The sequence below is a fragment of the Lissotriton vulgaris genome, chromosome 7, assembly GCF_964263255.1.
Source record: "Lissotriton vulgaris chromosome 7, aLisVul1.2, whole genome shotgun sequence".
Taxonomy (NCBI): Eukaryota; Metazoa; Chordata; class Amphibia; order Caudata; family Salamandridae; genus Lissotriton; species Lissotriton vulgaris.
Window position 1 is genome coordinate 512,337,096 of NC_141695.1, and position 144,179 is coordinate 512,481,274.

A 144,179-nucleotide genomic window follows, 5' to 3' on the forward strand; every position below is an offset into this window, starting at 1 on the left:
ATCCAAAGGATGTGAGCTACCTGTTAGCTGAAGAGGAGATGGGCTATGGATTCCCCCTCGGCCTTCACCTACCCAGCCGGACTTTGGGCAGACTTTTCTTTGTCTCTCTGTTGTATCCCCCTCCTTCCCATTCACCGTACTCCCTTCCCCCTCTTCGTTCTTTACTTCTCGTCTTCTATGGTTTTTCTGTTTTTCTGTTGAGACCTAGCTATCTGACCGATGCCCAGTGGAGCTACCTGATAGCTGAAGAGGAAATGGGCTGCGGATTCCCTCCTGGCCGTCACCTACCCAGCCGGACCTTGGGCAGACCTCCCCTTCATCTCTCCGCCGTACCTATAATCTACCCCCTTTCCCTTCCATACTCCATTATCTTCCATGCTCCTTAAAAGTTTTTACTGGTATCCTTGGTAACCTGTAACTGATGTATGTTTGCAACTATGTGGACCCTTATGTAAAGCGCTCTGATACCTTCGGGTCTAGCCAGCGCTATATAAAATTCTTTAACTAAATAAATACATCTCAGGGGCTAATTCTATTGCCAGCAGCTGCCATGAGTCATGCGCCTTCCGTGTTCTTTGCCCTTCAGTCAAGAAGAATGTTCTTCTTCCAGATGTTCTTCCAGCTTCCGAAATATTTTTGAAGATGTGCTATCAGGTGTTGTTGTTATTCTGTTGGTTATTTAACCCCTTCCATGCTGATGACGGCCCCAGCCGTCATGCATCACGGTGGGTGTGTGCTGATGACGGCTGGGGGCCGTCATGAACCCGCCCACTCTTTAAAACGGCCGCACAGGCTCAAAATCGGGGCGGCGTCCAAGGGGTTCATACCCTGCTTGCATGAGTCATCTTACATTGCAGTGAATTTTCCAATATATGGCAGCGGTACATTTCTCTATTGAACAGCAACTCAGAAAGGTATAATGCCTAAACACCTTCAGGCTGGCAATATTAGCTTTCCCCACACCCTAGAATCATTCTTTGAATTGCTTCACAGATATATCCCTATATGTATCTCCCAGACCACACAGTGACTGCACCAGTGGATTGTCAGACCTTATCACCTTGGTGAACCCATTTCTAAATTGGCATACTCTGAGTCACCACATACACCTTTTCTTTACATCTGCTCCCATTAAATTAGATACTTATTCCCAGTTGAAACCATTTATTGCCATTGCATTCGAAATATTTTGCCTTAGTCCTGAGTTTGTCACACATAGCCTTAAACACAAAGGTCTAAGCCCCTGAGTCTAAAATCATCGAGAGCCCTTTTTATTAAAATGGGATTTGCAACCTTCCTGGTTCGCGCGTTCAAATCTAGCTCATGATGACTGACATTCACATAGTGATTCCCGTCATGCTCTTCACACAATTCAATTTGTCTGTACCGTGGTTGCATCACGGAAACTTCCCTTACAGGTTTACATTCTATATGTCCCAATAGCCAGTAACCTTTTAGGATTGGCAAAATGCTACTCAACATTGCATTTCTAAAATATTTCTGTTCTACCCCACTACCCGTCAGTCAAACTCCTCTCCTTTCCCCTCAACCCCGCACACATTTCCTTCTCTCTTATCTCCCACTTATCAACTAAAACCTATTTTCTGATTGCCCATTACTCATCCCTACAATTTTAATTACATGCAATGTTTTCTCTTCCACTTATCATACTCTCCCCTGTACCTTCATTCAAGTTTTCTATATGCATTTTTGATCACTTATCACTTGGTCACATGTCCGCACAGCAACATACTCATTAGTCCTTGACCTTAAGAGTAATGCTTGTTTCTCTCAGACACAGATTTTTAAGTTCACATCATTCCTCAATTTGTTTGCAAGAATACTGAAATATATCCTGCGTCTACAACGGAATGTCAGCCAGATGTTGTCTGTTTGTATTCAACCTGTAGCGACAGGAACTGTTGTTTATTCGTGCCAGTTTTCTCTCAGGTGAAAATGCTTCAAATATCGAGGGCCTGAATCACAAAGGTAGATTTACAGTTTTGTGAAAGATAGGATTTTTTTTCAATTCATGAACGAATTTACGAATAGTATCTTTACAACTGACCTATCTTATTATGTGGGGAGTCTCCGCCACGAGCGCGGAAACTCCACAACTATAAAGCTCATAAGTGTAAAATGTATTTGTGAATAGCAAACAATTGCAGACTTACACAATATGTAAATTTACGTTTGTGAGTGATACCCCCAGTTTCTCCAGCTGCATTTTAAAAAAGTCTCACATTGTACATTATATCAACAACTGTTTAGGCTGGGCTACAAATGGAAGGCAGGAGGTTTATTTGGTTTATTTCCTGTGGGTTTACTGCACATCCTTCTACACTACTCTCTGAAAAGAAAAAAAACTGCTAAATGCAGTACCTGTCACCCCCTTTTATCTAATCAGTCACAATGAGTTCAGTTAAAGATATTTGTAATCATTCCTCCCATTTTATTCATCTGGGGTCTTCTTCAATGCAACCAAATGACACAACCTGGATCATTGCATTCAAGTGCTGGGCCCTACTGAGAGAAGAAATCTCATCTCTTTCCCTTGGTCTTGCATTTCATGGCAGGATCTGATTATCCGACAGAAAATGACAATACACACTAGCAAGATGTTACTGTGAACCTATTACTCAAACAATGGGATTTGGCAGTCGTGTTGCACCACATAAACAACTTCCGCCTCATGTGGCACTTGGAGACCAGTTCCAGGAGCTGGTTGCCATCAGCTGTTAGGAGTCATGAGTCCTTCTGTCACAGTAAGCCACTCACTTGAGGACCAGGAGGTTCCAATGGGGCGATACTGCAACGCCCACCCTTCTGAGAACTACCCGTAGTGGCATTTGGTGGAAACTGCAATGGCGATTGTACCCAAAGGGAAGGGGGGTTGGAATTGACAGAGAGAAGACACACTGTGGACCAGATTATGCTTGAATCAGGAATTATCTGTTGAAGACAGGTACAGTAAGTACATCTATATGACTCATCTAAACTGTTATCAAACACTGTTGTCACTATTTCAAACACTATTCACATGGTGTCCATACTTACGCTTAAATCAGGTCCATCATCAGAATCAATTAGGATCAATGTACCCCGGATCATGCTCTCATATTTCAAGCAGTGATAGTTATGTTAGTTATCCCTTCATAGATCACGGAACTCTTAGTCAAACATAGCAATGGTGTTAGTTTCTCCTTGCAAACATCAGGGAAAGATATTAGTACCACGTTGCAACTAGTTCACGCATCTCTCTCTCGCTCTACGAATTAGGACTATTGTCTTGTCTACATGGTTCAAGTATGTTTGCAGCGAAATGAGCCCCAACACAAGACGCAATCGCTGGGATGCTTTTGGTCTTTTCACAGTTCTTTTCTCACTTTGGTAAAGTAGTGTCTATTGGGCTAGCCAGATTTTATCCTCTTGAGGGGGCACATCATTTCTTGTCCCTGCCTTGTTGCACAGCTCCGCGTGGTGCACTTTGTATCCTTGTCATGTCTTTATCTCTTTTCTTATAGATTTCGTGCCAACAAGAGGAAGCCCACAGGAGGTCTGCGGCGGAGCTGGGATTCAGGGAACTCTGGAGGCTCAGGTGAAGTCTACAGCAGATAATGAGGCCAAGTGGAGCCTAATGCTCGGATGTGGTTTATATAGCCGCACCCTCCAAGATGGCCACCAGAGCATGTGGAGACTCGCTGTCCCTCAAGAGCTAAACGTGTGCTGAAAGTCATATGCCCCATAAGTGGGAAGAGCGCACTATCTTTTCTGTACTGCCACCATGGAAGCAGTCTGAAATTTAAAAAAGTAATAAATGAACACATCCGATATTCTCTATGGAGTCTACAACTGGCACCAGGGATTTCACTAAGTGTATAAATACCTACCAAAGCCACCAGTGAATTTTGCAAAAGTCACAGATACGAGGAATGAGGCAGAGGGAGGGGCGCCAACACTGATTAATAACCCTATGAGGCAAGTCTGTGAGTATGGGTGCGTGCAGGTGCATGTGAGCTGAGCCGTGGAAGGGACCATGACAACTTCAGTCCTCCTTTTCCAACAGTCAAGTAGAATCCTCTTTTTCCAGATGTTTTTCCGGATGCGGAAACGTTCTGGGGAGGTGCTGTGAGGAGATTTTGTTATTCTGTGATCTAGACTGGGACCCGAAATGTTCGTACTCGCGCTATTAGCAACTTTCCAACAAAAAATGTACTTCCTATGCAACACTTCCTCTTTCAATTTACTGCAGATCTTCTCACAGCCCCTCATTTAATATGGCCCTAGCCTAGCCTACATCTCTTTTTCAGGAGACTAGTATTCCCTTTCAGATATATCCTTAATGACATGAGAAAACTTCCTCTTGCCTAGTCATCAAACCAGTTTTCCCTCCACAGATGAATGTTAGAAGAGGTGTGGCAAATTTTATGGCAAGACCGGAGGCTCCTATTATGCTTTCTTATCTTGCTTTATTACACACAGCAGCCAAGATAAGTAAAAAACTACAGTTCCCAGAGGGCCAGGGGACAAACTGGGCCATGGGACTGAAAAAACGTGAGAATACATTAGCCAATCACAATGAACCTATGAGATAAAGACCCTAACTGACTGCGCAGCTTCCTCTTTTCTTGCTGCTCGCAGTCAGATAAGTGCCTTTATCTTTGCTCTCAGTACTTTTTATGCTTTGTATGCATTTACTGTGACCGCTTGTATTACATTTTAATTGTGACTGTTTAGCGCGACCTCGCGCTAGTTCTTTCGCGCTGTTCGCGCGTTTCTCCTCGGAGCTCCGGCGCTTCTAGCTCGCTCCCCCCTCCCCCCCCCGTTTTTCAGACGCTGTTGGTAGCGTCTCAGCGCGCGCGTCTTCGCGCGCCTTCTGACCTCTTTCTGGGTTCTTCTTTCCCTCCGGTCACCGTTCTGTGTGTGCCTGCTGCTCCGCTTTGTGCTCCAGCCTCCGTGCCTCTAGAGCTCCGTGTGCAGACGTCGCTTCACGCTCTGCCCAGCCCACAGCTTGTACACGCCCCCGCTCTGTCCATTAACCCTCTCCTACCTCCTGGGTGTTATTTTTGGCTCTATTGACAGCTGCATCATGGAACGTGATAGTTCCTCAGAGGAAATCCCTTCCCAGGAATCACATTCTTTTAAAAGGGATTTATATAAATTTATTAATAATTCAGTGGAATCAGCTGTAGAAGTCTCTATGAAGAGAATGTCCAAAAACATGGAAAATTTGATGTTAAGCATCATGTCCAAAATGTTGGCCCAGTCTGCGGGGGAAAGCAGAAAGAAAAAAGTGGAATTCTCTGCTCAATCTCGTGTCCCCAAAAAAGCGTCTTTGATCAGCGAGTCTTCCTCGCATTTGACTGAGGACTCTGTTCCTCCCAGGCCTCCTTCTAAGGAGGGGTTTGTTGGCTCCGAGGGTAAACGCAAACAAAAAGAGAAACATGCAGAGTCTCCTAAGAGAAAATTGGTAATTTCCACTATATTGGACACTGATGACGATGATGATGATGCTAATTTCGATGACGCTGACCAATATTTTGACCTGTTTGATACTACTGACCCTTCCCCCCCCCCTGCTAAATCCCCCAAATTGGATTCTTTTTCTTTTGAGCCTGTTTTTGACTCTGAGGGTTTACCCATGTTTGATCCCTCCACTATTCGTCATCCTAATTCCACCGAATGGTTCCCTTCTCACCATGTGGGAGAATATATCTCTGCCAGGCTGCGTCTCCCTTTGGAGGCACCGGTAAGAGCCAGACTTAAATCCGAATGTCCCAAACCTTCTCTTCCAGACAAAATTACGATGGTCCCTTCCACCGACCAACCTCTCCTCACTTTCTTCTCCAAGTTCGGCAAGGACCCCCGCAGAGGGGTGGATAAAGCTTGGACCACTTGCCAGGACAAACTATTGGATGTTGTGGGCCCTCTCGCCCGTATCTTTGATCTAGCGGAAGCTGCCCGCTTAGACGGTTCTGAACTTTCTGCAGATGATGTTTCCATGTGGGCCCAACGCGCCTTCTGCCTTCTAGGAAATGCCAATTCCGCTATCACCCATGAGCGCCGTAAAGGTCTCCTAATCAAATTGGATCCCAAACTTTCTAATCTGGCTCCCATGGATCCTGGCCCCAAGGCAAATGGTCTCCTCTTTGGAGATTCTCTGGTTCGTGACCTTAGTAGATTTGTTTCTACGTTTGCTTCTTTGGACAAAGCCCAGCAAACAGTAAAGAAGGTCTTCGCCCCTCGGGTTTTTGGACGGGCCGGCAGAGGCAGGGGTCGCTCTTCCGGCCGTCCCTACAACCAAGGCTCCAGAGGTTCGTCCAACAACAACCAGGACTACAAGCCTCAGTTCTATCCCCAACGTGGCCGCGGATTCAAAGGCAGAGGCCAACGAAATTATCGTCAAAACTCCAACCAACAAGGTAAGCCTTTCTTCTTCCCCTCCTGTGGGGGGTCGCTTAAAACTGTTTCTTCAAAAATGGTGCACACTCAGTTCAGATCCGTGGGTCTTAAGCACGGTTCAAGGCTACCTGATAGAGTTCCTTTCTCCTCCCGTCCAAACTTCTCTTCCCCCCCCTCTCGTCTTTTCAACTCTGATGGCATCTCAAATTTCAAACGAAATCGAGACTCTTCTCCTCAAAAGAGCAATTCAAGTTTTTCCCTTCGACTCCTCAGGCTTTCTAAGCTCCATTTTTCTTGTTCAGAAGAAAAACAAGAAGCTCCGCACGGTCATCAATCTGAAATGGTTCAATCAGTTTGTGGTTTACCGCCATTTCAAAATGGAGACCATTTTACATTTGAGGGACACTCTTCGTCCCAACGATTGGATGGTCCGTCTGGACCTTCAAGACGCATACCTCACGGTCCCCATCCATCACTCTCACTGGACTCACTGGAAATTTCTTCAATTCCAGTGGTCAGGTATCAACTATTGTTTCACCTCTCTTCCCTTTGGCCTATCTTCCGCGCCATGGTGTTTCACAAAGCTTTTGAAACCAGTGGTCGCTTATCTTCGATCTCTTGGCATAAGGCTAATTATTTACCTGGACGATATCCTTCTCATGAATTCGGACAAACAATCTCTCCTTTCCGACCTTCTTTTGACTCAGTCCCTTCTCCTAGATCTGGGTTTTCTCATCAACAAAGACAAATCGTCTTTAACTCCTTCTCAGAACATGGAGTTCTTGGGATTCCTGGTGGACTCTGCTGCAGCGTCCCTTCGTCTCCCCCTTTCCAAGGTTTCCAAGATCAAAGCGGAGATCCTATCTGTTCTTCAGTCCTCTCTTTTGTCCCTCCGATCTCTGGCACGGATTGTCAGCCTTCTCTCTTCTTCCATTCAGGCCATCTTTCCGGGACCTCTCCATTATCGTGCTCTTCAGCGCCTAAAAATCCGTCATCTTCGTCAAGGCCTTGCATATTCAGATCTCGTGGCTCTAGACCCCGAGTCCCGCACCGAGCTTCAATGGTGGATAGACCATTTAGATGCGTGGAACGGGCGCACTATCTTCGCCACGGCCCCAGATCTAGTCTTAGAATCAGATGCAAGCCTGTCGGGCTGGGGCGCCCGGTGTGGACCAATCTCGACTGGAGGTTCATGGTCCGCAGAGGAGTCAAAGTTGCACATCAACTGTTTAGAGATGCTTGCAGGTTCCTTTGCGATCAAAAGCCTTTCCAAAAACAGGATTCACTGTTCTATTCTCCTCCGCATGGACAATGTTTCTGCGGTCCGCTACATCAACCATCTTGGCGGAACACGGTCCAAACCCCTGGCGGACTTGGCAAAGAGTCTATGGGAATTTTGCCTCGCCCATCATCTCTCTCTGACCGCCGAGTATCTCCCTGGAGATCTCAACAGCGTGGCGGATTGGCACTCGAGATTTCTTCGAGATTCCAGCGTTTGGAAGCTTTGTCCATCCGTTTTCCTTTCTCTTTCCCATCTTTGGGGCCCTTTCTCTATCGATCTTTTTGCTTCCCGTCTCAATTCCCAACTGCCCCGGTTTTACAGTTGGCGCCCGGATCCCCTGGCCTTGGCGACAGACGCTTTCCTGCAGGATTGGTCTCGTCATCTTCATTATGCCTTCCCTCCTTTTCTGATGATCAACAGGGTTCTTTCTCAGGCTCGCCGCCAGTCCTCGTCCCTGGTTCTAGTTGCCCCCTTCTGGCAAGCCCAGGTTTGGTTTCCGACTCTTCTCGAGATGGCAGTGGACTTCCCGGTCCTTCTTCCCTCTTTCGGAGACCTACTTCTCAATCCTCAGGGCGATCAACACAATCTCATTCTCGATTCCTCCCTGCAACTCTCGGCCTGGAAAGTTTCCGGCCTTCCCCTTCTGACGTCCTCATTTCACAAGAGGCTTCGTTCTTTATCAACCAAGCTTGGGCTCCGGGAACCTCCAAAGCATACAGATCCGCCTGGTCTCTTTGGACAAGCTGGTGTTTGGAAAGGGACCTCGATCCCGTTTCAGCCTCTCTGTATTTCATAATTAACTTCCTTGGTTCACAAGCCAGTGCCGGTAAGGCTTACCGCACCATCAATCTCTATCGCTCTGCCATCTCCCTATACCATTCCCAAATTGATGGTAAACCAGTTGGTGCTCACCCTATGATTTGTCGTCTACTCAAGGGTGTCCGTTGTGCGAAACCTCCGTTGGCTAAGTATACCTCTTTATGGGATGTTACAGTGATATTTAAATTGTTTAATGATTGGCCAGACAATGCTGTTCTTTCACTAAAGATGTTATCTGCTAAACTCACTATGTTACTGTGTCTAGTTTCCATTAAAAGAGTTTCTGATGTTAAGGCTCTAGATGTTTCTGCTCGCCAATATTCTCCTTCAGGTGTGCTGTTTCAGATACGCAGACGTACTAAGACTAATTTGGATTCAGTGTTTTATCCTTATTTTCCAGCTCATCCCAAACTGTGTGTGGGACAATGTTTAAAAGTGTACGAACACCGAACTGCTGATCTCAGAACGCCCTCTCATTCTCAACTCCTTATTTCTTTTATTAAACCCCATCTTCCTGTCTCTTCTCCCACTCTGGCCCGCTGGGTCCGTTGGGTCATGTCTCTTGCCGGAATTGACGTCTCCGTTTTCGGGGCTCATTCGGCCAGGGGAGCCATGGCTTCTACAGCCTTTTGGTCTGGCTCTCGCCTGGAAGACATTCTGAGATCAGCAGACTGGTCAAATGACAGCATATTTCGCATGTTCTATTGCAAACCTGTTCATACTGTGGCTTCTGATATTGTTAATATGCTTTAAACAAGCATAATAGGAGCCTCCGGTCTTGCCATAAAATGTAGATTTTTCTAGTATTCTTGACGGAAAATCTTAATTTTATTAAAGACACGGAGGCGAGTATTATCCCGCCGCAACATTTCTTAACTTCTGTTCTCCCTCCCTACAGCGAATCCAGCCTTGCCACCGGCTTCATCTTAGAAGATCTACCCTGCACCTTCTTCGATCTTCTCCTGCAAGTGCTCCGATTCCATTGCTCCCGGATCCTCCTCCTGGACGCCTGTTTGGTCTTCTCCCTTGGATTCCCCTGATGCAAGACTTATGTTCCTGGACTTTGGCTATATCCTTAATTTTATTCATTTTCCCTTTGTTTAATGACTATTCTTGATCTGCTCGCCAGCGAAAAGAGGAAGCTGCGCAGTCAGTTAGGGTCTTTATCTCATAGGTTCATTGTGATTGGCTAATGTATTCTCACGTTTTTTCAGTCCCATGGCCCAGTTTGTCCCCTGGCCCTCTGGGAACTGTAGTTTTTTACTTATCTTGGCTGCTGTGTGTAATAAAGCAAGATAAGAAAGCATAATACTCGCCTCCGTGTCTTTAATAAAATTAAGATTTTCCGTCAAGAATACTAGAAAAATCTACATTAATGGTCTCACTTTCTGAGGATCTCGTATGGGAACTCCACTTCAAGGAAGTGAAAGACCTCCATTCCAGCTAAGTGCTCATGTGGTTGTTAATACCATTGTCATGTGATTTGTGTTTTTCTGCTTTTGAATCCCCATAGCATTAATTTATTCATTGTAAATGCATGGCTTTGTCATTAATTTAGCTATATTCATTATCCAGTGTTATTATGTGATATTGGTTGATGGTGCATCAAAATAGCTCACGGGATACATTTAGTTGTGTGATTAATAAAGCGTATTACATTTTGGCAATTGTGCAGAAGAAATTCACCTGTTTCCTACTCACATCTTATAACACAAACCACAAGCCTGTTTCTCGTTATAGTAAAGCCCAGAAATTGTGTATAAGTTTGATGCATGCACAGGCATCTTGAGAGAAAGGATCTTCAGGTTTCTGAGGAGGCATTGAAGTTGCAAATAGTTTGCTTGAATGTCATTTACTGTTGCGAACTGGAATTAGCTGTTGCTTTCTCCTCCCCTGCTGCACACTTCAAAACTTTAAACACCTATGAGTGAAAGTTATCTGTAAATTAAGACCATCAAGGAAACACATTTGTATAGCACTTTTGGTGCTGATCTAGATATAGGCTCAAAAGAAGGGATTCCCATACAGATTGATTCCATAATTAGATTCTTTTAATAGTCATCATTTAATATGTTGCTATTTTTTTCTCATATTTGCAGCATTTACATTTTGTTTTGAAGGATTTAAATGTCATTAATAATGCTCATGCATATAAACTGCACTATAGCCAGGCTCTAATATTTAGTATAGCCTTTAAAGAGTACAAAGTGTGGATTTGTTCCTTGTGTCCATCTTTTTGTTCAATATGCTCTAATACATAATAATAAATAAAATCTTTCAGTCTCCAACAGCATTGACTGTCAGCCAATATGCATTATCTCCATGTTGTAGGAGGTGCATGGATCGCGGCCTGTATGTCTTACCTGCTCATGTTGGTAAGTCTGCTTATACCTGTACTTGCCAGAGGGGAGTGAAAGTCTTTGTTGGTTGTGTTTACTATAGGGTTTGTAAAAATGTATCACCACTTCAGTCATTCTGCTCCCAGAGTTATCTCCATCTCCTGGTGGCCTCCTAGCCAGTCATTTGGACTGATTCTGAAGTGTGTTTCTAGTCACTGGAATGGAAATTCCCTGCAAACTTGTTTTAACCCAGTTTGCTCTCTTCTAGATCTCTCAGCTTTAGGGTGGTCTTTCCCCATATTTTTGTCTTTACTCCTCCCTTTTTGCTGATTTCGTTTTTGCCGTCCTTTGGACTTTGCACACCTTACCACTGCTATCCAGTGAGAAAAGGGCTTGTGCTCTCTCCTTTGAACATGGTCAAAGGTTCCACCAAATTAGCGCATTTAATGTACTTGTAAGTCCCTAGTGGTCCAGTAGCACTGATTGCACCATCCACTTAAGTAACCTTTTAAATAAGTCTCAGGCCTGCCATTGCAGCCTCTGTGTGCAGTTTTAGACTGCCATTTAGACCCAGCAAGATAAACCTGTTGCCTGGCCCAAACCTTCCTTTCTTAGTACAGATATGTCACCCCTAGAGTGGAGACTAAACAATCCACAGGGCTGGGTGCAGTGTATTTAAAAATGTGGACAATATACTTTTAAGATTCACATATTTTGGTAGTCAAAAACTCTTAAATGCATTTTCACTACTGCAAGGGCTATCCCTCCCAAGGGATAACATTGAGCTGCCTTATTACATCTAATAAGTGCTAACTCGTGATTGGGCGCAGGTATCCTTTCATGTTAGGTGTCTGTAAAATTTTAAGAAAACATTCCCTTTAATGGTAAAGTCGTATTTTAAGTTACAATTCTGAAAATGACACTTTTAGAAAGTTAAAGACAAACAGATGATGGATAGAGCAAATTAAACATTCACCACCACCAGTCGAGAGATCTGACTTAAATCCATCGTTCGTTTGCTCATCATACCACCCCAGTTTAGACCCATCTATATGTAAATCAGTCTTGAGGCTGTTCCTCATGGGAACAGTCAAGCCGGAACTGCCAAGCGGGGTCCTGGACCAGAAACCAGCATCCTGAGACCGGTTTTGGGGTATCCCGCTCATTAGTCAGTCTAGCTTGAAACCAGGGGCACAGTGAGCCCGGCACCCACGTCTGGCAATACCAGGCGCACTAAGGGAGAGAAAGCAAAAGACACACAGATGATGGACAAAATTCTAAGTAAATCAAACATTCCCCCCCAGTCAAGACATCTGGGTTAAATCCATTGTTCTATTGCTCACCATGCCACCCCAGTTTAGATCCAACCATATGCAAATCCGTCTTCACCCTGTTTCTCATGGGAACATTCCAGCCCGAACTACACAAGCCAGGTCCTTTCTGGACTGGAAACCAGCATCCTGGAACCAGTTTCGGGGTATCACCCCTCATTAGCCAGGCTAGCTTAAATCCAGGGGCACAGTGACCCTGAGATCCATGTCTGGGCATACTAGGCGCACTTAGGGCGAGAAAGCAAAAGACATACAGATGATGGATGGAATGTAGAACATTTCAAACATTCACCCTCAGTCAAGAGATCTGAGTTAAATCCATTGTTTGTTTGCTCATCATGCCACCGCAGTTTAGACCCATCTATATGCAAATCAGTTGTGAACCTGTCCTGATAGGAACAGTCAATCCCGAACTGCCAAGCCAGGTCCTCCCTTGACTGGAATCAAGCATTCTGGGACTGGTTTTGGGGCTTACCCGGTGCACTTAAGGCGAGAAAGCAGAGGACACACAGATGATGGGCGGAATGCAGAGAAAATCAAACATTCATCCCCAGTTGCCAAGATATCTGGGTCAAATCTATCATTCTTTTGTTCACCATGCCATTCCAGTTTAGACCCAGCCATATGCAAATCAGTTTGGACCCTTACTTTTAGAAAGTTTGCTTTTTTCTGCCCTATTTAGAGCCTGTATCCTGTTCCTGGGTCACATGACTGTTTTTAGTTCACAGCTGGACTTTGTTTATTCCTCCCAGACAACCACACAATAGAGTGATACCGTGTGCCTGAATGAACCATCAACTGGCAAGATGGGGGCAGAGCTGGGTATAGCCCCACTTATACTGAATAGGTGACGCCTTTACAGAGTGCAAAAACAACAGCTGATTAACAGAATGCAGAAAAATGTCATACATTCACCCCATTATAGAGATCTGGGCCTAAATCTATAATTTTTTTGCTCACCATACCATTCCAGTTTGAACCCAGCCATATGCAAATCAGTCTTGAACCTGTGCCTCATGGGAACAGTCCAGCCCGAACTGCCAAGCCAGGCCCACCCTGGACTGGAAACAAGCATCCTAGGACTGGTTTATGGGTGTCACCCCTCTTCAGCCAGGATAGCTTGATTCCAGTGGCATGGAGAGCACAGGACCCACATCTGGGCATACCCGTCACTCCGTCCATCATCCCATTTGGTTTTGCTTTGCCTTTACAGAGGGCTTTTTGCCACTGAGTTATTCATGCAGCCAGCTTTGAATCAGGGAATGGGAGACAGGAATCTTCAAGGACTTCAAAGTGGATTCTCCAGAAACGTCTCCCACTTCAAAGTGGGTATCAGGTATAATTACTGGACCCTCAGACCCAACTCTTCAGTACACTCCTGTACCTAGGGATACTACAGAAGAAGTACTGCAAGGGTCAGCAAGCAGACTTTCTGTTTTGAGCTAAAGGAACATAAAAATCTTGGAGGCTCCAAGCAACTGCCCAGCTGACCTGCTGCATGGACCTGCTGGCTGAACCTGCCTAAGTCCTGCTGTTGCTGCATTGATTTCCTGACCCCCAAATGGTGACTATTAGATCAAGGCGTGGCCTCAGTTAAGCTCTCCTGAAGTTTTGGGGTCATTGGAAATGCAAACAGGCCAGTTCACGCCAAGATCTTGCCTCCAAGCCGCCTGTCAATGCGAAGTTCTGTGCTACAGTAAACCAGAGTATTATGAGATGTGCACTTCATACACCAGCATTGACAGCACGTGGTGACTGTCAACATGGAGCTCTAGCAACAACTGTCAGCAACTCCCGGCAGTATCTTTGTGCTACAGCTACGACCATCTGCAACACCTGGTCTGCTTTTCCACTACATCGATGACCATCCTGCTCCATCGTGGTCAGCCTGAACGTTTGGCTTTCAACCGGTCTCACACAACCAGATTACTGTGAACGGAGCTGTGTGTTTTTAGGTTCTGCACTCACCAGAAATTTTTAACATTGTATATCTCTAGTTCTGCTGATTGGATTTTTGGTAATTTTGGGGTCAAATAATAAAAAAAAAATCCTATCTTTTTTTTATAATTGGTGTGGGATTATTCTTGTGTGGCGATTTTCACTTTATTACTGTTTGAAATGCTGAATACATTTTTTCCATATTGGTCTAAGTTAAGCCTGACTGCTTTTATGCCAAGCTACCAGAGAGTTACTGTTGGAAATGGCCCTTTTTGCAGGGTTATTCCCAAACCTTTTGCTTCCTCCTCCTTTATTTTTCCTGAACTGTGGTTGTTGCCAGTAGGACTCAGGGCACTTTACCATGCTGATCAGTGCTAAATTGCATATGCTCTCTGTGTAAATTGTTATTGTGATTGGTTATCCATGATTGGCATATTTGTTTTACCAGGAAGTCCCTAGTAAAGTGCACTGAATGTGACAGGGCTGTTGATTCAAATGCTACTAGTGGGCCTGCAGCACTGATTGTGTCCCCCACATTAGTAGCCCTAAAATGGTGTCTCAGGACTGCCACCGCAGTGCCTGTGTGCAGTTGCTAACTGCCATGCAGACCTGACCAGTGTCCACACTGGCCAGGCCTAACCCTTCCCTTTCTGAACACCCCTAAGGAAGGCCCAAGGTACCCCCCTGGGCACGGTGCAGTGTATGTGAAAGGTAGAGCATGTACTAGTGTGGGTGACATGCTTGGTAGTAAATTACAGCCATTTTCGTTGTTCACTATTGAAAGGCTATCTTGCCCATAGGCTATAATTGGGAATACTGTGTATAATGTTTACCTGCATATATTCCCATAGGAGCAAGATAGAAAATACAATTCTGGTATCCCTGAACTCAGAATTTAATAAAACATCTTTTAGGAAGGAGGGTTTTTAAATCCTGTGTTTGAAAGCGGCATTTTTAGAAAGTGGCTGCTTTCTTGTCTGACCTTTCTATGTGCCTTTGGCTATTTGTGAATTGACTGTCTGGTTTGTGAGTAACAGCGCTGGGGGATTCCAGAGGACAGAATGAGTTCGCCCAGTGGTGAATAGAGAGATCTCCATCTAGATGGGAGGGAGGAGTTGCACCTGGGACCTGAATAGGACTGTGCCTGCCCCCCCGCAGTGCTGGCTCCACCCCCTGTGGTGCGTCTGATGTCTCTGCCCTGCACTGTGAAAGGAGAGAAGGAATAATGTGAACAAAGTGGTCCAGGGCTGTGCTTTCCCACCACAATGCTGGCTCCACCTCCTGTGGGGCGTCTGATGTTTCTGCTCTGCACTGTGAAAGGAAAGAAGGAGTCATGTAAACAGAATGCTCTAGAACTGGTTTGGCCCGGGCTCAGAGCCCTCCTGCACTAAGGGAACAAAGACTTTTTGGGGTATAAGTACAGGACCCCAGAACATTGAAATGTAGATCATCATGGAATCAAGAAGGAACCTCTGCCAAGGAGAAAGCTGGAAGACTGAAGAGGAAGGACTGTTCTGCTGTGTGTTTCTGGGCTGACTTGCAGTTGCTTTGCTGCCAAGGAGAGGGGAAGGACTTTGTTGGTGCTTAGTCCCCTTGCTTGAAGAGTTCTCCAAGGGCCTGAAGAGAGCTGGCCTCCTGTTAAGAAGTCCCAGGAACAAAAGGACTTCACCCCCATCTTTCCCCCCTGAACTCTGCTGAGAGAGTTCTGGCCTTCCTAGAGTGCTGAATTCAATTGAGGGGCCTCTGGACATTGTGGCCTGCTGTTTGGGAAGCTGGACAAGAAGAAACTAAGACAATCTGCAAATTTCCATGCATCACTCGCTTGCGGAGCGCATTCATGACAGTGCGATGAAATTCCCACCACCGCGATGATCGAGATCGTCTCAGCGCCTGTTTCTGCTGCAAGGGCTGATGCATCCTTCGCTTGTGGAACGCATCGGCACGGTGCGGGAAGATTCCTGTCGCTGTGAGTATCGTCGCAGAGCCTGTCATCGCTGGTTGACCTTGCCGCACCGATTGCTTGCGGACCACATCACATCTCTGCGAACATCGACGCAGAGCCATCGCATCGAGGGGCCGCAAGAGGAGAAGAGCGACGCTGCGCCGTGCATCGCCGCCGCACTTGAGATTGTAGCTGTGCCAAAGATCATCGCATGGTGCCTTTGCGAGACGCTTCCTACGGAACCAGTGCACAGGAATCCATGCAAGGTATCGCATCCCTCCCCATACAGACCGGATTCGTCGCAACACGCCCGCTGCGTCCAGCAGGGCTGTCGCATCGCCTCCCCAAGGTCTCAGGAGTGACGCATTGCTTCTTTTTCAATGCTGCAGCTTCCATTTGGAACTTTTGTCGTATCTAAAGGTACCTTTGGCTAAATGTGACGCAACTGTGGATAATTTTAACGCAAATCCTAGAACTCTTTTAAAATCATATTCTTGAACTGTGTATGTTGGATTTTTGTCGTTTTGATCTTGTGTTGTTTAGATAAAGATACTTTATTTTTCTAAACTGGTGTGTAGTTCATTTGTGGTGTTTTCACTGTGTTACTGTGAGTGTTGGTACAAATACTTTACACATTGCCTTTGATAAGCCTGTCTGCTCATGCCAATCTACCAAGAGGGTGAGCAGGGGTTATCTAAAGAGTGTATCTCCCTTACCCTGACTAGAAGCAAAGGTCCCTATTTAAAAATTGGTACCTACCTCTGCCAACTAGAGACTCCCGAATTCTAACATTGGTAGTCAGCGGTGAGGATTTGAACATGTATTTGTATTTGACCCACAGTAACTGGTGTACATCACTAGGCTAGTGCAGACCACTACGCAACCACATACCATGTTTTGCTTTGGTTCTATTTTTGATCTGATCCTTGAGTCATCCAGCATCATGTCTCAGAAGTGTAAACCAGCAAGTGATGTTGCAGAACTGGAGTTTGATATTGAAATGTTAAGTGATTACAAAGTAGGTCAACTCAGGCAGTTCTGCAGGAGCTTTGGATGTCCCATGGAGAGCAGCTCCAGGAAGGAGAAGCTACGGAAGGCCTTAAGGGACTAGTGGGAGACCAAAGAGGCTGGGGAGACAGTTGATGTAGAGGTGGATGAGGATGCACAAGGAGATGGTTTCAGGTCACAGGATCTGCCTGTGTCCAGAGCAGCTTCCAGGGCTGGCAGCAACCATTCCGCTAGAAGTTTTTCCCCAGAGTAGTTGGAGGAAAAGCAATGGGTTAGAGATTATGAATTAGAAGTCATGAGGCTTGAGACGAAGCTGATGAAAATAGAAATCCAGACCAAAGCAGAGAAGAGCAAGAATTTTCATGCCTTGGAAGAATTGAAATTGACCTTGGCACATGAATTGAGAATGAGGGAGCTTGATTTAGAGCTTGAGAGGCTTGAGGCCATGAGTTTCTCAGCTGAAGAAGAAAATGTGTAGCTCAAGAAGTGGTGAGGAAGGCCTTGCAGTACTGAAAAATATATCTATGACTTTTTCACTACCAGGACATATGAAACTCAAACGTACATGTCCTACTTTCTAAATACATTGGACCCTGCCCTCTAGGCTATCCAGGGCCTACCCTTGGGGTAACTTGTATGTATTAAAAAGGAAGGTTTGAGCCTGGTGAAAGGTACATTTTGCCAGGAAGAAATGGTAATTTCAACTGCCCACACAGGCTTGGCAATGACATGCCTGAGGCGTGTTTAATGGTCTACTTAAGTGGGTGGCATAATCAGTTTTCCAGGCCCACTAGTAATATTTAATGTACTGGCTCTGGGTACATATACTACCACTTTACTAGGGACATATAGGTAAATTAGATGTGCCAATTGGGTATACGCAGATATTACCATGTTTAGAGTAGAATGCACATGCACTTTGGCACTGGTTATTTGTGGCAAAGTGCTCAGAGTGCCAAAGCCAGCAAAAATGAGGTAAGAAAAAATGGAGGAGGAAGGCAAAACATTTTTGGGTACACCTCCCTAAGATTTACAGGTCTAACAGGTACCCCTCATGAAGGACACCTTTGTCAGGATGTATGGCTGCATCCCAGAAAAGTGCAGGCAAAAATTAAGGGGACAGCCTGAAGCTGTCCCAGCAGTTATAGGTGGATTTTGTGAGTTTTTTAATAGGACATAAATGGTTAGGTGAAGGGCAGTGATGTGAATGACTCCAAAGTGCTCCATTATCTGTTTTCATGAGAGCGTATGTTCAGTAATTGTTTTCCAGAGCTGTGCCAATACCCGATTGATATTAAGCTAACTGATTCCAGAGGGCTTGCTATGGAGGCGAACCACTGGCTCAGCACCAGGCTCCACAAAAAGATATCTGGGGGGATTGCCAGAAGGATGGTCAGGGGTCACCAGAAGAAAGAGGAAGGAGAAAAACTAAAGTAAGGGATTCTCTAAAATTACCCAAAATTATTTCCAAGGGAACCATAGTAATTAGTCACAATCTGAACCAAAAAAGAAGGGGTCCTTTGACAAGCAGATAGGAAGTATTGCCGCCCAGTATACTGAGTGCAACTGGTATGGAAACTCCAATGGAGACAGCAAATGTTCCAAGGAGGCATAAACTGGGATATTGAGTGTAGTTCTTGGGAAGGAGGTGGATATAGTTAGCTTGGGGGAGAGGACAGAGGTTACTCTAGTGTCACTTGGGGATAAAGAGATGTGCCAATAGACCATATGCCATCAAATACTTCCAAGTATAGTCAATGGGTTACCATCAATGGGCAAAGTGTGGAGGCTCTGAGAGACACATGAGTCAGCATAATACTGTGATAAGTCTTCTGAGCAAGTCCTCCCTAATTGATTCCACCAAGACATATTTACAGACAACCCTGAGAGTAATTTCCTAGTGGCTCTGGTACTCATTCTGTGGGGTAAGGTATTCAGGTTCTCTAAACGTAGCTGTGAGCCCTGCCATATCTGTAGACTTTTTGTTAGGCAATGACCCAGAGCAACCAACATTCCTCACCATATATGGTGTGCTGGATACATTTACGGCTTTATGTAAAAATGTATAAAAGACTAACACAAAACAATGTAAATTGAAACAGTCCTTAGACCTCATGCCTGTAACTGTTCTCCTAACCACATTGTTTAATTAAATAAATCTATTCATGTTTTGCCAAACGCCTCTTGTCTTTTGATTATTAACACCTTGGCTGCTAATGGTTTTCACCTCCTGTGCTGATCCTTGGTGAACTCCATTGTTCATGACGAGCTCAGCTCGTCATAAGCACAGCTCCACTGCGCCTCATGACGAGCTGAGCTTGTCATGAGCAGTGAAGGGGTTAGGGAATTCGAACCCAAGCAATAATTTGGTGAGCCAGATAGGAGGATTGAGACCTCATGCAAGACTGCAGCTGAAGGAAGGTGACCCCACCAAGATGGATTTGAGTTGCACATCAACAAAGGTGAGCAGACACTGCAATTGAATGAATGTTCTGCTGAATCCGAGAGGAGGAGGTCCTTCCTGAAGACCACATCCGAACCTAAAAAATTGTCTTTTATTGCACCTGGCCTATGACAAACCAGGGGGGAAGTGTAAAAAGATAACCTGAGCACGCCCTGCCATTGACAGCACCTGGCATATTACCTATTTAACGGTCCCAACTATAGCAGTAGTGAGGCGGCCTTGGAGACAATCCCAAGGAAGTCACCTTTTTTCCATAGTCAGCAAGCTCAGAATGGCGAATATTTATATTATAGCCCTTTGAGACTCCCAGGAGGGTATTTTTGTGATACAGCTATCCTTTATGGGTGGAGTTGGCACCACAGTCTCATAGTTTTCTAGTCAAAAAGGATTTCCCAGTGCTAAATTGTTTCTTAACACCATTAGTAGTTGAAAGGAGTGAGAGGTGTTGGTCGGTTGGATCTCTGGGCATGACACAGAGTGTATGCTTGTCCCCTGGGTGTGTCACAGAGTGTATTTCAGACTTTAGGGAAAACCTGGAGTAACTTGCGTGGTGCCAAAAAGGGCTGGCAATTCCCAAGTTACTACATTTTGGTATCTGTGATTACCACATTTGTCTAGGAGCATATAGATATTGACAGACTACCCAGCTCACTTAGGAATGTGTTCCACGCTAGTCTTTTTTTTCTAGAGGATAAATTGCAATGAACCACTGAGTTTATTTTTGGCAAAGAAATGTTTTCTTTCTAATATTGATAAAATGCATTGTTGTATGTAAATGTCACTTGTATTGACTTTCATTGAAAATACATTGTATGGAAATTGAGTTCATATAGGTAGTGTTTTAACCCGTTGCATATTCGCCCTTTTTTTTTCAATACTGCATACAAAGCATAGGCAAGTGTTGAACTCATAATACGTAAAATTTTAAGAGTGCACCATGTATGAATTGAGCCAATGATCTGACAAACTAAACCAGAAAAACATAATTTGAATTATATTAGCCAGATTATTAAATTGCCATTAAGTCCCCACTAAAACACTGGGAAAATAGGTTCCTCATGCAGGTAAAAAGACTAAATAAATGTTGCCAAGTGTGGCACTCACACACAAAGGTGCGTACATTACCTTGGCCTAAGGAGGAAACATTTGAAATGAACTTAATTGAGCACACTAAGACACATACAAACCAAATATACAGGTCAAAGGAGAGACAAGAGAGAGGCATTATTAGAATTTTGGACCATCTTCAGGGAGGCTATAGTGATAGCTCAACAATGCCATCAGCAAATAAGCCGTCAGCACCTTTCCCACCGTTATGCAGGGATGAACGTGCACACACCTACTCCCCCTGCATTAGGTTACTTAAACCCAGTTGTAATAGAAGCTGATGAGCCTTCCCCACCGAAAGAAGGTCAGTCGGATCTAAGTCTGGGAGAAGTAAAACTAAGCGGGCCCAGACTCCTCCAGGACAACCCATGCTAGGGAGGGTCCCCAAAACATAAACTCCACATCCACCACACACAAAAAATGATACCCCAAAGCATAAGGATGTGTCAGGGAAGTTTGTGGTGACACTCAACAGTGATTCAGTGAGCTCAGGTGTGGAAGGGAGCCCCAGTCCCCCAGGAACCAAGAACGAGGTTGGGGGTACAGGATTTGCACAGGTAACTGAGAAGGAAATGGAGGGTGAAATCAAAAGCAAAGCCAGGTCAACAAAAGCAGCATGTAGTTTTAGCAAAAGAGACAGGCCAGATGCTGTGAGGAAGAGAGGTGTGAGCTCCTACTCAAGAGAGAAAGGGAACACAACCAGGAATTAGAGTTAGAGCACAGGATGTCTGTTGTAATCCTGTAACTAGATTTTTCCTGTGTGCACGATGATGTAAGGGAATGTGGAGTGTGGGGAGCACTCTACGTTCTGTATTCTCTGTATGGAGCAGGTGTTCCATTTAAGTCAGTTGCTTCAAGGTGGGGTTTGTGGTGCTATGCTCATGTTTCACGGGATTATCGTCCAAGAAAAAAACTTCCTCCAATTCACCCCTGTCTTCTGGTGATTCTTTGGAGGCTGTAAGAATGGTGTGCTCCTCTCACTAGGGAAGTGGAGATCAGGATAGAGGGCAGCGCTGGAAAAAATGGAGGTAGATGAAAGGCTACTGGCAGAGCTTAGAGTCACATCATCTACATGTCAAAGGAAAAGGTCTGACGAAGAAATCAGGAATCAAGGCAATCTGGTGCTTACACACCTGTGTTGCAGGTAAAACAGGATGTCACCTTCACCTGCATATGAAGAGAGCGGCGACAAAGACACACACTGCTCCACATGGGTACACTGCAAAGTGAGACCAACCTCCATGAAGGTAATGGCAAAGAAGAAAGGCAAGAGTTTTGTGTACCTGTTCTGTGACCTGTTACTGAACCAGACAGAGGAGAGGGAACAATATGAATGATCTTGGCCTAGAGAGTGATCATTTGAGCCCAACGACATGAAGGAAGAAATTCAATTTGGAACTTCCCCTACATACAACAATCCCTATGCTTCGTGGATAAACTCGGAGGGCCCCCCAAGTTGAAAATGTGATCACTACTGCAAAGGGATGCGGCGGAGGTAATATATGTGCCGTGGGTCCAGATGGACAAAGGGGGACTAAGAATAAAGTTACCGTAATTGCTGGATGGGGCAGAGGAATGGAGTCCATGCTTTAAAAAGAACACCACAGGTATTAACCTGGGAATAGGTGACTTCTTTTGAGGTACAGACAAACAGTGTTCATCCAAGCCTGCATAACAGCAATAAGGCAAAGAGGCCCAGTATGATGGGGCTGCATTTAACTACTAACGTCACTCAATATGGACCACCCTGAGAGGAATATTCCCCTACTGCCCAGATGTATGGGGGTTATGGCAGAGACCATGAAATCAGTGTAAATCATAGGCAAATTCCTGAAAAGAATGAGGGAATGATGGGGACAAGAGAGAGGACAGTTGTGGACTGATACAGGCCCAATTGTCACTTTTTTCTACAACATTCTTAAAAAGGGGCTACCTACCGATATACAGAGAGCGGGCTGGACAGCATAGTGGGGTTAGATACCAAACCCTTGCAGGAGATACAGGCTCACATTCTTCACTACCACAAAAAGAAGCAAGAAAAGGATAGAGGAGAACAGGAGCAGGCCCATAGAGACAACTCAAAACTGGCCGACACAAATTGAAAATAACTACCCTCAGGGAGGCAGCAATGGCCCCAACCATGCATATGTCACCAGTTTCGATATAGGCTTCACCACAAAACCCAGAGGGTTCCAAACAGGCTGTGGAAGTACAAGCGAGGGAGTTTGGCAACAACCAGACCCTAGGGAATGCTAGTATTGCCATTGGCCAGGGCACATGGAAAAGAGATGCCGGTTAAAGGCATACCATGAACAGTAAAAACAGCATAGATCAATGCGCCAGGGCCATCCACCATAATACCCCACCAATGTCCCTCCTTAACACCAAACACAAGAGAATCCAAATGTAACCAAAATACGGAAGAGAGGTCTGGTGGTCACCACAAATCCAGAGCAGGGATCCAGCAATTGGGCGAGGATGTGGCAGCCTCAGCCATAAACAAGGAATCCTAAGCAAAAGGGTCCAGGCCAGAGCATCCAGAGGAAGGGGTGACAGTGTGGGAGGGGGGTGGGGGGTAGTGCCTTCACACAAAGCCTAACTGTGCAACAAAAATAAAAACACCCAGCCCAAGTAGGAATGATCCCAACAAATTAACACTCAGTGGTTCACCCACCCACCCTCTCCCCCAAACCACTACCAGATTGTCGCGTCTAGGACCCTGATCGATACTGTGACCTTATGCCCCTATTCGGCTATAAATCCATTTATTCCCTATATTGGCATAACCGTTCCAATACAATATTCAGAAACTCGTCTCTGGCCTCACACGAACAGAGCCACATTTCAGAATCGCTTTCTCTGCCACTTCCTTTGCAACCAATTAGTGCAATGACATAGCAGAAGTTACTATCTAAGATTCCTAGATTAACACTCCGAGTTCTTCAACAAGATAAAAACTCAGCAACCTGGAAATCCCCGCTTGCTGTGTTTTGATTAGTAATAGAACTCTAATGAGCACTGATAGACGATCACTTCCTAGTGACATCTTTATTGACGTCTTATGTCCAAAAACTTACGTCAAACAAGGCACCTTTCAGGTATAAATATTACCAACGTTGCCTTAAGCAAACGCTGTCTCGCTGCTGCTGAAGCTGCTGTTATGCTGATGATACCATAGCTGCTATCGCTACTGCTATCGCTGCTCACTAGCGAACGATGGTGTGGTGAACTTAAGAGCTGAACAGCTGTCCCCTGCAAGAGCCCAGCAGATGCAAGCTGCCCGCGGACGCTGCCCCTCCTCCTCCTCCTCGACGTGCTGAGAGAGACGCTGTCTTTTCTCCTGCAGAGAAATCCAGCTCCGGCGTTTCCAAGCCACTCTTGCGAGTGACTGGGATATCGACCCCCTGAAGGAGATACCAGACCTCCATCATTCTATTCCAGAGGTATGGTGTTGACTAAACCCTTAGAGAGAATTCTTGAAGCAAACCTTGGCAAAACCAACTTAACTAAAGCTACTTACTTACTCCCCTCCCAAGTATTAGGCTTAGGTCAGGTACACTGGGGTAGGCGTAGTTAGAAGCACCAGTTGAGTATTTTAGCCTAATGTATATATGAATGTATATATGTTTTATTCATTTTAAACCATTGTATGGCTAAGAAACCATATCAATGCTTTTACAGTATTATTTCGCAATACTCATCTTACTGTATGTACTTTTTATAATAACAAGTCTTGCAATTGTGGCAATTCATTTCTCTTGTACGAGAAGAAAGACTGTTCAATAAATGTTACCCTTTATTGACAACGCCCGTCTCTCTATTCTCTACATATTGTGAAAGTAAACTGCACAACCACTGACTGAGTAAAATAACTGTCTATTGTTTCACATGACCCTAGAGACTGACTCTTGATCTGAGGAGCAAAGTTGTCATGTTGCACAGTTGTTGGAAAACTGAATCCCTTCTTGGCTGTGCCAGGGAAGCTGATCACTTCCTATTCAGTCAAGAAAGTTTCCAGTGACCTCTGAGCTAGTTGGTAACAAATCCAATTAAGTTTAACATAGTCAGTGGAGGCCTGGAAGATCCGCACTTCTACGTCGATACTACTGTTTATGTTATTCCAATGCGCAGGGCCTATTGGGAAAATAGGAACTACACTACAAGATCAAAAACAACTATCAACAGCAGTGGGAGGTCAAAATATTTACTTTCATCCAGAAATTCACAGTGGCTGAGAGCTGTGTCAATCGGGGACCCACATCAAGCTTGTCATCAAGGGGTGATCTGATGGGGCCACACTCTTTTGCTGATCCCCAGAGCAGGGTTGGCTGCTATGCCCCTGGATCAGGGTATTCTGACGAGGTGACATGACCGATGACTGCTCAAAAAGAGACACTCAGGCCCCACGGACAAGGTCACAAAGAACGTGTTCTGATCATCAAGTCAAAAGGCCCCCATTCTCATGTATAAGGTCCACAGCCAAAGTTTCCTTCATGGTGTGTAGTCCCCACAGCACCACCAAAAGACTGAATCCTCCACACTAACGGAGGCCCCCTTTCAGTTCTAAAATGAAGCTAGCTTTGGCGATGGAAACCAGGGTTACCTTGTGCAGGATAGTAAAACTTGAGAAATCCACTATGTACACACAAAGAGCCAGTAAGCTGCAAGGCCCCACCATGAAGTTGAGTTCAAGCCTCAAGCTAGGGGTGGTCACCAGACTGACCTGCATCCCGGATTGCTGAGGCATTCCTGTTTTTTCACAGCCACCCAGCAGACCTTCGTAATTCTTGGTCAAAAGTCCCAGGTTTTATTTTTTCTTCTCCGTTTGTGATTTCCAAAGTCCGGTGACCCTGCCACACCATTCCCATAGGTAAAAAAATATGCAACAGTTCATTAGGCCACTCATGACCATGGAGACCCCAACCAAAAGTCAGGGACAATGCACCTCACCAGCACGCTTAGAGTTAGCGGGCAGTAGTTCAAAGGAGAGGGCGCTGCCCGGGAAGGGGATCCCAAATCTCCACACCGGCTCCATATGAACATAGTGCACCGGTTGCGCGCACCTCCATACCAAGCATATGATTTAATGGTACTCCAATATTGCAGGCACCATCCAGGGACAGCAGCTGGCCCCAAACTCCGATAGCACATGGCAGCATAGATGGAAGAAAATGGGGCCACAGAGCAAACAGCAACCCCCTCCCCTGCTTGACAAGTGAAGTAGTAGACCATGGGATATTCAGGAAAACACCCAAAACGAAAGAAATACCATCCAAAAGATAGCCCAATGGTGACGTGGAAATTACCAAAGCCAGGTATGTGGAAGACACAAAGGAGGGCCACCCCACGTTAATCACCAGTTACGGGAACAGAGAGGTGCCAATGCATTAAAACATGCCCACGGCACAAGGCAGACATTAGGAACTCTGGTGGTGACATGTCCACTCGTCCCACGTGTATTCACTAATCTATAGCAATATTAAACTTAGTTGATCATGCAAGTAACAATAAATATAGCCTTAAGCTGGAAGAAATAGCCACTAGAAAGGTTGGCACAGTAACCAGACCCTTAGTCCCTTGGGGGAAGTGCCTATGACAAAATCTAGCACCTTTGTTGCACTCCGACTAAAAGCCCCAATTCCATCCCTTCCTATGCTCATCAGCATGAGACTAACCAGGAAATATAAAGCACCAATCTAAGCATCCAGTGAAGAATTGGAGGGGGTTCTCAATGGCTAATAAACAGAATTTGATCTGTCTAGATAACTAATATTCACCCTAATTCCCTGAAATAAATGAAGTTCACCAAACAGGGGTTCACCTTCTGGTGCCCCACTTGACTATGACTAGTGGAGTCAGGAAAATCACGACCCTAGTCTACAAAATTACAGGAACTCCAAAAATCATTAATTACCAAGCATGTATAATGTTTCTTATCTAACAACCAACAGAGCTCTTTCACCACCAGGTAACAGAGAAGACAACAAAGTGTACCAACACAATGTGTCATCATCTTACACTAAGGAAGAAAGGAGAAAAGGACAATTCTCGCTCATGTGCCAATGGAAGGAGGAAAATCCCACAGACTGCTAAACACCTGAGTAGGTGCACCGTCCCTTTGCGGAGTCAAACCGTTCAATAGCGATAATATCCATGAACTAAGCTTTGCGAACATTTTCCAATGGGGCTAATGGAACACAGCCACTGGAAGAGCACAGTTGGCTCTGTAGAGAACCCCACTTCAAGCGACCATATCACCACAAACATTATGTATATTTCTGTACATATGGACCTTCTGTTTAATATGGACAATCCCACACTTACTTACCATTGAGGAGATGCCGAGTCATAGGAGGGTCACTAATGGGGATATACATGACCCGCTTGGGGACCTTTTGTATGTCATCTATAATTGCACTGCAGATAGGCTTTACCTGCCCCAAGATGTACCTCTTGAAAAAGAACAGTGTCTTATTCACCTTTACCTATGTAGGATAAGGGCTAAGTTCCAGCCCAACAAGAGAGAACCCCACAACACAAACCCGATTCAACACAAACCCAACAGCATTCTACCTCTTCACCAAACCCAAGTATATCCAAACTGAGGTGGACTGAGGTGTAGAAAGGGCTCCATAGGCAAGGATACTCTTTGGCTCTGAGTCTTCCCAGAGAAGAGATTCTTGGAGGTAGCAAAACCCCCAACACAATGCACAAACACGTCTGCTCCTACATTCATCTGTGGACCGAAGGTGGCCCTTAGTCTATCTGGGGCGGCCTTCTTTAAAAAGTGGTCCCCAGACATGGAGTTCCTTTGTCGGGCCATCCAGCTCAGGGATAAAAAGGGGACTGAATCGCATAGGAGTGGGTTCAACAAAGGTATGGCTAGCCCATCCCGGAAATCTGGAACACCGAGGTGGGTGAATACACTTGGCTAAAAGTGAAAGGTCAACCTCTGATTGCACGGACACTTACGAGGAACGTTTCCAATAGGCACAAATGCCAACTGTGGTGTGATATTGCAAATTTCACATATCCAATGGGGCCCCTCCACGCTTATGGATTTGTACTGGCAGTGGGGCGAACAAGACTAAACTGAACTGGTTCCAGTCGAATGGAACTGTGCTCCTTGGTGACCGTGCACACCCCGCCCCGGTCATTCCCAGAGATGAACTAACAGAACTGTACTGGGAGAGTTAAAAAAAGACTGCCTTGCTGCACTAAGTTTGCGACAAGAGAGCGGCGGACTATTTTGGCTTGGCTCAGTTTAAGGACATCCCGGATGTGTTTCGACAGTTCACAGTGGCATAACTGGGGGCAGGGGGAATCAATACTAAGCTAATGCCTTCTGGTTGCAGATAACTAGGTGGAACATGTTCAAGATGATGAATAGCACTGAGCTTCGTCTCAATTCGATCAAGGAAGCCATCCGCCTCATGGTAGTACAGCATCAGTATGTGCTGGACTCAAAAACCCACAATTAAGGGTGTGGTCTGGGCCAAGATAGGCCCTGCCTGCTGCACTTTTATCCCAGGGAATGATATGGACAGTGGAACTTTGACAATTGCTGTCCAAGGAAGCAATGCATAACCTACAGAGAAGCATGCATGAAGAAAGAGGTGCTCCTGAGCAAGAGCAATCTTTGAATTGGTTCTCTTGGCTCCCATGATGGATCTCCGGTCTGTGCAAATCACTGTTGCCAGTTGTTATTGTGCTCCTGTTGGTTGGCAGGGTTGTACAATTGGGGATCACCTACTGTAAAATCTGAGTCCTCAAATTAGGAATAATGCAAATAACTAGAAAGGTTACCGTAGTCAAAAGCAAGCAAAGGGATCATCAGGAGTCTAATAAAATGGTGGCACAAATGCATGAGTTGGATCGAGTAATGGAAAAATCAAGAAGAGGGGGTAATTTTAAAATGGATATCAATGTGTTTATCCATAAAAATGAACTATCACCCCTATTAACAAAATCGTCTGTCCCAAGCACGAAATCTACCTTGACACACAAGTATTTAGTCAGGAAGGCCCTGAGACCTAGGTACAATATCCCTGATTGCTGGGTCAGAGGTAGGAGGGTACATGACTGGCAAGCAAACACATGGGCATTAAATTCCTGATTGATCCCACAGGTAGGCACAGTAGCTTCACAATGGTCAGCTGAGATTTCCCCCCAAAAACGACACATGGCCCGAGGGGGTATATGCGCTTTGGGAAACACCATAAAGTCAGATGCCACATGAGTTAGGAACACATAGTTGATCAGGGACTAGAACCCATAGTGATCGCGTGCTCACTACGCCGAACATCTGGACACATTCACCATTGGCCGTATCGTGTCCATTCAAGGATGCCCAGCTGTAGTAACCATTTGAACTTTAATTTATGACTCTGATGCAGCAACCAACATTCCTCATCATATATGATGTGCCAGATACATTTATGGCTTGATGTAAAGATGTAAGAAAGACTAACACAAACCAATGTAATTTCAGACAGTCCGCATAACTCATGCCTGTAACTATTTTCCCGGCTGCATTGTTTAATTGAAGAAAACTGTTCCTGGTTTGCCAAACACCTCTTGTCTTCTGTTTGTCAAGGAATTCAAACCCGAGCAACATTAGGTTTCCTGAAAAGGCCTGTTTAACTACAAGGTGCATGGCTGCCCTAAGGGGAGTCATAGGAGCCTGGAGCCTGGAAGAATAGCTCAATCAGCTGCCAAGAAGAGGAAGGGCAATAGGTGTAGGAAAACAACCCCTGAATTTCTGACTGGCTATGATGATGGAGTGCTGGAGATGCTGGTCCTGAGCCTACCAGGGAGCAAATCGCCGCCCTGGGAGGCCTGCCTGAGGTGCTGGTGGACAAGTTGAGGGTGGGCCCACCAGGGAGGAAATCTGCAAGGTGCAGAAAGATTGCCCAGTTGTAGAGGGCTTGAGGTGGAAAGTTTAGGCCCCAACAGCAGGTGATACCTCTGGAGATCTCCTTATCTAGTGAGGGAATTATCTCCATCACAGTGAGACTAAGGTTCCTAGACCTGTAAATTTAATAGGTGCTAAGCTTTGATTGGGAACAAGTAAAGCTTTCAAGTTTAGTATCTGATAAATTGCAATAAAAAATTCTCTTGAATGGTAAATTCAGATTTTAAGTTATAAATTTGAAAATGCCACTTTTAGAAAGTTGGTACAGGAAACAATAGGTCCAAGACAATATTATTAGGTATTAGAATCAATGTTGATAACGTTTCTTATTCATAAATGATTACATTCTGAAATAGAAAAGAAAAGAAGAACTCAGCCAAAATACATTCTAAATGAAACAGTACCCACTGGTATAATTAAGCAGCAACAACATTTAATTTATTCGTAGGCAATTATCCATAGTTCAATTCAGAGCATAAAATTAACTTAAAGAAGAGGGGGTTACTACCAGGAAGTGAGAAGGAAAGTGAAGAGCTAGTGCTCACGTGAAAGAAAAAGAGTCAGAAAAAATTGAAAAACCATTATTTTCTATTATGTATAATATCTGCTAAGGCCAAAGTCCTTAGGTTAGCAGGCCTGCCCCTAATGTCATTCAAGTCTTAGTCATTATTTTTCTTTAGTCCAATCATAGTGATGCTTCATCTGTGACTGTGGTAGGGGGTTGGGGGTACATAGAATACAGGCCCAATGGGAGGGATTTGTGGACGATTTGACCCAGACGCAAAAAGGGTAAGTGATCTCCTTAGCTACGGGTCTTCCTTAGGTGTTTTATTTTTATTTATTTGCATAGTTAATAAAAACCACTGCAATTCTTCCAATTAAAAAGATTACATGTACGTACTGTGCGTTTTCACCATATCAATAATATAACATATAAAACGATGTACATTTTTTAAAATCATGAAGATTAAATATAATTTACCAAACATTAAAAAATCAAATTCATCTTGGTTTCATTGTTCTCTGAGAGCTAAAAAAAAATGTAAAGGTCGAGCTTCAGCATACTCATTTCTGGTGCCCCTTAGAGTTGATATTATTAAGCAACACTTTAGACATTGTTCGGCTTGATTTAATAACTACGAACTTAGTTGAAAATTAAATTCCTGCATCTTTTTCTCTGCCTCCCTCATAAACTTTACTAAGCTGCAGTTCAGTTGCGGGTCGTCGGGTGTGAAACAGGCAAGAACTGCATGTCTGCAATTACGTATTCCTGGTTGGTTAAACTGGAATTTCAGCAAAAGTTTTCTTTCCTCCAGCAATTTGTCACAGGAGCACAACAGATGTGTCATGTCCTCAGTTGCCTAGCCGTATAAACGACAGAGGGAGCCCCCTTTGTCCCTCAGCCAGTGCGGAAGGTGGCATATACAGGGTAACAGACCCAATCTGAACTTTAAAAATTTCAATTTTGTAATTCTTGAGTACCCCAGGTCAAAGTAACTCTGCTGACCTTGTTTAGAATAAGAATTTAGGTTAATCCATCTGTGTGACCTCTTGGCAACAGTCGCCTTGTCTTCTATCCAAGAAAGATATTTTGTTGATTTCTTTACTAATCTTTTGACTGCGGTGTGATTAGTAGAGGTATTCCATAGCTCCTGTATACCTAAGTTCGCCAGGCTTTTTTCCAAGTATTTGGCAGCTGGCGAGGCCAGGAAAGGGAAAAGGGAACCTGGGGAGTAACCATAAGATCAAAGTATGCATCTGTAAATAATATATTTCAACAAAAAATGACCAATGAGCTAAGGGTACTGACCTATGTTCAAGGATGTAATTCCCCCAGCGATAGGGTGGGCAACCTAGAAGGGAAGAATGTATATGGCTATAAGTCTACAGAAGTCAGACTAGCGAAGGCTATAGTTATAAATGATCCTACTGGTACAGCACTCACTCGTCAATGGTGTGCTATAACCCACAATGTCAGAGTCAATATCAAAACTGGCCGTAATGAAAACGTCCCAGGAAAGGGGTAAATCCCTTGACAACTACAAAGAACAATAAACAAAACTCAACATTAGATCACCGATCCAATCATGACGAAAGTACAATGAGAAACAAATATAAGCACAACAAATGCCAGTGTCAACTCACCTGCTGTGTTTTAGAGTCAAGAGACTTTCTATTTGAAAATTAGTATGAAGTCCCACGATTTCCCCACATTATGCTTGTGGGAAAAAAGGATAACCAAAAAAGGGGTCAGAGACTCCGTGCCGGCTGATACGCTTAAAAGGTCTGGCTTCACTAACACTCAACCTCCCTTAAAATACCTCCATTAGATCAAGGCGCATCCTCTTCCGTCAAACTCTGTCTTGCAACAAGCTTGCAGGCAGAATGACTCAGCTATAAATATCCATGGAAAGAACAGAGAGTGACGTGCACGCTGCTGCAGAGAGCGCATTGGTGATCTGACGCATCTCCCACCGTGATAGTTACATCCTCAATAAGAAAACAGACTGCACTGACACTGATCAGCCCAGTCTGGTCTGTCGGTGCAGGAAAGCTGGAAACGACAGTAAATGTGGAAAGTGGTATTGGGCTTTAATGGTGAATAGAAGAGTAAGGAAAATTGAAAACAGTGTTTGATACATAATCTACCATATGATACAAGCGCAAGACTGTAAATTAAAACACATGACATTCCTGGTGAACGGAACAATGAGATTAATGTATAATACATATTTACATACTAAATAGCATACTTTACAATATGATACAAGAGTGAGGTTGTGAATTAAAACTCTTACAGAAATTGCATATATATTACATATACTATGTTTTAAATATAGTTACACCGCAACGTAATTAGGGTTGTTTAGGCGCATGGTTAAGTACATAGACATACTTGCAGCACACATTATGATGGACAAATTAACGAGCTAACCATTGTTCAATGTGGCCATTTGTCTGGTAATCTCATATTCATTCGAACCCCTATTTACAGTATCAAAGATATGCATCCATTTGCACTCCCTGGTATTGAGGATGCTTGCGAAATTGCCTCCCCTTTTAGAAATTTGTCATTTTCCTGCTCTAACTATTTAGTGCCTGCAGCCTGCTCCTGGCTCATAAGACTGGGGGGTAGTTGGCAGTTGGACTTTGTTTATTCCTCCCAGACAGTCACACAATAAAGGGACCGGGTATGCCTGGATAAGCCATCAACTGGCAAAATGAGGGGGGATTGATTTGGGCACAGCCCCACCTGCAACTGAATAGTCTTTGCCCTGCCTTCACACAAAGAACATGTCACTGCTGCATTGATTATGCAGCTAGCTTGGGACCAGGGCTGGGGATGCAGGAACCTTCAAGGACTTCAAAAGAAATTATCCAGAAATGTTTACTTTAAAGTGGACACCAGGTATAAATATTGGATCATTAGACCCTACTCTTCAGTGCACTCCTGGACCTTAGTATACTACAAAAGATGGGCTGCTGTGCTGCTTTGTGCCAGGTCTGCCACTCTACTACTTTGCCACTCTGCTGCTCTGCTGCCAGCTGCCTTACCTGCTGAGAAGGAAGGCTGGACCTGCAACCTCCATCCCTGGCAGAAATGACTCTATGGGTCAGCCAGCTGATCTCCTGCTTTGAGCTACAGGGACATAACAAGCTCCAGATGCTCCTTCCACCTGCCCAGCTGACCTGCTACCCAACTTACAACTGGACCTGCCTGCACTCGGCTGTCCTCTGCTGGATTAATTTCCTGACCCTAGAGGGGTGCCCCTTAGGTACTTGGCCCTTTGCTGTGGCCTCAGTTGAGCTATCTTCAAGTTTTTGGTCATACTTGTGGGTGATATGAATACATAATGCAGTCGCCATTTGTCAATAAACTTCCATAGCACTGGTGCATTTCCTTTCCCAACTTAAAGTAGCCTTATTGAAGAGTTAAATAAGCCAATGAGGTATAACAAATTCAATAGTGCATGTTTAGGGACAGAACACACACTGTCTGCATTGAATTACAGTGTCACAGTGCACAGAACTATGATACCAGTAAAACAGGCTTGTGAAGGGGAAAAATCTAGTCAGATCACTCAGAACTTGCTGCAACTATCATTTATGATTCACAAACAGATTAGGGTCCGTCCTGCACATAATTTATTATAGATATTAAGAGGGATAGATGGCCTTTAAAGACTTCTCAGTGAACCTCAAATCTCCCTACCATTCAGGTGAATTTATTATGTTTGCCGTATCTGTTCTTCCTCTATCTCTGGGCTGGTAGCCAAGATAGTCCAATGGATCTGGTGACGTATCATAGGTTCTCATTAGGATTTGTTGGATGGACTCCCATCCACAGCCATTTCGTTTTGTAAAAGTTCCTTCCTTGCCTGACTGCAGACTATCCCTGAAGCTTTGGTTCAAAATGTTAGGAGACTGGTTCCGTTGTTCAGAGCTCTTAGTCCCCTCCCAGGTCCTACCCTAGGAAGAAGAGAATCCACCCCTTCTGACGGAGCTTTGAACATATCCTTCACCTACTGGAGCAAAGACCAGTGACCAATGAGGGCTTTCCTGATGAAAGGCTTCTTCCACAGCAGACCCCACATTTTACTTCGCATACCCAAGTTAAAGGGCAAGTCTCAGTTTTAACCATTTCTTTAACAATCTGTTCATGGCCATTCCTGCTGGTTACATTTCCAGATCAGTGATTGGTGATTACCCCTCTCCAGCTTTCTCGCTCTAAAAAGCAGTTCTGTTGTTTTACTTGATGAAGAGAATTTGGCACTTCATCAAGGTTTATTCGCTCACAGCAGGGAGGGAAGTACAGCAGAACTGAATTAATTACTGCTGGAGCATTCAGACTGCACAAAGTAAGATTTTGTAAAGTTACCTGTACCGTATAACTATTAGAATTGACCATTAAGCTTGAGTATTGAGCTAGATTTTGATACATGATAAAAATAAATTCTCAATTAGGTTTCCATAGTCAAAATGATGAAAGTATGCTTCCAATCACATTTACCCACCATTAGGCTTTTCCAAAGAAAAATGCCACTTTACCGCTGTATTAAAATTTAATGTTGTGTTATTCACTTTATTTACATATTATTTCATTATTTAGCATGTCCTAGCCCTGTGGGCAGCAATGCACAGCTCACCTATGGAACGCTTACAAAAGAAAAAATGAAGGTTGTCATACGTGACAAAGCATTTTCCTCGGTATGGCACCATTATATTGTCAATCAATCAATCAAAACAAGTATTTATTTAGGTTGCATGGGGGTGGGATGATCATCATACAGAGGTAAGCTCACCCTGTTGGGTCTCAACAAAATAATGGGTATTGTATATGGTGCCCCTATCCGCTCACAGTTGCCTGAGACCCGGGTAGTGTTCCATACATGGACAACAGAACTCCACTGGACTGGGTGGAACTGTAGACTGCCCCTGGAAACTCCGCTGTGGGAGGGCACGTGGCTAGCTGAGGTGGCTTCTCTTAAAAGATTCAGGGGATGGGAAAAATATAGGGATCTCCAGAATTGGAGACATTTGCAAGCTACTTCCTTTCCCTTATCAAGATGCCCTCACTGACATCCCCTGGAGTGTAAGCTTCTTATGGGTCATTTGGGCAAAGGAGGAGTGTCACAGATTTACTGATCCCTAGTAATACATTCCAACATGAGACTAGATACTCTGAGAGACAAATGGGAGACTTGGGTTAGAGATATGGATGAGGCTGACTAACGTCATGCGTGCATGGCTCCCCACACACTGGCGATCTCAGCCAGGCTTTGTTTGGTACAATCTAAATATTTATACCAATCATATATGACAGCTTATTGGATGTGGTGAGCTGTCCTCCTCTATTCCCTCGCCTGCCCTCTACGCCAACACTTTCCTTGGGATTTCTTCCTTGTAATATGAACATGCCCAGTCATCCATTCTTACTGTGAGGCTCTTTTTTTCTATCCTTTCGGTTGTGACTGGGGACCATTTTGGGCTGCAACCCAGGATAGCCATTTGAGGTTTTCTGAAATATCTGATTGGGCCCAGAGGGGACAGAATACTGGTGGGCCTCAGCACTGTGATAGCCAAGAAAGATATTGCCTGTCACTGGACTGCTGCATCAGCACCTCCTCGCTGGGCATGGACTGGTGTGGGAAAATCGAAGAAATTATTTATGTGGCAAAGAGATGGCCTAGTAAATTCACAAAATTGTGGCAGAAGTCGTGGGACTATTATGGCCTTTCAGGACAACCTCTGTCCTGCTGTCTGCGAGCAGTGTCTTGGAATCTGTCTTGGTGCTTCTAGTTAGGGAGTGCATTTGGTTTTTCTCTACTTTATTTTGGCTACGAAGATGTGTGGTATGATATATCAAATTCAAATCAATAAAATGTTTAGACCATAAGTCTTTAAAAGCCATAAAACATACGGACAGGATCACTTTATATAAATACATTCTCTTAAATAACATAAAAGGTTTACAATATTTTTTCAAAAAATCATGAAACCCATTAAAAACTATATGCCCTAAAGTATGCAAAATATTTTGGTCTTCACCTTGACCTTGTGAAGTTAGTTCTAACTCTTCTTCATACTTCATGTCTTTATTTGTAAATGAAAATATATTTTACAGCGATCACAAGTCTCCCATTGCATCCATGTAGTGCATATAGATTAGGGGCCTCATTTATGAAAAGTGACGCATCGCTGCGAGAAAACAGCGATGCGTCACTTTTCATTGCGACCTCCTTGCGACCCCAATGATGCGTCATATTTACAATATGACGCATCATTGCGCAAGGAATTACAGATACGTCAATATTTCTGACGTATCTGTAAACGTAAAAGTGACGCATTGCTGGAGAGTGTCACAAAAGTGACGCAACTCCAGCAATGCGTCCTCTCACATGGGGGAAGCCCCATGTGAAAGGACCTGCGTCAGTCTTACGCCTGCTGAGAGGCAGGCGCAAGATTTTGACGCAACAGCGTCCTAAAAGTGACGCAGTGAAATCTCATAGATTTCACTGCGTCACTATTACGAGGCTTTTTGCGGGGGAACGCACCCCTGCATACATTATACCTGATGCAGGTATAATGTAGCGCAGGGGTTTACAAAGTGACGCATCTGCTTAGATGCGTCACTTTGTAAATAGTGCGCAACAGGAGGCATGTTTTACGCTGCCGATGCGTCACAAAAAGTGACGCATCGGAAGCGCAAAACTGACGCAAGGCCTCATAAATGAGGCCCCAGAAGTGCTACAGCTGGTGCATGATACCTGATGCCATATTTTTTTTTTAATGGGCATAAAAAGGTTATCCGATGGAGCAGAACTGTTTGTCAACCCATTAAAATGTGCAAATTATCACATTTTGTGTTCAAATCACATGTACGCTTACCAGCTGAATTGATCATTAATGATTTTATCTTGTCATCGGTGTACCATCGATTGATTCCAATCCTCAGCCTTCGTAATTTGTGTCTAAGCCAGCGGTTAGGTAATACATCCATATAAGGCAGAGGTCTTCAATCTGTGGGGCGCGACCCCCAGGGGGGTCGTGGAGTCCTGGGAAGGGGGTCGCAGATTCTGCCAGAGTGCAGTTCCTGGCGCCGGGCTGATCGAGGGTGCTCAAGGCGGAGGCCACCTAATTCACACCGAGGTGTGAAAAACATCAAAGCCTCGTTAACAAGTAAAGGTCTTTTAAAGACCAGTGATAGTACTCTGGTGTGCCTTTGTGTGTGTTCAAGCTGTTTCAGCCAGGCTGACATACAGGAGCTGGGGGGGGGGGGGGGGGGGGGGGGGGGAGGCTGTAGCCCTTTGAGTTCAATGGACTTAGCTGTGGGTTTATTTTTATTTTTAACGTTTTATATAGCGCTAGTTTAACCCGTAGGTATCAGAGCGCTTTACAAATACACAGTAAACAGCAGAAGGACAGCAGAAGGACATTACAATCAGATCATTGGTTCAAGTCCCACGAGCCCTCATACCTTGCGGCTGTGCAGGAGAAATGTGGCTGAGAGTCTGTTCTTCATGGTGAGATGTTTTCACAGCCGGCTGCCACCCCCCCCCCCCCCCCCCCCCCAAGCAGGGAGGCACATAGATGCCCTCCCATGAGAGAGGAAGACGAAGCAGAGAGATACTGACCCCCCATGAGAGAGGCACAGACAAGGTGGGTGAATGAATGATGGGTGGATGGATGGATGAAAGGGTGGACGGATGAAGGATGTATGGATGGATGGATGAAAGGGTGGATGGCTGTATGGATGGACGAATGGAAGGATGAAAGGGTGGACGGATGTGTGAAAAGGTGGGTGGATGAATGATGAGTGGATGGATGTAAAGATTAAAGGGTGGATGTATGGATGAAGGATGGATGGATGTGTGAAAAGGTGGGTGGATGGAGGATGGATGGATGAAAGGGTGGATGGAAGGATGAAAGGGTAGATGGAAGGATGAAAGGGTAGATGGATGAGGGATGGATGTATGGATGAATAAAAGGTTGCATGGATGAATGATGGATGGATTTGTGAAAAGGTGGGTGGATGAGTGATGGGTGAATGGATGGATGTAAGGGTGCATGGATGAAGGATGGATGGAAGGATGAAAGTGTGGATGGATGGATGAAGGATGGATGTATGGATGGATAAAAGGTTGCATGGATGAATGATGGATGCATGGATGGATGTGTGAAAAGGTGGGGGATGAATGATGGATGGGTGGGTGGATGGATGGATGAAAGGTTGGGTGGATGAAGGATGGATGTATAGATGAAAGGGTGGATGGATATATGGATGGAGTAATGAAAGGGTGGATGGATTAATGAAAGGTTGGATGGATGAAGGATGGATGTATGGATGGAAGGATGAAAGGGTGGATGGATGAAGGATGGATGTATGGGTGAAAGGGTGGATGGATGAAGGATGGATATATGGATGGATGGATGGATGGATAAAAGGTTGCATGGATGAATGATGGATGGATGTGTGAAAAGGTGGGTGGAAGAATGATGGGTGGATGGATGGACGGGTGGATAGGTAAAGGATGGATGTATGGATGGAAGGATGAAAGGGTGGATGGATGATGGATGTATGGATGGATAAAAGGTTGCATGGATGAATGATGGATGGATGGATGTCTGAAAAGGTGGGGGATGAATGAAAGGGTGGGTGGATGGATGGATGAAAGGGTGGGTGGATGAAGGATGGATGAAAGGGTGGATGGATATATGGATGGAATAATGAAAGGGAGGATGGATGAAGGATGGATGTATGGATGGAAGGATGAAAGGGTGGATGGATAAAGGATGGATGTATGGGTGGATGGATAAAAGGTTGCATGGATGAATGATGGATGGATGTGTGAAAAGGTGGGTGGAAGAATGATGGATGGATGGACGGGTGGATAGGTAAAGGATGGATGTATGGATGGAAGGATGAAAGGGTGGATGGATGATGGATGTATGGATGGATAAAAGGTTGCATGGATGAATGAGGGATGGATGGATGGATGTGTGAAAAGGTGGGTGTGTGGATGGACGGGTGGATAGGTAAAGGATGGATGTATGGATGGAAGGATGAAGGGTGGATGGATGAAAGATGGATGGATGTGTGGAAGTGTGGGTGGATGAATGATGGATGGATGGATGTGATGAGGTCTAACAGGTGCATTTATGGTTGTCGATAGTTGTTTATGATGAGGAGTACCAGTTTCTAGAATCTTTTGTCGGAAGGGGGTCCTAATGCCTAAAAAGGTTTTACAAGGGGGTCTCGGCATCAAAACGTTTGAAGACCTCTGATATAAGGGAACCATTCTTCCTTTTGCCAAGAGTTGAACATAAACTGAACTGAGTATTTCTCCTCTAAATACCGCTGATCATAATCTCTGAGCAGTTCCTTACCTAGTGCCCTAAATTCACTCTTCAAGGACTCTATTTGCAAATTCTGAGGGCGCAACTTTACGTTCATTTCCCTACAAATAACCCCAGGCTTTTCCTAACACCTTTATCCCATTTCAGTTCACTTTGCCTGATCTCTTTTCTACGCCAGAGAGAGACCTTTTGCCCCTCTCCAGCACTCAAACATTGACAACATCTGATTATTGCCACTTGGGACCGTCTGCTGTCTTCATTCTTACAGTCTGTATAATTTATGATCCTGGTAGTGACAGTAAGCTCTACAGACATTTCCCATCCTCGACAACCCAACCGCATTTGTCACTAACACGTAGCACCTCGGCTCCGAACTGAACCTGAGGGGGGTACCATGGCAACATAAGCTTTTACGACAGGCCTATGGGACATCTCACCCTAGTCCCTACTACTTTTTTCAGTCCATTTACAAGGGTCCTTACTTTTAATGATTGGATGTAGACATTCCTCTTTAATGACTTCCCAAACCAAACACCTAAATATTTATATTCATTAACTGATTCCAGCTTGGTGGGGTCTGGATGCCAACTAAATTTACAGGTTTTTACCAAAAGTCAACAACTTAGTCTTCTTCATATATTCCACTACATTTTCATAATTACAATGCTCCATAAACGCATCCAAATTCCTTTGCAAGCCTATCTTCGTTAGATCGAAAATCACAAGATTGTCTGAATACAAAAGGCATGTTACATGTTTTCCATTCATTTTTGAGCTGGTGCCCCTTGCCTCCACCAAGGCTGATAGCAAGTCAGCTATAAATAGGGAGAAGAGTAAGGGGGCGAGGACACAACCCTGCCACAGCACATTGTTGATCGATATTTTCTGGGTCAGAGTCCCCTCTGTGTCCATAATTACCTGAGCCAGTTGTGTCAGATTAGCTCCTGAATTAAAGCCAAAGAAACTCTTTGGAATGTCACATTTGACCAGAGTTCCATGTAGACAATTGTGGTCACCAAATCAAAGGAAGCACAGAAGTCTACAAAGCAGCAGAACTAACTGTCCCTCAGCTCTGCTGACTTCTGTGCAATTTACCATAGGGAAAAGCAGTAGTCTATTGTAGAAAGACATTCCTTGAAACCCCCCCTGTTCTGGGGGCATGATATGGTTCAATTTGGGCATTCCTTAAGCCTGCTTAATATGATTTTTCCAAACAATTTTTCTCCAACATAGAGTAGGTTAATTAGCCTATAATTCTGTGGGACCTTTATGTCTCCCTTCTTGTGAATGGATCTGATGATTTTGCCTTTCCAGTTATCGGGTAACCGACCAGCGGCTAACACATCAAGGAATATCCAGTGAAAAAATTCTGCCCACCAATCAGGGTGTGTCTTTATTATAACAGCCAGAAGGTTATCGGGTTCAGCCTCTCTAGTCAAAACCAGGTTAAATATAGTGCATTTAATATTGGCTGCCGTGAACCGGGACTTGTGTCCTCATCCACTCCTGTCCAAGGGGTTGCTCTCATTATAATGGACTTTCTCCCTTTACCATATATTTCTTTAAATACTCAACCCACACAATTCATAGCCCCCTGCATCTTGCCTGAACGTTCCTACACTAACTTCCAAAACCTTTTTGTATTTTTTGGTTCTATTGATTCCAACAGACTTCCCCAACACTTCTCCTTGTGAGTTTATTTTCAGATTTCCCTTCAGCATTTTATATGCTTTTCTAAGTTCCTGGAGACTATTGTAACTTTGAAAGTTGAAGCATATTTTGCGGCTTTTTTCCCTTTCCTAATCTGAGCTTTTAGTTTCCTGTATTCCTCAAACCAATCGCTTCCTATCCTCCAGATACCCTGGGTCCCCTTTTCCCATTTTCTGTTGTCTTTTAAGTCGACGCTTAGATAGTGGACTACATGACATATTTTCATACCAACTAATGTTGTTGACAGGGGCATTGGTCAAAGCTTGATTATGCTGAAAGTTACCTAATTTTCCAATACATTTGTCGCTAATTCTGATAGTAAGGTGCTTTGGACTTTTGATAGTCTGTGTTAGACCTGGTATCTTTGGTGTGGTTTGCCCTGTCTTTTTGCCTCTACCTCCTGTATTTTTGACTCTGTACTGGATTTCGTTTTTGCTGGTTTAGATGCTTTGGGCACTTTGCAACTGCTGATCAGTGTTAAAGTGCAAGTGCTCCCTGAGTAAATTGTTATTGTAATTGGTTATCCATGATTGGCATATTTGTATCACCAGGAAGTCCCTTGTAAAGTGCACTGAGTGTGCCACGGCTGGTGATACAAATGCTACTAGTGGGCCTGCAGCACTAATTGTGCCACCCACATGAGTAGCCCTAAAATGGTGTCTCAGGCCGGCCACTGCAGTGCCTGTGTGTAGTCTGCGAACTGCCTTATCAACCTGGCCAGTGTCCCCACTGACCAGGCCTAACCCTTCCCTTTCTGTACACATTGGTCAACCCTATGGAAGGCCCAAGGTACCCCCTTGGGCAGGGTGCAGTGTATGTGAAAGGTAGAACATGTACTAATGAAGGTGACATGCTCTGGAAGAGAATTACAGCCATTTTAATGTTTCACTATTGTAGGGCTATCCTGCCCATAGGCTTTCATGGGGAAGGCTGGCTACAGTGGTTACCTGCATATCTTCCCATAGGAGCAAGATAGGACATACAAGTCTGGTATCGCTAAACTCAGAATTTAATAACACATCTTTTAGGAAAGTGCATTTAAATCATGTGTTGAGAACAGCACTTTCAGAAAGTGGCTGTTCACTTGTTTGACCTTTCTGTGTGCCTTGGCCTGTTTGTGAATTGACTGTCTGGTTTGTGAGTGACAGGGGCTGGGTGGCTACCAGAGACTGAGTGGGCCATCCCTGGGCTGAATAGCTCCATCTGCATCAAGAGTGGTGGGAGGGAGTAGCACCTGGACCTGAATAGGGCTGTGCCTGCCTTCCACAATGCTGGCTCCACCCAGTGGTGGCTGGTGACATTTGAAAGTGGTGGGCGTAAAAGTTGCGGATAAGTGTTACATTGCAGACAAAAGTGGTCTGGGGGAGATCCCCACGCACCCGAAAAATGTTGATAAAAAAAGGAGTGGCAATTGTTGCATTATTAAAGCAAATTTAGAAAAGCAAGGTGTATAAAGCAGTTGTGAACACGTAGTATTGAAATATTTAAACACAAATATTTAAACACATTAAAAACTGCTACATAATGTCTGGTGGTCCAGTTTTTACTGTTAAGTCTTCTGATATTACCATAAGCATTGCCTGCAGCAAGCACACATGTGTGCACTCTCTCCTACCGTAGAATTTCAGATCCCAGGTAATGAGAGTTTTTGAGGAGCATATACTGGGTACTGGGTATACTTGTCCATTTAAAGCACTAACTCTCCCATTTACAAATGTTGGCTCCCCCTTTAAAAAAAATGTTTGATTAAGTATTGGGACCACTTTTATTCTGGTACCTTTCCCCAGGCCTACTTTATGTCCAGGTCCAACCCTGTGTGCTGCAATTCTCCTTGGGGAGTTAAAGACATGAGATGCACCCAGGATGAGCACCCATCATGATTCCGAACTCTATAAATTGTGACACCATGTTAGAAAGGGTCAGTTCCTGAAGTTCATATAAGTCAGAATATGATTTAATGGAAAGAAGGCGAGGCTCCTTTTGTGCCCACAGAACTCCTGCCAACATAAATGCCACATCCGCAACTTGTGGGATAAACAGGGAAAGCTAGGGGGGCCAAAGAAGGGAGAGAGCATTTTTATGGGTAGGTCTCCAGGAGGAATTAAGTTGCCCTGACAGCTTCCTACCTGTCCAAACTGTAATTAATATTTGCATCAGGTAGCCTTGGCCCGCCGGTGATCTACTATCATCCACATTTATTTCCTGACACAAATCATCATAACTTCTCGTCGTCCGGTAAATACTGCCAGCTTTAACAACATTTAATTGCCCAGGACGAGAAGTCTTCATGATTCATTTGAAAAATAAGTGTGGCTTAGATATGCGTTGCTCCTCCGTTAGCGTGCAAGAAACACATGAAATGTGTTGCCCAATGAGAGCGCGGTTACTCAAGGGGCCAACTGCCTGTATCGGTCTGAGATTACTGTAATACCTTTCCCCTTTATTCGTCATGAAAGGGCTGATGCAGTCTGTGGTCACCACGGAGGTTGCCTCGGTGCTCAGTCACTGGATTTGGAGAGCGGCCTCGCCTCCTCCCCCACCCTGCCCGTGACTGACTTACTACAGTTTCTGGGCAGTTGCACAAGCCGTTGCCAGTAGCGGCATGGGTTAGAGGGCAGAGCAGGCAGAGAATTAGCCAAGCACTTATCAGCCACTAACCAGAACCAGGACAGGCCAATGCGATGTGTTGCCACAGAAGCTTTACTGAGTTTCACCCCCGTCTCAACAGACACCTGTAAAGGTCAAAGACCAGATAATTGTGGGCTTAGCCTCCAAGTCCCTGCAAGGCGAACGAGTGGCTCCTCGCAGGGTCACATGACACACTATATTTTAAGCCATCACTAGCAATATGTAGTGAGTTTTAAGCCACAAATAAGTTAAGAATAAACCAAGTTTTTTAAGACTGTTAGATTCAATCCCATTTTTAGGTCTCGCCTGTCGATGCGCATGCGCATCGAGCTTGCGAGACTATGGGGGCTTAACCACTCTTTAACTGACTTGCAAGGAATCGTGGCGATTCCTTGCAGTGCCCGTGACTTTTAAGGTCAATGCGCATGCGCATTGACCTTAAAAGCGCGTGCACATCAGTTTCCTCAGCCGCACTCCATGCCCCCGCTCCGCCCCCTCCCCTGCCCGCTGTGTCGCATTTCTCCTCCCCCCTCCCCTTATCTGCCGTCCCTTCGTCTGTTCCCTCTCCCCGCTCCGCCCCCTCCCCTGCCCGCCGTGTCGCATTTCTCCTCCCCTTATCTGCCTTCTCTCCGTCTGTTCCCTCTCCCACTCCGCCCCCTCCCCTGCCCGCCGTGTCGCATTTCTCCTCCCCCCTCCCCTTCTCTCTCTTCCCTCTAGGAGACCCAGTGGGCACATGAGAGCCCTGACCTGCCTCGACCCACATGGGCCGCCTCCCACAGGCCAGCACGAAGATTCTTCTCGTGAAACGGTGAGCGAGTTTCTCTTATGCCCCTTTGTCACAATCCCCTGACCTTAAAATGGCCGTTTAACTAGGACAAGTCCAACAAAGGTCTAACTATAAATCCTTAAAACTCTCGCCTGTAGTCAAATTGTTGGCGCCGTGTAGCCGACTCACAAGACCCTCTTCTTTGACTTCTACGAACTGCCTCCCATGCCCGGTCACCACAGGGATTTACATTGGTAAAGGAGTGAGAGCTATTCTTCCTGCTCCTTAGCGGCTGACCCTAAAATGGCCGCTCAGTCAGGGCAGTTACGATAATTAATCTCCCAAAGGCAGGGCTGCAGCCAACTCGGTGTCCCTCTGCTGCGGGCCCCCGGGAATTCACGACCCGCCTCGACCCTGATTCTGGCGACAAAGGGACCTTAAACAGGTGTTTTTAACCTACTACAGAGCCCCGCAGTGCCTGATTTAAAAATGGCCGCCCCATAAACACGGGGAATTATCCGGCTCTAGATCCACCAATAGATCTCTAAGCTGACACCAAGGAAACCGGAAAAGTACACTACAAACCTTCTTTAGCTACACAACGGCCAGACAGTGCCAGTGAGTCCCCACACCTTGATCGCCACCCATTCGCCACGTTCCTGGTGACTCACCCTTCTTTAACACAAACCTGATCCCCTGCATATAGGATACCACTCTCCAACCAGATACCGTAGCCCCACTCTGTCATGCCAACTCCTCTGACGAGGCTCTGTCTCGGGGGCATAGGCTTGCGGCATATGTGCTAGCTTGAGGGATAGCTCTGATGTTTACAACATGGTACGCATAGCCATAGAGTGTATCCACAGCTTCTTGGCAGCTGCCCTCTGTACGGAGCCGGGCCTGTGTTCAGCCGTGTCACCAGCTGGTCAATAATCTGTTGTCTGCAGTTTCCAAGCATATCCTGAATTTTGCTGTCTCTAATGTGACCGTGAAAAATCTAGTGAGAGCTCCGCTTTCTCATGAATACAAGGCATAATCCAACTCTTCTGTGGAGTGTGTTTATTTGTTGATCATCTTTGTCACCCAAGTTATACCATCAGTTGTAGTGATACTCGTGAAGATAAATATTTCAATGTTCCTATTATTTCAACACGCGCTGTTAATTTTAGCATATTTCCTAGCAGTTTCTGATCTTAGTGGGCTTTAAGTGTGTATTTCCACTGCCCTACATCCACCACCCCCTCACACCCCCTAACCCTCACCCTCACCACCTCACACAACTTCACTCACCCTCACACACCCTCAAACACCCTCACACACCCACACCCTCACCCTCACACACCCTCACACACCCACTCACCCTCTCACACCTGCTGCACTCTCCTGCTCTCTAGAGATGTGGCCTAACGACCAGAGCTGCCATCTATGTCACGTAAATACAAAACATGTTGCATTCAAAATGCTATAGGTGTCACATTCGCGAAAGTTATAACTATTGGCGTTGTAAATGACAAAGCTATCAATTTAGCTATTTGAAAAACCAACAAATAAATAAAATATTTGTCATTTACAAGACCAATAGCTCCAACTTTTCTAATGCGAGACCTATTGCATTTCCAATGCTTGTTTAGAAGCGGTGCCCGCTGACTGCATCACAGGATAGAGAAAAGCTAACTCATGGCCACTTAATTGTTGATGAAAAGATTTGCCGCTTTCAAGATGACCCTCGGAGACACGACAGTTCTCATTCCTAGTTCGTAAGCCGGCTTCCCTGGTCACCTTGTACCACATTACCACCTCGTGTTTTTATCCCAATACAATAGTAGGTTAACCTCCAAGGCTGTGATGCAATGATCAAAATACCGGGAGAAAGGGATAGCTGGAATCCAATACTATGAACAAGGGAGACGTGCCTGATCCAGGACTGGCGCCATCCAAAAAGAAAACAAACTTAATTCATGGTTTTTCTGCAAAAATACAAACTTTCATTGAGAGATGTACACCTTCCTCTTTTACTTGATCAAAACATATTTTCGGTTCCATTTGTCAAAGTAAAAGTCAGAATTTTATTTTTGATGCCATATCGCAGCAGTACCCCGAAAATGCTATTTAAACTTCCAGGCACCTTTCAGGTTACTACCCCATAGCATTGATCATTTAATCAAACACAATGAAAAAATATGGAGATTTGTCTAATGACTGTGTTAAAAAAAATGTATGTGGTTTCATCAGAACTCTGTCGAAGAAGACAATGACTGCACAGGCACGAGTCACGAGGTCTGAGTCACTACATGGTTGCCAATGGCCACATGTGATTGGCCATACAGTGCGGTATGCTGAGCACAGCCACCCACCCACGCGTGGCAGCACCACCATCCTCGTGCGATACAGTCAATCCTAGCACAGCATTAACATCGCCACTGCACCAGGATTGGCCAAAGAGCAGGGCTAATACTGCCCATAATGAGACCCGGCTCCCCCAGGTCTCTGCCTGTGTGAGTGCTAAGGGAGGAGGAGGAGGGAAGGGGCTACTGCGTGTGTGCGCATCCGTGGGCAAGTCATAAAAATGACTTGTCCTAAATGCGCACACTGCTGCTGCCCTCCCTGCCACGCTGCTATCACAGTCACACGCTGCCAGCCTGCCACTCACTGCCGCAGGCCCGCCCCCCACACACCCTTCCGCGATCGTGATGACTTCACTATTGTGACTCCGACCTCAAATCATTATGAAGTGTCGGGCTGTTGTTGTATTGTGCGCAGCGCTCATAATTTTACTTTTTGGTGTGCAGTGTCAGTGACGGTCGTCCATGGCTAGTGGGGTAACGCCCCAATGCCCCCAATGGACAAACCGCCACTGGCTCCACCCCCTGCTGGGCGCCTGATGACCCTGCTCCTCTCTCTGAAAGGAAAGGAGAGTCCAGGAAAACAAAGTGCTCAAGGAACACCCAGAACTGGTTCAGACCGGGCTCAGAGCCCTCCTGCACAAAGGGAACAAAGGCTCTTAGGGGTATAAGTATTGGACCCAAGACTACAGAAAATTACATCAATCTGGAATCAAGAAGGAAACTCAGCCAAGGAGAAAGCTGGAAGACTGAAGAGGAACAACTGGCCTGCTGTGTGTTTGTGGGCTGGCCTGCAGTTGCTTTGCTGCCAAGGAGAGGGGAAAGACTTTGCTTTGTGCTGTGTCCCCTTGCTTCAAGAGATCTCCAAGGGCCTGAGTTGAGCTGGCTCCCTGTTAAGAAGTCCCAGGAACAAAAGGAGTTCACCCCCAGCTTCTCTGAACTCTACTGACAGAGTTCTGCCCTTCCTAGAGTGCATGGGCTAGTTGTGGTGGCTCTGGAAGTTGTACCTGTGTTTGGGAAGCTGGAAAAGTAGATACTAAAGACTTTCTGCAAAGTTTCACGCATTGCTCGCTTGCGGAGCGTATCCCCATCAGTGCAAGGAAATTCCCGCCGCTACCGAGATTGAGATCGTCGCGGCGCCTGTTGCCGCTGCAAGAACCGACGCATCCTTCGCTTGCGGAACGCATCGCTCCGGTGCGGGAAGAGTACCATCGCTGTGAGTATCGCTGCAGAACCTATAGTCACTGGGTAATATTGTCGCACCCCTTGCTTGCGGACCACATCAAGTCGTTGTGAGAGTCGTCGCTGAGCCATCGCATCGAGGGGCCGCAAGAGGAGAAAATCGTTGCTGCGCTGCGCAGCGCCACTGCACCTGAGATCGGCACCGTCCCGAAGATCGTCGCATTGTACCTTTTGTGAGACGCTTCCTATGAAACCTGTGCACCGGAATCCATACAATGTATCGCCTCCCTCCACATACAGACCGCATTGGTCACAACATGTAGATTAATTAACTTCTTAAAACTTTTTTGATTTAACATTCTCACAAATCCATTAATATTCCATGTTAGTAGTTCTAGGATGTGCAACAACCCAGTATCCTAATCAATATTACTCAGCCACACGTCTTACTCGGAGTCTGGTGAGGAAAGAAACATATAACTATTCTTCTGGCTCACATCTCCCAAAGGCCTTACTGTACTGGAGTATGGAAAGGTTATTTCCAGATCTTCCTTTTCCCTATACCCCTGATCAATCATCCTAACTTGCCTTGGTCCTAGCCCTTCATGCTGCCTCAGGAATGTTTTTTTCTAGTTACCCACTACAGGTATTTTTGTTTCTGGAACAAACCTGAGCCCTTCTTTCAACACCTCGATTTCCACTTTTACAAGTGCTGTCTTTACCAGCCCTGAGTACAGCAATACTTTAGTGACTTCATTCCCTTTGTTGTTCTTCGTGAAACCTACTTACCTAAGATCCTTTGTCCCTATTGCTTTCAGGCTAGGGTTTTTGAAGAAGGAGAATAGTGGTTGGGTTCAATTTAGGGGTAGTACCTTCCTGACTCTTTTTCCATTCTTTCCATTTGGAGGCGGTTCGAGATACATCTACAGATTAATCTCATCTCTGCTCTTTACTACTGTGGGTATCATGCTTCCTTCCCCCTATTCATACTACATCTCCTTTTCATTTCCTTGTATATACCCCTTCCATCCCCTAAGTCTTCCATTCCTCATGTTCTTGCTTCTACCCCTTCCATCCCCTGAGTCTTCCATTCCTCTGTTTTATAACACCTGTTTATCATTACTGGGCTCCTACCTACTTTGCGGTTAGGGTTTCATCCACCTAGTTGTCCCCTTCCAGCCCCTGTGTTGCTCAGCACCTTTTTAGATTCCTTTGGGACAATTACAGGCGGATTCTTTTTGGGGTATTTTCCTTATTGGTTGGACCCTCTACCTAAGTCTGCAGCCTTTTCCCCTGGTGTTTTTCTCTCACCCCCGTCCTTTGTCTTGTTCTTTCTCTTATTTTCCAGGGTATATACTGCCTGTAGACGAGTACACCCATTTCCTTTACAAGCATTGGATGCCTGGACACATATATATTCTGAGGGCCGGCTGACTGGGGGCATCCCCTTCTGTCTCTCAATTTGCCAGGATTTCCATTCTTTGCTTGTTTTCGTCAATAGGTCTCACTACTGTCGGCATGTGGTCACTTATTTGTTTTAGTTTTCCTCCAATGGTCTGCAAATGATCTTTCTGAGTTTTTAAAATGCCTTTGCTCATCACAGTGTTTAGGACGTGGGGAACCCAGTAAACCCTTGTAGGCTTGGGCAATGGTTGGTTTAAGTAAAAGGTGACTACAAGGGATTGTGTTTCACAACTAGTTTGAATGAATTTATAGACATTTAAATCAAAGGCTCATTAGATACTTGAGCCAAATGTATCCACAGGATTACTTAAAGATTAATTGTATTATTTCTTAGGACAGAGTATACATAATCTCTTTGGTAATTAGAAACAGAAAAAGAGAAGGGAAAAAGCACACAGCAAAAGGAAGTTATGTTAAAAATCAATTATATGTGAATCAATCACAAAGAATAAATAATGGGGACAAATAATGGACCACAACTTTAAATAAAAGTCATGAAAAGCAGTGTTTTAAAGTTTAAAATTGTTATGAATTGTTAAGTGAAACTTTAAAACACTGCTTTTCATGACTTTTATTTAAAGTTTTGTTCTATTATTTGTCCCCATAATTTATTCTTTGTGATTGCTTCAAATATAATTGATTTTTAACATAACTTCCTTTTGCTGTGTGCTTTTTCGCTTCTCTTTTTCTGTTTCTAATTACCAAAGAGATTATGTATACTCTGTCCTAAGAAATAATACAATTAATCTTTAAGTAATCCTGTGGATACATTTGGCTCAAGTATCTAATGAGCCGTTGCTCATCACAGACACTTCTAGCAGTCCTTGCCAAGGGTTTTTATAAAATCAACATTACGTCCAACATTGAAGCCGAGTTACATACAAATTACATGCATTACATCTGAGTGGTCTAAATATACATGCCAGCCCATGTATAAGAAATACACTGAGACTAAATAACAGAGTCATAGTATCCAGAATCAAAATGCCAACAAAGACATTACAAAAAGGGTGAGGAAAACCTGTAGGGAGGGCACCAGGAGGAGATATTGCTACAGTGGTATCTATCAGGGCTCGAGTCGGGGTACCACGCGGGTGGACGGAGTTCCCCCCACGTATTTCACCGAGGGGATGCTGTCCCCCCTGCCAAACAGCTGGACTTCACTCTTTGGCCTCTCTGGGACGAGGAGCTCGGCACCTTTCGTGACGTCACTTCATGTCATGACGTCACTTCCGGTGACAGCGTCCTCCCACTTCTTTTTCTGCCCTGGTATCCATCACAGGAGCGGGTACCCCGAGAACAGCTGCATCCACTTGTCTATTTCAACTGAACTATCTCTGAACGTAATTGTTTGTTTGCCCCTGAAGTAAAAGAGGTCTTGAGCCAGTTTTCGCCATTTAGTGATGAGAAGAATTGTTTGACCCTAAAAAAAGAGCAATAGTCTATACGGTAATTCTAAATCTAAGCTACCTAAAGATTTGCAAAAGTCTTTTTCTTATGCCCAGGCTATTCTCTGTGCGTCTCTGGTTGTTGGCTCTGCCAGAGTCAAATGAAAAAAGGCACATATCGTGTCGTTAAAAAAAAAAAGACACACAACTTTAGATAGCGATGGCACCAATAACTATAGACCCGTCACAATTACCTTTTCTGGCTAAGTTACTTGAACAAGTGCGCTTAAATGACCTGTCTTCTTATGTTAAATCACAAAATGCCCTTCACCCAATGCAGACAGGGTCTCTTTTGGGTGTAGCAAAGAAGGTGGGTGACCGCAGTTCAGGAAGACTTGCACAGCTACACCATACATGATGCCCCAGTGGCTCAGGTGTTGTTCAACCTTTTATTGGCTTTTGATAGAGTTTATCGTCAATGTTAATAAAATGCCTAGCTGGCATTGGTGATGGATGCACTGTGCTTGCTTGGCTCTAAAGTTTTTTGATCCATCGAAATACCTAGGTTAGGTGAGGCTGATATCTTACAGAAATTAGTGTGCACACATCTGGAGTGCCTCAGGGTTTAGTGTTGTCACCCCTGCTTTTTAAATTGTATATGGCTCCCCTGGCTGACTCAATGCTTTTGGTTTAACTGCACTTATTTATGTATGCTGATGATAGCAGTGCATCTCACAAAACCTTAAATGGTAGGAAAATGTCAATCTTATCCACTTGTCAGCGAACATCTGTATGGAACCACCCATTTTGGCCTTGTAAGCTTGGGCAAAAACCCATACCAACACAGTATGTTAAGAATATGGGCTTAAAGTTTGACTCTGTTTTGACGATGGAAAATCATACAAAATCAGTGGTTACACATGTTTTTATCAACTATGGTTTTTTTAATGCTTTATTAATATGTGTGCTTTACAATATAGACTACAGATAAGGAATGCATTTATCTCTGCAAGGTTAGACTACTGTAATGCCTCACGTGGATGTTACAGCAAAATCCATAACTACATTTTAATTGGTAGAAAATACAGTAGCCAGATTTATCTTAAACATTAAGAAATATGTGCCAATATACTGGCAAATTGCACTGGCTGCCAGTCAATCAAAGAATAAGATGTAAGTCACCATGCCTGGTGCACAAATCGCTTCATGATCCTTGTCTTAATTCTTTTTGCAAAATGTTTTCTTTTTATAAACCTAAAGGCTGTCTGAGATCTGAAAGCGCTTTCTTTCGTAATGTTCTGAAGTTTCACCGCGTTGCGTTGGGCGGTGGAGCTTTTTCTGTGGCAGCTGCCATGTTAATGAACAGCGTGCCTTTGAAACTCAGAGGAATTATCTTTTCTGAACTTCAGAAAACTGTTGACAACTTAGTTATATTCCGTCTCTTACCTCTTCATTGCCTGTATACAGCTTTTCTTTTTGCTAGCTGCCTATTACAGATACTTTCGCGCTAAGTTTCCACTTAATAAATATGTTGGAGCATGATTTTCCTCTTTCATTTGTTGGGGTACATTCTAATCAGGGTTGTTCGCTCCCCCATATAATCCTTTATTGTATTAACCTTGGGTCATTAGAATGCGTACAATGATAACGTGAAAAGTGAAGTGTTAAGTATTTCAATTTAAACGTGAAGAAATTAAAATTGCAATTATTTGTGGGTAGATGTAGACCTTAACGTGTAGAATGTGTACATACAGCTAATGAAGTATTCACATAATTGATGTGCTTATGTAATGTTCTAACTTGACTGTGCTCAGTAATAATGTTCATTTTATAGGTGTGCCTTCATTAAGTTATGTGCCATTTCTTATGATGACCGGATTTTGTGACCCAGAATTGTACTTTTCCCCTGGAAGCTCTTGCGTTAGACTCGTTAGTGAATTTCATGTGCATGTGGAATTTGTTCTTTCTCACATTTCTTTTGCAGTTGGAGAAATGTATCCTTGTTAGAATAATGTCTTTGTTTTAGGAGTTAGGCTTAGGGAGGAGAAGATAGATTGAACGGCATTGTTGTACTTTCTCACCAGAGAGATAGCCTGGGAATCTTGCCAAGGCCTGGGAGCATCGCTGCCGTGAGGAAAGTTACCTACAAGGAGCAGTGCTTAATTTGAGCAGATGCTTTCAGGTGCTCAGCACCTGCACTTCTTTCACAGGGCCGGAGCTACAATTTCTGAACCTGCAGGTGGTGGGCTCAATATTAATTGTTCAATTCAAAATAAAACGAATAACATATATTGCATGGTGACTGGCTGGTAAATGTTCATAGGCAGGCCGACATACGCCTGTCCAGGCAGGCATGATTGTGTATTAGCAAGTTACTGATAATGTCATCATGCTGCTCACAAATCCAAGAAGTCATCGGCAAACTATGGCTTGCATTCTATTCCCCTAGTCTGCTGCACCCTGCCACTGCCTGAACCTAAGCCTCCCATTGAATATTTGTAGCTGGGGGCTGGCTCATGATGGAGTTGAGGCAAGGAAGCTGCAAGAGCGCATTTGGAACTTGGGAGTGAGGGCTCTTGAGGAAGAATACATGAAAGTAAGTGTGGACTTTCCACTTGTTTCCTAGCCAGAGTAGCATATCCGGCAGCCCTGCATTGCTGCTATCCTCAATGTGCTCGATGAGGCTGTGGCCCAACACAACTTTTGTGCGGCATGGTGTCACCAGTAGAATCTGTGCGCTGCACCCCAGCATGGTAATTGCTGAGCATTGGCAGCATTACTGTTGGGAACAATGCCTGTGCTGTAGCAGGCAGGATCACAGCAAGCTGAGCAGTGGATGACAATGCCGTCGCCATCCCTGGACCTACTAATTGCAGGCAGCACTAGCAGTGAGATGCCCTTCTGTGCTCAAGCAGCCACCTGTTCCGCAATAAACCCAGTCATACCACACTGATTAATATATGCAAAAAAGAATTTTAATTTGGTGTACATTTTGTTTTTGCACTCAGTGTAGGTAAGAAAGTAAAACATCTTTTGCTTCTTTAGGAATGACAACAGGAAAACGCAGAGTTCAAAATATCAGGGACATGTACAGTCTGACGATAGGGGTCACAGGCAGCAGCAATATTAGAGATGAGAGACAGCGAGAGTAAAGAGGAGAAGAAACAACAAGAGAGGAGATAAAACGGAGCAAAGTAGAAGAAAAGCAGGAGAGCAAATCAGATACAAAGAGAAAGCAGCTATGATGTGAAGAAGAGAGCATTAAGAAAAGAGAAGATAGAATGAAAGGATCTGGAGGAGAGCACAGAGGAAAAAAAGCAGACAACTGATGAAATGGAGACACAGCTAATCACTTCTAGAGAGTGATAGTAAAGAGCCAAGATCAAGGGGAGAGAGAGCAGAGCATGGACAAAAGTGAAGAGAAAAAAGGGCAGGGCTAAAATGAATAGAGGGCAAATCAGAAATACAGGGTGTGACAAAGGTGATAGAAAACAATTAGAGAGGTGAGAGGATAGATTCTTAGAGCAAAGACTTAGGGGACAGACAACAGATCAAGGTTAGAAGATAGAGATTGAGGCAGTGAGAGTGTTGAAAGTGGGGCTCACCGGAGGAAGCTGCAAGAGCGCATTTGGAACTTGGGAGTGAGGGCTCTTGAGGAAGAATACATGAAAGTAAGTGTGGACTTTCCACTTGTTTCCTAGCCAGAGTAGCATATCCGGCAGCCCTGCATTGCTGCTATCCTCAATGTGCTCGATGAGGCTGTGGCCCAACACAACTTTTGTGCGGCATGGTGTCACCAGTAGAATCTGTGCGCTGCACCCCAGCATGGTAATTGCTGAGCATTGGCAGCATTACTGTTGGGAACAATGCCTGTGCTGTAGCAGGCAGGATCACAGCAAGCTGAGCAGTGGATGACGATGCCGTCGCCATCCCTGGACCTACTAATTGCAGGCAGCACTAGCAGTGAGATGCCCTTCTGTGCTCAAGCAGCCACCTGTTCCGCAATAAACCCAGTCATACCACACTGATTAATATATGCAAAAAATAATTTTAATTTGGTGTACATTTTGTTTTTGCACTCAGTGTAGGTAAGAAAGTAAAACATCTTTTGCTTCTTTAGGAATGACAACAGGAAAACGCAGAGTTCAAAATATCAGGGACATGTACAGTCTGACGATAGGGGTCACAGGCAGCAGCAATATTAGAGATGAGAGACAGCGAGAGTAAAGAGGAGAAGAAACAACAAGAGAGGAGATAAAACGGAGCAAAGTAGAAGAAAAGCAGGAGAGCAAATCAGATACAAAGAGAAAGCAGCTATGATGTGAAGAAGAGAGCATTAAGAAAAGAGAAGATAGAATGAAAGGATCTGGAGGAGAGCACAGAGGAAAAAAAGCAGACAACTGATGAAATGGAGACACAGCTAATCACTTCTAGAGAGTGATAGTAAAGAGCCAAGATCAAGGGGAGAGAGAGCAGAGCATGGACAAAAGTGAAGAGAAAAAAGGGCAGGGCTAAAATGAATAGAGGGCAAATCAGAAATACAGGGTGTGACAAAGGTGATAGAAAACAATTAGAGAGGTGAGAGGATAGATTCTTAGAGCAAAGACTTAGGGGACAGACAACAGATCAAGGTTAGAAGATAGAGATTGAGGCAGTGAGAGTGTTGAAAGTGGGGCTCACCGGAGGAAGACGTGTGCGGTGGCCTCCTTGGCAAAATTTTCAGCACCTGCACTTTGTTTTTTACAAACTAAGCACTGACAAGGAGGTGGCTTGCTTGGATGGCATGATGATGCAATGCATTTAGGAATATTACTTGCAAGTTTATGTAATGAAGTGCGGACAGTGTCTGGGACTTTTGCCTGCTTTGAGAGAGGGAGCTTGTTAGAAAGAGCTCTGTAGCTTTATTCTAGTTGACCCATTCGGCGTGAGTGGACTTCTTGGGAAATCTTCACATGCTGACACCTTCACAGAACTTGCCTTGGGGATATACTAAGTAGGGATGTCACATTCATGGTAGTGTAGGGAGAGACAAATGCATCTTACCTACAAACCTCCAATTAAAGGGAATCTAGATATTAGAGCCATCATTTTCTTTATCCTGATTCTGGAACTGGTTATTCTGTGGATGTTGCACTGTCTTGATTTCGCCCATAGGTTTGACTTTGTATTAGTTCCAATGTATTTCTACACCCTCATCTTGAGGTACTTGTATGTCCAACTGTTCTTGGCTTTGTAATAAATTAACTAAACTTAATTGGGAGTCTGTGATTCTTCTTAGTCATGGTTCATTGGCACTCTAGTGATTGATTGACTAACGATTTTCCTCCCCTCCACACTTTCATGCAAAGAGAAAGAGACATCGGCCTAGGGTTCCAAAGTAAATCTAGAATGTGGAATCCGGCTCCTTCAAATAAATAAACATAATTAAATAAATGTTGCCTTGCAGCATTGCACTATTATGCTTCCTTGTTGCATGGTTCCTTGTTGCTGAAGCATGTAATGTCTCCTGAATACCTGCTGCAGAACAGATAGGCTTCATAAACTCATTCTTTTAGCCGGTATACACCTGTTACAACGCATTTCTTACAACGCACTACTGTTACAACGCGACTATTACAACGCATACCATTACAACGCATTGCGCTGGGGGGCGCTCTAGGATAGGGAATAAGTATAATTTACTATCCAACACCTTCCCTAGGGTCCACGGGGACTGGAGTTAGAATAGTAAATTATACTTACCACTATCCAGCACCTCAAAGCGCTATGCGTTGTAATGGTATGCGTTGTAATGGTCGCGTTGTAACAGTAGGTAGTTGTAATGGTATGCGTTGTAACATGGTACATCCCTTTTAGCCAGCATGCCCTCATCTCTCTTTTTCTCCTTACTAACTGAGAGTGATTATACACTTTACATTTCACACTGATTCTATGGAGCTGGTGGAGGCATGCACATATTTGGCAAGTATCAATATTAAGCTGACCACAATTCTTTCAAAAATCGCATTGAGAGTATTAGTACAGGTTAGTTTTGAAACACAGTGAGTTCGGAAAGTGAACACCCAATAAGGTCATTCTGGATGGAAAATGTAACCTCCTATCAACTGTTTAATGTGAGCTATGCAGAAGTTGAAGTGTCCCCTTTTCAAGTGCACAGGTGTGCGTGCGTACGCACACACACACACACGCATAAACACACACACACTCATGTTAAGGCCTAATTAAAACTTAGGGGCAGATTTACTAATTTTTCATGCAGCGCACCAACCAAGTGCACTGTACTGTGTTCTGCAAGAGGGAAAGCATAGTGCAGAGCCATATTTATTAATATTGGCCTACTGCTCCTGTCATCCCCTGTGCTACTTCTCTTATTAGTCTGATTTGTACAATACACAGCCTCTCACTATGGTGTAGATGTAAAAATGCACCGTCTAGCAGAGGATTTATGTCTAAACACATTTCCGAAGGATCCCATGCATTAGGTGTGAGTTTTCCACTCCAAATCACATGCAATGCGTGTTTGTTTGGGGAAATAACACATTTCACTTTGGTAGTGCCTGCTACAAGAAAGCAATCTTGGTAGATCCACTTTGCATCAAATCTATGGGTATTTGCAGTGATCTGTCCAAGTAACGGCCAAGTTGCAAACCTCAGGACACAAAAAGCGATTCAAAACAGCACACAGTGGTTTTGTACTGAGCAAAGCACACCTTTCAAACACAAAATACCATTTGACTTAACTGCTAAAATAAATGCCAATATGTCACTTTAATTTATTTTGTGTCACTTTGAGAATTCCTAATGCCTTAGTAAATCTGTGCCATGGTGTTAAGTGAAGGCACTCAAACATAAGGAAAAAAACATGAAGTGCTGAACATGTTCATTACATGTGAAAGCCTATGTCATACATTAACATCATCAAGAACTCGGATGTATTGCAGCATATCACACTTACCGTGGTGTCCTAGAACAGTTTCACTCGTTGTCTGTAATACAGGTACGTGTCATAATCGCAATAAGCCCAAAGAGGCCAAATCCCTATTAAGTGTAGAACTTGAAACATTAAAAATAAAACATGACATTTTACGTAAACTAAAAAACAAATGTTAAAACACCATTTTAAAATTTAGAGAAACAATTAAGAAAACCTAAAAGGGTTAAAAAAAAAAGTAAAATAAACAACCCCATTACAGATCCTTTATCTTCATATGACAGAAGTAAAATATTTTTTCATATAACGATTTGTAACCCCTGGAATATATGTATAATATTACCTCAGATTACGTTATATAACTTGCTGGATGTCTGCTTCAATACATTTTGATTCAAAACACAGTTTCCCCTACAATTGTGCATCGTGTAAGACCATAATCAGTTGTGAGGTTAATTTAAATGAACAACATGACACCATAAGGAGGTATTTGAAAACTACAGAAAAAAAGTGTTGTTTTTTTTCAAGTATGATGACTTTGGAAGGTTAGTGGCTAATATTTTAAGAGACTGCCGGTAATCATGTACACTGCTTAGGCTGTTTTCAACCTAAAAATATACACAGAAGATTCACACCTTTCAAAGACAGAATTAGGAAGGTAGAGGAAATACACATACGTTGCTTCAAGAGGGAAAACGTTACTTGTAATGCGTTTTGGCTTATTTCATTATCATTTATTCTTTTAGAATTATATGCCTGATGGATAAGGGATAGTAGCTGTTTTTTTCTGTGGTAGACATCCAGCAGTAGCTATGGGATATTTATAAAGTTTTGCCAATCAAGGGCTTCTTTAAGAAGGGAGTTTGCTAATTCGACCCAATTGAGGAGAAGTTTACTTTGTCCAAAAACTATTCCCTTTTTGATTCTGAGTGCACTTTTAGAAGAAGACAAAACTCCAATGAAAGTTGAAAAATAAAACCACGGCTCAACCGACGTCCCATTTCAAACTGCATGTGCTCATCTTTTATTTGTGAGTGTGTGGCTTTGATTTCTAAGCCCTGCATTTATCTATTTTTTTGCACATGAGCAAACGTGTTGTAGTCAGAGAGACAAGTAAACGCAGTGCCCGTGTGCTTTTCCATTCCATTATGCCGTGTGCTTTTACTGCAGCTTTAACAATTGAAACCCTTGGGATTGTCTTAAATTACCTATACCTTCCTTTGCGCACAATAATTGCCACTAATTGGATGCAACCACTTTTAAAAAGGGGAGGCGCACTATGCAGGTGTTGACTGCATGTCGCTTTGGAATTATTATTATCATTCCAGTTGAACGCATCCTGCATATTGTGTCCTCTTGGTGGGAAATGCTTGCCCGATAGACCCGACGTTGTCTCTTGGAAGCGCGCTTTGGGGAAAGCCGGTGTCAGGACAGAGACCGGTCGCAACTTAAAATGGTACATCTCACCCCTGATAGTTCACCTAGGAGACTAACATTCATTTCACAAGGTGTTCCCTTTGTTGTTGTGCTTTTATCCACTTCAAGGCGACTCAAAAGGCTGCGCGTTCCATCTTTCTGAGGCCCGTAAGTACATTCAGATATTTTATAATGATGTAATAAAAGGATTTGAGTTTCAAAATGTTATTTGCTGTCACCTGTAGAACAGTGTCTGTTAATGTTAATGCTATTCATCATATCTGGTGCGTGTACGCGCGCTGTTTGGAAGTCGCTTCCTGATCTACCCAGTTGGCACCATTCTGCCTTTATAAAATTCCTCTGCATTGACACTGAGGTTGCAAGACATGGGGGGTGGGGGACAATAGCACCTCAATTGTGGATGTAATTTTTACCCTTGCTTCCGATACGGCTCGTAACACCTTTGAAACGCCACTTGAGGAAGGGGTGGCGCTAGAGGGGCCGTTAGCCATGGCAACCTAGATGTTATTATAGGGGACACCTGGGAGCAGAGGGACAGCTGTTGCTGTGCTAGAAGAGTATGACTTTGCAAAAATTCCCAGTAGAAATGCATTTACAGCAGCTACTGGCTTAAGCACGAAGGTCAAAGTCCACGGCTTGAATCTCAGAGTTCGGCTTGGGGGCTCAGGGTCTACCCGATTCTATCTTACTTATCGGCTCTTTTGACATTCATTTCACGAAGGTATATTGTTTTCATCTGTGTCAAATAGGAGACTCGCATTATAGTAATGCCAACCCTCGCTAATTGAATACGTCAGCACTCGGCAATCGCCTAGAATGCCACCAGTGAGAGTCTGTGTACCACTTAATTATTGCAGACATCCAGGATCGAACAAAGATGTATTTCAACTTGTAGTAAAACAGCTTCCGACGACACTTTTCTCTCCCTCATTGCAATCCTTTCTTTATAAGACTGAGTGGGAAAGAGGCAACTGTGCTTAAACTATATATTTACCAAATGTATTTAGTCCCCCCCCTAGTTATATACCTGGGAACATGTTAACTAAGATTTCACATCTGGTGAAGATGGCAGTGGATATTCTAGGATGGGAACACCCTGGAAAGTTGTAGAACATCCACAAATGAGTGATCTCCTAGGTATTCACGGGCTTCTCCATGATTCATCACTACCCTGGAAACGGTTATTTACTTCGGTCAAGGGCTGGGGTGAATTTAGTTGCTGGGTTGGAGTTGGAAGAGAACACGCTCAAAGGGGGTAGGGATAAGTGGTTTCATGTTTTTTTATTCTCAAACATTTCCAAGAGTCATCCTCATGCACAGAAATCCTTGCCTCTTTGATGTGAAAGTGTGCTTGCTGAATCTTATAATGCGTGCCTTCATTGCTTACTTGCACACACAAAACAAACATTGGCATAGCCAATAGGTCTCGCCTTTGGGGCCTTATAAATGTTTAGAGAGAGCTATTGGCTTTGGTAACGTTTTTAATATGTGTTGCAGAGTATTATAAATGTTGCTTACCATGTTTAAAAGTTATAAGTTATGATAAAAAAGTGTTATAAACATTTGTAACTTTATATATAACCTAGAAAGCATTATATACAACTGAAGTATCCTAATAAAAAACAGAATTAACTCCAAAAATGTGTTCTAGTTTTGTTGCTTATGCAAGGAAGGGGCAGTGGGGGGGAGGGGGAGTGGAGGAGTAGGGAGGGAGGGGGTCGGGCAGAGTGAAGTGGAGGAGTAGGGAGGGAGGGGGTCGGGCAGAGTGAAGTGGAGGTGCAGGGAGGGAGGGAATGGGAGGAGGGAAGTTTAGGGAGGGAGTGGAGGTGGAGGTGGGAGTAAAGGTGCAGGGAGGGAGGGGGAGTGGAGGTGGTAGTGGGAGCAAAGGTAGAGAAGGGAGAGTGGAGGTGGAGGATATGAAATGACCCAAATGCGAAGAAAATGCATGGGGTCATTGCACAGCCTCGTCCTAGCCACCCTCTTGTGTGTGGTTTGAAAGTATGAGCTGGTGTTTTCACTGCATCATAAATATGTTAAACGAGTCAAGAGTGCGCTATACAGATTTTCTGAAATGGTTTGTATATTTACATTTATTTCTTTCAGCAGACTTCCGTATTAGGCAAGCATGAATGAAAATAAAGATAACTCTGAGAAAGAAAATGAAAATAAAGTGCACTCACCAGTTGTTTTAAAACGTCAATGGGGTATTTTTAGTAGTAGGAGGAGGGGACTCTAGAATGAGAGAGATAAGCGGGCCATAGTTTGGAGGCAAGCTCTTTATTTTAGCCCTGGGGTTTGGAGGCCGGGCCCAGGTTGCAATCAGTGTGATATGTACTAGTCATCTAAACAGAGGGGCCACAGGGCGCTACTGTCTGCTATGTGCTGCTAAGCAGGACACTGGCCCTTCATGGCACAGCTACCACACACAACAATTTGCATATAAAAAGAGACTACGCCGAACCGAAATGAAATGTAAGTGTACTCACAAGTTGTTTTCACACACAATGTGTAGTGGAATAAAAGTATTGCTTCAGACAAAAAATAGGAGCCCGTTTATTAACATTACAAGGTGTTCTAGGGAAGAACTTTGATACATGCTACTAAGGCGCTAATAGGTACGGAGGCACGTTTATTTTATTTATTAAGCACAGAGTCGCCCCTTAAAAACGTCAGCATAAGCAGAACATGAAACAATCTTTCACAAAGCTGTTTCTTTGATATAACTGTTTTGTGGATGCGGTGTAATATTCAGAGTGGACAACTTTGGAGCTCGGGACCCGGGATTGAGTCTCAGCGTGAGCTCGCCCAATGCCTGAATTAAACTAGATGCGTGCCACGAAGCTGGGTGAGCTTGTCTCGTTAGCCAGATATTGCACCCTGCCCACAAACTGATGAAGTTGATGATTATACATCACAAACAATAACTTGCACAGATAAATGAAAGATTAACAGAGTTTACCGAAGCCAATCTTTGTTCTCAACATTGCGGGATTCCTGGCGAAAGAGTAAAACGCCTTACAATAAATAAACTTGCGAGTATGGAAAACCTCAAAGACACTGGCAGAAAGCAGCTGATAGCCTCGTAGCTGAAGCCAGGAAGGAGAAGGAGGGATAATGCGAGGACGATAGTAACATGAGCCAAGACAAGATAACGATCAGGGAGGAATGCAGCTGGCACAATGCTCGGCGCTGCTCGCTCCTGAGACCCCTAGGCAATGCGAGTGAAAGTTTTGAGGAAAGGCGGGACATGCACCTGTCTTTGGCCATTTGCATGCTTTCTTTATTGAAAGCAGCACGCAAAGGCCAATGAGATGTGTGGGAGGAAGCAGATCCACACGGAAAAGCCTCTTGGAAGTCTGAAGTGATTCCAAGAGGCCCTCTCCTCGGGCAGTGCATGCGTGCTGCGCTAGGCGAGACCTAAAAAGCATCACATCTGTGCGTAATCTATGTCCCTACATAGGAATGTGATTGGGGTAGGTCAGGACAGGTCCAGAGAACACAGAAAACAGCCGCTTAGAATGTATAGTAACCATAAAATGGTGGAAATGGTGTCATCCACGAGAAATTGGCTATTGCTTTTTTCCTCAGTTTGTGAGTATTGTTGATCTTTGGCATCAAAACCTAGTGAGCCAAATAATGACATTATAAAACAATGAGTTACATACCAACTGAGTAAAATTCATCTGGCGACTAAATAAGAAACTGCATTTGTAGTGTGAAAAGTAGTACTACAATTGTACTGCCAAACGCAGTTCACAAAATTGTACCCGAAGACCTCTGCCGCCCTCCTTACTATTTGACTCATGCACAAACATCTGCACTTTTTCACACAGAGGTATATGTCTTTGTAGTTAATGTGGGAGGGTTAAGAGATTGTCACTGGAAAATGCTGAATATTTACTCTAATTGGAGATTTTAAGTCAAGTAAAGGACGTGTTTTGAGAGACAAGCTTGCACAAAACACATACACACACACACAAAAGAGTAACACCATTCAGGGGCATAGCTTAGTTAGTGATGTCCGGGGGGGAGGGGGGTTGGGGTGGGATTTATTTCCCAACTAAAAAAGTAGTTGGCTGCAGGGTTAATGTATGAGGTGACGTAGGTTCAGGGTGGACTGTTACTATGAGGAGCAGGCCCAGTAATGATTTGCATTGTTCAGGCCTTTGGGGATCATTTAGTGTTTGATTGACAGGTACTATGTTGCAATGGTGACAGAGTACCCTGTACGCCAAACTCAAGGTCCGCCCTCCCGGTTTTCAATAGTGTGAACTGCAAGTTTTATAGCAACGCAACAACTTTGCTCTGTCAGAGTAAAACTTCCTCCGACAGAGTAGGTGGCATTGGAAGTAAATCATCCAATCGAAATATCTAGAGTAAACCGCTTTTTTTTCACAGTCCATCACTGACAGGTATATCTTGGCTGTGAGAGACAGTAAGGAAAATAATATTACCCAACAACCTGGGAGAAAAATGATATTGTGGTCCATTTGTTTTTTTGTTTCAAAAGCAAACTGTGAGTTTGATTTTGATAAATAAAACAATATGGAATATTTGACAGCCAGCTGTCCTATTAAACTTGTGACAGTGGTTTCTACCAGTGCACAGGGATGTCTGCTCTGCTGGTGGACATCTCTAAATTTGGCATGCAGCGTAAAGACAGTAAAGGTCTCCACCACTTGCCTGCCTTTACTCCACCTGTTAAATCCTAAATCTTCCCATGTGTCAAAGAAGGCAAAACACAATTGTCCCATCACATTCTGGGTGTTTGAGTGCCAGACGTATGCCTGGAAAGCCAAGTCTTGCACAGATTTTCAAACCTTCTACTGCCAATATTTGTGAATTCCCAAAGTAGTAATTGTTCATCCATTCAAGAATATTAATATGGATGCAATTTGCAACTTTTTTGGTAAATCCATCAAAAAGGGGTGTATATATACAAAGAAGTAGCACAGAGAGCAGAACTGCATCACATGTTAAAAGAAATGGCACAGGCCTTTTCTCCATGCGTTGCTACACTTTGGGCTGCCTAGCACCAACACAAGTACTCTTGTGCCATAGTGCAAGGGTGCCTGAATTGTGGTCAGGATAGTTTTTAGACACGGAGCAGAACTTTCCTGCATACAAGCTATCCTTGAATGCTTTTTCCTCTTTGCAAATCTGCTAAAGAATGCAGCAAACACAAAGAGGAAAGAAATATAGATATTTTTCCTTGTTACACCAGCCTCAGGCAAGTGCACCTTTTTGGTACAAACTCATGTCTGAAAGGTTTTGTAATTTTTTTTTGCATTAAAATCATGCATGGAACAATGTGCTGTGTTGCATTCCTTTTTCTTACAAGCAATGCAAATCAACATTTGCGTTGCTTTGTAAATACAAAAAAGTATTTTGCATTAGGTCTGCATAAAAAAAGTGACCCAAACACAAACCAAATTTGTAAGAAATTGGGTTACTGGTTTAGGAAGGTGAGACCCTACTAAAACAGGAACCATAATCCTTGTCAGGGTGAAGTCACAAGCAAACCCTAAACTAACCTGTGCTCAGCCCTCAGGTAGATTGGCACAGAGTAGTCAGCTTAACTCGGCCGCAATGTGCGAATTATTTGTGTGACACTTCAAACCGTAACACAGGGAAAATACACCACAAAAGGATCACACACCAGTTCAGAAAAATACTAGTTTAGAGTAATTGTTAATAAATAAAACGAGGCCAAAACAACAAAAATCCTGTAAGTAGAAGTGGAGATTTGCAGGTTTAAAGGTGTTAGACCTGGCAACTTTTGGCATGTTTCCCTTGTCCTTTTGATTTCTGACCTCCTGTTTTGATGATATGCTGGGCTTCGTTTTTGCTGGTTTAGTGTCTGTACACTTTTTCACTGCTGTTCATTGCTAAAGTACAAGTGCTCCTACTGTAAATTGTGTTATGATTGGTTTTCCATGATTGGTATACTTGATTTACTAGTAAATCCCTAGTACAGTGCACTGTTTGTGGCCATGGCTTGTTAATCAAATGCTACTAGTGGGCTTGCAGCACTGGTTGTGCCACCTGTCCAGTAGCCTTTCAAAGGTGTCTCAGACCTGCCACCGCAGTGACTGTGCACAATGTTTACTGCCATGTCGACCTGGAAAGTGCACCCAATTGCCAGGCCCTAACCTCCCCTCTTACTAGATGTAAGACACCCCTAAGGTAGGCCCAATGTAGCCCTATGGGTGGGGTGCAGTGTATGTGAAAGGTAGGACATATAGTAGTGTGTTTTACATGTCCTGATAGTGAAATACTATGCATTTCATTTCTCACTATTAAAAGGCTGTCTCTCCCATAGGTGAACATATAAGATGTTACAAGGCAGCTTCCAAGTGCAACTTTCCATTGGGACAAGATAAAGAAATGGAGTTTAGTCTCTCTGAACTCAAAATTTGATAACAAATCTTTCAGTAAAACTTGTGCCACTTTTAGAACATGGGCATTTTCTTACTTAATCATACTGTGTGCCACTGCCTGTTTGTGTATTCAGCATCTGGTTTTCGAGGGACATGAGCTGGGGCGGTGCATTCACACTAGACAGTGACCAGGGGGTTTTTAGGTGTTTCCAGCCTTTCCTGGGTGACTAATAGCTAGGCTGAATAGACCTTTCCTGCATCTAGAGCGGGGGGAGGAGTTTTCACTAGCACTTGAATAGGCTGTGTCTCGTCTGCAAAATCCTATCTCCACCTCCTGTAGTGAAATCGGACCAAGGAGGACAGAACTGGTTCTCACTGAGCTTAGGGACTTTCTGCCTAAATCGTAAACGGGAAAAGTAGTATAAATATTGGGGCCCTGACCCCATAACTTTAGAACTCATTTAGATTAAGGAACCTGCCAAGAAGAAAAGCTGGAGAAGCCGTCAGGAAGAGCTACCACTTCGCTGTTTGCTTTACTGTGTAGGCCTGCGGTTGCTGCTTCTGTCTAGGGTAGTGAAGGGACTGAACTGAACTTTCTGCAACTTATTTCCGGAGTTTCTGCAAGGGCTTGAGGTAGAGCTTGCCCCTGTTCAAGAAGTCTCTGGAACAACAAAGACTTCAAGATTATCTGCTACCAACACTGGGATCTGTGTGTTTCGTGCTGCAACATAAGAAAAAGCAACCTGTTGCCATCAACAAAATCGCTGCCGGCACTGTGACCTTTTGGTACCACAGAGAGTATCACCCTGCTTTGCACTGCAACCCTGGTCTCACCTATGATGCCCAAAGCTGTCACGAAGCTGCGGCTTGAACCGTATCTGGAGGGAAACGCTCTCCACACCGCCTCACTTCACATTGCCACCCTGGTATCCCCGACGATGCTGCTCCACGCTAACACTGACACCGCTGCCTGCAAGGGTCCTGGGGGCACTGTAGTAAGTGGTTCATTAAATAAAAGAATATTCAAGACGAATTTCCAAGTTCAGTAATAAGGTTTACTGATTTAATTCAGGAGAAGTAAAAACCCACGACAGGCTTCACCAAACATTCAATGTACAATGCCTTATACATAACACATTCTAGAATACATGTGTCATTAGGGAACATGAAGAGTTAAAACATTCTTTAAAGAAATATACTCAACTAATAAAGATTACCTACATGCATACTACAGGCACCGCTTGTAAGTTACTCATTGCACTGCCCTGTCGCGCACTGCCGTCTTGGCCCACTGTTGATGGCACCATCGACTCCAGATCACCTAACGATGACAGTGCTTCAGCAACAATGACGCCTCTGTATGCACATGACCTGCCAGCACCGCAACGACCTTAGGGCACCACACACCGCACTGCTCCACTTTGCACCACATCTCTACACCTGCTAACACCTCCACTCCTGACTTCAACCTCATGGAGTTTGATCTGGAACATGTGTGATTTCAAGGACCAAATGACTCCTGCGTCATGTCTAACTCCAGAGTATCATCAGTTGCATCCCTTGAAGTGGCTTTTGAGGAGAAGAGGTTGGACTCTTACACCATGAAGGAACTGATGGTAATGTTTAAAAACCTCTGTGTCCAAGTCACAGGCCTCACCAAAAAGGAAAACTTACAAAAGACGCTTAGGACCTGGGTAGCAGCCAGAAATGCCAGTGGGCAGTCTGGCGATCTTAGTGGGGAGGCTGAGGAGTCTGTTTCTATGGTTGCTGTGCTGTTGGGAGGGGAAAGACCCTCCAGGCCAGGCAGAAGAGGCCAGTCTCTAATGGAACACGAATACAGGATGGGAGCAAGGAGAGATGCAATGGAGCTGGAAAGGCTCAACCTGGAATTGGAAGAGAAAAGGATGATGTTTGACCATGAGCTTAGAGTAAAGGAGCTAGATCCAAGGAGGAGGCCCAGCTCAGATGGTGTCAGCAGTACCTCCGCGCACTCAGAATAGTACACATTCCCAAGAATGTAGGAAAATAGTACAGAAAGGGAGATGGTATCCAGATGTGGTTTCTAGGCTATGATGCCTATATCCACATGAATGGGGTCCCTTAGAAGAAGTTGGTAGCAGGATTGTGGAGCCACTTCACAAAGGAGGGGAGGGACATATTGTTGGCTTTCATTAAGGGATACTACACTGACATGAAGGAGGCCCTTTCCACTAAATTTGGTCTTACTCCTGACAAATACTGCGATCAGTTTAGAGGAAGGAAGAAAACTGATTCCCATACATGGTTAAAAGGTGTAGATTCTTTGTGCAGGTCACTGCATGGTTGGGTGAAGGTCAGCAATGTGACAGATTTTCAGGGGCTGCACAATTTGATTGTGTGGGAGCACTTGTCTAGTTTATGTTTTGCAGAGCGTTGGCAGCACTTGACAGATAGTAAGCTGACTGATCTCAGGAAGCTTGCTATGGAGGCATACCGCTGGGTGAGTACCAGTGTCCATAAGAAGGTGTCTGGGGGAGACTCTGCCAAAGGTGGGCTGTTAGAAATGGGATCTCTGGTTGGCTAAGGCTTGTGCCAAAGCCAGGCAGAGACCACCACTCTAGTCTGGGCAAGGGAGTTACACGCCAAGATAACCCCTGCTCGCCCCCTTGGTAGCTTGGCACGAGCAGTAAGGCTTATCCCGGAGGCAATGTGTAAAGCATATGCGCACGCACCCACCAGCAACAACATCCCAGGCCCCCCACAAAAGAGACACCACACATGGTTATATCAAAAATAGCCTTTGTATTCTCAAAACACATCAGATAGTAATCACACAATGTACATTGTGCCAACTGGCACGGGGCAATATTTATCCAGGATTATTTACACATGACAGGGCCACGTGGGCCACTGTCAGAATTATCACATAGTGAACTAGATAAAGAAATAGTAAAAGAATATATATGAACTTAGAACACAGCCAGTAATCACTGTTAGACACTATACTCTGCGTCAACCTGTAATATAAATCATAACAGGCACAGTATTCCACAAGTCTAAATACATTAGACACTAACCACCTCAGTAAATAAATAATGTACCCCTGAGAGCCATCTAGGCTTTAAAGGTAATGGGGCCAAACTGTGGAAAGAACACGGACCTCTAAAAGAAATATAGCCCACGCTGGAGCCATTTAGGCTCGGGAACCAATGATGCACCCATTGGAGCCCTTTAGGCTCTGGAAATCAAATGTGCCGCATAAGCAATGCGCATGGGCCCCCTGGACCTGGGTCAACAAGTGTGGCTAGGGTAGAGCCACACATAGGCTCTCTTAAACAAAATACTGCCTTCATCATTGGAGCGGCCCACTGCCAAGTGGGGCCGCTCGGGAACAACCAGCGACAACCCCCTCCTTAACGGGCTGCTCTCTCTCGCCGGTGCCGTCTCCTCTCTGGGGCCGGCGGGCTGGAATCGGCCTCTGGGGCTCTTCTCACTCATGGGAGACCCACTGTACTCAACACCTCGCTCCAGGCTGAGGGGCATCGGGCGTGTCTTCACCAGATCCCCCTTCTTGGGACCGGGACTTGGAAATAGAGCTTGCAAGGATCTGCGCGGCTCTCCCAACCACAGCACGGAGGCGGCCGCAGGACTTCCCTTCCAAACCGGAAGTCCTGCCCGCCTTCAGGCACTACAGTGCCTGACTTCCTGTGTGCCCACGGCTGTGGCGGTGAACTTCTCTGGGTGAAAAATGAGGGGTAGGCTCCCTCGGTAATAAAAATAAACAGCGGGGCGGGTATCCACTTTGGAGCTCATTAAAACGGGGTGGGCACCCGTAATATAAATAATTAAAGAAGCGAGTGGCACCCAAAATTAAATATAAAAACAAGCGGACACAAGGCAAGGTGGGCACCTGTAAGTTTAGCGATTTCGGGAGAAATCCTACACCGGGGGATTCCCTCAGGGCAAAGTGCAGCACAGCGCTGCCAAGCTCCCGGGCTCCTTTTGGGAGCCAAATCTCAGCGCTCCCAGGACGCATAAAGGCAGCATCCATTCCTGGGGCAAAGAAAAAAGAGCCAGAGGTCCCAGAAGTCCTGGGCATCAGGAGGGTCAGTGTAGGGCACAGGGGCCAGCACGCAGGGCACTCCAGCAAGGAGACAGCCCCCATGGCAGTCCCTCTGGGCCCCACCAGCAGCTAGCATCCTCCTGTTAGGATCCAGCAAGAACTCCAGGCATCCAGGGGCAGGGCAGGGCCCAGGGAGGCAAGCCGTCCCCTGGGCCGCAGCAGCAGCACACCCCTGGTAGTTTCAAGTTGAAAACAAGAACATTTTACATGGGGTCACAGCCCCTTTTTATACACACATTTCCTTTGTTTCCAAAGGTGCAGGCAAGGGGAGAACCAGATGCAACTGGTTCTGAAGCAGTTTGTTTTGCTCTGCTCCCCTCTCTATTCACAGGACAGGCCAGGGACATCAGATGCACAACAGGGGGTGGAGCCAGCATTGTGCAGGGAAGGCCCAGCTCTATTCAGGTCCCAGGTGAAACTCCTCCCTTCGATCAACATGCATATCTACCCATTCACCACCGGGCAGGCCCATCCTGACTCCTAGAACCAAGCACACCAGCCAGCTCCTGTCAATCACAAGCCAGACAGCCAATTCACATTCACTGCACACAGAAATACCAACTTCTAAAAGTGGCACTACTACACTAGTCACATTAAATCTGCGCACACCCCCGTGCAGCATTTAATCTCACGAGTTTAGACATAACAAACTCGCCCCTGCACTTCCCACACATCAGGAACTACCATGGACACTCGTATCCCTCATGCATTTACTATCGGAGGGCAATCCAGTCTCACCACACACACTCAGAGAGCACACGCACTTTACACTGGGCCACAGTGCTAAAGTGAGCAGAGACCAGAAATCCACTAACATCATGTCATTATTAAAATACAAAAAGTTCAGGGGTGAACCTGCCAAAAGGTCAAAGTCCAACATGGACAGGGTCCCCAACAGAAGAGTTGGGGGAGAAGGATAAAACAAGGGAGTTCTCAAAAGGGCCCCAAACTAGTACTCAGAGAAAGGATTGGTGCCCCCAGGAGATAAGAACCACGGGACTCTTCAGGAAAGCAAGCAGATATGGGACCATGTAAGTGCTTTGCATGTGAGCAGGTGGGACACAACAAGGAGGGTCCCAAATGCCCCAAGTAGGCAAAGCTACCCACTATTGGACAGTCCAAGGTGTTGGCTAGGGTAGCGCTTGGGGAGGAGTTGGTCCCAGGTGAGGGTGGGGACCCTGCAGAAATGAACCTTGTCTCACTAGGGGATATTGAGATGGTCCAGGGAAGCCTAGTGCCTGTTAACGCTAAGAAGTACTGCGTCTGGGCGACCATCAATGGGGAAAGGGTAGAGACTCTCAGAGATACTGGAGGCAGTGTGACCTCAGTCCGGTGTCCCCTGGTATCTGAGGAGCAAGTAGTCCCTGGTGCATTCCAAGAAGTAGATACTGTAGACAACTCGGAGTTCCAATGTAAGGTGGCCGAGGGTTCCCTTTCAGTAGGGTGTCTCACGTACCTTGAGGGTGGTTGTGAGTCCCACCGTACCTGTTGATTGTCTGCTGGGTAACGACCTGGGGCAGTCCTTGTGGAATGATGTGGAGGTCAGGTCTCACATGAAGATGCTGGGGTTTCCAGAGTGGGCGTGCGTGACCACTCGGTCCATGGCAGCGAGAAAGGGTGACCAGAAGGACCTGGAGCCTGCTGAAAGAGTGGCCCAGGTGCCTGCCAAGAGAAAGGGCAAGGGGCATGGGAAACACGGTCCTGAAGTTGCAACTGTCTGGGAGGAAGCTAATGAAGGGGATGGCTCAGAACCTACGGGGAACACACAGCTGGACTGGGAGACTTATATGAGCGGACCCATTGGCAGATAGAAGGGTGTCCCACCATGGAAGTGTTCTGCAGGGAGCAGAAAGAATGCCCTTCTCTGGTTGGTTTGCTGGCAGCAGGCTGTAAAGCATGCAGCTGTTGATCAGTCTGGATCACACTGGATCTACTGGGAGAATGGTGTCCAATACAGAGAGCCTAAGATCACTGAGCCTGGGTCAGCACATGTGCTGGTGGTTCACCAGCACTTCAGGACCATCCTACTGGTTCTAGCTCATGACGTGTGTTTGGCAAGACATTTGGGAGGGGGAAAAAACCTTTGACTGGATTGTCACTCACTTCTTTTGGCCCCAAATGCGAAGGCAGTCTGATACAAATTGTAGGTGTTGCCAAGCAAGTTGTAAGAGTGACAGGAATTCTAAATCTCCTCTTCAACTGTTTCCAGTTGTATGCCCCCATTTCGAGAGGGTAAAGATGGACATTGTGGAGCTCCTGGATCCCAAGACAGCCATGGGCAACAGGTACATTCTGGTCTTGTTGGACCATTCCACCCGGTACCTAGAGGGTATCCCTCCCATGAGGATGACAGCATCCGTGGTGGCATGGTTGCTGGCTGAAGAGGGGTGAAACCCCGAAACCAGTCCTAGGCTGCTTGTTTCTATTCCAGGGAGGATCTGGCTTAGCAGTTCGGGCTGGACTGTTCCCACGAGGCACAGGGTCAAGACTGATTTGCATATGGTCAGGTCTAAACTGGGGTGGCATACTGAGCAAAAGAATGATGGATTTAACTCAGATCTCTTGACTGGGGGTGAATGTTTTGATTTGTTTTGCATTCCAGCATCAATTGTGTGTCTTTTGCTTTCTCACCTTAAGTGCGCCAGGTATGCCCAGACGCGGGTCCTGGGCTCACTGTGCCACTGGAATCAAGCTACCCTGAATTGAGAGGGGTGAAACCCCAACACCGGTCCTAGGATGCTTGTTTCTGGTCCGGGAGGACCTGGCTTGGCAGTTCGGGCTGAACTGTTCCCACGAAGCACATGGTCAAGATTGATTTGCATATGGCCAGGTCTGAACTGGGGTGGCATGGTGAACAAAAGAATGATGGATTTAACCCAGATCTCTTGACTGGGTCTGAATATTTGGATTTTCTCTGCATTCTGTCCATCAATTGTGTATCTTTTGCCATCTATAACGTACAAAATGTAAATTTGCTTCAGTGCTTCACCTTGGTACCCCTGTGTATTCTTATACTGCATAGAGACACACCATACACTCTAGCTCAGCCGTGACTTAGCTCACCTCACTCACCGCCGCCTAACCATGTTGTTTTTTCACCTCACCACGGTTCGAGACCGTCAGAAGTAGATTTTTTATTTTTTATCGTTTGTAAACATGATCAACATCACACAACCATTTAATTTTCTAATTCGTACATTACTATCACCACCTATTTCGATAATAAACTGAGTTGAACATTCCACCTTAACGGTCACAACGTTACAACGAGTAACGATAGAACAACACAGAAGCCGCGCCCGTGGCTGTTCCAAACCCTCGTTCTCTGAACAACAGGTTAGTCTTTACAACACAAATCTTGCTCTGCCATAACACATCGCACCATCATGTCGAACTTCTTAAACTTATTTCGTGAACTTTCTTCTAGAGTTTAATTCAACAGTAGAATCCACTAAAGTGAAAGACAGGCATGTAAGTTACCATTCATTTTTTCTCAAATGACAATACAGATATCCGAACTTTGTTGATATGATGTTGAAATGTACTAACAGTGTATGCCTCAATGCCTATTGCAGTATCAAGTTACACACATATGTTTTCTTTTTACAGTGTTATTCCCTGATGAAGGGCTCAATATGCAGCCCGAAATGCATTGGATGTTATATACTATAATGATGCCTCATTGATGAAAAAATGCGAAATCGTATGACATTGAATATGCTTTAACCAATATTCATTGAAAAAACAAACATTGTCAAATAAATTAAGTCATAAACTGAACTAACTGTGTGGAATCCTCTCTCTACAAGAGGAGTAAATAGTGTTCCCAAGGGGATGGTCCCAGTGACCCACTGGAATCACATTTCTCACCATAGCAAACACAACAACATGATGGATGGAGTGGTGAAACTTTTTAACCACTCACCCCCAGTCAGGAGATCTAGGTTTAACCCATTGTTCTTTTGCTCCCTATGCCACCCCAGTTTGGACCCAGCCATATGCAAATCAGTCTTGACCCTGCTCCTCATGGTAATAGACCTGCCCAAAATGCCAAGCCAGGTCCTCCAAGGACTGGAATCCAGCATCCTAGGACCACTTTTGTTGTGTCACCCTTCTTCAGCCAGGCTAGCTTGAATCCAGTGGCACAATGAGCAAGGGAACCATGTCCAGGCATACTCATGCCCATTTGTAGCATTTGATTTAGAGCCCCTGGGTGACAAAGGGGGAAGGCCAAGATAGCAGCAGTCAGGATTGGCCATGCTGCTGCTTCCAGACTAGATACGGTAGCACTGAAGAGTGGGAAAACAAATTACTGATGAATACGCAAAAACACTCCAAGTAGTCACAGAAGCCCTAATGGAAACTGCGATAGCACAGATACTTGTAGCACAATTCTTACCGCTTTGTATGAGGCATTCCGGTATAGCCCTGTGTGTGGTCAAACTGTTCAGGGCCTGGAGGCTGCTGCTGGGGCAAGTGGACTATCACACCGGCTGCAGCGGCTTTTTGGCGCTGCTCAGCACTGCTTGTTACTCTAGAAATGGGCCTTATGTTCTTGGTGGGGGCAATGTGAAAGGAAAGTCTTCAGTTGCAGCCGGCACAGCTGTTCCGCAGATGTCTGAAACTCCGGTTGGCAAGCAACTCTGTGCAGAGACCACAACCAAAACGCCAGCAGCGACATGGAGGAATGGGCGAAGGCTCGCTACCTCTGTTCCTATCACCCGGATGGAGACTAAGGTCGAGAGGAAAGGGAAAGGCGGGACCACGCCTTTGCAATGACCGCCTAGGTCGTCTTTGCTTGAGCTGCTTCAAGCCCCCACTGGGGGGACGCTACCCCCCTCCTCCTTGCACCAGCATGATATGATTGCTCAGCAGATACTGAATCCGGAACAAATGAAGATAGTGTTGCCGCATACTAGCATGAAAGGGGAAATTGAAGATTAGAGCGACCAGATCGAAGGAGACACTGTAATAGACTACACTTCCTTGCCTATCATGAAGGGTCTGACTCGAGGAATGGAAACATTTTCTGCATCGGCCCAACTTAAGATCATAGACCTTGAGGTAACAAGTGTAGGGGCTGGGGTGGCAGGCCTAGTTGGTCGTCAGGATGGTGAGTTCAAGGAGGGGTCAACTCACCCCCAAAGTATTGTTTCAACACATCAAAGGGTTCAGAAAGGGCGGCAGTCAATCACACACCCTTCAGGTAGTAATTTTAATGAGCAGGATTTGGAATCTAATGATTCTGAGACTAACAACTGCTTTTTTTAAATATTTGATGAGGCATGGTCTGCTGATGGGTCTGGATCTGGGTCAGGCTCACTTACTGAATAAAGTGAGAATGAGAGCATATCTGGTATGAGTAGAATTGACCCAGTAGTAACAGCATGTAAAGTGTTCAGAAATTTTGTGAAGATCGTAATAGGAGAAGAAAGATCTAAAATGGGATTTGTCACCTATGGAGCAATTGGTTGGCTCCTCAATAACCAATTCTCTAGATGGTCCCAGCCCAATTCCCCCGACCTTGGATATTGTCCTACAATGCATATTATTTCATCAGGAGGAAACCCGACAGAACAGTCGTCAATCTCAAGTAGCCATATGTAAACTGCAAAGAACAGTCAGAAAGGTGGCGAAGACATGTAGCGCCATGGGTGAATGCTTGACTAGTCTTGAAATCCGAGCAGAGTCTCTTGAAACCGGCTTGGCTGGTACGCAAGAGCAGACCAGGGCTCATGAGTTTCAGCTGGTGGACATTAGGGATCAAGAAAACCACCAATAATGCAATTGTCTACTGATTTTAAGTGTCCCGGAGGGCAAGGAAGGGGCTAATGCCCTTACTTATGTTGTGCTTGTCTAAAAGTGATACGGGGGAATCTGACTCAGTTTTTTACTTTGGAGATTAAAGTAAAAGAATTTCTAGAGGGAGCAGGTTTGAACAAATAATAAAGCTAGAGCGAAAGGGGCTAGTTCAGGTCTCAACGTTAAAACTGGGTGATATATGAGTTTTTCATTTTTTTGATGGTACTTTGTTTTTTCCCATCATTTGTTTTGACCACTTAGGGTTTTTGTTTTATTATAGGTTTCAACAGGTAAAAGGGTGGTTTGTTATTGGGTGATATTGGTATGGGAGCCTGCTCTCATCTGCTACAAACGGATGATTGGTTGGTTTGCCTTCCAGGGTTGAGCGGGTTGGGTGGAGTTGGGGGGTATGTGCCAGTGGGAAGGGCAAGGGAGGGATGCTGAAGGGTTGGACAGTGTGGGGGATGGTGGGAACCAACAGGGGTGGAAAATCCAGAAAGTAGATTGAATTGGCAATCCAGAGCCACAGCAAGCCTGTTCTTGACCCAGAAGGAGCGAGGGTCCCACGGGGGCATTTTGGACGCCACCACACCGCGCTGTTGGTCCTCCCGCCGCAACGCTCTACAGCGGCTGGTGAGGACTACACTACCCAGGCTCCCCGGCGCCCCAGCATTGGCGCATCGCCGCAACGTCATCTCGGCGCCCGGAGGCGCTAGAAATTGCGGCGCACCCCGGCAGAGCGGGTTGCCTTCTTTCCAGAGCCACAGCAAGCCTGTTCTTGACCCAGAAGGAGCGAGGGTCCCACGGGGGCATTTTGGACGCCACCACACCGCGCTGTTGGTCCTCCCGCCGCAACGCTCTACAGCGGCTGGTGAGGACTACACTACCCAGGCTCCCCGGCGCCCCAGCATTGGCGCATCGCCGCAACGTCATCTCGGCGCCCGGAGGCGCTAGAAATTGCGGCGCACCCCGGCAGAGCGGGTTGCCTTCTTTCCAGAGCCACAGCAAGCCTGTTCTTGACCCAGAAGGAGCGAGGGTCCCACGGGGGCATTTTGGACGCCACCACACCGCGCTGTTGGTCCTCCCGCCGCAACGCTCTACAGCGGCTGGTGAGGACTACACTACCCAGGCTCCCCGGCGCCCCAGCATTGGCGCATCGCCGCAACGTCATCTCGGCGCCCGGAGGCGCTAGAAATTGCGGCGCACCCCGGCAGAGCGGGTTGCCTTCTTTCCAGAGCCACAGCAAGCCTGTTCTTGACCCAGAAGGAGCGAGGGTCCCACGGGGGCATTTTGGACGCCACCACACCGCGCTGTTGGTCCTCCCGCCGCAACGCTCTACAGCGGCTGGTGAGGACTACACTACCCAGGCTCCCCGGCGCCCCAGCATTGGCGCATCGCCGCAACGTCATCTCGGCGCCCGGAGGCGCTAGAAATTGCGGCGCACCCCGGCAGAGCGGGTTGCCTTCTTTCCAGAACCACAGCAAGCCTGTTCTTGACCCAGAAGGAGCGAGGGTCCCAAGGGGGCATTTTGGACGCCACCACACCGCGCTGTTGGTCCTCCCGCCGCAACGCTCTACAGCGGCTGGTGAGGACTACACTACCCAGGCTCCCCGGCGCCCCAGCATTGGCGCATCGCCGCAACGTCATCTCGGCGCCCGGAGGCGCTAGAAATTGCGGCGCATCCCCGCGACGCGGGAGCGAGCGGGAGCGAAGCCGGGCTAAGCCCGGGCAAAGGGCGGGCCCTCTACGGCCCTCATCGGCACGAAGAGGCAGGAGCAGGGCCAAGAACGCTGTTCAATCTTAACTAAGTAAGTGCTGCCACCCTATTACTTCTGTATTTGGCGGGATCATCATATTGTCTGACACCCCAAGGACTGCCTTTGCTGACACTAATATGACTAAACCTAAAGCATCCTCCGCTCCAATTAACACAATTGAAAACTATATGGTACAGAAAGTTGCCAAAATCAATCAGGATAGGAGGTCTTCATTGGGTCTTAGCTATTCTCCGGACATGCTTATTGGCAATACTCCTCCACCAGTCTCAATTCTTGACATCAGCAATGAGGTCTTTCAAATACCCGATACTAACTCATTGACCCAACTACTAGTTGAAATTAATGAAACAACCCCCGACTGCACTATAGACGTTGAAAGTAATACCCTAGAGGAGGAAGCCCCTACACCGGTGCCAGCCCCCAGAGTAACGAAAAACAAGGGTAAAAATATACCTAAAAGGGGCGGACTTAGATCGGGGAAAAAATGTCTTGAGGCTCCCTCAGAGGATAAACATGGTGACGACATTGAGAATAAAGGGGGAGGTGGAATCCATCTAGACGAAGATCAATTCAAAAAGCTACTGAATGCCATAGACAACAAAATCAAAGTGATCACTAAACCACTTCTAAGCAAAATTGATTCGCTCACAGCAGAGGTCACTAGATTGGGATCGCTTCTGCAAAAAACTATAACAGAAACACCTAGGCCAGCCCAAACAAACTTGACAACGGTAGACCCAAAAAACACTAAAGCCATAATTTGTCCAGATAGTGCCGCAAGCACTTCTCAAAACACCACGCACCAATCTGGCCAAGGGGGAGAAGGGATAGGAACTATATATCCAGCCCCGAGGGTTGAGGACTCAGCAGGGCCTGCTACCAGAAATACCAACGAGATAGAGAACTTGGATAGGGGTCCTGTAGAACTAATAGTAGAAGCTTCCCCATTAATTCTGGTTCTAGCAAATGTTCCTCAATTAGAACCAGGACAAGAGGAGAATATCCCTTCATTGATAAATAAATCACTCCATTGGCTATCCAAGAATATGGCTTTTAAACCAGGAGGCAGGGACCAACTGGCACAAGAAATAGTAAAAGCTAGAAGGGTCGAATGGATCGGAGGTGGCTGTAAAAAGTTTAGGGGGGATTGCGTGGTGTTGCACCTCTCAGATCCCGAAGCCCTACCAAACATTCTAGCTAATATATACCCCCCTCAGCGAAGATCAACAGAAATTGTGCCATTAACGCTGGACTTCTTTTATACAAAAAGGGGAAATGCCATAAACCCAACGTTGCTAAAAACTAAATGGAACACCATTACTAGAAAATCCAAATACCCACCAAACAAAAGTAACTGGGGAATTACGTTAGAAAACAGGTTCTCTGCCATATCAGGATTAAGCCAATGTGATTGACTGGATAGCCAGAAGAGTGCAGGGCATCTAAAGATTATAGAGGTTCACCATGGGAATCCTAGTCTTACTATGGTAGAAGAAACAGGCCGTAGGACACCCGACCCTAGTGGTTGTACCACTGAATCAGTGGAGAACAGCTTATCAGCTGCTCAACCAGGTATCACATTGATTGAAGTAAGGTCCCTATCTGATGAACCTTCCCCTAACCTGACTACTCCCTTAAATAAGAGGAGTATGGAAAGAGGAAGCCCCATCAAGATTATCTCTTGGAATATTGCAGGTATCCAACATAAAACTGAGACCCCGGAATGGTGCGACTTTATAGATTCTTATGACATTGTACTGTTACAAGAGACATGGTCAGTGTCACCAGTATTTCGCCTGGGATTCTTGAACTTTTATGTGCCCGCGAAGAAGAATCTAAAGGGACGCCCTTCAGGGGGTTTAACCATTTGGTTACGGCAAACTCTGCAATGTACTACTAAGCAGAATCTTATTCCCAACAGTGACCTACTTTCTATCCTGCTTACTTGCAACGATGGTTGCAAGCTGGCAATATACAACATCTATGCTAGGGGGACTCTAGGGGGTATACCCTCAGATATAATAGCAGATCTAGATGCGGACCTAGAGAAGTTATCTACTCAGTATAATATATTAGTAGGAGGAGACCTAAATACAACATTTGAACCTCTAGGCTGTGAGGACAATGATCTGACTTACGAAGAAGACACTAAATGGGGAATTCCTCAGTTGGACATTCCAGTGGTTAAAAAATGGTCACAAGTAGCTATTCAGGTGAAAAGTTTATGCCTATCCAGAGGATTGAGGGCAGTAAATGGCCGTACTCCTTCTGATGCTCAGGGTAGGCATACCTTTGATAACCTAAGATCAAGCAGCAGAATTGATTATATTCTGATAGATATTAGAGTCTGGAACAAAGTGATCGATATGCAGGTCATATCCAGGTTGGAGAGTGATCACAACCCTCTGTCTTTAACATTTAATCTTGAACAAAAAATCATGACAGAAAATTTAGCTGGGAACCTTATGACCTCAGACGTTGTTTTAACAAACGACGTTCGTCATGTTAGATGGGCAACTTTAGTGGCCAATGCAGAGGATAGGCAGGTCCTTGAGGGGCTAGTTATTGATGAAGTTGCCAGATTGCAGGTTTTAATGAATGATGGAAATTTTAAAATGATAATTGAAGAGTCACAGCCAAAGTTTTTTGCCAACCTCCAGAAATTATTCTTGAAAGCTGGCAAGAAGAAGAAGGGAAATGGACATCCTATAAAAAAGGGTTGGTACGACCAATCATGTAGAGTAGCAAGGCATAACCTTAGTAATGCTCTTAGGTCTAAAACGGGAGTTTTGAAAGCCAGAGATGATTATAGAAAAACCCAGGCAAAGGCAAAAAAGCAATGGGATGAGAATCTTTGGTTAGAACTGAAGAAGGCATGTGCTGACAAACATCAGAAAGAGTTTTGGGCCATACTAAAATGGGGTTCAGGGGGTGTAGCGGAATGCCCAAAAAATCACGTCCCGAAAGAGTCTTGGGTTGACTTCTTCAAACCCCAATACGCTGACAATATAGGACAACAGGTAGTTCCTCCCCTAGAAAGGGTCTTCTATGCCAATGGACCATTCACACTAAAAGATGCACATGAGGCAATGGATGGAGTGACCAGAGGCAGGGCACCAGGCATTGATGGTATACCAGCTGACATTTTCTTATTAGACAGAGATAGCTGGTGTAAATATTTCGTATGGCTCGGGAATGCTATCGCACAGGGGGCGAAGATTCCCCCAAAGTGGAAAGGAGCAGAAATTATTCCAGTTTACAAAAAAGGAGATAAGGCTCTAGCAAGCAACTACAGGCCAATCAGCCTTATCGACTGCGCCCAAAAATTGATGGGTAGGCTGGTCCAAAAGAAGTTGCAAGCCTGGATAGTTGACAAGGACATTCTTTCGCCTTATCAAGCTGGATCTCGCCCTTTAACCAGCTCTGTTGACCAAGTGTTTCACTTTTTAACTATATATTGGAAGAACGTCACCCTGCTAAATGGTCCCCTGTTCGCTGTTTTTGTTGACCTGAAGGCCGCATTTGATTTAGTTCCCCGTCAAAAACTTTGGGATGTTCTAAGGGACCTAGGAATAAGCCCGGAACTACTAACTTTGCTTGTAAGACTCCACGAGAACAACTATGCCCGGATTAGGTGGGGAATCCAGGGGGAGGTCACGGAAACCTTTCCTGTGGAGAGAGGAGTAAGACAGGGCTGTGTCCTGGCTCCCACGCTATTCTCCCTCTACATAAACGGCATTGTGGATTTTTTGAAGCAAACTCCGACGGATGCTCCATTACTGGATGGGAAGCGAGTTCCAGTACTTATGTTTGCGGACGATACATTGCTGGTCTCGCGGACCCCTAGCGGCCTACAAAAGACACTAAACGCTTTTGGAGAATTCTGCCGGATCCGAGGCTTAGAAATAAATACATCAAAAACAAAATTTATGAACCTGAATCCCTCTAAGAAATACAAGGGAAAAATGGTCCATAATGGGGCTTTCTTAGAAGAAGTTGACGCCTTTACCTATCTAGGCATCTCTATGAATGCTAGCATGAATTGGAGATCTCATATGGACTTTGTAATGTTAAAATATAATCAGTTGGCAGGGGCAATAACAAAGAAGCATAAAACTTCATTTTCAAAACCAATACAGCCAACATTGGAGATCTACGGCATGAAAGTGCTGGGTGCATGTCTTTACGGGTCAGAACTTTGGGGCTTCACCAATTTGAATGCTTTATCAGCGGCAGAAAATAAATTCCTGCGAGGCTTAATCGGAGTCCCACAGAGTACCCCCACCACTCCTCTCCTTTATGATCTGGGGAGGAAAAGGATTGAGGACATGATTAGACTTCGCCCCCTCCTGTATTGGAGGCGTATAAAAACCACCCCGGAACTGAGCCACTATGCTGCTGCCTTATTGGATGTTGACAATTCTGATACCTTTCACAAAGTAGTTTGGTTAAAAGAGGTGAGGAAACTACTTCAAAAATTGCACCTTGAACACTTGTGGTCCGAAACTGACCCAGATGACTTTCCTTCCAAGAATGCATTAAAAAAGCTATATTGGGAAATGATAAATAATGCCGTATTGGTCTCCAGCCAATCCCCTGCCTTGACATCCCAGTTTTTAGAGATAAAAACACTCCCTATGTTTGAACTGTACTGGGATCTGATCTCCAAGCCTCTAGATAGGAAATTGTTTTTTCAGTTTAGAGTCGGCACCCTACCCCTAAATGCTTTTACTGTTAAATGGTCCCCTGATAACGTTAGCACATGTTTTTATTGTAAATCCCATGCAGAAGATATTTTGCACTTTTTATTCGTATGTCCATTATACGCTGCCCCAAGGAGCAGATGGCTGAAACCGGCATGCAAAAACCTGGGCACAAGGAGATGTCTCGAGGCTTACAGGGTCCTGAAATCAAATTGTGCCCCTCAACTTGTAATTGCAGTGGCCAAGTTCCTGGGATGGGCTTGGATAATACGCACGCGCACTTTAAAACCCCCATGAACTACATGAACTTCCTTTGGACTGTGATGATACCTTTAATGTGTAAATTTTAAAGATTCTTATTCGCCAACAATGCAATATTGCATGTCATTTAATATGTTTTTTTTACTATTAGATTAGTATTTATTATGCTTAGATAGGGATGAAAGCTTTTATGACAATGTTGTCGAATAAAGTATTTAAACTTGAACCTGGCAATTTGAAAGGATTAAACAGGGCAAGTTAGGCTACACAGCAAATGTTGGCAATTTACTTTTTGTCTACATGGGTAAAATACATATATGCTCAATAGATGTGGGGTGTTAAACAATAAGACCAAATGGTTAAGGGTGGCTGAGGTATTAAGATCCCAAGGTGCTGACATACTATGTCAGCAGGAGACACATATACCATGGGGCAACAGGGTAATCTTGATGATTAAGGGTTATACCTTAGTGATATGTTCAACCCAAACCTCTACTATTAGGGGGTTACTACCCATGTTAGGAACAATATGGGACGAGTATAGCGAGCCCTGAAAGATGAGTGGGGTAGGTGGGCTTTATTGCCCTGCCTGTGGGATTGTCGGTTTGCACCATTTCCGGTTCAAACGAGGGCAACCCTAAGGTACTGTATAAATTAGAGATGGAATTGGTATCCTGGCCAGACCCCTTGATAATCTGGGGAGATCTAAATATACATCTGGAGGGGAATGGGGCTCGAACATATAAATACCAAGGTTGAAAACCGCAGGTTTATAGGGCACTTGCCGCACTAAAAAATAGCTATGATTTGGCCGATGTTTGGGCAGCTAAGAAACCTGCCGATTCGGGGTATATATATTTTTTCATGTTTGTGTAGGAAGTATGTCAGACTAGACTATTTTCTTGCTTCTACCTCCATTCTTTGGAAAATCGGAATGAAGAAATTACCTAGGCTCCTTTCGGACTATAATCCCTTAATCTTATATATTACAGTTAAAGGCACTGTTAAGGTCCTGTCTAAATGGACATTTAATTGGAAATTGTTCTCCAATTAATTGTTTGTTCAACATATTCGCCACTGGGTGGTAGTGTATTTTGATATAAACCACTGTAGTGACTCCCGTGCAGTAGTTAGGGATAGTTTTAAAGCCGGTTTGTTGTGGGAAGTTATTAGCTATGTGGGATGGATCCGGAACAAACAAAGGGATGAAATCAATGGCCTAATTGGTAGACTAACAGCCTTGAAAAAGGATCATAATTCAGCATTAAGATATAGACAAGAAGAGTCTGAAGTGCAGCTCCAGCAGGAAATTGTTATGTTGAAAGCAGAAACGAGCAGCTTTCATAGCAAAAGGATTGTCGAAGGGTTTCAGTCACTCAAGAATTACATTTATGAGTATGGGGAGTCTGTGGGATAGCTACTAGCCCTCTGCACAAGGCAGAAGCTTGATAGGAATAATGTTTCAGGAATAAGAGGGAAAGATGGCTTATATGCCACAGATGCAATCGACATCCTTAGCATATTTGACATTTTCTATAAGGAGTTATTCAACAGGACATCAACAATGTCACCCACATAAGGGGGATGGTGAAAGGTTTGGGGTAATTTGAGAGGGATTGATTTTGAAACTAGGCAGGAGTTTGAGGCAGACATTTCACTTGAGGAACTCCTAACTGCTTTGCAGTTGATGGCCTCAGGGAAAGTGGCAGGTACCGATAGAATCCCTCTGGAGCTGTACAAAGTATGTCAGGCTAAGCTCGCTCCCCTACTTTTGGATCTGTTCTTAGGCATACAGCAAATGAGGCTTCTCACCGAATCCTGGCAGGAAACGGACATAGTTATCTTTCTGAAGAAAGACAAACCGTTGGATAACCCGGCATATTATCAGCCAATTTCTCCTATAACTTCTGATGTCAAATCTACTGGCGATTTGTCTAGGAAGGATCATAACCTATTTAGTTACCCCTTGGCAGCATGGTTTTATACCTGTTATGGGAACTACTGGCCACATAAGACGGGCCATAGCCTTGTTCAACATAACTTAATAGAAGCAACAGGAAGTTAGATGGCTATGATCCTTCAAGACGCAGAAAAAGCTTTCGGCCGAGTGTCATGGCATGACCTTTGGGGAATAGTGGCACAAAATGGGTTAGGTCTGCCTTTTATTACAGCTGTTCAGGCAATGTATTTTAATCCTTATGCCAAACTACAAATAATTGGTAGGGATTCACAAAGTATTAAGTTTGCTTGGGGGACAAGACAGGGCTGTCCCTGTTCCCCAATTTTGTTTGCTTTATATATCGACCCATTTATTGGGGACATTTTGCAACATCCAATATTAAAGCCTGAGTGCACTAATGGAAATGATACAAAAGTATTGTCATATGCAGATGACATTGCTATTGTGACCCCAGATCCGGTGAGTGCAATGGAGGAAGTAGAAACACTGTTTTGGAATATGGTAGGAACTCAGGGTACCTTCTCAATAAAGAAAAAAGACTGATTGTCCTTATCCCGAATAATGTCCTCTTGGATGCCCGTAGGAAAGATGTGTTGCTGTGCTTAGGGGTTAGGATAAGTAGTGAAGTTAACTCAATAGAGTTAATCAATCTTAACCCATTGTTAAATAAGATCAGTACCAACCTAAGACAAACGGATGGGTTTCACCTATCAATTATAGGCAGACGTAATATCCTTAAAATGGTCATACTCACTAAGTTACTTTACTTATTTCACTCTATTCCCCTCTGTTGGATTTGGCAATTTTTGAAGGGTCATCTCTGGACTTTTTGCCTTTCTCCTACTCTTTTTTTTCTGTCATGGTGTTGGTGGTTTTTGGATTCTGGGCACTTTAGCACTGCTGTCCAGTGTAAGGTGCGTGTGCTTTCTGTGGTAAACATGGTAAGATTGGTCTACACCTGTTTGGGGTATTTATTTTCCTGTCAGTCCCTTTTAAAGTAGTATCTCAGATACCCAGGGCTGGTAAATTAAATGCTACTGGTGGCCTTCCAGCGCTGATTGCGTCATCCACCAAAGTAGCCTTTCAAGTCTGTCTCAGGTCTCTGCCATTGCAGGGCCTGTGTGCGCAGTTTACTGCTGCTGTGACGTGGCACCTAAAGTGTGTGCCATGTCTGTGACCCCCCCCTTTTACTGCATGTCAGTCACCCCTAAGCTAGGCCCTAGCTAGCGCTAAGTGCACGGTGCATTTTAGGTAAAAGGTAGGACATGTACCTTAAGTGTTTGACGTGTCCTGGTAGTGACAAACAGCCATTTTGGTTTTTCACTGCTGTGAGGCTTCCCTCTGATAGGAATGCATTGGGGATTCCCTGATAAGTGTTTCAGTGGTAATTCCTGATAACAGAGGTCAAATTTGGTATGTTTGGAATAGTAATAATGAATGCTGCATAATGGTGTGCAGATTTATTATCACTATTTTAGAAATGCCACTTTTAGAAGTTAGCATTTCTGTGTGCTATGTGTCTCTGCCTTCCTGATCTGTATTGCACGTCTGACTCTGGAGTGACAGGGGCTGGTGAGTTGTGTGGCTCCAGAGGGGCTTGGTGAGTCAGCGCTAGGCTGAATGGGCAGTTCTGCATTTGGAGTAGTGGGAGGAGTATCCCCTCACCCTGAATAGGTCTGTGCCTGCCTGGGTGAATGCTGGCTCCGCCCCCTGTGGTGTGTCTGAGGACCGAGCCCCCACCTGACAAAGGGGAGTAGAAGCACTATAAACAAAGTGCTCCAGTACCCCCAGAACCAGTTGGAACTGTTTGCCCAAGCACTGTGCCAGAGCAGGAAAAAGAAAACACAGTATAACTATTGTGGCTGTGACCCCATGTAAGGTGTGCTGCTTGTTCTTATTTGGACTTGTGGTCGGCAAGCTGGCAGCCTGCTGGGAGGGACCGCTGCTGGGGATGGACTTGTTGTCCTGCTAGGCAGCTGAGGGTTCTGCTGGCTGTCTTGGAGCTCCAGCGTGCTGGCCTGCATTCGCATTTCTGGAATAGAAGGGCAGCCTGCTGCCTGCTCCCTGCTGAGGTTAGCAGGAGTGAGCGCCGTGCAAGTATTGCATCTTTATGGTCCCCAGGCTGAGCATGTGAGGAGTGCTGGACGAGCAGATCTGCCAAGAGAAGTAGACCCTGGTGCCGCACAGCGCTTGATCAGCGCTGTTCCTTTCGTGGAGTCCTGAGCCCAAGATGGGGGCTCCAACCTGACAAGAAAGAGAGGAGTGGTGAGAGCGGGTGAGACTCTGCTCCGTGGAGCCGCAGCATCCTGAGGGTTAGGCCATTGCCTGGTTGTGGGCAGGCTCTAGAGCCCGGAAACCGGAAAGAAGCCTGGGAGCGAGCGCATGCAACGCTGCTTATTCCTGGGGTGTGTCTCTCAGAACAAAGCAGAGTCTACCCTGCATGTTTTTTCCTCCTGGAGGTGAGCAGCAAAGACAGGCACTGAGAGTTGGCGAGCCACTCCCGACATTCTACTGGCACCATTGGGGTGTCTAGGGAGGAGTGCCTTGGTCCCTATGTAGAGAACTGCTGCACTGGGGTTCTCAGTCAACGGAAGAGCCGGAATTCAAGCAAACCTGCCTAACCTGGGCAGAGCTTCCCCAGCAGAGCAGAAGCCAAGCTGCCATGACAACTTCCGGTGGGAGTCCACCCCATGCTGCTGTGTCCGGAGGTAGTCCAGCAGGACTGTGGGGCCAATGGAGTCTTCGTCCTGTGATCCCTGAAGACGTCCAAGGAGAAGAGACGCAAGGCTACAGTGCAGTTACCTTGGCCATCGGTAGGCCACACGACAGCCTTTCTAAGCCTGAGTGAAGGTGAGTCCAGCCACTGCTTTCACAGGGGAGGGGGGGTACTGAATAAGGTCTTCCTACCCTCGGGGGCATTGCGTTACCTGTTGGCAGCCGTGTAGGGACTGGGAGTGGGCAGAGGCCCTCATACATCCCTTGGAGGGCACCGGAGAAGGTGCCGTAAGAGAGCAGGTCGGGATTGTGACCCTCGACGTAGGTCCTGACCCAGCTCAGGCCGTCATTAGTACCGGGCCACACCTCGACGGAGGCCCCAAAGTCTAGAAGGAGGAAGGATCCTGCACGAAAGAGCGCAGACGCGATGTGTCCACTGAAGGGGTGTTGATGCCCAGGATGGTGCCAGTATGGGGTGCGACCGGATAACAGGAGCTGGTCATGTCAGAAGTGGTACATGATGATGCTAAGTGTGTACTAAAGTGCACAGAGGACCAGATTTGGCATACTGTGCGGTTAGGTTCATACCTGTGCAGGGTGTGATGTGTTATGGAGATGATGCCTTGTATTGCTGATGATTATATGCCTAACAATGCTCTGCATAAGGTGGTTGTGCTAAGTGTACCCTATTGCCAGTAGGTACTGGTTGCCTTGCTAAGGGGGCACTGATGATATAGGATCATGCCTATTGTGATGCATAATGTGTTTATGCTTATGATGATGCTTTAATGTCATGCTATGGTGTTTATGCTTAATGTCATGATGCCAAGTATGGTACTTTGCTAGTAGTTACTAGTTGTGTTCTACTACCTGTTCTTATGGTTCAGATAGTGAGCCAATTGGCCCTGTCATGTATATAATCTCCTGTGAAGTACAACCCAGTGCCAGAGGGCACAGTGTACATTTGTGATAATTCTCTAATGTGTTTATGATAATACAAAGGCTATTTTTGATATAACTTTGTGTAGAGTTTCTTTTGTGTGTGGCTGATGTGTGAGCATGCATCCCAAACGCTTTACACATTGTCTCTGGGATAAGCCTGAATGATCGTGCCAAGCTACCAAGGGGGTGAGCAAGGGTTATCTTCAGCCTGTAACTCCCTTGCCCTGACTAGAGAGGTGGTTTCTTCCAGGCTTAGGTGCTTACTCTAGCCAACCAGAAATCCCATTTCTAACACCCTCAAAGTTGAAGGCTCTGTTTTTAAGACCACCTGTATCAATTTCATTTGGCACTATTAGAAAATCTGACGATCTTCAAACATTTTAACTCTTCTGCAGGAATAGGGCGGGTGGGCAGACCCTAATTTAACATTTTATTATTGTTTAGACTTTTTACAACAGATGGTGAGTTTCCTTATACATTTAAATACAAACATGACCATTGGGGACCAGGAATATGGGGCCACCTTTCCTAATATATATGAGCTTGCTATCGGAAAGACAGCACCAGGGGTTTGGTTTTGACAGGTGGAGGACAGTTATGATAAAAACACGACTTAAGTTTTTAATAGCGGCTTGCAAAGTTTGGGGTAAAGTGGTAAATTACTGCCGATATCAAGGTATAAAAGGTGTACCCCATTGTGGCGATCTTCTCTGTTCCCACCAATGTTGTATGATGTAATGGGCAGACAATAGGAGCTGTTGCATATAATGAAGATTGAAAATATTTATTTAGCTGAGCAAATGTGTTAATTTTCAGATCTACAGCAAGATTTTAGATTAAGTGCTGGCTCCTATTTCAAGTACATAAAGATTATGAACATTTCTAAATCGAATGAGAGCTTTAATATTCTCCCTAGATAACATCCCCCTTTTGGATGGTGTTACCAACCCAGATTGTCAGATAAAACATATTTCTAAAATGTTTGTGGATTCTATGTCAGTTGACTTAGAGAGGGTTGAAACTAACTGGGCAAGCAAGATGGGCGATTGAGATGCAGATCTATATAGGTCAATTGCACTAGGAAGGAAGATTTTTTTATCAGCAAACTTGAAAGCCTAGCATTTAAAAACAACCTTCAACCTCTATTTTACTCCGGCAAAGCTATTTGGGTGAAGTAAAAGGTAGGATGATAATTGCCCTAGGTGCGCACAGTTCCAGCAGATCTGATTTTCATGTTTTTTAGTTGTGAAAAATTCAAAACCCCAAAACAGGGGTTGGAGGATTTCATGCAGGGGGCCATAGGAAAGCAGGTTTAGTTACCCCACTCATGATGTTATTGGGGTATGATAATAAATATGCACTAGATACAACCCAGAATAATTTCATTTTTATCCTGGTTTCTGTAGCACAGCTCCTAATAGCAACCAAATGGAAGGATTCAGTGCCCCCTGTCTATCAAGCTTGGTTGGGTCATCTATTTGGAATATATAACCAAGAAATAGCGCTATATAGTTGAAGGCCCTGCACTCCAGGAGTAGGGGCCACAAGATCTGGTCCCCAATGGTTAAGGGGGCTACCAAGAACCAGGGCAATAGGGTTAGGTCCACCTCTGATTGCTATGGGGGAATGTTCAGGAGTGTACTTCCTTATGGTTTTAATACTAAATTCGCTTTAAGATACCGGTATACTTGTTTTTTGTTTGGCTGTATACCCTTTTTTGTTTAACTCAATGGATTTGGCACAGTCTATGCATATGTAGTTTTATTAATTTGATATTAATTGCATATTTAATTGAGGTATATTTGTAAGCTGTTTTGCTGCTCTCTCTCTGGATAATAAAAACAAATTAAAAAAATACAAATAATTTAGAGGATGTAGCACCACATTACAAAGTATGTATATGTTAATTGAATATCCCAATTGGGGGTAAGCCAATGTTACCATGTTTTGAGGAGTGAGCACATGCACTTTTGCAATGATTAGCAGTGGTAAAGTACACAGAGTCCCTATCTAGCAAAAACGAGATCAGCAAAAATGGAGGAGGAGAGCAAACAGTACGGGGGAAGATGTACATCTAAAGCCGGTTCAGCTTGCAAAGTTTGAAATTAAAATCAATAGTTTTAGCCGTCACAACATCTTTGATATACTGCAGGGAGAGCTGTTTTCTATCACTTTGCAGTCATTTCCCTCTTTGTTTGAGAAACCGCAACAATGGTTCACTCACTGAAAACAAAAACAGACAAATTCCAATAAGTGACCATCCATTACAAACAAAGTAGATGCCTTAAATTCAGATGCCTTGGTACCTTTCTCTGAAAAGCATGAATGACTGAATTTTTATTGGAAGAAGGTATATCGTTTTGATTGGTCAGAATCAGCTGTGACCTTTCCATGAAGTCCCATATCGGAACGGTAGTCTCTTTTATGATTTCAAAGTATTTTTGTTAATTTTATAAGCAGATGCATTAGTATTTCTGTTACAAGGTTAGCCAAATGTAGTTTGTAGAGCAGTGGTTACAGGTACTTCAAAATATATGTTTAGTTAATCCCATCCAACTTGACTTGCTTGAAAATTAGGCAAAGGATGATAGAAAGAAAGAAGCAGGAAAGAAAGGGGTGAAGAGAGGATACAAGAGAGGTTCTGTAGCAATGAACCTAATCGGGCTTATAGCCGTGTGACAAAGCCGTCACCCCACTGGTTAGCTTGTGGCAAGATTGTTAGCCATGTCAGGCCCCCGATACCTCTTAGGCCATGGAGGTAGAGTTACACCTCTCTCACCCCACTGCCCGCGAGGGGGGGGGGGAATCAGAATCTGAATCGTTTCATGGGGGTTCATAGAAGTCTAGGTATGTGTCGAGTGACTTCCACACCCCCCTGGTTGCTGGCCTCCAGGGTGAGTTCTGTAGGCAGAGGTCCATTCTATAGTCAGTTCTTGCTCATTTTGGGCCAGATGTAGGTAATTCCTATTTACCTACTCTTAAATACCGAATCATACCGAGTAGGTAAATAGGAAGGGGGCAGATGTAGGTAATTCTTATTTTAGAATTACCGAATCGGTATTATTCGGTATTCGGTATTTCCTATTGATTCCTATGGGCCTTGAACCCCATAGGAATCAATGGGAAATACCGATTTGGTATTTACCAAATCGGTAAATACCGAATCCTGCAAGGGTGAACAGGGTGTCACTTTGACATCCTGTAGCACCCCAATTCCAGGCTTGTGTGCCATGTGGCACACATACATGCCCTAAGGGCATGTCTGTGTGTTACATGGCACAGGTGTACATGCACAAATGTGCATGTACACCTGAATTCGGTATTTTACCACCCAATTGTATTGGGTGATAAAATACAGAATTCTGAAGGCCTGTAGCACTGTAAACAGTGCTACCTACATCTGGGATTTACCGAATTGGTAAAATTACCGATTCGGTATTTTACAGAATCGGTAAATTTACCGATTCTGTAAAATAATGGCCCCTACATCTCAAAAACCAATTACCGGTCGGTAACGGCCGTTACCAACCGGTAATTGGCGACCTACATCTGGCCCTAAGTGTGTTTTATTGCTTTGTTTTACCCAATAGTTCATTGTCTTATTGTTAAGTTTGGTGGAATTTGGGCGTAGAAGTTTGTAGAGAAGTGATACCTGGTGACCTAGTCTGTTGATTTTTGCCATGTACTTTGGGAATGACAGTTTGGCGGGCGATAGTTTGGCTTTGCATAGGGCTGTTTTGATTTTCAGAAAGTTGTATAACTAAATGTCTTTTAGGTTATGTCTAGATTTCAGTACAGCAAACGTGGTGGGATATCCACCTTCTTCTAGTTGATCTGGGTGTGAAATACCTCTCTCAATCCATTTGTCGAAGGTTAGGCATTTTCCCTTGCATATGATCTTGCTATTGGCCCAGAGTGACTCCAGCTTAGAGCCCTTTATGCTGTTCTTCATGTTCTTATCTTTTCTTAGAAGGGCAATTTTTGTGTTTTTAAAAATGGAACTGGAGGCGTGAAGATGCTCATTAGCTGTTAACAGTGCCATTGGGTTTAAATTGTTCAGTATGACTCTCTCAACTTGTAGCCATACCGGAGTGTATCTGTGAGGAGTTGATATCCAGTAAGCCCTTTGTTTTGCCATAAATGCTGTTTGGAAGATTCTAAAGTCTGCTAGATTCCCCCCCCCAAGTTTTTTCTCCATTATTAGTTTTTTATGCTTATCTGTGCCTTCTTCCCTCGCCATAGGAGTTTAGTAATCAGTATATCTACTACGGTGGAAGTCATCTTTGAGTAGGAGCTGGAGCATGCTGATCAGGTAGTTGATCATTGGGGTGATCACCATTTTGATCGTTTCGATTCCACCCCACCAAGTTTTACATTTCGAGGACCAGGTCTCCAAGAGTTTCTTTAGTTTTTCCTAGCAATAGTTTCTCATTGTGGCCCAGTGTGCTCATGAGGTCGTTCCCAAAGTGCATACATAGATATTTGATTAACCCTGATTACCAGGCCAGGCCTGATCCCTCTAGGATGTCCCTAGTGCAGTTGATGTGCAGGGGTTTGCATTCTGATTTATCCCTGTTGAGCTTATATCCTGAGTGTCCTGAGTATACCTCTACTGTTTCTAGTAGGGCCTCAACTGAGGTCTTTGGTTGCTTTTTTACAATTAGAATGTCATCCGCATATGCGGCCAATCTGATTTCAATGCCAATAATATTGACTCCTTTTATTTTCGTGTTTGCTTTGATTTCGCTGAGCAGGGGGTTCTATTGCCAGCAGAAAAAGCGAGGAGGACAGTGGGCAGCCCTGTCTAGTGCCATGTTGTAGCGTAAGTGGTTTAGAGAGTGACCCATTAAAGACAGTATGGGCTCTTGGGTCCCCATACAGAGCCATCACCTTCCGTATATAACCTTCACCTAAGTTGAAGGATTTCATGCACTGCGCCAGGAAGGTCCATGATACTCTATTGAAGGCCTTCTCGGCATCAAGAGTAATACCTACAGCTGGCTCTGCTTTTTTGGCTGTATGTTCTAGTGTGTGGCAGAGAAGTCTTGCATTGTCGTTAGACATCCGGTCCATAGGAAGCCTACTTGGGAGTTGCTTATTAGGTTGGATAGGACGAAATTTAGTCTGGTTGCTAGGATTTTTGCATATATTTTGCAATCCACATTAATAAGGGATATGGGTCTGTAGTTCTTGGGTGACAACTGGTCCTTACCCTCCTTTGGGATGACTATTATGTTGGCTTCCGATATGGATTGCGATACCAACACATTCCCCGCACAGTGATTGAACACCCTCTTCATGGTAGTTTTCAGCTGCACTAGAAAAGACTTGTAAAAGATGGCTGTGTACCCATCCGGCTCTGGGGCTTTGTTGTCCTTCATTGATTTGACCACCATTTCAATCTCGGTGATGCTAATTTCTTGCCCTAATATCTGACCATCTACACTGGTTAGCTGTGGAAGGCCAAGTCTGTTGCGGTATTTTGTGCATGCTTCCAGATCCAAGGTGTGGTCGTTTTTATAGAGTTCCTGATAAAACTCTTGAAAGGTCTTGAGGATGTCCTTGTGTCTTGTGTCGGTTTTGTTATTTGAGTCTGTGATGGATGAGATGGTAAATTGGCTATGTTTATGTTTCAGATAGGAGGCTAGTAGCTTCCCACCTTTATTTGCTTCGCAGAAGTTAATGGCCTTGTATTTACTAAACCACAGTCCGGCTCCCTCACTCAGGATCTTGTTATATTCATACTTTTTTTAGTTAGGTCCGTTAGGAGTTTGGTATCATGAGTGGCCCTGGCATGGGCCGTTTCTAGGCTTTTGATGTCCTGCTCGATCTGGGTCCACTGTAAGTTTGTGTTTTTGTTTATTTTAGATTTAATTTCGATTATTGTGCCTCTGACGGTAGCCTTCATTCCATCCTATAGGGTAGTGGCGCTAGTCCCCGGTGAGTCATTGTGTCTAAGGTATTCCAATATGACCTCCTCAATCTTTTTTTGTTTTTTGTTCTTGGGGATCTCTAGAACGTCGCTGTTAAACCGCCACCTCCGGGGTATGTCTTTGTTATGGCAGCCACACAGCTTTAGGCTGATACATGAATGGTCTGACACTAAACTAGGTGCTATGTCAGAATGTCAGAATGTTCTATTGGATGTGTGTGTGGTCCTGTGATTAATATGTTGTCTATCCTGCTGAACAAAATTTTTGTGCGGGTTGGAGTAGAATGTAAAGTCCCTAGTGTCTGGGTTCTGGAGACGCCATGGGTCCTTAAGGTTGAATTTGGAGCTGATATTCTTGAGTGTAATGTGTGCATTTGTGGTTTGGTATTGGCAGGATGACTGCCTATCCAATATATGGTCCAGAGGCATATTAAAGTCCCCTGCCACCACCGCGAGGTCGCACTGTGGGAGGCTATCAAGTTTGTGGGACACTCCTTCACGAAAGGTAGGGCTGTCTGTGTTTGGGCCGTATATGTTAGCTAAGTGGATAAGCTCCTCCCGCCTTCTCAGGTGTGTTATCAAGAGTCTACCTACTTCATCATGGTACTGTGATTCTAAAGTTAGAATGGATCTTTCAGATACCAGTGTGATTACCCCTTGTTTCTTCCTTTCTGCCTGTGAGCAAGCCACCTTTGAGATCTAATTACCTTTCAATAACCTGACATCTCCCAGGGATAGTTTGGTTTCTTGTAGCAGGACTACATCTCCTTTAGTTTTAGCTAGGTAGTGTAAGATCTTCTTGCATTTAATGGGGTGATTGGGCCCTTTGACATTGAGGGATACTATCTTTAGGTCAGAAGCCAGGTTGAGATTGTTAGTGACGGTCATTATCTAGGGTCAGGCATGTCTGGTAAACTTAATCTATGCACCCCCAGCTCTCGTTTGTTCTAACTCGTCCCCTCCCACTTCTATCGGTTAAGAGTGCCTGGTTGAACCTACTTGTCGAGAAAATTTAAGAATAAAGAAGTGAAAGTAGAAAGAAAGACGGAGAAAACTGAAAGCAAAGAGCTTAGTGGCTCCCCTCACCCCTCTCCCACCTCTCCCCCCCCCCCCATCACAGAAACATCGTCTTCTGGGCGTGCACTCAGGCACTCCGCTTTTCTGATGTATTTACATTTATTTCCCTGTACCACCCCTCTCTTACCCACTCAGTTTTATAATTTAATTCTTAGATATTTTGTGTAGCCTCTCAATGAAAAACGAATCAGCAAACTTATAGTCTTTTTAAATGTACTTAATCTCATAGCTTTTGAGTTTCACAGTACCCTACCTGAGTAGCTCATCCAATCCAGGTGTTTTTTTGGGGGGGCCTTCTTGGATTTGAAGTCTTTTTGATCCCAGTATAAAGATGGAACTAAACGTCTCAGAATGTATAGAAAAAACATGACTGGATAATGTACTCACACATGGAACTGGGAAACCTGAGATTTCTGTAATCACAAAGTGAATCATGATTTTCATCCGACTGGATTTTTCAGACCTGATCACCAGAAAAGGCTTTTTATCAGCCAAAGATACAACCCTTTGGCGACCATAAAAAGTCATTGCGCAGAACGCAATTAAGTTACTATATTTTTTACCAAACTGATCACATTATGTTGAAATGTCATGATAGGGGTGGGCGTAGTTCGTGAAGTAGCGCTATGCGTAGCTATGCAAAGTGCACTTTGCACTACGCGAGCTACGCGTAGCACTACGCGAACTGCGCAGTAGCATGTTCGCACTGTGTAAGATGTTGTTTTCAATGATTGCACAGTGCTGGATGCTTGACCGCAGTGTGCAATCATTGAAAACAGCATCTTGCACAGTGCGAGCTGTTCTTTTTTGCCGCTCGAGTAGATTTTTACTCGAGCTGCAGCTTCCTCAACGCAGACTGGTAGTTTCTCATTGCGAGTGGTCGCTAGCATGCGCGACCACTCGCAATGAGAAACCTGACCTCCCCGTGTTGAGAATCTCACCAGGTTTATTTTCCATGCTCGAGATCAGCAACTTGATGTTGCTGATCTCGAACAAGGAAAAAGTCTCGTGAGGATGTCATTCTGTATGCTTGCGGTCGCCAACTTTACGTTGAGGACCGCGAGCTAGCAAAAAATAACCGCTGCACTACGCTAGGCTACGCATGTTTGCACTGTGCTACGTGCAGTTCGCGTAGTGCGAAGTTGCGCAAACTTCGCAAACTACGTGAGCATAGCGTGGTGCTTTGCCCAGGGTTAGTCATGATACTCCAGACCAAGTGGCACTTCACCTGGGATCAATTGAAGATGTTTTTATGCAACCAAAAATACTGCTCCAGAAAAGGCACATTTTCTTCGAAAATCGAAGTAATCACCATATGAAAATCCATTCGAAGACAACTAAAATGTCGCACAGTTAAGAGCTGTTTTGGATGAGTTTTAATTTAGAGTTGATTGTCTTGAATGTCTACAAGGCACACAGGGGTGACACAGCACTCAGCATTTCATTCATTTAGGTAAGGAGTCCGGTCAGATTGCACTCAAGAGAACCTTTATTTGTAAGGTTGGTTTACTGAAAGTGTGTGGAATGCATCTACAAATGTTTGTAAATGCCCATTCAGATTCACCTGAAGAGGCGCCAAAGACCTCTTCGTTCATGGCTCGTCTCACACACCCCAGGACATGCACATAAGTGCATTTTTGGCAATTGACCTATAAGTGTGTAAGTAAAAGTAAGTAAGTAAGTAAAATCTTTATTCGGTTATAATTTTACAAAAAACCATAAAAGCTTTCATACATTTCATTTCATTATAACATTTCTAAAATATAAGTGTGTAAGCTAGGTCTATTTGAGTACGTTTAGCGCATGTGTATCCCACGTGTGTCTTTTCTTATGCATTCGTAAATACGTGTTCCTTATGCAAGCACGCATTACATCCTTGTTAAGTTATAAATCTGTCTTCAACCAGGAAATCCTTCCTGGAGCCTCCCTGTTATTCGAAAGGCACGAGCGCCACAAGATATCATGGTGCACTGACCCTTGCCCAGCCTGGCCAATACCATGATCTAAGTAACAAATGAAGGAGGCCCCCTTAACTGTCAGTTCTGGGACAGGGGAGAATAGGTAATCAGGCAAAAAAGTCCCACAGTTGACCCTGATTGGGTGGTATGACCTTGTAGGTGCCCAAACTTATGTTTTTACAAATACCAATCACACATTGTTGTATGCAAAACCTAATCGTAGCTCTATTAGCTAGTGAAGCGGCCAACACCTAGATACAAACAATTCAGAAGATTTTTAGTGCTCTTACTTTCCTTTAGTTTTATCAAGTTCTAAAAAGGACAGGACGTGTAGGTTTTTAGAAAAATATAACAATGTATATTTATTTCAAAATCAAAAGACATTCGCAAAACACAGGTAATTAAAAACAATTTATACAATAGCTAGATTAAAAACAAGATTAAAAATACAATGGTGTATACTTCAAACAAGAAAATTCATTCATAAGAAAAATGAACACAACAATTTTTTACAAGAACAGGGGTCGACGCGGCGTTTCGGTTTTTGGAGAAACGATTAAAAACCTTATTCAGGACCAAGTTCTTAGTTATACAAAGCTCTCATCCCGATAAATCCGGGGAGACTGTCTGCCCAAGTATACTTTCGGGTTTCAACAGGGCTGCATGTTGCCAGGTCTGCAGGTAGTTGTAATTCCTTATAGTTTCTTTATGGAAGTTGTTGCGTTAGTAGTAGGAGCCACCGATATATGTATTTCAAAGGGCCAGATATTTAATTACTGGATCCCCAAGTCAACACCACCTTTTCATTTGGCGCTGTGTTGATAAGCGCTGTCTTATATTAATGCGCTGCTCCTTGCACTGAGTTTTATGGTCCGGCCTCCCTGCTCCTACTGCTACGGTCCTTCCGGTATCTGTGATATTTTGGTATGTGCCAATACCAATCTATCACAGATACAAGGAGCAGCGCATTAATATAAGACAGCGCTTATCAACACAGCGCCAAATGAAAAGGTGGTGTTGACTTGGGGATCCAGTAATTAAATATCTGGCCCTTTGAAATACATATATCGGTGGCTCCTACTACTAACGCAACAACTTCCATAAAGAAACTATAAGGAATTACAACTACCTGCAGACCTGGCAACATGCAGCCCTGTTGAAACCCGAAAGTATACTTGGGCAGACAGTCTCCCCGGATTTATCGGGATGAGAGCTTTGTATAACTAAGAACTTGGTCCTGAAGAAGGTTTTTAATAGTTTCTACAAAAACCGAAACGCCGCGTCGACCCCTGTTCTTGTAAAAAATTGTTGTGTTCATATTTCTTATGAATGAATTTTCTTGTTTGAAGTATACACCATTGTATTTTTTATCTTGTTTTTAATCTAGCTATTGTATAAATTGTTTTTAATTACCTGTGTTTTGCGAATGTCTTTTGATTTTGAAATAAATATACATTGTTATATTTTTCTAAAAACCTACACGTCCTGTCCTTTTTAGAACTTGATAAAACTAAAGGAAAGTAAGAGAACTAAAAATCTTCTGAATTGTTTGTATCTAGGTGTTGGCCGCTTCACTAGCTAATAGAGCTACGATTAGGTTTTGCATACAACAATGTGTGATTGGTATTTGTAAAAACATAAGTTTCGGCACCTACAAGGTCATACCACCCAATCAGGGTCAACTGTGGGACTTTTTTGCCTGATTACCAATACCATGATCTGCAACTAAGTAATTCACCAAGAATGACAGCGATTTTCTAATTCTCTAGGAGGTTTGATGAGGGATACTAAGTTTACTGGTAAAAGAAACGTTTATATAAAAAATATCACATGTGATCTAGATATTTCTTATATTAAATCCAAGTAAGGCTTTCTGTCACGATAGTTTCCAAACAATTTTGAAGTGCAATTCATCTTGCCGAGCTCATTTCTTACGTTTACTGTAATATCTTGGATACTCCCACCCACCAGCTCATTTCGCACAGCAAGCCAATTTATTACCAGCATTGGCAAAGCTGATTGGCCTGTCTTTAGCAGGTGGGTATCGACCATTGGTTTTGCTAGTGCTTTTTTGCATATCCTCCAGGGCACTTTCACATGTATGTGTTTCAATTCATGCTCGGGCATGTGTGCACACAGCTGTCACCTTGAAATGAAAACCATTTCATGATGTCAGCTGTGTTCGCACATGAGTACACATGCCTGCTATTATGCACCGCTATGCAGTCCAAGTCGACGGTCGCATGCGCACATTGCACTGGATGCAAGCCTACTTTGACCTTTTTTTGTTACTTTAGCTTTCCAACAAGGCTAAGAAGAAGGTAAAAAAATAACGAAAAAGTGAGCAGAGCACTTATAAAATAAGTGAGCGACCCTGTAACTCTTTGCAGCTGATGAGTCCTCTGCTAATGGAAGAAAATACATTAAAAAAAATAACGTGGGTAAGTGTGAATGAGGAGATGGAGGGAGAAGTAATTGGGAGGGCTTTCCAAATAAAAAATATAAATATCATAAATAAAAAGAAATTAATTATTGCCATTATGTGTGTGTGTGTCTGTGTGCGTTTGTGTGTGTGTGTGTGCGTGTGTGGGTGTGTGTGTGTGTGAGTGTGTGTGTGTGCGTGTGTGTGTGTCTGGAAAGTAGTAGAAGTCCACATTCGCAAAATGAAGTGGGCTGATCCGATTGATAACATTGTCAGCCGCTGAACCCCAGAAGACAATGGCTGAAATTGGCTGGTTAAAGCTACTTTTATATCCATTTATTTCTGTGGGTGTTCTGTAGTATGTGGTGTGTGATTAGCTCTGTCCAAATCCCAAAAGTTTCTTTCAACTGAGACATAAAATTGAAGATTGTAGTGATCCAAGAACACACAGACTTTTGTCACCTCTTTTTTCCTTGGCAAAAGTTTTGGCCAAACTCATTCTTCAGTGTTTGGAAGAGCAGAATGAAGAACTGGAACAGACACTAAGCAAAATGCATTAAACTCAGCATTAATGGGAGTCCTCACATATTTACCATGAGGAGATAGATCTATGATAATTGCACATATAAATGCCTGTTTTGACTTCCATCCTGCCTTTAGCTGGGAAGTCCGTCACACCCTGTGGGTTACTCAATGAAAATAGGGGATCCCTAATCCACTCCTATGTTAATCTAAAGCCCTATATGGAATGATGTGCAAAGGGGTCCAATGTAGGAGTAAAGGAGAAGTAGTTAAAGAACTGCCATGAGAAATGGTCTAAATCAAGGCAATGTCCTTGCTCTGACTTTATTTGCTGTTTTAGGTGATGTACTAGGCGTATTAATATCTGCAAAAGCTTTTCCTCCCATAGTTCAAGACAATCATCTAAATAAAGTGTTATGTGCGAATGACTTTGTAATGCTTGACGAAACACCCATAGGCTTTCAGAAACAGCTGAATGAGCCAAGTAGGTATTGTTCTGAGAAACATTTAACTGTATTCACAAAGAAAGTGCAGGTTTTACCATTTGGCAGGAAGAAATAATAATTTTCATGGTTTTTAAGTCACTCTAAATTATGCATTGTGCAACAATATAAGTATTGTGGACTTTTATGCATCACAGAGTTTGTTATGGAAGTATGACTGAAAAGCACTAGCCAAGCTTGCAATTCTGGTTATGAATGCCCTCTGTTGCTTCCCTTCCTACTATAGAGATTACGCGTTGGAGGCTTTGGTGATGGAATGTCACACACATTGTTCCAGTGGTGTTCGGTGGAAGCTCTTCATTAATTCTAGTTAGTAGTCCCAATCTTACTAAATTTGAAGAATTTTGCTGGAAACATTCCAAAATTTTTCAGCAATGGCTAACACTATAGAAATTAGGGTTGATTTGGTGGTTTCAATATATGAACAACTTTGAAACGTTCAAAGATATAACTGTGCCTTTCTCCTCTCTTGCCAAATTTAATTACCTAAACGATTTATTGGACAGCGACCTGTAGCGTTTACTTTTGCTGGCAAGACTAGATCTAGTACATCGTCATCCTTTTTACACAAATAATGTGTTGATACTATACCCAGAAGACTGCTATTGTGGAAACTTCAGACCAGATAAATTGTTTGCTCTGTTGTTTTTGTTTAACTGTAGCCTAGAATTTTAAGATAGCTTCATAGCTAGGTTATATACGCCTTTCACAAATCTCAAACTATTTTTGACACATGGTAATTTCTTAATGATTGTTATAAGAAATTGGACTTTTAGTTGAAGCAGGTGAGAACCCACCTCAAATATTAATCACAATTCTCGTCAGTGTCAACCACTTTAGTCACTAAATAAACCTGTGTTTAACCTTTTGATAGCTTAGCACAAAGCAGTTAGGCTTAACATACAGGCAATGTGTAAATGATTATGCTCTGATCAAAACGGTAATGAAATGAAAATACAACCGTAGAAAAATCCCACACCAACATAGAACGATAAAGAATATTTTAATAAATATGGTTATGCGAAAATGACAAAAATCCAATAAGGAGACCCAGAGGTATGAATTTTAAAGTTCGATTTAAAGATAGCACCAAAAAGCACCAAGCACAGTTATCTGGTCATGTTAGACCCAGTCAAAGTCAAAAGGTAAGGCACTATGGAACACCAGTTAGATACAGCGACTACAAGTTTACCTTCTGACTTAAAAATGCTTATGGAGAAAATGAGGTCATCAATAAGTAGTGAGTGGGGCAACCTGCAAGCTAGATCTAAAGCAGGGCTCAATGACGGCAGATTGCTGAAGAGCAGGGTTTCAGTGCAGACACCAACAAAGGTGGGAAAGCTCAGAGTGGGTGAAGTCTTGAAGTTTCTGCCCAGGAAAGCCTTGACGATGATTCCAATGAAGCCTATATGTTTAGACTCAGAAACTTTTTGGGGAATCAGATCTCCTTCAGCAGAGCAACTCAGCAGGCTGAAGCCGACATGCAATTCTTTGTCGATGGCTGCAGCTTTGATGCTAGTGTCAGTGTCCAATGGTTCGCAAGGTAGAAAGTTGGCAAAACGTTTCTAAGTCACACTTCTTGCAGTTTGGGGGCAGGAAGAGTACACACCGGATAAGGGTCCAGGAGCTGGGGGGCACCACTTGGCGGTTTGGACACACTCAAATAGAGGCCAGTTGCAGGGTCTGTGGGAGCTCCAGCTGGAACAGATCAGTTGAGCAGTTGCAGAGAGAGAGGCCTCTGGAAGCTTCTTGTGTCCCTGTAATTCAAACAGGAGGTCAGCCAACTGACCATTGAAGTCACTTCCGGGGTCCTGGGTTCAAGGTAAGTAGGTCCAGTCTACCTTCAGGTTTCAGACTTCAGGAAAGCTCTTCTTCTATCCATTTTCATTACCAATTCCAACCATCCTTTGGGTCGAGGACAAGCCCTTTTCCAGCACTTAAGCCAGTTCCTCAAACTCCACAGGGTTTGGTGCCTTCTTGACTAGAAAGACAAAGGGTAGTCGGGCCTAGGGCGCCGACACCTTAGCACCACTGAAAAAACGTCAAAGCAAACTTGGCAGCAAGAAGGCCTCATGGTTCAACGATGATCTTAAGAAGTCCAAGAAACTCTGCCGCTCCCTTGAAAAGGCCTGGAAAAAAGACCCAACCACTAGCACCAAGGACGCCTTCAAAAACGCCACCCGCACACACCACCAACTAATCCGAAATGCCAAGAAAACAGCATTCAAGGATCGACTTGACAACAACGCCCACAACAGCAAGGAACTTTTCAACATCGTCAAGGAATTTTTCAATCCCTCGGCAAACTCCAACGACATCACCCCCTCTCAAGCCCTCTGCGACTCCCTAGCCTCATTCTTCCACAACAAAATTGCAGACATCCACAACAGCTTCGACAACCAACCCGAAGACCAACCCACCCGACCATATGCTCAACATTCTCCCCCCTTGAACACCCTTAACGACTGGAACCCAATCTCCACTGAGGACACCATCCGCCTGATGAACTCCATCCACTCAGGATCCCCCACAGACCCATGTCCTCACCACATCTTCAACAAAGCAGACTCCGTCATAGCACCGCACCTCCGAGACGTCATAAACTGCTCCTTCAACTCCGCCGCCTTCCCGGAAAACTGGAAACACGCTGAACTCACCGCCCTTCTGAAAAAACCCACAGCGGACCCCACCGAACTCAAAAACTACCGCCCCATTTCGCTCCATCCATTCCCGGCCAAAGTAATCGAGAAAGCTGTCAACAACCAGCTCGCCGCCTTCCTCGAAGCCAACAAATCCCTCGACTCCTCACAATCTGGCTTCCGAGCAAAACACAGCACTGAGACCGCCCTCATCGCAGCAACAGACGACATTCAAACTCTACTGGACAATGGAGACACAGTCGCCCTCATCCTCCTCGACCTCTCTGCAGCATTCGACACAGTCTGCCACAGCACCCTTTTACAACGCCTCAGAAACATCGGAATACAAGGAAAAGCACTTGAATGGATCACCTCGTTCCTCACCGGAAGAACCCAGAGAGTCCGCCTCCCACCATTCAAGTCCGAGGCCACTGAAGTCATCTGTGGCGTACCACAAGGATCCTCACTCAGTCCCACCCTCTTCAACGTATACATGAGCCCCCTCGCGGCCATCGCCCGCCAACACAACCTCAACATCATCTCTTACGCAGATGACACTCAACGAATCCTTTCTCTCACCAATGACCCCAGCACCGCCAAGACTAACCTACACGAAGGAATGAAAGAAGTTGCCGAATGGATGAAACACAGCCGTCTGAAACTGAACTCGGATAAAACAGAAGTCCTCATCTTAGGTACAACCCCCTCTGCATGGGACGACTCCTGGTGGCCGGAAGCCCTTGGAAAAGCACCCATCCCGACAGACCACGCACGGAACCTAGGCGTTATCCTGGATTCTTCACTCTCAATGAACAGACAAGTCAGCGCCGTATCCTCATCCTGCTTCAACATTCTTCGCATGCTCAAAAAAACATTTCGCTGGATCCCCACCGAAACCAGAAAAACGGTCACCCATGCACTGGTTACAAGCCGACTGGACTACGGAAACACCCTCTACGCAGGTACTACCGCTAAACTCCAGAAGAAACTACAACGAATCCAAAACGCATCAGCCAGGATCATATTAGACATTCCGCGCAACGAACACATCTCTGCTCACCTGAAAGACCTCCACTGGCTACCCGTCAATAAGAGGATCACTTTCCGACTGCTAACCCACGCACACAAATCACTCTACGACATCGGACCAGAATGCCTCAACTCACGACTGTCCTTCTACACCCCCTCCCGCCAACTACGTTCTTCCAGCCAGGCCCTCGCCACTGTTCCTCGCATCAACAAGACCACCATGGGAGGCAGATCCTTCTCTCACCTGGCTGCTAAGACATGGAACTCACTCCCCACTTACCTTCGCCTCACCCAGAACCACCTAGCATTCAGAAAGCAACTTAAAACGTGGATATTTGACAAGTAATCCTCCTCTCCTCCCTAAGCGCCTTGAGACCCTCCGGGTATGTAGTGCGCTATATAAATTCTTTGACTTGACTTGACTTGACTTGCTTCATTTTCCATGTCAAGGTAGGCTTCCTTTGAAGCTCTGGCTGGGGTTGAACACAGCTTACAGGCCACACTGTCAAGGAAGGAGTTCCACTCCCCAAACCCAAAGCTCGTTCTCCAATGTCTGCAGGCAATACACATCTCACCACAGGGGAGCAATCAGTGGTCAGGTGACAGCTGGATATTGGCAGGAAAGCCTTACGTTTTAAGCATGAAAATTACAAATTTCTAAAAGTGTCATTTTTGAAAAGTGTAAACCAGTGTTAACCTATGGGGCAGTTAGCATTGCCCCAGTGAAAAATAACTTTGGAGGTTTTTCACTGCTAGGGCATGTAAAACATTACATTTAAATGTCTGAAAGTAAAGTCTTGACCTTCAGAGGGGTCAGATTAACTAATTACATTTCATTTTAATCAATAGAGGGGAAATTGATGGATTTGTAGGAGTCAGATTTACTATTCCTACTCGAACATCAACAAAAGGAGGTAAAGCGCTCTACTTCGGAAGGGTCAGATTTACTATCCTAATCCAATCTAAGAAACAGCAGGAAAAGTGTTGGACTTTGAAGAGGTCAGATTTACTATTCCAGCTAAAGTGAAAGCAAAAGTAAGAAAAGTGTTGTAGTTTGAAGGGGTCGGAATTACTATTTTCCAGCAACTTAAAAAAAAAGTAGGGAAAGAGTTGGTCTTCAGAGCGGTTAGATTTACTATTACACAAAACAAATATAGTTATAAATGGAAAAGATATGTTATTATTATTACAATCAAATGTACAAAAAGCAATTGCTATTAATAGCAGTAATAACTCTAAACCTAAGATAAAAGCTTAGTTCATTGACCAACCAATAAGCAATTAATTGCAAATCAACCCATAATGAAAATAACAATTAATTGATTTACATAATTATAAAATAAATGCATATGTGAAATAAAAAAATATGAGTTTGAAATAATAATGTATGTTAAAACACTTTTCATTCCAATCCCCTACAAACCTAACAACTATTATCAACTTAAGAAAAATTACAAAAAAACACTTCATATCAAAAGTAAACATTAAAAAATGTATATTACAATACTGATAATGAATAATACTACAATAACTAACATTTGCCAAACTAATTAAAAAACCATATTATGTAAAATATATTAAAATACAATACTCTGTGCATTTTTATTAATAACATTAAGTACATAAAAACTCAATATTCTTGCCTTCTGTATTCTGTCAGTGAACTTTTTGACATAATATTTTTGAAATGATACTTGTGTTTTGTTATATGTATGTATGTGTATGGAATTTCTATAGCCCAGTGAAAGGTAAAAGTTAAAGTGAGAAAAAAGAAATTGACACTAACATATTGCATCTCCTGCATCACTACACTGGAAAAATGTACCTTGCCAAATCAATCTCTCTATTTCCATTATTGATTTGTGAGGTGTGTCCAGGACAAGGGGGCAGTACAGAAATCATGGGATGCAAAGAGATGGTTGTCACAGTTACTTTATTATCATACCACTGAACCACACTCCGGGCACTTCCCCTGTATATAACTTCACTTAACATCACTCGTCCAATGTAAAACTCCAACACATACACACATCAGGCAGAAAGGAAAGGCAAATTCCAAATTACCCCTGTTTCCAGCCCAGAATCAAAGTGAAGCAAACTACTGGAGCTGCAGGCTATCTCCAATACATGGCCCAGCAGTTAAGGTAATGGGAACATTTAGATTGCAAACATAATCATTGCCACACAAACAACTATCAAAGCCTCTTATCACTTCAGGTGACAGAGGACTGTATGGCATGGGTGCCTAAGTCACTGGAATCAACTTAAAGCATGAATACTGACAAACTGAATTCAAAACAATCAGTGGCAAGCAGGACACATAAAGGAAACTGTGAACCACATATTTTGTATTGCACTTTACCAAAATACGTTAGCTACATGCCCTGTAGCTTTATTACAAGTTTGAATGGTACTGTTTCCATATCTTCACATTGTTCTCTAGACTCAAAGTTACACCGTTCTAAAACACTTCAGACACAGTTCAACCACTGTAACTGTCAGCATGATGGTCTGGAAAGGCACCACCCAAAGAGTAGGTCCTAGCTACAATCTTAGCTCTTTCCATCCCTTAAAATAAACCATACCCATCGCAAAGGGCTACAGGACATAGCCCATCACAAACTTAGTGCACAGAATGTACGGTACAATGAGTTCATAATAATCCATCACAAACTCAGTACCCAGTACACAGAATGTAGTGCAGTATGAGTCCTTATTAGTGCATGACTTGCATAAGTGTATGAAACTAACATTTAATGAAGGAACCCTGGAGATGATAATGGAAGAGTGTTTGGATATACACCAATGCACTGACGTGTCAGATCAAAATCAAGAAATGTAGGACATGAGTACTGGCTCCCATTATGGGTCTGCAGGTAAGTAGGTGTTAGGACTGGGGTCACCAATTCCAACACGGTAGCTTGGTGCGAAGCAGGAAGGCACCCGAAGGCAATTTTTAAAGAAGTGGTGCAGCACACACTCACACTGACTCAAGAATGCACACGCAATAAATCGACACCACACCAGGTTGCTGTTTAAATCAAGACTTTTTATCTAATCTCTTTGGTTCAGGTAAGTAGCTCTTCTTATATACTATCATCAATTCAGGTACTTAACATTTCTCATATATCATGCAAATGGGGTTAGCATCTCTCCGACATTCATTCAATGAAAATAATGCTCTGTTTAGGGGCAGTATAGGCAACAACATTTTTTGTAAACATGGACATCAAAAGGGATTTGTCATGAACATGCAACACTATTACTCAGGGGTATGGCATCAGCAACACTAACATTCACTAGGCAGGGGCACGCTAAAAAGAACAGTCCCCCAGCATGGGTTAATTCAAGCACAGTACATCATTAGCCAGTGCAGTTGCCCATTCAACTCAGGGAGAGCCATTGGGTTTAATGGTGGTCCTATGTTCTTATTTAGGCTCAGTAGTTCTCCAAACAGTTCGCTTACTCTAGGCCCCGGGCCATCAGGGCCAGTAGGGAGTTGAAGGGGGCCTTCTCAGGCCTCATACGGTGAGGGCGGTCACGGGGCTGCCATCCCATTCCAATTTAGCTCCTCGGCAGCCCCACTATCTCCTGCTATCTCTGCCCACCCCGAGGGGGGTTACCTTGTTGTTCGCGGCCTTTGTCTTCATCGGGGAGCCCGTGCAGGCTATGCAGGCCCCCAGAGGCTCCTCCTCTCTCTCTCTGGGCCGCTACCTGCTCTCAGCAGCCTGGGAGAGGCAGTGGGGTTCTCGCTCCTCTCGGATCCCCCACGTGGAGTACTGGATCAGCCTCGAACTTCCCAGATCCTTCCTCGGCCTCGGAGCCAATTTATTTATTTATTTATTTATTTAAAGAGTTTTTATATAGCGCTGGCTAGACCCGAAGGTATCAGAGCGCTTTACATGAGAATCAACAATGTAACAGTAAAAGTTCAACAATTTCACAATACATCAAATAATAGGCAATATAATTAGGAGAGGAGAGACCGGAGAGAGAAAAGTAGTGGAGGGGGCAGGCGAGGTGAAAAAGGAAGGTTAAGGGACGAGACAACAAGGAGAGACGAAAGGAAGTCTGTCTAAAGATCGACTGGGCAGGTGACGACCAAGGAGGGAATCCACGGCCCATCTCCCCTATAGCTAAACCAGGTAGCTCCATTGGGCATCAGACAAAATAGTTCGGTTTCAAGTGGTAAAGGAAGAGGGTCACAGAATAACAGGGTGGGGACAAAGGGCAAGGGCAGAGGACAGAAGCTGGAAAGAGTAGGAGCGGAGAGGGGTAAGGGTTGGGGGAAGGGAGAGGGTGAAGATAAGGTCTGGAGAGATGCGGGAGCGTTTGCCCGAAGTCCGGCTGGTTAGGTGATAGTCAAAGGAGGGAGTCCAAAGTCCATCTCCCCTATAGCTCGCGAGGTAGCTCCACCGGGCATCATACAAAATCTGGGCATCATATTGGCAATCTGCCAATATTCTGACATCTGGTCGATGGTACTCAGATACTGAGCTGCTCCCAGTCGGTCGATAAGCTCATCCACCCTAGGGATTGGGTGAGCATCCACCTTGATCATGGAGTTCAAGCTCTGGTACTCCACGCAAAACCGAAATTCTGGTGTGGTGCCCAGTGGGCCGCTTTCAGCACCAACACCACCGGACTAGCCCAAGGGCTGCTGGAAGGCTCAATCACCCCCAGCTCCAACATCTTGGCCACCTCACTCTGGATGCTGGTCTTTATCTTGTCGGACAGCTGGTAAGTCTTGGTTTTCATGGTTGGGCTGTCCCCTGTGTCCACGTCATGGGTACACTGATGTGTGATCCCAGGAGTGAGGGAGAACAACGAGGAATAATGCTCCAATACCTGTCGGCAGTCCCTCTGTTGCTCAGGGTCAAGGATGGGGAGAGGACCACTCCCTCCACTAATCCATCCTTCTCTTGGCCCGCCAGAAGGCCTGGAAGAGGCTCAGTCTCCTCCTCTTCGCTCCCATCCATCACCATAAGGGGAGAAAGCTCTGACTGCTCATGGTGCGGCTTCAGGTGGTTGATGTGGAACACCCTATGGGGCGGTCGGGGGTCTTGAGGTCTACAACGTAAGTGGTCCGGCCTCTTTTCTCCAAGATCTCATATGATCCAGTACACCTCTCCTGGAGAGCGCTAAGCTCTCCGGGTTCCATGACTCACACCTTATTTTCAGCATCCAACTCCACTGTCCGAGCGTTCCAGTCGTACCACTCCTTCATGACGGCTTGACTAGCCTCCAGGTTGTCAGAGGCTTCCTTCCATAGCTTGGCCATCTGGCTGCGGAATGCCAGCATGTAGCTGACCACGTCATGGGGAAGCTTTGTAGAAGTCTTCACCCACACCTCCTTCACAAGCCTGAGGGGCCCCCTAATGGTGTGGCCATAGAGCAACTCAAAGGGCTGAACCCGACTCTCTTTTGCGGCACCTCTCGGTAGGAAAATAGCAGAAAGGGTAAGAGGACGTCCCACTTCCATCTCAAGTCCTCTGGTAAAGTAGTGGGCCTCAGCAAGACCTACCAGTGCTAGGGGTTCTCCCTTCTCTGCACAGAGTCCCCAGACCAATAGGAAGAAGTTGGCACAGAAACTGGAATAGAAAAAACTGAGTTTATTAACCTCAAGAGGTGGTACTATATTCACACAGCACCCTTCGGCAATGTATGAAGTAGCACACTGAATGGAAAGAGCATGGTCCTTTTATACCCACACAGGGGCTCAAAAGAAGGCGGTACAAGCACAGAGTGCTGGTTTTATATACATATAAGGTCATACAGAAAATGCAGGGTTGACAAGTAGGAGGAGCTAACAGTGTCCAGTTTCTAGTAAACACATCCTGACGGATATAAATTGACAACAGCTGCAAGCTCCACTGAGCATGTGCAGAACAGGAAAGGTCTAAATATATCTCGTCTCTGGGCAGATTTCAAGAGCAGTTAACTGGAAAGTAGGACAGAGCACATGGTAGCACATGGCAAACAAAATGGCTGACAGAAATACAAAATGGATTCCATAAAACGGACAAGATAATCTCTAAATACAGGATGTCTTCTGCCAATGTTTCACCTAATCGCTGCTAAATTACAACAGACGACCCTTTCAGCATTAGCTGAAGACATTTGTTTATCTGGGGTAATCTAGATAGGCTTCCTGTACATCTATTAACATTATTTCAGGCACTTCTTTGATCAACATTTGTTTGGCCTTTATTTCTACAACATTCTTTTTGGCAGGTATACAAGCAGAGATGCAAATGGAGCCAAGCATAGGACCGCATTGAATACAAGCACAGCATGTAAAAAGTATTGCAATCATTACACATAGGATAGTCAGTAGCTTCCAGCCCCAAGCAGAAACAAGAGTCCAAAACCATCCAGCAAAAGTCCAAGTACCAGTCTCTGGATGAATTTCTGCAGCGATTTTATGCAGTTTTGTTATTGGGTCATATACTGAAGGTGAGTGATCTGGGATGAAGACGCAGCAGCTGCTGCCAATGATGTGGCATGCACCACGTTGATCAGCCAGAACCACATCTAGAACCATTCGGTTCTGGAGAGCTGTAATGTAATGTTCCCAAGTGCCATTGCTGTCTGATTGGTAACAGCTTCCACAACTCTAGTCAATCGTCTTATTTTCCTACTGTTTAATGCAGCACCCACAAAGAAGAACAAACCTAAATTAAAAGCAAAATTTTGTTTGGTCTATTTCGTCAGTACTTATTGTTCTTTTATATCTATTCTTAGAGATATCAATATATAGTTTCAAGTCCTTGTGATATGATGGAGGGGCCAAGAACACAGGGGGTAACAAGAATGATACATAACAGATCCCTGACCACCCAACGGGTAATTGATAATATCCATTATTTCTACATATACGTATTGTGCGAAGCTATGAAAGTACTGGTATTGGCGCCTTTAATTGTTAGAATTACAGTGCACTTGCTCCTCCCTACTGGAATCCTTCCAACACTACCAATACATAAATCTGTTTTAGATTTTGTCACAGAAATCACAAAAGGTCCAATGTTCTTTACTATTCTCATATTTGAGAAGACATACGGTGTTGAAATATTGTCCGGTTGTCCGGTTGACACTCTTCCCATTCCCATTTAGTTCCTTTAGCTTGCAGATAACCATCGTTATCTTGAGAACACTCTTTATTAAGCTAAAAGATAATCCCACCTACTGAAGGTTTTCCAAATGCAAACAAAAGCGCATACCAAGCTTGACATGAACCATTGTTAGAAAACGGTAAAGTAATAAAAGGTGTTCCTCCTTTCTTTTTATGTGCTGGTATCATCCCACACACCCAACAATTGGTGGTATTTGTGGCATTGTGTGTATGATGCAACATCTGGATTAGGCATGGGCGGAAAATCCGTTCCGCTCGCGGATTTTGCGGATTTTCGGGAAATCCGCAATCCGCGAGATTTGCGAATTTCCTGAAAAATCCGCAAATCCGCGAGCAGCGGATTTTGCTCGCACTGCTCGCACTGTTCGTGTGAGTTCGCGCCCCGCGAATAAGTGCGAAATTGCAGAAATACGATTTTAGCAAAACTGAAAGTAACTACTTACCAGGTTCAAAAGTTCAGGCTCATCATTAGTAGCCATTTCCTGTAGTGCTTCCTGAGGGGCCCCTCCAGAGTTCAGTTGCCAGTTGCAACTATTATGTGACCCTGCTCTGAACCTCAGAATAGTTACACATATGCCACAAAGGTCCTGAATTACAGCTAAGGGAGACAAGCAGGAGCCAGGCTGGAAGTTAAAATCCATTAATCAGCCCCTAATTCATTATTGTCAGTTGGGGCAGGGCAGGTGTTGTAACTAATTTTGCAACAATGAAAGCACTTAGCAAGTGCAAAAGATCACTAATCAGGGCGCACTAAGGAAGCAGGTGCCAGCTAAAAAAATATTCTGTGACACATTAATCAGCCCCAAATTAATTCAGGTCACTTGAGGCAGGGAAGGTGTGCTTTGCTTTGCCAAAAATAATGTACACTGGACAACCAGAGGGTGTGGTGATGAAACAGAGGGTGGCATGGGTGGGCCAGAGGGTGGCATGAGTAGTCAGAGAGTGGCAGTGGTGACAGAGAGTGGCAGTGATGAAGAAGAGTGTCCCAAACAGGTTGGACACGTAGAAACAACAAGTTCGCAAAACTTGCGACCCGACAGGTAAGTTCGCAAATTGCGAAATTGTAAAAACCCTCGCGAACTGGCAGAAACACGGGCGAACACAAAAAAAAAAAAAATCCGCAAATTCGCGGGAATTCGCGGATTTTGCGGATTGCGAGTTTGCAAATCCGCAAATTCGCGGATTGCCAATCCGCAAAATCCGCTCATGCTTAATCTGGATGAAAGTGTTATTTAGGTAGGATTGTCGATGCTTCTGCTCATGGTAGGGAAGAGTGAAGTAATGGTGCTCCACTGGCACTGGCGTGGTAGCAACAAAAAGCTGTTGAGCAGGAGCCACTTTTTCAACAAACCAGGTGATTATTGCCTTAACCACCAGAGCAACAACAAGCCCTACGGCACAAATAATTTGCTTGTAAAGCATTTTTAGCGACCGTTGATGATTTGATCTTTCTGCAAATTCGTTGAAACAATCGTTGGAGCTCTTATCCCTTTGGGCAGCCGCTGATTTCTTCACCAAAGAGCAAGACGGGTGTCACTACACTAGGCAGGGCTGATCCCCCCCCATGTCATATCGGCATTCTGTTTCCGCTAACCCAGGGCTGTAGCTCAACCAGTCTTTTTCAAAACTGCAGATTCTTTCCTTGGTCTCAAGTTGTATCGTGCTGCTCAAGGAATCGTGTAGTCCAGGAAGACTTCCTCAGATTCGTCAGGTGAGATAGCTTGGCCTTTCTCCATCTCCAGAATCTCTCGTTGGTCGGTCAATGCAGCAGGCTCCACCAAGGTAGGAGACAAACGTTTGCAGTGTGTGCTGTGGACCCAGTTCTTCCGGTTTGTCACTCGAACTGCTGTCCTTGTGGCCAGTAAGACTTGCTCTGGTCCTCGCCACCTCAGCTTCAAGCTTTTAGATCTGTCGAAGGCCTTGAACGTCACGTGGTCGCCAGGTCGGAGATCATGTACCTCACCTTCGGATCTGTCAGGAAGAGCTTCTCGAACCTGTTGATGAATAGAGATCAAACTGACGGTTAACTGTGCCAAATAATCATCCATCAGAACACAAGGTACATTGTGTATGGGGCGTGACTTAGGAACTCCCCAAATGTTCATTGGTCTCCCAAATACCACCTCATAGGGCGTAAGACCTGATCATGAGTGTGGTATTGATCTTATGGACAACAATGCCAAAGGGAGTGCATCTGACCACTTCAGAGACGTGAAAGGCAGTATTTTCGCTAACTTTAGTTTCAGAGTTGCTTTGTACCTCTCCACTAATCCTGCTGATTGTGGGTGGAAGACTGCATGGAATTTCTGTTTGATCCCTAATCCTTTCAGGACATGCTCAACAACTTGCCCAATAAAATGAGGTCACTCCAAAAAAGATTACAAACACCATATCTAGGAAAAAACTCCTTTAGAAGCTGTAGTGAGGGCAGTATTATCCTTTGTATGGTATGCCTCTATCCATTTACTGAAGGCACATACCACAACTAGGACATATTTGAGGTTATTGAAGCGTTCAAGTTGGATGTAATCCATCTGCAAAACTTCAAAAGATGCGGTTGGTGTAGCAAACCCTCCGGTAGGAGTTTGTGTCCCTTTTTCCAGGATTATACTGCCAACAGATCAAACAGGACTGTACCCCTCTTTTAGCTGTGCTGGCAATTTCAGGATGCTCCCAAACTTATGTAAGCAATTTAGTTATTGCTAGAGCTCCAACATGTGCCAGCCCATGTGCCATTTGAACCATAGGTTTTAAATAGGCTGCAGGCAATTTCCACTTATTCATTTCTTTGTTATGCCAACAGCCCTCATCATCTAACATTCCTTCTTTAGACCATTGCTCAAGTTGTACCACAGAGGCAGATCTCTGTATATCCAATACTTCCTCTCTAGCATCATGCCAACGCTCAGCTTGTGATTTCACTACGTGCATGGATGTAGTGCTTCGCTGCATCGCAGTCTCACGAGCTACGCGATCTGCAAAGGCATTGCCTTGTCCTTTCTTTGGGTATGTAAGTGCAGTCAAGAGATTATGTACAAATTCTCCGTGCATTATCTGCATCCCGTGGGATGTAAGAAAGCCTCTTTCCTTCCAGAGTAGGCCAAAATAATGGACCACTCCAAAAGCATAGCGGCTATCCATGTAGATGTTCACACACAAGTCAGTGCTAAGTTCACACTAAGCATGGGCGAATTTTGCGAATCTGGCGTTCGCGAATTTGCGTATTTGCGAACTCGCAATCCGCAAAATCGGCAAATTCTCGCGAATTTGCGGATTTATTTTTTTGTGCTCGCAAGGGTTTCTACCATTTTGCGAGGGTTTTGTACCAGTTCGCAATTGCGAACTTACTTGCCGGCTCGCAACGGTCGCGACTATGTTGTTTCGACGTCTGGTTCATCATCACAGGTTCCCAGCACCCTCTGTTTCACCACTGCCACCCTCTGTTTCACCCATGCCACCCTCTGGTACATCAATACCACCCTCTGGTTCATCATCACTGTAGATTATGGGGGGGAAAAGCAAGCACACCTGCCCTGCTTCAACTGACATGAATTAATTTGGGGTTGATTTATTAATGTGTCAGTGTTTTAAAATTCCAGTCTGGCACCTGCTTCCTTATCTGTAATTTGCTTTCTGTTGCAGTGCAATTTTTTTTTCCAGGACCTTTGTGGCCTACTTGTAGCTATTCTATGAGCCTGCTGTGAGGGTCAGAGCAGGGTCATACAATTGTTGCAACTAGCAACTGAACTCTGGAGGGGCCCCAGTCAGGAAGCACTACAGGGAATGGTTACTAATGATGAGTTTGAACTTTTGCACCTGCTGAGTGCTTTCAGTTGTGCAAAACTCGTTTTTCTGCAATTTCGCGGGATTCGCGGGGCGCGAACGTGCACGAGAGCGAAATCAGAAGCCGCGAATTTGTGCGAATATGCGATTTGTTTTTTTGCGGCGTGTTAGTTCGCAAGGTTTTGTGCGTTTTAGCGAGCCGCTTGTAGCGCAACGGCGCGAAGTTACCCTCACGGTCGTTCACGGGCGGGACCATCTTGTTTGCATGACGTATTTCCGTTTCCGGGCGCGATGTGTAATCTCGCAAAGTGTGCAGCTCGCTAGTACAATTTTGCGTGTGTTCGCGAGGAAAATCTCGCGCCAACTTACCCATGCGGTCGTGAACGGGCGCGGCCATCTTGTTTCTCATTCATTGCTAGGGTTCTGGGCATGCTTCTTCTATCCTCTCTGAATCTCTGCCATCCTTTGCTTGTTTGAAGTTTTTGTTGATCTATTTTACTTATTATCTATCCCTCTATTTTTCTAGCTCTATATTTTTGTGTTTTCTGCTACTTTTGGTTAATTTTAAACTACTTTTTTAAACTCTTTTCTTTTCTTCTTCCCTATTCTATTTTCTTTACTATTTAGCTTCCTTTCTGCCCAGACCATGGTAAAGGGAGCCGGGAAGCATCCCGAGAAGGGGAAGGGTCCCGCACCCCATGCCCGGCTCCCGTGCGGGCGTTTGAGGGGGGAGCAGGTCGCACCCCGGGAGATCTTCAGCCCGGAGGAGATGGCCACACTAGTTTATTATGTTCAGCGCCGCCTCCCCAGGACCATCATGGCAGGCGGCAAGATCGCTCGCGGGTACGGGATCCAGGAGCGCCGGAAGCGGTGGGAGAAGGTGTGCCAGGCCATGTACCAACACTCTCGGGTCCGGCGCACTTACAACCAGGCCACCCACCGTTGGACGGATCTCCTGGACCGGGAACGCGATCTGCTCGACCTGCTCGGCCTTGAGATCCCCGGGCTTGGTGAGTAGTAGTAGCTATTTCTTTACTACTCTGTTTTCTCCTGCTCTGTGTGTTATTATATTGCAAATTTTTGTTTTTTACCAAGAGCATTAATGCTGCTGATTACATTGTAGGTAAATTATATTTCAAAATGTTCTGTGCATTTCAGGTGCACTGCTCTCCTTCTCAGTAGCGTTGCTACTATGCTTATTTGTTTTTGATTTTGTGTTCATTTCATTGGCCTGTGAAATTATGTATGAGTGTAGCTTAAAGAACTGTGTAATGCTAGACACTAAGGGAATTAGATTTTTATTTACCGGCGCATCCCTGCAAAGTAGCAGGGATGCGCCAGTAATTGTGCGCCAAGCCACCACCACCCATGGTGCGCCGTATTTACAATGCGGCGCACCATGGGCCCAAAACTTCACCAAAGCGTTACGCATCTGTGCCGTAAAGGCGGCGCATTGCTGGAGTTGCGTCGCAACGATGGAGCAGCTCCAGCAATGCTCTGGGGTGCCCTATTTCCCCAATGCTGCGTCAAGCCGTACGTCTGCTTCAAGCAGGCGCAGGGTTTGAGTCACGCATCATTGTCCTCAAAGTGACTTTTAGGATGCGCTCCTGCGCAGGAACGCCCTCCCTTGTGCCGGAACGCCCCCTGATGGCGCAGGGCTTTACAACGTGATGCATCTCCCATATGCATCACGTTGTTAATATACGCCGCACCATGGCGCCTCTTTTGTTCTGCCGCTGCGTCACAAAAGTCACGCAACAATGGAGCAAAAGATCCGCAAGGGGTTTCTAAATCAGCCCCTACAGACTCAAGTCCAGTCCCTCCTTTGTACACACGGCGATAAGAAGAAATAGTGGTGGTGGATTGATAGTTTGAGTATTTTAATGACTGGTTAATGTAGTAGGAAACTTTAGTGTTGTCGCTGATCTGCAATCACAATGGACTTTGTCTGTCACTTCGCGTGCTGCGGACTGCTGCCTGCCAGTCCTAGGCGAACCTTTTTAGTACTTTGTTTAGTGAGTTACATAAGAATTTTCCAAGTCGACTTTCTGCAAATCAAGCAATACTAATAACGTAGTAGACCACATGAGATCGGTCAATATATCCTGTGGAATAGTTGTCTATTTGCTATTTCGCCAAAATATTTTGTTATTGTTCTTTTGAAATGTTTGATTTGGTTGACAAATATCATCCATGTTTTCTGGTCTTTCTTTCTTTCATGTTGTACATCAGCTCCCCCCCAGGGGCAAGAGGGCATTGGAGGAGACTGCTGCCGCTGCTGAACAAGGCCAGGATCAGTCATGCGAGGGCTCCTTTGCTGGCCCCGGTAAGTTTTAATTTTAATATAGAGTACCTATTATTTCCTAGCGTTCCTCATTCAATTTTTTTCTAAATTGTCTTTGATCTTCTTGTGGACTGTATCTAAATTCTTATCCTGCCTCGACTATGACTCCCTGTGGTATTACTAGATTATTCTTATTAGTCTGTCTGTGTAGCTAACTAAGATTGCACATTTGGCAATTCCATTGGACTCCCATTCTAGTCGACAATAGCTCTATGCACTGAGTGCTGTCCTCCGGGATTGTCCATAATGTCTTTTCAAGTCTTCTAAATGTTTATGCTTTGACAATTGCCAACAATAAAAAGGTGAATGACCATCAAGAAAGAATAGGATACTACTTTACTTTTGGTTTGGATAGGAGGACAATCCATTCTACTAGGACAAATCTGCACAAACAGAACTATGGACACTAAATAATGCATTGCTTAGCTTATCAATTATAATAGGCGCTGTTAGACTTTCCACATACCTCAGTGATAAACAGACTTTGTAGTTGAACCCCCAATCTCCTTACTGACTAGATAGTGTGGCAGAGTCATTTAGCTCCCAAAGTCACCGATGATTGATCCCCAATGATGATTATCCAACGCAGGACAAGAGTACGGAGTCAGAGTCAAGAAGTGTCAGAGGCACGGACTTATGCTTGCAAAAATTGCAAAACCTTTAGCTCAGCCACTCTAGTCTGGAGGACCAAAAACCACAGAGTCTATTTAAGTTTAAAAGCTTTATTAAAAGTAAACACATTTATTAAAATCAAGTTTGTCATAAAACTAAACGTTTAACTGAAAATGGAAAAGTGCTTAGTGCTGACAATTAATTGAACACATTTCTTGTGGTCGAGCCGAGCTCTCACCTGGTTTGAACTTGATCTTGCTCGTGTTCTTAGAAGTCAAGCTTCTGTCTGTTAGGAGAAAAAGTGGTGCGTGTTAAAAATAAAAAGCAAGCATTTATCAGTTGTGCCAAAAAGTGCAGCAAGACAACAGCCTTCCCTGGAAAAAGGGACATTTTTACTTTAGAGTAGACAGCCCCAAATTATTACATTGTTTGCTGTTTTTTTAACATTTCTTTATTCCTAGACCAAATATTATATAGTAGTGAGTGGTGTATTCAAACATTCTTAAATGTACTTTGTAGGTGGAACATCTGGTGGCGGGTCCAGCGCGGAGGTGGTGGTGGTGGATGAGGGGAACACTTCTGGGGAGGATGCGGTGTAAGTGCCGGACGACAGCAATGTGCCTGTGAGGGTTCACACGGTGGTGGCGGGCAGAGGTAAGCTATATATTTCTTACCTATTGAGATTGAAGACTGCAGAGTGTGCTATCTGGGGCTCTGGGAGGGGGAGGGGGCGCACCAGCAAGTGCAAGGAGCCTGCGCCCGCTATCTGCACGGGTGTATTATAAATCAACCAGGTACTAGCCTCCTCTAAATGTACTTCGACTTAGCTGTGAAGTTTTTGGCGAGAAGAATCCCAATCAGATCTGAGATGAACTTGATGGATGGGATGAACGAAAAGCGAAAGAAGGGTGTAAGTAAGTGTGGAAGGATGAGAAATTTAATGATGACTGGCAAAGAAGAATGATATGTGTTTGCTTGGTCCCCGAGGTGGCTGGGAAGGAAAGAATATGGTATGGTATGGTGCATGGCTGGGTGAATGATGAAGCAAGGATGGGTGGAAGGAGAACAGCCTGGGTGGGTGAAACAGAAACTGTATGTGTGCATATACTTTGAATGGATGGATGCCTGGATCATTGTACTATCTGAACTTAGATAGCATATGTGTATCTAGAGAGAGTAGACGGTCACTGGATGAACTAAGTGTTACTTTGAAGAGCATGTAACACCGCACCCGCACGTCCGTTCCAGTGTAGGAAAGGCAAGGAAAAGAAGTTGTAATTTTGTCCAAATACTACCATGAATAGTAGCAGTAGTTTGTATTGCAACTGCAAGCACAGCATATATCCAGTTATTACGGTGGACACTCCCTACCTCTCTTAATAAGTTTAGTTTAGTAGTAGTACGTCATTCATGTGTGGGTGTATCACTGTTCACTCAATAAAAAGCAAAGCAACTAAAGTCATCCCATATGTAATCAAATACATCCCATGTGAAGTAATAGATAATCATATTATTTAGCTTCTTCATTTTCCTTTTCTAGTACTCATTTGCACTGTAGGGTGAAAGTTAAATTAATTAAGCAGTAGCCCTTTTAACGGAGTATTCTCAGTGCCACCCATAACAGAAAAGTAAGAGCTTCACCACCTGCATGTACTGGACCGGTACAGTAACGCAAGTCTGTCTCACTCATCATGGTGTACGTCTGTTTTTCTCCGGTGCAAGTTCACTGCGCTGGCATTATGCCGGCTTGCATAAGATAACGTACCAATTTTCCTAAACAAGAGAGAAGAAGAATAAGACTGGTGTACTGTCATAGTCGACTGTAATGGAAGTCCATAGTGCTCGTAGAATGTGTTCCTTAAACTCCCACTAATGTTAGAGCAAGGATGAAGAAGTGGGAGGTTAGATAGATACTGGCCTCAATAGTTATGTACTGTGCTTTCAAGTTGCTAGTTATACTGTGACACAACTTTCTGCTCAATCATTTTGTGTTAATCTTAAGGAGCATTGGTTACAGACTATGTCTTTCTTTCTTCATATAGTTGCTCCTTCCAAATCAACAACACCAACAAGGAAGGAGCGGGCTCAAATGGCCCGGCAACGGAGGCTGGATGCCACTGTCGCCAAATATCGGCGGCTGGTGGCCCTGGAGGAGGAGGACACGCAGTCAACTGGTAGAACATCCACTGGGACAGCTGCATCCTCCTCGGGGCCCCCACGGGCTGCCAGCCAGCGCAGTGCTCCAGCGGTACGGAGCTGGGCTACCAAAGCCAACCACCACCGCCGAGCAGCAAAGACAGCAGCTGCCCCCTACAGGAGTTGCAAGGCACGCCAGAACCGCTCATGCCTCAGAGTGTCCTACCTGGAGCAGGAGGTCCTAACTTATAAGACCTTGGTGGAGGGCCTCCGCTCCGACCATGCCACCCTCCGCAAGGAGTATGATGCCCTGGCCGCTAAAGTGAACAGCAGCCTGCTGTAGTGTCCCTTGCCGCTTTTTTAGAGACTTTTGGGGGTGGGAATTGGGAGTTGGGTTGTTTTTGGGACTTTTGAAGGACAATCGTTGGGGTTAGGGAGGGTCTTGTGGGAGAATATTTTGTAAGGGCTACAGAAATATACTTTTTGAAACTTTATCTGAGCATACCTGTTTTTTACTCAGCAGCTTCTCGGGCTAGGGTCAAAATGTCTGTTTGCTGCATGCCCGCTGGGGCTGCAGTGACCTTTATGATGACTGGGTCGTCGTCGTGAGAGTCTTCATCAGCAGCAGTATCTGCCACTTCTTGTTGAGGCTCATCACACTCCATAACTATGAGACTTTGGACGAGCTTCCTTTTACGCTTAACTACCTTTGTCAGATCATGGTGTGCCTCACTCTCAGACGGCAGTGATGGTTCCCAATTTTGATCCGTATCATCAGAAGGAGGTGTGCTTGAAGAAGATGTAGACACCACCCTTGATCTCTTCCTTTCTAGGGGTGTGGAAGACAATGAATGATCATCAGGGGGAGTGGCTTCCTCAAATGATACCTCGGCTTGATTGTCGATTTCCTGATGTGCCCCTACTTCTGGAGGAACAACAATTGGGGGCACTTGTGACCCTCCATGCACCTCTGCTTGCGCATCTCCTTGCGCTGCCTCTCCTTCCACAAGTACTTGGGCTTTTACTTGCACATGTGGTTGTTGTTGCGGCTGTGGTTGTTCAACACTCGTCAGATGAGTTACAACAACCTGTGTTGATTGAGGGACATTGCTGCTACTTTCTTGCGATGAGCCAACATCACTGGTCGATGGTGATTGAACAATTAGACTAAGTGCCTCTGCAGCACTCAAGGGCTTGGACCTAAGTTGGCATGGTGGTGGTGGTGGTGGCACTGAGCCCAATGGAGCGGGGGTGCTGCTCCCAGCTCGGTCCCCAGCAGATTCCGCTGCTGCTGCAGGCGTACTTTTTTTTTTTACTTCCAAAAAATGTGGCGGGCGGCACACCAGTCTCCTTGGTAACTTGCTTCTTCTGCTCCTTACTGGCAACATTCTTGCTAGAGGAGCTACGGGGAACCTTTTTTTGGGGCCATCTTCTTCAGAGGTCAGAACAGCAGGCCGCAGTTGCACAAGTTGCAGAGTTGTCTGTGGCCAGACGTGACGTCGCGTGACGTTATGCTGCACACACACACCGCTGCAGGACTTCTTCCTGGCACTGGTGGTTCTATTGAGTCTTGTGCACCTAAAAGCAATGGAAGACAGAGGAACATCAGTTCAGTTATACACCACAAAAATCGAAAAACACAGAAAAATCAGCACAATCCCATGCCATCCATGCCCTCCATGATGTTTAAATTCAAGACACCCCACAGAAAGACTAGGCCCATGCACCACTCACTACCCCTGGTGAAAAGGCCACAACAACAGCCCAAAAAAACGAAAAACACAGAAAAATCAGCACAAGCCCATGCCATCCATGATGTTTAAATTCAAGACACTCCACAGAAAGACTAGGGCCATGCACCACTCACTACCCCTGGCCATAATGGTTGAAACCTAGGAAAAATGGTTGCAGACCTAAGAACACTGCCTGCATTCAAAATGGCCCCCTACCTCCCAGCACATGGCCTGCCTGTACCAGCACTCCTCAAAATGGCCCCCACTCACATGGCCTGTCCCCATGAACACCCCAAAAAATCGAAAAACACAGAAAAATCAGCACAATCCCATGCCATCCATGCCCTCCATGATGTTTAAATTCAAGACACCCCACAGAAAGACTAGGCCCATGCACCACTCACCACCCCTGGTGAAAAGGCCACAACAATTCAGAAAAGGGGGGGGGGTGGTGATGAACAGAGTGTCTGAATTAAGCAGACCACTCTTACCCAGTCCAAAGATCAGGGCTTGATCCATCACCGTTATTTATCTCACTGCACCATCCCAGTTCAGAACCTGGCTATATGCAAATCAGTCTGTCCCTGGCCCAGTGCATCATGGGAACAGGGCAGACTAAACTACCAAGCCAATTCTTCACCAGAAAGGAGACAAGCTACCGGGGACCGGTTTCTGGCATTTCAGCCGTCGTCGGCCCGGCTTGCTTGAATCCTGATGGTGCAGTGAGAAAGGGACTCATGTCTGAGTATACCCTGCCACACCTATAGTGGCTAAACTCGATTCAGAAAAGGGGGTGGTGATGAACAGAGTGTCTGAATTAAGCAGACCACTCTTACCCAGTCCAAAGATCAGGGTTTTATCCATCACCGTTATTTATCTCACTGCACCATCCCAGTTCAGAACCTGGCTATATGCAAATCAGTCTGTCCCTGGCCCAGTGCATCATGGGAACAGGGCAGACTAAACTACCAAGCCAATTCTTCACCAGAAAGGAGACAAGCTACCGGGGACCGGTTTCTGGCATTTCAGCCGTCGTCGGCCCGGCTTGCTTGAATCCTGATGGTGCAGTGAGAAAGGGACTCATGTCTGAGTATACCCTGCCACACCTATAGTGGCCAAAAACGATTCAGAAAAGGGGGTGGCCACAACAACAGCCCAAAAAAACAAAAAACACAGAAAAATCTGCACAATCCCATGCCATCCATGATGTTTAAATTCAAGACACCCCACAGAAACACTAGGCCCATGCACCACTCACTACCCCTGGTCAAAAGGCCACAACAACAGCCCAAAAATCGAAAATTCCAAAATTGTAGTTGCAGCAACTGTAATGCCCCAAGCAAAGTTACTTGTGAAATTTCTAATCCAAAAGTGATCCAAAGAAAGTCAAAAAGGCCTCAAATCCAAATATCCAGCAGCATCCACAAAAAGTATCCTTCCAGGTCAAGAATCCGAATGAAAGTGACCAGCACATGAAGAAAGCACTGGGAGGAGCCCGCTGGACAGGAACAGGAAGTTGGAGACTGTGGGGCACTTCCTTCCTCCCACCCCCCCCCCAAAAAAAATGGACTCCTTGCAAGAAAAAGTGCAGGCAAATGTCAACCTGAGGAGTTATTCTGATAAAAATCATCATTTTCAGAAGGTTTATGCTGCTTGCTGGTGGATTTCTTGTGCAGAATTTCAATTTTTTTAATTTCGCGTGTGCGAGATTGTTGCTGCTCGCCGCATTGACATGTTCGCAATTGCGAGCTCTCGCGATGCGTGCTGTGCAAGGTGGCAAGCGGCGATTACGTAACCGCGGTCGCCAAACTCCCGCGGGATCCCGCAGCAAGATCCAAAATGGCGCAGCACTCACAAAATATCGAGAAAAACAACTCGGCAAACGCCGAATGACGATAAGTGAACGCCGCACGCCGCAAAATTGTATCACCAAGTATAAAAATCCGCTGCGTGCGAATTTGCAGATTTTCGGTAAATTCTCGAGCGTTCGCTGATTGCGAATTTACCGGAAATTCGCAAAATCCGGGAGAGGAACAGATTTTCCGCCCATGCTTAGTTCACACGCTCGTGTCAAAGCTATTAGTTCAGCTGCTTGAGCCAACTTCTGAGGTATCCGAGCTGTTTCCACTACTGTCTCAAGCGTGGTAACTGCATAAGCACCCTTTGTCTGTTCCTCAGTAAGGAATATACAATCGTGAGGTTCCTTTGACTGAGACTGAGTCGCAGGATATGGCAACAAAGTTGCTGGGTTCAGTGTCGCGCACCTCTTCAAGGTAATATGAGATGCTAACAGTGTCAATTCATATCCTGTCAAGCGGGCACTAGTTAAGTGTTGTGTCTTAGTCTGATTCAAAAGGGCATCTACTGCATGGGGTACTAGCACCAACAGTTTGTGTGACAAAACTATCCCTTCACTCTGACGTATGGACACAGCTGTTGCTGCAACAGAACGGAAGCATCCAGGCAGCGCTCTAGCAACAGGATCAAGAATGGCTGAAAAATACGCACAGGGACGCTGCTTATCACCATGTGTCTGTACTAAAACTGACAATGCACACCCATCTTTCTCGTGTACATAGTGTAAAAGCATTTGTGTAATCTGGTGTGCTTAACACTGGTGCAGAGCAAAGACCTTGTCTTAACTGACGAAAAGCATTTTGGCATTCATCAGTCCATGGAAGGGGCACTGGAGTGTCTTTGGTCAAAAGCGCTAGCGGGGGCTTAACAATGTGTGAAAACCCCAATATCCATTGCCTACTAAACGAAGTCAAACCAATGAATGCACGGACATCTTTCTGTGTGGAAGGTACTGGTGTGTCTAAAATTGTTTGAATGCGATCTGGTGTCAATGCACGGTCCTCCTTAGACAGAAGGTGTCCTAAATAGGTCACCTTCGGTCTACAATATTGCAATTTCTTCAGTGACACTTTATGGTTGTGTGTAGCAAGGAAAGAAAGTAAAGATAAAGTACATTTCTCACACTGCTCCGGTGTATCAGCTGCCAACAAGATGTCATCAACATATTGTATGGGAGCCACTCCTTCAGACGAAGTAAAGGAATCAAGTTGTCTCTTCAATGCTTGACTGTAAATACTAGGACTCTCAGTATAGCCTTGAGGAACTCTAAAAAATCTTTATGATTGGTTATTCAAAGTCAAACCGAACAAATCTCGGCTTTCAGGATGAATAGGGATCAAAAAGAAAGCGTTCTTCAAGTCTATAACAAAGAATGTAGTTGCTGTTGGAGGAACCAAAGTAAGTAGTGTTGTTATGTCAGAAACCAGAGGGTACTGTGGTACTACAATCTTGTTTACTTCTCTCAGGTCAATGATAAATCTGTAAATCCTAGTGTCAGTATCTTTTTTTCAAAATGGGAAGAATCGGACTATTGCAAACATTGTAAGTAAATTCTTCCACAACCCCCACTTTAATTAAATTGTGCACAATGTGTGTAAGTGCTTCTTCTCCTTCTTTAGAAATGTTTGCAGTCTCGGCAATGAAGCACCCTCCTTAACAATAATGTGTACTGGTGGAATAACCATTTGCCCTACATCCATGTCTGAAGTAGCCCACAAAGTACTAGGGAGTGAAGCTAATGCAATGTCCTCTTTAACAATACAAGATCTCTCAGTCACAGGGTAGTTGTCATTCAGAATAACCTGTACTCCTTCCGTAGAACATCGTATCATGGCCCTGAATTATTTGAGCATGTCAAGACCCACAATATTGTCTGGTGTGTTTGGAGAAAGCAAAAACAGACATGGAGCAGTAAACTTATCAACATGGAATGCAAGTGGTTGTGACAATGGGCTAATGGAAGGTGTTCCATCGAAACCTATCGATGTAATGGTTAATCCAGACAGGGGAGTCCTAGGAACCAATTGTTTAGACAAGGCGCTATGAGTAGCTCCTGTATCAACCAGAAACTGATCAGTAGAACCCAAAACATGTGCTGTAACATAGGGACCCCTCTGATCTACTGGAACTTCAACTGATTCCTTACCCCATCCTAGGCAATCCTATGTATAAGCAGAATCTTGAAAATCAGACGGAACATAGCCGGACATTTGGTATTGCTTCCGTCTATCAAAAGTGTTAAACCCATCCTGCCCTTGTGTATTAGCATCAAACCTAGCGCGATCATTCGTGCTTCCTCTAGGCCCTCAATATCCTGAATGACTTCTCATCTGTTCCCGACCACATGGACACTGCGGAGCAGGCAGCATTGGACAATCAGAAATCCAATGTCCAAATTTTTTGCAGTATGCACACTGGTCAACAGACAAATTTGAACGTGTATAGGAAGGGAAGGACGAACCATAAGATCCACGTCCACCTCTATCATTACCTCTAGAAGGCGGGCCATAAGCTTGAGCCAAAATAACCTTTGTTTTCAACTCTTTAGACTTTTTATCCTCATTAGTTTTAGCTTCTAATTCTTGTCGCTCATAATACTGAGCCATAGTTAGGAGAGACACCGGCGAAGAGGTAGTCCATGAACTCTCACTGGCCTTTAGACGACTAGCTATTCCTGGCAAAAGGTTTGCGACGTATTTATCTACAAACAGATGCCTACCCGTGTCATCTGTCAATGACTGGCCACTAAAATCGTGGCATGCCTCCTCAAAGCATGTAAAGAAATCTGAAACTCACAGCAGGATTCTGGTGTTCTGTGGTCCGCCCTGCCATTCGTTGGCCTCTTTGCTGCTTTCCTTCGTTGTGGCTCTGTTTGAGGGGATTGACTGTGGAAGAGCCTGATTGCGAGGACACACACTGCGGGAGCCCGGGACTGCGAGGACCAGCATTCCTCTGATTGCCTACAGCTGGTGCCTCTTCCCGGGCGTGCCCCGCCTCCTCTCATCGCCTCATAACTGCTCGCGGCCCCCGCTCTGCGGGAGCCGCTCGCAGCAGGATTCTGGTGTTCTGTGGTCCGCCCTGCCATTCGTTGGCCTCTTTGCTGCTTTCCTTCGTTGTGGCTCTGTTTGAGGGGATTGACTGTGGAAGAGCCTGATTGCGAGGACACACACTGTGGGAGCCCGGGACTGCGAGAACCAGCATTCCTCTGATTGCCTACAGCTGGTGCCTCTTCCCGGGCGTGCCCCGCCTCCTCTCATCGCCTCATAACTGCTCGCGGCCCCCGCTCCGCGGGAGCCGCTCGCAGCAGGATTCTGGTGTTCTGTGGTCCGCCCTGCCATTCGTTGGCCTCTTTGCTGCTTTCCTTTGTTGTGGCTCTGTTTGAGGGGATTGACTGTGGAAGAGCCTGATTGCGAGGACACACACTGCGGGAGCCCGGGACTGCGAGGACCAGCATTCCTCTGATTGCCTGCAGCTGGTGCCTCTTCCCGGGCGTGCCCCGCCTCCTCTCATCGCCTCATAACTGCTCGCGGCCCCCGCTCCGCGGGAGCCACTCGCAGCAGGATTCTGGTGTTCTGTGGTCCGCCCTGCCATTCGTTGGCCTCTTTGCTGCTTTCCTTCGTTGTGGCTCTGTTTGAGGGGATTGACTGTGGAAGAGCCTGATTGCAAGGACACACACTGCGGGAGCCCGGGACTGCGAGGACCAGCATTCCTCTGATTGCCTACAGCTGGTGCCTCTTCCCGGGCGTGCCCCGCCTCCTCTCATCGCCTCATAACTGACGCTTTCAACGCGCATCGCGGGACGCGCGCGGGACTTAGCACGGGGCTAAGCCCGGGCAAAGGGCGGGCCGTTGTGTGGCCGTTAGGTGGCTGAGGGAGGCTGGGCTGGGCCCTGTCTCTTTCTCCCCCATTTTGCTTCCCCATAGACCTGAGTTCATTATACATATAGCTGTGCTGACAGTTTCCCTGTGTGTAGCCTTCCGTTTGGTGATTTCACCTATTCTGGGTTAGTTTTTGTCTCAGTACCACTGTTTGGATAGGTTTTTTCTCTCCTTTGTCTTCTACCCTTCCCTGGGCCAAAGTTTTTAAGTATCTTGTGTTTCCGATTTGATATTCCTGCCCAGGCTCCAGCATTTCCATAGTCGTGTAATCCCCTGCCAATATGGACACTGCTTCACCTAGTACTCCGGGGGGAAACCTCAATAAGGGCACCTTAGATAACTATTTTAAGAAATCGACTTCTGAAATTGACAGGGAAGAAGCCTTAGCTGAGAGAAGGGTGGAGCGCCGCCGTTCCATCGAAGGTAATAAAGCTAGACTCTCTCTGACATCAACCCCGCTTACTTTAACATCTAGTTCAGGGGTGGCCCCTATTACTGAGGATTCTTTTGCAACCCAGGGAATTCCTGAACTCTTAAGGGACACTTCTCCTCTACCATCTTTACCTAGGGCCCTAAATAGCTCCCCTACTACCGTTCCCTCTCCATCCTGTAATTCCGGCGTAGGCCAGGAAGTTAAATCAGCTGCCCTCCACACTGCTAAAAACATCGCTAAAAATCAATCAAGGAAGATAGAGGTCCTGATAGCTCATGGTCCACCTCCCAATAGAAGAAGGAGGAAGGGGGGTTCTCTTCAAAAGGGCAGAATTAGCCACTCTGAATTCGGCAAGGGGGGAGATTAGTTCCTGCCCCTAAACCAATAGTGGACACAAGACCCGAAATTACTTTAGTGACTCCACAAGAAACTTCACCTACAATCGCCATTGCCTCTACAAGTGCTAACATCACGGACATTCAGCCGACTGCCCTCACCCTGGAGCTTCTTGAGCAAATGCTCAGGACGTTCACTTCTCCTATCTTAGACAGATTACTGGCTATCGAACACCGGTTGGGGAATTTGGAACTGGCTATTCTTAACAAACCGGACAAACAGAAGGCCCCTCCCATTCCTACTCCAGCATTGGCTGCGGTTGTTTTACCCAATACCCTAAAACCTACTTCAGCCAAGGCGGCTCACACTGTATCCACTACCACCACAACGGTCTTATTCCCAAAGCCTAATGCTCCTACCAAAACAGTGACCCATAATCCTCAAGGGACTACAACCTTAATTATTCCATCCCGACCAGCCACGCAAGCGGATGGTGCCATCCCGAAGGGTGGAAACAGTTCGGCTGCAAGACCATTGCGGCTGGCTGGAGAGAGGGAATCCCTAAGTAGAGTGGCAAAACGTAGGATTCCTCAGGTTGAACTTCCTCCTGAAGCACTACCCTATGTGGTGGTGCTCACGGGTGTTCCCACACTTGACCCAGACAAGCGAGAAGGTCCTCAACAGCTTAAAAATAAAACTATGTACTGGTTGTCCAAGAATAGACCACTCCCGGGCAATATTAACGGGGACATTGTGCACGTGCGCCGACTCCCCTGGTTGGGGGGGCGGGAGAAAGACATTGAGGGTGATTTGATTGTGGTCAACTTTAGGGATCCTGAAGCTGTTAGGCATATTTTGAGCTGGATGCCTGGGAACCTAGGCAAATCAATTATGCCCTGTGACCTCACTTATTTTTATCCAAGAGCCTTAGTAGCTCCCATGTCATGCCCCTGGCCACCTATGGCCCAGCCAGGCACCCTAGGCCATAAACATAACAATCAATATTTCCCCCCGTTGCCTGGCCCCATAGCCCCAAAGAATGTATTTGGGTGGGAAACCATTCCGCAAAGGGGCTATGGAATCAACTCTAGGAGGTCGAACTATGCTCTTGAAACAGGGGGGATGGATCACCTGCTCCCTTTCACTCCCTTGGAAGTTAGCAATAGATTCGAAGCTTTTTCTGGTTTGGACTCCTGCGATTGACGCCTGGGTACAAGATGATAAATCTTATTTCTCTGGTGCACACTCCCCTCGACAGACTTCATGTGATTCCCCTGGCCCGACTCCAACTCCTCCAGCTCCATCTAACCAGAGTCCATCTCCTCTTCCTGGGATCTCTATCTCGCATGCAAACAATGATAGTGGCATTACGGGGACGCAGGGACCTAAACCTAATACTCCTTCTAAAGCCCTGAAGGTATTGTCATGGAATGTTGCAGGCATCGCCAATAAAATACACACTGAAGATTGGGATTCTCTAGTAATAAATAGTGACATCTGTCTCTTTCAAGAGACATGGGCGAGGGAACCCATGTCTAAAATTGGTTACGCAATTTTTGAAATTAAGGCTACCTGGAATGGTAAGGGGAGGCCCTCGGGTGGTCTGGCGGTGTGGATAGCGTGTCACATTGGTTGCACAGCGGAGACCATAGCCACGTCCTCGCAAGACATTCAGTGTGTTGTACTGAACTGGCCAGGTGCCCCCAAATTGGCAATTATAAATGTCTACTCCCGCCCTGTTGGCCCTACGGCGGAGTCCACCACACTAGAAGATCTTTCGTCCTTTCTGGGTCAGTTGCAGACTGATTATAAGGTGGTAATGGGTGGAGATTTTAACTGCCACTTCGAGCCCTTAGAGGGCTTGAGGGAAGGGGCTCTTACGGCAGAAGACGATTTCTGGGGTATTCCAGTGTGTCAATCGCCCCACCCCAGATCCTGGTCCCCACTTGCGGTCCAAATTACGTCCCTGACCCTCAATTTTGCGCTAAGAGCCTGCAATGGACGAACAGCCTCAGACACTCCCTCAAAATGCACATTCAATAGGAAAAATCACGAGTCACGACTAGACTACATTTTCGTAGATATTAGTCTCTGGCCAAAGGTAGAGGATTTTAAAATAATCCCCCGTACAGATAGTGACCACAATGCTCTCCTACTTTCCTTGGTTCATCCCCCAGCAAATCCCGGACCTCTACCCCTCGAGGATAGAGATGATCTGGGTAATCTGGTATTAACCTCCAATAGGCGTAGGGTGAGATGGGAGAAATTTTCAAATTCCGAAGAAAATATTAGGAAAATCTACGAGCTTGTGCTGCCAAAATTTGAGGCTCTGGGTGAGCTAGTTAGCCAATCTAGTTCACAGGATTTTGACAAAACTTTAGCTCTTATTCATGAAGACCTAGTGGGAGCTCTAGGTGAGGTTCTCTACCCTGAGGTGGTGAAGCCTAAGCAAAAGACCCGAACCTCCTCCTGGTATAACTCTGAATGTAGAAAGGCTAAATCTGACCTAATCACCGCAGTTAAAGAAGGTGTTGCTCGGACCAGGGTGGCCGACCTGAGGCGCCAGTATAAGGCCACAATGGCCCGTGCGAGGTCAGATTGGGACTGGGATAGATGGCAAAACTTTTTAACAGCCCTAAGAACCAAGGACTCTAGAAGATTCTGGTTACTAGTTAATACTGGCTCAGGAGAACCCAAAGCTGCAGTTGAGCCCAATATTGCAGCATCCATATGGGAAGATCACTTTAGTAAACTTTACGTAGATAGCTCAGAGAATACCGATGATGTTGTCGCAGCACTCCTATCCCTCCCTGGAGACATCTTGGAGTTCAGTCTGGGGGAAGTGGCCAGTGCAATAGACGGCCTAGCGTTGGGAAAGGCCCCGGGCCTTGATAAATTACCAGGTGACCTTTTTAGGTACCAACCAGAGATCTGGGCGCCATACTTTCACATCCTTTTCAATTCAATTGCACGTGGAATGGCGATCCCCTGTACTTGGTTGGGGGCAGAGATAGTCCCTATCTTCAAGAAGGGCTGTCCTCTGCTCCCATCCAACTGCAGGCCGGTCAGCCTCATAGATGTACCCCAAAAGCTTTATTCTCGACTTCTATTGGACCAACTCCTGGACTGGATGGAGGAAAGTGAAATCCTAAGCCCCCTCCAGGCTGGCTTCAGGAAGAATACGTCCACCATGGACCAAATCTTCCGCCTCGTCCTCCTTTTTTGGAAATCGGTGAGGATTGAGGGAGGGAGATTGTACATGGTGTTCGTAGACCTGAAGTCAGCATTTGACTTGGTACCACGGAAAAAACTCTGGGAGGTCCTTAAGGAGATGGGAGTTCCCACCCACCTACTACAGGCCATAATAAGACTCCATGAGGGTAATTTTGCCCAGGTACGATGTGGGAGGGGTGGAGTTCTGTCAAAAAGGTTTCCTGTTTCCAGGGGGGTTAGGCAGGGATGCGTCCTGGCGCCTACACTCTTTTGTCTTTACGTTAATAGTGTCATCACACATTTAGTCAACGTTAGGGACAACAACGCCCCGGTTTTGGCGGGCAGGAGGGTGCCGGCAATCATGTTTGCTGACGACACCCTCCTGCTCTCCAAATCCCCTATGGGAATTCAGCGAATCCTAGATGGATTTGGTCTTTTCTGTAGGCAGTATGGTCTTGAGATCAACACAGGGAAGACCAAATTCATGATTTTCAACCCCTCCCCACAACTAGACCCAACCCATCCCTGAATTTCACAGTACTGGAGAGGGTAAAAACATTCCAGTACCTGGGCGTAACCCTGCATGAGAACCTATCCTGGGGACCACAGATCTCAAGTTCGCGAATAAGGCTTTCTCAACTGTCCGGGGCTATTTTAAGGGTCACGAACACCTCAACTTATAAACCCATAGCTCCTGCAGTTGAAATGTATAAAACACAAGCGAAGTCAGCTGCACTATACGGCAGCGAACTATGGGGACATCAAGCTGCAAGTGAGTTGATGTGTGTGGAAAATAACTTTCTGAGGCGTCTTCTGGCCCTCCCAACTGCAACTCCTCTGTTTCCCTTACGCCTAGATTTGGGTCTACCGTCTATTAGGGAGGACCTTGAATCTAAACCATTAAGATTCTGTGGTCAACAAATGAGCTAAAACACTACAGGCAAGATCTTGTGCATGTCATGAATTTAAACCATAGTGACAAGATCCCTTGGCTATCCTTTGTCAAGCAAGAACTGTTCCGGCTGGGCTTCAACGAGTTGGGGGAGGCCCCGGAATTAGGCTGTAATAGGGTCCCCCGGAAAAGACTCGTGGAAGCTTACAAGGAACAAAGTCTTGCCTCCCATGTGCTTGCACCCCGCACTGGCATTTTAACCCAACGTTTTATTGAATCCAAAAATTCTTATAAGTTTGAAACCTTTATGGACTTTATTTACCCGACTTTGGCAAGGAAGCTATTTATACAGTGGCGGTTTGGCACCCTACCTATTAAATCCTTTACTAGCAAATGGACCAATGGAGGGGACAAAATATGCCCTGGCTGTAATTCCTGCGATGAGGAAGAAATCCATGTTCTGTTTTTCTGCCCTTCCTACAAGTCACCTAGGAAACATTGGCTTGTGCCCCTATGTAGGAACATGGGTATAAGGAACTGTGTAACATCGTTCAGAATACTGAAAACGGATTCCTCCCCTCACATTGTATTCGCAGTTGCAAAATATCTTTTGGCCATGTGGCGCATTAGGTCCAAGTTGCTCAAAGCAAGACCACCATAGGACTGTATGCCTACCCCCCTGTGCCATTGTAACCTTTAGCTTTCGCGGTCATGTCTCCCAATACACTATGTCTTACCCTCACACCCAATGTTATGAAATGTTGTTGCTTGTATGTTTTTATGCATTTCATATGCCCAAATTTTAAATGTCATCAAATGATTGTATGTTTGTATGTTTTTATGCATCTTTTATGGCCTAAATGGCCGAAATAAAGAATTTTTGGATTGGATTGGATTGGAAATCTGAAACTGATTCATCTGCCTTTTGCTTACATGACGCTAATACAGTCCAATCTATCTTTTTCGGGGGAATGATCCTCTTTAATTTAACTAATATAGCAGCAGGGAGATCTAATATTATTTACACTGTTTCTGTGCAGGCTCCCCTTCTACATGCATTTGTTCTAAGTCTGTCCGTAATGCCCCAAAAGTTGCATGACCATCAACTTTACGCACAGTTCTCCACATACCAGGGGGTAATATCAATCCGAAAACAAATCAATATCTGGCACAGTCATAGTACAAGAGCTAATGGCACTCTCAACTTCCTCATAAAAGGCTGTTGGATTCTTTAGCGCATTTTTAAGGGCCATGACATCTGCTCTATTCCAAGGAGTGTAAACCCAATTATAAATAAAATACCCTTTAGCATCCACAGAAGTCTTATCATCATTTGTACCCATTCCTTTAGGAGGAACATATAAAGGCGCGGCTTCCCGCATGGGTTTCACATTAATTACAACATTCTTATCTGTTTCAGGAGTAGAAGTTCATGCCATGCTGACGTGGGATGTTTGTGCAGCTGTGTCTGCTTCCTTTTTCTCGCAAACGGGCTGCTGCAACACGCAGTTTAACCAAGCGTCTGATCGTGTCAGCCACCTGGGAGAAGACAAAAAGACATTCACGTAGTTTTTTACAATCAGCTGCTACATCATCGGGCTCTATTTCTACTGAATGTTTTCTAAACCATTCAATAACCTCTGCAGGAAATGTATTGGTAAAATATATTCACTCCCTTTTCTCCCAATCTTTTATACTATCTAAAAGTTCAGAAGCAGTGCCAGTACTACGAACGGCTTTACACGCAGCAGATCTAATGTCAGAAGCACACTCAGCAGATAACATTGAGCGAGCTTCTCTGGCTTTGTCCTGGTCTGAAGAAGAGTCCCCATCTGACTCATGAGGAGCGGAAGGGAAAATATACGGAGGTGGAGAACGATCTAATAACAAGAAATAATCTTGCGGTTTGTTAAGGATAGGATAGAGGGGCTGCCTAACAGAGTATTGACCAGTTACCTGTAAGTGGCGCTCCCTATCTTCCCTCTCTTTCATTTCTTTAATTTCCTTATTTTTCATTTCCAATGCCTTTGCATGTAAAGTCTTCCTTTGTTCTTTTTCAATCAAGGCCTGCTCACGCTTCATTCGCTCACGCACTGCTTTCTCCCACATTCGCACACAGTCAAACATATCTTGCCTAGCCTTTCGCTTAAACATTCGTCATTCCACATACTGAATCTTTCGCAAATCAAATGACCCATGCATAGGCCAACGCAACTCAGGATCTTTATGAGTATATTTATTCCATATCGAGCTGTACATTATGGAAGAAATACCATATTTAATATACATGTCCCTATTAGGCGTCCCCTCCGGGGGAGCCGGTTGTGATTCATCAAGTCTAAGACTAGTACTGCTACAAAAGCAACACATCCTACAAAGTGTGCTAAAAACAGGCATTCAAAAAATAGTGCAGAAAATGCAGTATTATATCCAAGTAGCACTTAGGGTACCTTTAGTATGATGTGCAGTTCAAATCTATTTAAATGGAGAAACTTCTCCTCATTACCTGCCTATATGAATTGCAATGCATATATAATTATCAAACAAATCTTACAGACAAAGCCGCAGTAAGTGTTACTTAACTACCTTACCAATCAAAGGCGTCAAACAGCAAGTGCCGCAGAACGGCTCTTACCAATCAAATGGTGTCCAAATTCCAACTGCCAAGTTCTCAAATTGACCAAATGGTCACTGCATGGCGAATCAACAGAAGAGATCTCAGTTGAGGACCAGCGTCACCTGGATGGTCAGATAAGAAAGAAAGGAAAAACCCTGTGGATGCCAAGACTCGGGTCTCCTCCGGCAGTGATCACGTCCAAAGCGAGATTCCAATCCTTTGTCGCGACCAGTCCTTCGGGCATCCGAGTCGCCGATGAGCCCCACGTTGGATGCGCCAATTTGAAGTAGTGGGCCTCAGCAAGGCCTACCAGTGCTAGGGGTTCTCCCTTCTCTGCAGTCCTCAGACCAATAGGAAGAAGTTGGCACAGAAACTGGAATAGAAAAACAGAGTTTATTAACCTCAAGAGGTGGTACTATATTCACCCAGCACCCTTCGGCAATGTATGAAGTAGCACACTGAATAGAAAGAGCATGGTCCTTTTATACCCACACAGGGGCTCAAAAGAAGGCGATACAAGTACAGACTGCTGGTTTTATGTACATATAAGGTCATACAGAAAATGCAGGGTCGACAAGTAGGCGGAGCTAACAGTGTCCAGTTTCTAGTAAACACATCCTGACAGATATAAATTGAGAACAGCTGCAAGCTCCACTGAGGTCTAAATATATCTTGTCTCTGGGCAGATTTCAAGAGCAGTTAACAGGAAAGTAGGACAGAGCACATGGCGAGCACATGGCAAACAAAATGGCTGACAGAAATACAAAATGGATTCCATAAAACGGACAAGATAATCTCTAAATACAGGATGTCTTCTGCTAATGCTTAACATAATCGCTGCTAAATTACAACACTGGCAGGCTCCAGATCATCACCTTCAGGGCCTTGTTGAAGCGCTCTACGAGCCCCTTAGTCGTCTGGGGGTGGTAAGGATTGGAGAACCGGTAGGTCACTCCACACTCCTTCCACATGGCCCGCATGTAGGCCGACATGAAATTCGTGCCCCTAGCCGACACCACGACCTTGGGGACTCCCACAAGGGTAAAAATCCCCATCAGAGCCCGCGCCACCGCAGGTGCATTGATGGTCCTCACAGGGATTGCCTCCGGGTGGCGTGGTCCACCAACACCAAGATTAACCGGTGTCCAGAAGAAGCCAGCGGTTCCATTGGCCCGACAATTTCAATGCCTACCTGCTCAAAGGGGTACCGAAAACCGGGAGCAGGTCCAAAGGCACCTTCAACTTAGTCCCAGTCTTGCCACTCACTTGAGAAGTCCTACAGGTCTTGCAAAAGGTTTCAGAGGCAACTTGCATTCTTGGCCAGTAAAATTGTGAGCAAAGGTTTTGCCTGACCTAGGTGTCCGGCTAGTGATATCTTGTGTGCCAATTCCAGCAGGAAGGCTCGGTTGCATTGGGGAATCACTAAGGCCCTTGATGAACCATGCATCGGTGCCTTGGGTTCATTGTGGAGGAGGCCATCCTCCAAGTAAATGTGGTAATTGCTGGTCTCTTGGTTAGTCGCTTGGGCTTGCCGCCGCATGCCTTCAAGCGTGGGGCACTCTCTTTGCACCCAACAGAATTCCTCCCGGGTAGACCCTCCTTCCACCTGCCACTCTGCACGGGGTCGGCAATTCCCCCATGGGAACAACATCCACCTCCGCAGACTCCTGATGATGTCCAAGTAGGACGAAACGCGTAGGCTGTGTCATTGGCTGTATCATTTTGAACTTTTTGAAATATTGGATTTGTGATCATGAACTTTCTACATTGGATCTGATACATCTTGATTTGTTGGACAATATTGGATATTAAAAATAAAGTATTCACGGACTACAGTATTGGACTGGAAAAACCTTCTTTCAATATTTGGGCATTCCTTCTCTTTTGATTTACTTATGGACAATTTTGTGGCTTGGACGGCGAGCCACAGGAAGTAGAGTGCCATGGCAGTTATACTTTGTTCAAGTGGATAATTTTTTAATATACCCTTGTGCATACCTGGTTTTGCCCTCACAGTCATTGTTTGATAAACAATATTATCCTGTTTCAGGCTCTCTCTCTGAGGTAACTTTTTGACGTATAATTTGAACAGCCTGCCTAGCCGTGAGAGAGCCTGCTGCGGTTTCAGCAGACCTGGATGTCACCAAGCGGTTGCCATCACAACAAGACAGGAGCTGCTGTTCATGACAAGGAGGTGTAAGCATAATGTCACGAGGATTACACGGCCACCCTCTGGGGAAGATTTATGAATTTGCTCCTGTCATGCAAAACAGTTCACTTGAGCAACACTGAGGTGCACTACGAGTCCCAGGAGGCCATGTATGTGACCACGTCCACGGAGGTGTAGGACTTGAAAAAAAAATACAGGTGCGTCTTGTTGCATCCAGTCTTCAAAAGCCAGTGATTAAGGGCAGGGGACCAATACGTGTCTGGCTTCACTGAGTCAATGTTAATTTCCTATGAACTTGTGCTGCAGTCATGAATAAATTGGAAAGCAATATTTACCTGTGTCGGGCTCTCTCTCTCTGAGGTTACTTTTTAAGGTATAATATATATATATATATATATTTCTTTTTTTCTTCAAAACAGCTTTGCATGAAAGCCGCCGCTGGCCTCGCAGTGCCGGTGCTGTTGATGGAAGCAACCACCATCCAAAATCAGAAGTCAATATTTATTCATTATTTACAAATGAAAGAAGACGGCACACCAAGTGGTTTTGCACAGAACTTTATGTGCAAAAGAAACAACGCATTTCAACAGTAAGCCTTTGTCAAGGTAATGTCATGTGCTCAACCCACCAGGGAAATACATGCAGAACCAAAATAACATAAAAGAAAGACTTCCATCAATCCTGTAAGTCAGGAAAAAACTTAGGTTACAGGGATAAATATGTATATGTATATATAACCTACTGGCAGTTGCCACATTCACACTCAATGGGGGATATATATATATATATATATATATATAAATATATTATATATCATGAAAAAAACAAAAGGGTACAGGGACGTTATGTTAGGAAATGGAATTAAAACAACAATAGAAAATCGCCAAAAAACAAAGGTTACAGGGAAGTTATAGTTAGGCTGACATTTCGCTCAAACAAAACTAGAGAAATTGAGCAATCATAGTTAGCTGAGCTAACTATAACTTGTGCCCCCCGCAATGCACTGCTTATGACTTCACATGTTTCATCACTCATGACATGGTCAGTGACATCACTGATGACATCTCAAATTACATCACTGATGACATCTCAAATTACATCACTGATGACATCACTATATATATATAATATTGCAGTGATATCATCAATGATCTCATAGGAGATGTCAAAAGTGATGTAATATGTCGGGCAATTAGCAGTTCATGGCAAGTGTGTAAGTTATAGTTACCTTGTGGCAAGAGTTATAGTTACTTGAGTTAACTCTAGCTATACCAAATCCCCCACATGCAGCCCACAATCTCCCCCAAACAGGGGTACTTTCTCTTAACTATATCAAGAAAGTGCTTCTGTATTTGGTCGAGATCTCCTCATATTCCTAGGCATCAAGAACGTATCACCACAATTGGCAAAAAACGCTCATTGGGCCTTTTGGTAAGCTGTCCATCATCCTGGCAAAAGACAGGAAGACCTTTGAATTCTACTAAGGTGAACGGGCGGGCCCAAATGAACAAGCTTCTGTGAACGTTGCTTTTCTAAGTGGAATTGCCGACAAAACACACTTGCTTTGCTTTTGCCAAACCCAGGAAGACAGGATCATTTGTCCTTTACAGAAGTGGAGCTTCAACTGGAGTACCTGCTATGTTTATATTTGTAAGTGCTTCACATTAAGCTTTAATTTATGTGAAAAGGGGCCAAGGTGGAATCCCAATGCCCCCAGGGTCCCTGTCAGCTCCTGGGATCCGCTGGGAGCCGGCATTGCTCCTGCAACCAGAGAGCAGCACAAAATGCAGCTTTCTGCGTGCAAGAGCAATTTGTCCATCTGTTTCACTGCCCACTTGACAGCAGGCGTGGAAACAGATGAAAAGTCTGCATCCAGTGGGAGAGAGTAATTTTCCTGCTAATGTCTGCTGGGAGCAGACTTATTCTTTGCTCTCACTTGGCAGCACCTGTCAAAGCTACCACAAATTGAAAACAAATATTATTATCCTGAGGGAGGACACCTCAGCAAATGAGGAGCCATAGGTGGGGGCAGCAGTCCCCAGGGCCATTAAGGCTCTAGGAGAGAGGCCATGCTAACCCCTTCTTAGAAATTGCATGGGTAGGTGGGGTCTCTGGGGCCAAAACTGCCCAGGAGGGGGGACGCACTGCACACTTTCCATTCTCAAAATCGACCTGGTTACAGGGAGGTGGTGGTCTACAGGGCTGAGTGGGCCCAGGAGGGGGAGAGTCCATGCTACCCATCTCCAGTTATAAGCACTGGACTTGCCCCAAGGAAGTGCTGTTTCCCGGGGCCATAAACAGCCTGGGGAGGTGGGACACATTCATCCGCTATACTAATTTCATTTTGCCCCAGGACCTGGCTCACGAGGGGCTGATGTAAAAACAAGCACAGGAGACCGCTCTTTGTTCTTTAAAAAATTGGAGAGATTGGTGGATTGACCTCGATTTTCAGAGCAACATTTTTTTAAAACATGCTTTTTGCGCTCGGTGTGGTCCCTGTGTGACCCCACCACCAGACTAGGGGGTGAAGACATTCCTACTCTACCCTTTCTCTTTTTTTAGCTTTTCCTTTAGGACTCAAATGAGTCAAAGTTCCAAAATGGCTGCCTACATTTCTCATCGAAGTGTTGGCAGCCAATCAAATCTCAGCATGAGATCTGTTTGATCTGCTGAGGATCTGTGTCCCTGCATATACAAATTAGTTTTTTTTCACAATCTCCCACTTGATGAATCACACCAAAACTTTCAATACACCAGCTGAAGTGAGTGGCAAACTAATTTTGAAATTGTTGTAACAAATTAGTAGGGGTGGGCAGACAACTCCATTCCGCCCACAGAATGTGTAGAATTTTGCCTGTTCCACGCTCCGCAAAGTAGGCACAGCAGGCAAATCTCTGCACACTCATGGCGGAGCAGAGTTCGCCTCCCACCCGTCTCCCACCCAAGCTATTAAAACATTTAAAAACATCTGCAGAGTTGGTTCTGTCTCTGTGGCACACCACGTAGCCGTGCTACGCTCACTACGCCCAGCCCTGCAAATTAGGTTGGTCCCTAAAGGTTATAGTCCAGCTCAAGTTTCATTCCATGTCCCAAGATGGCTGCCAACACTTCCTGGTTGAAGAGTCAACAGCCAATCAAATTTTAGTAGGGTTTGTGTGTCCACTGCAAGGACTTGCGTCTCCAGATATCCATTTTTTTGTAAAGATAGATATCTCAAAAACTACTGAACAAAATCACATCAAATCACAAAAAAGAACGCTTTCTGGACCAACGTCTAGCTTTCTACTAAATTTGGTGTAATTAAATTCAACAGTTTTAGCTGTAGTCGTGCTGAAAGAATGAAAAAATCCCCATGGACTTAACATGGGCAAAACACGTTGTGAGAGCCCCTATTTCTCGGCCCCCGCTTCACGGATCACCCTGAAACTTTCAACACAGCAGCTGAATCAAAAGGGGAAGATTTGTGAAAATTTCATAGAGATTTATCAAGCGTGCCAAAGTGATTGGCAAAACAAAAAACGCTTTTCCTATGGAAACTTTGGTCCTAACTATAACTACCTACTGACCACCAAATGAATCTGATAATTATTTAATGGGTTAAATAATTAAATCTTCATTAAATTTCGGCAGGTCAGACTTGATGAAATTTAACATGGGTAAACATACAGTATTTACTGTATCATGCAGATTTTTGTCTGTTAAACAAAATCTGCATGTTATTCGCCATGACATCATAATAGGTGTTATTATTAACTTACCCCTTTGTATTGTTATTTATCAAGGGCAATAAATAACGTATACACTCATAACCAAGCCCTTTATCTGCATTATGGATTTTAAGTTGGAATATAGTCTATTACAGTGTACATAATTAAATTCAAAACAGAAATCCTCTTCGCTATATTTATCAGTAAAAGCCAAAAGGCTTGCTAAAGGTGGTCTAAGATATACAGTACTACTGTGGTACTCTTATTCCTTCAAATACTTTAGAAAAAGTTTTCAAACAACTTTTAGTCACCTTAACATACATATATAAACTAACTCATCCCATGCTATGCTCTTATAAAATAGTTTGAAATTATATTCACTCTTAAAAGCCAGATTGCAGCTTACAAAGTGTGGTCTCGACAATATGACTGCATGTTACTTTTGTAGGGCATTCATTAACTAAACATATTCTGTTTCGTCATTGGCATGTACCATGGTATACTGGTAAATTACTGCAGTTTACCACAGCGCTATAAATCAGTATGTTTTTGTGCCTTATGGGCCTGATTCATAATGCTGAACTTACATTTTTGTATATTAATATGATTTGCTATTCACAAAGACTTTTTACTATACTACCTTTACAACTGCAGAGTCTCGACACCTAACAATATAGGACTGTCTTATCTTTTTACATGCGTAAACTCCGTAGTCATAAACCTACTACTCATAAAATAACTTTGTGAATTGCAAACAATACCTGTGTGAATAGCAAAAGGACCCTTTACACCCCATAATCTATATTTATGACTCTTTTCATCTAAATTTGTTCTACCATTTTCACACTGTCTGTGTAAACAATGGGGTACGACAAAACATGCAACTCCACTCCACTGTACAACTCGTCCCTCTACTTTAGGACACGTTACTCCACACTATGACACCCCACTCCACTCTATGGCAGTGATCAGGTGCCTACAATCGAGTGATATAATTTTGAATGCTACCTTTGTAAAGTTCTTATTGACAGTTAAAAAGAAATTAGGAGAATAATTACTTTTAATATGTAAATTACTATGAAACCAAATGAATGTATTCGATGTAATGGTATTTTAAGTGTTTTTATATTTGAACATAGCTTTTACTGTTTTCTCGTTTTAGATGTGTAATATTGTAAGATTATAAATAATCACTACAATAAAGATTACTTACTTACTTACTTCACTCTATGGCAGTCCACCCCACTCTATGGCAGTCCACCCCACTCTAGGACAAACCAAGCGAATCACAATTTGAGATTCGCAATTCAGGAATATGTACGATTCGCAAAAATCATTGCAAATCCTACATACATAGCATTTTGCGATTCTCAAATAGCGATTTGCAAAAAATCGCTATTTGAGAATCGCAAAAGAGGATTTTGATACATATTGTCCCTTGTATCAAATCATGCAGTGCGACTGGGAGTGGAGCGCCGATACTGCGCTCCCCACAGCATTATAATCCACTCTATGAGCCACCACTCCACTGTATTACACACCACTCTAGTATACAACATGCCACTCCACTCCATTGTATGCCAATGTACTACACTGTACTGCTGTCTTTGACACTCTACACTCCTTCACTGTATTACACTAAACATCACTCTGTGCCATTTTGTGATACTTTACTCCACTCTGTACCACTATATGACAACCTACTCCACTGTAGAACACTTTATGCAACTCCCTTTATGCCACTCCATGCAACCTTACTCAACTCTACTTTATGACACAGTACTGAACTATACACCACTGTAATACACTACTCCGAGCCGCAACACCCTACACCACTGTATGCATTCCACGGTATGAGACAATTTGCCACTCCACTCTATCGCAGTGTACAACATGCAACTTCAGTCTATGCTACTCTGCTCTACAATACTCTACGCCACTCAATGTCCTCCACTGTATGCTTCTCCACTGTAAACTACTCCACAACACTTCACTGTACGCCACTCTGCTCTTTACCAAACCACTCTACGCTATTCCACTCTACTCACTCCTCTCTACACCAGTCCACATTACACCACTCCTCTCTGTGCCACTACACTCTACATCACTCCACTGTACACCACTCCACTCTATGCCATTTCAGGTTATTTCACTCCACACTACAACACTCCATTCTACTCCACTCCACTCTTCCCTATTCCACTCTGCCCAACTTTATTCTGTGCCCCTCCACTCTATGCTACTCTCCTGAACTCCACTCCTGTGTACGCCACTCCACTCTATTACACTCCACTGCATGCTATTATACTCTATATCACTCCATTCTCTGCCATTCTACACCACTTCACTCTATGCCCTTCCACTCTAAGCTCTTCACACTATGCCACTCTACAGTATTAAACTCTTTGCCTCTCCACTCTTTGCCATTCCACTCTATGCCATTCCACTCTATGCCACTCCACTCTATTCCACTCCACTCTATGCCACTCCACTCTATGCCACTCCAATCTACAGTACTCCTCTCTATGCTAGTCAACTCTTTGCCACTCCAGTATGCATTGCTCTATGCCATTTCATTCTATGCCACTCCCCTCTGCGTTATTTGACTCTACTCCACTCCAGGCCACTCTACTATACACCACCCCACTCCATGCCACTCCACTCTGTGATATTCCACTACGCTCTAAAGCACTTCACTCTATGCTATTCCACTCTATGTCACTCCTTTCTACTCCATTCTACGACACTCATCTATACGACACAACACTCTGTCACTTTACTCCACTGTAGTTTATTACAGTCCACTTAAGGACACTCTACTTGATGACACTGCTGTCAACAATTTAAAAAATGTGTTAAAAAATAAAAACCACTGAAATTAATTGAAAAAACAAAGCTAAACATCAGTAATAGTTATGGAAAGATTATTTAGTCTTTCTATACAAACTAAACTTAAACAGCACAAACATTAGAAATTCTTAAGTTATTATTATACCTTAAACTTCTAATTTACACAGCACTAAATGCTGGGTTATGCTTCTCACACAACTGTGCATAATCGCAACTAATAGGAATTATGCTAGAGAGAATTATTCCAGTTATGCCCACCCCTACTTCTAACTTAATCTCTGAAATGGAAGTCAAAAATTATTTGTGAGCAAGGCATAAGGCTGTAGCCAAGAAGACTGGATAGTCGTTGGATGAAGTCTCAGTGAGGTTATTGGCTTTTTACAGGAAATCTCAGAGCAGCAGAAATTCAGAATTCACACAGAAGGATAATACCTCGTCTGCCAGAAAAATTGGAATTTTGACTCATTTGTCCTTTGAAGATTTCTATGCTCTGACTTAGCCCCTTT

General features: G+C 44.8%; 1 protein-coding gene across 1 annotated transcript; it reads left to right on the plus strand.

Annotated features, from left to right (window-relative positions):
- Positions 1–5,089: 5,089 nt before the first annotated feature.
- LOC147701965 (uncharacterized) lies at positions 5,090–67,632 on the plus strand. Its single transcript, XM_086929392.1, has 2 exons — positions 5,090–6,422; positions 67,139–67,632. The coding sequence occupies exons 1-2, from the start codon at positions 5,090–5,092 to the stop codon at positions 67,630–67,632; spliced, it is 1,827 nt and encodes a 608-aa protein (XP_086785518.1).
- The last annotated feature ends 76,547 nt before the right edge of the window (positions 67,633–144,179 follow it).

What these genes read in the sequence shown, in the direction of transcription:
- LOC147701965 (XM_086929392.1), top strand. Translation starts at nt 5,090, where the DNA reads ATGGAACGTGATAGTTCCTCAGAGGAAATCCCTTCCCAGGAATCACAT. An exon ending in TCAAAACTCCAACCAACAAG is followed by an intron (nt 6,423 to 67,138) that starts GTAAGCCTTTCT and finishes TGTGATTTCAAG; the next exon opens with GACCAAATGACTCCTGCGTC.